At 41.8% G+C, this 128,537-nt stretch overlaps 2 protein-coding genes, 1 long non-coding RNA gene, 25 other non-coding genes and 5 pseudogenes across 28 annotated transcripts; 19 read left to right on the top strand and 14 right to left on the bottom strand.

The window, feature by feature from the left end:
• Nucleotides 1-14,655: 14,655 nt before the first annotated feature.
• Nucleotides 14,656-14,728, bottom strand: trnav-cac (transfer RNA valine (anticodon CAC)). Its single transcript has one exon. It is a non-coding gene; the product is annotated as a tRNA-Val (tRNA).
• Nucleotides 14,729-18,505: 3,777 nt separating this feature from the next.
• On the top strand, nt 18,506-18,578 carry trnat-agu (transfer RNA threonine (anticodon AGU)). The gene has a single exon. It is a non-coding gene; the product is annotated as a tRNA-Thr (tRNA).
• A 3,725-nt stretch (nt 18,579-22,303) lies between these two features.
• On the bottom strand, nt 22,304-22,467 carry LOC132896555 (U1 spliceosomal RNA). Its single transcript, XR_009656083.1, has one exon. It is a non-coding gene; the product is annotated as a U1 spliceosomal RNA (small nuclear RNA).
• A 4,731-nt stretch (nt 22,468-27,198) lies between these two features.
• LOC132895538 (U5 spliceosomal RNA) lies at nt 27,199-27,313 on the top strand. The gene has a single exon (XR_009655765.1). It is a non-coding gene; the product is annotated as a U5 spliceosomal RNA (small nuclear RNA).
• Nucleotides 27,314-27,501: 188 nt separating this feature from the next.
• On the top strand, nt 27,502-27,702 carry LOC132898411 (U2 spliceosomal RNA; annotated as a pseudogene).
• Nucleotides 27,703-27,977: 275 nt separating this feature from the next.
• On the top strand, nt 27,978-28,156 carry LOC132898283 (U2 spliceosomal RNA; annotated as a pseudogene).
• Nucleotides 28,157-29,811: 1,655 nt separating this feature from the next.
• LOC132884612 (carbamoyl-phosphate synthase [ammonia], mitochondrial-like) lies at nt 29,812-57,947 on the top strand. Its single transcript, XM_060918459.1, has 4 exons — nt 29,812-29,919; nt 54,021-54,210; nt 55,726-55,883; nt 57,879-57,947. Exons 1-4 carry the CDS (start codon nt 29,812-29,814, stop codon nt 57,945-57,947), a joined length of 525 nt encoding a protein of 174 aa, XP_060774442.1.
• trnav-aac (transfer RNA valine (anticodon AAC)) lies at nt 35,012-35,084 on the bottom strand. The gene has a single exon. It is a non-coding gene; the product is annotated as a tRNA-Val (tRNA).
• Nucleotides 35,172-35,243, top strand: trnag-ucc (transfer RNA glycine (anticodon UCC)). The gene has a single exon. It is a non-coding gene; the product is annotated as a tRNA-Gly (tRNA).
• trnav-uac (transfer RNA valine (anticodon UAC)) lies at nt 36,780-36,852 on the bottom strand. The gene has a single exon. It is a non-coding gene; the product is annotated as a tRNA-Val (tRNA).
• trnag-ucc (transfer RNA glycine (anticodon UCC)) lies at nt 36,940-37,011 on the top strand. Its single transcript has one exon. It is a non-coding gene; the product is annotated as a tRNA-Gly (tRNA).
• Nucleotides 38,548-38,620, bottom strand: trnav-uac (transfer RNA valine (anticodon UAC)). The gene has a single exon. It is a non-coding gene; the product is annotated as a tRNA-Val (tRNA).
• Nucleotides 38,708-38,779, top strand: trnag-ucc (transfer RNA glycine (anticodon UCC)). Its single transcript has one exon. It is a non-coding gene; the product is annotated as a tRNA-Gly (tRNA).
• trnav-uac (transfer RNA valine (anticodon UAC)) lies at nt 40,317-40,389 on the bottom strand. The gene has a single exon. It is a non-coding gene; the product is annotated as a tRNA-Val (tRNA).
• trnag-ucc (transfer RNA glycine (anticodon UCC)) lies at nt 40,477-40,548 on the top strand. Its single transcript has one exon. It is a non-coding gene; the product is annotated as a tRNA-Gly (tRNA).
• Nucleotides 42,086-42,158, bottom strand: trnav-uac (transfer RNA valine (anticodon UAC)). The gene has a single exon. It is a non-coding gene; the product is annotated as a tRNA-Val (tRNA).
• On the top strand, nt 42,246-42,317 carry trnag-ucc (transfer RNA glycine (anticodon UCC)). Its single transcript has one exon. It is a non-coding gene; the product is annotated as a tRNA-Gly (tRNA).
• On the bottom strand, nt 43,853-43,925 carry trnav-uac (transfer RNA valine (anticodon UAC)). The gene has a single exon. It is a non-coding gene; the product is annotated as a tRNA-Val (tRNA).
• Nucleotides 44,013-44,084, top strand: trnag-ucc (transfer RNA glycine (anticodon UCC)). The gene has a single exon. It is a non-coding gene; the product is annotated as a tRNA-Gly (tRNA).
• Nucleotides 46,161-46,324, bottom strand: LOC132896882 (U1 spliceosomal RNA). The gene has a single exon (XR_009656195.1). It is a non-coding gene; the product is annotated as a U1 spliceosomal RNA (small nuclear RNA).
• On the bottom strand, nt 49,045-49,116 carry trnad-guc (transfer RNA aspartic acid (anticodon GUC)). The gene has a single exon. It is a non-coding gene; the product is annotated as a tRNA-Asp (tRNA).
• On the top strand, nt 49,494-49,604 carry LOC132895837 (U5 spliceosomal RNA). The gene has a single exon (XR_009655867.1). It is a non-coding gene; the product is annotated as a U5 spliceosomal RNA (small nuclear RNA).
• LOC132898845 (U2 spliceosomal RNA) lies at nt 49,797-49,975 on the top strand (annotated as a pseudogene).
• On the bottom strand, nt 57,894-57,965 carry trnah-gug (transfer RNA histidin (anticodon GUG)). The gene has a single exon. It is a non-coding gene; the product is annotated as a tRNA-His (tRNA).
• Nucleotides 57,966-62,895: 4,930 nt separating this feature from the next.
• On the bottom strand, nt 62,896-63,060 carry LOC132898088 (U2 spliceosomal RNA; annotated as a pseudogene).
• A 3,456-nt stretch (nt 63,061-66,516) lies between these two features.
• On the top strand, nt 66,517-66,588 carry trnap-ugg (transfer RNA proline (anticodon UGG)). Its single transcript has one exon. It is a non-coding gene; the product is annotated as a tRNA-Pro (tRNA).
• Nucleotides 66,589-75,154: 8,566 nt separating this feature from the next.
• On the bottom strand, nt 75,155-75,244 carry trnar-ucu (transfer RNA arginine (anticodon UCU)). Its single transcript is given in 2 exon segments — nt 75,155-75,190; nt 75,208-75,244. It is a non-coding gene; the product is annotated as a tRNA-Arg (tRNA).
• Nucleotides 75,245-76,126: 882 nt separating this feature from the next.
• On the bottom strand, nt 76,127-76,216 carry trnar-ucu (transfer RNA arginine (anticodon UCU)). Its single transcript is given in 2 exon segments — nt 76,127-76,162; nt 76,180-76,216. It is a non-coding gene; the product is annotated as a tRNA-Arg (tRNA).
• Nucleotides 76,217-89,094: 12,878 nt separating this feature from the next.
• LOC132896144 (U5 spliceosomal RNA) lies at nt 89,095-89,208 on the top strand. Its single transcript, XR_009655945.1, has one exon. It is a non-coding gene; the product is annotated as a U5 spliceosomal RNA (small nuclear RNA).
• Nucleotides 89,209-89,353: 145 nt separating this feature from the next.
• On the top strand, nt 89,354-89,527 carry LOC132898781 (U2 spliceosomal RNA; annotated as a pseudogene).
• Nucleotides 89,528-96,820: 7,293 nt separating this feature from the next.
• Nucleotides 96,821-96,893, top strand: trnat-ugu (transfer RNA threonine (anticodon UGU)). Its single transcript has one exon. It is a non-coding gene; the product is annotated as a tRNA-Thr (tRNA).
• Nucleotides 96,894-105,984: 9,091 nt separating this feature from the next.
• Nucleotides 105,985-106,854, top strand: LOC132887171 (uncharacterized). The gene is made up of 3 exons (XR_009654781.1): nt 105,985-106,218; nt 106,347-106,416; nt 106,515-106,854. It is a non-coding gene; the product is annotated as an uncharacterized LOC132887171 (long non-coding RNA).
• A 269-nt stretch (nt 106,855-107,123) lies between these two features.
• LOC132892416 (uncharacterized) lies at nt 107,124-119,088 on the top strand. Its single transcript, XM_060930687.1, has 6 exons — nt 107,124-107,156; nt 109,304-109,535; nt 113,858-114,750; nt 114,883-114,937; nt 115,330-115,483; nt 118,615-119,088. The coding sequence occupies exons 2-6, from the start codon at nt 109,343-109,345 to the stop codon at nt 118,748-118,750; spliced, it is 1,431 nt and encodes a 476-aa protein (XP_060786670.1). The 5' UTR covers nt 107,124-107,156; nt 109,304-109,342; the 3' UTR covers nt 118,751-119,088.
• The last annotated feature ends 9,449 nt before the right edge of the window (nt 119,089-128,537 follow it).

Genomic DNA, 128,537 nt, shown 5'->3' with positions numbered 1-128,537 from the left:
CATATATATGTGAATGGCTTGGATATTCCATCAATAACATTTTTCAATCTCATCATGTCAATGGGGGCGGCACGGTGGTGTAGTGGTTAGCGCTGTCGCCTCACAGCAAGAAGGTCCTGGGTTCGAGCCCCGGGGCCGGCGAGGGCCTTTCTGTGCGGAGTTTGCATGTTCTCCCCGTGTCCGCGTGGGTTTCCTCCGGGTGCTCCGGTTTCCCCCACAGTCCAAAGACATGCAGGTTAGGTTAACTGGTGACTCTAAATTGACCGTAGGTGTGAATGTGAGTGTGAATGGTTGTCTGTGTCTATGTGTCAGCCCTGTGATGACCTGGCGACTTGTCCAGGGTGTACCCCGCCTTTCGCCCGTAGTCAGCTGGGATAGGCTCCAGCTTGCCTGCGACCCTGTAGAAGGATAAAGCGGCTAGAGATAATGAGATGAGATGAGATGAGATCATGTCAATGTCATCACAGTCTGTAGGTTTTTTTGTTCATACATTTCCCAACAATATCAACAATTTCTTTTTCTTCGACTGCTGTAAGGAACATTGAAAAAATAATTATTATCCATCAAATTGCCCAGATTTTCAGCAGATGTTCCTGGATCCGGGATTTGTTCTGCTAAGATTGGTCCTATGTTTACAAAGTAATGGTTGAAACTATTAACTACCACATCCATATTATATTCATCTTTGTCATTATTAAGAAAGTACCTTGGATAATTTGTATATCTTGACCCATTTTTTATAATACTGTTCAAAGTGCTCCAAATTACTTTGATATTATTTCTGTTATCGTTTAATAATTTCTTATAATATTCTTTCTTAGCAGCCCTTATAATATTAGTTAATTTATTTTTATATTTTTTATATCTATCCTCTGCCTCTTTAGTTTTCTGCTTTATGAACTCTCTATACAATGTATTTTTCTTTTTACAGGCATTTTGTAAACCCCTTGTAATCCATGGACATACTGTTTGACTTTTTTACTGTATTGAACAATTGGACAATTTTTATTATATAATGAAATAAATATCCTCAAGAATTCCTCATATGCTTTATTTATGTCTTTTAGTCGGTATATTTCATCCCAATTTTGTGCCAGCAAGTCATTTCTAAAAGTGTTAATTGATTCCTCTGATCTAAGTTGTCTGAAAAGTTTTGTGTTTTCTGGTTTATTATTCCCAAATTTTGTTTCATAAACTGAGAAAACTGGTAAGTGATCACTGATATCATTTATCAATAGTCCACTTACTAAATTGTCATTAAAACTGTGAGTGAATATATTGTCTATGAGGGTGGCTCCGTGTGAGGTGATTCTGCTGGGTCTAGTAATTTTCGGGAAAAAGGCCATACTGTACATTGTGTTGATAAAATTGTCTGTCATTTTGTGTTTATTTGGATTGAGCAGGTCAATACTGAAGTCTCTGCATATGAAGACTGTTTTGTGACTCACTTTTGAAAACATTTCCTCTATCCAGTTATTGAAGACCTCAATACTAGAATCTGGAGCTCTATATATACAACTAACAATTACATGTTTATGTTTCTCTCTGAAAATTTCAACTGTTATGCTTTTCAGTGTGTTGTCAATTACTGTTGATATACTTTCCATCACACTGAATTTCAAGCCCCTATCCACAAATATGGCCATGCCCTCTCCACTCTTGTTTTGTCTATTTATGTAGTTGAATTCATAGCCCTCCAGCTCAAAGTCCGTGCCTTTGACGTTATGTATCCAAGTTTCAGATATTGCTACGATGCTGAACGGATGCGAAAACTGATGTAGATATTCCTTGATGAGATTGAAATTTGCATACATGCTTCTGCTATTGAAGTGGATAATTGAGAGTTTACCATCAGCTTTAATGCTCCGATTGAACTGTTCATCAGTGTAATAACAGCAGTTGTTGTTAATGGCAGAGAAAAAATTATTCTCCGGGTCTATGTCATATTCCAAATCCTGTGATTTGTAATCAGTGTACTCAAACGATTTTAGCTCCAGTAAATCCTGTTCTGTAATCCTCTGAGATGTGTGGCTTATGGTTCCGCTCATATTGGTCACTGATACTTTTCCAGGTCCTCGATATTTTTCACAATCAATATTTTGGCCTCCTCAGGTATACCGTTTAGTTTAATAAACACTTTACAGTTTGTAGTCCAAGTGTTCTGAATTTTCCTCTGTTTCTTTAAAATGCATGCACTCCTGGCTATACCGGCATTTTGTTTGATCAGATGCTCATTTATGTAGACGCTGGATCCCTTCAGCTTGTACCCCTGCTTTAATAGTGCGGTCTTATGTTTCCTGCTGACAAACCTCATGATGATGGTCTGCTTGTCGCTGGTGTTCCTCCTTGGTAGCGTGTGGCAAGCCTCAATGTTATCGCAGTCCAGGTGAATTCCCTTGGACTGCAGGAAAGCAGCTACCTGTTGCTCTGTGGAGCTCACATCCAGCTCCCCGGGCTCCTCCCTGCTGATAGCAGTCACCGCCCGAGCATATGACCGAGGTTTTACCTGCAGCCCGGTGACCACAACGTTGTTCATTCTGGAATATTGCTCCAGGTCGGCCACTCGGCTTTCCAGGTTGGCAATCCGCTTGTCTTTCTCTGCATTCTGGATCCGCAACGTTTTCATTTCCTCCACCAAGTCCAATATGCTCTTCTGCTGCAGCCTGACAACAGAAACTTCTTCGGTTATGAAGTCGAGTGACTTTTTTATGTCTTCAACTTCCTCAGCAGTGGGGATCTTCTTTGGGCCCATGTAGCCCGGTAGCAAGTTGCTGGGACAACCAGCTTTTGCCGTCAGCTGTTAGCACAGCCAGCTGTTCGCCTCACTGCCTTTCTGCAGTACAGTGAGCAGCTGCTCGCTAGCAAACTGTCCTTGAGGAATGTAGCGTTAGATTAGCTTGTAAAATGAATCAGTGAACAACAGTTCGGATTCAGTGTGTAAAAACGACAACATGCGAATATGACTGTTTTCTAAGTTTGTGTGGCCTGTAAATAACAATCCGACTTGATACCGACAACAACTGGAGTTCATTAAGGTCACAAAGACATTATTAAATCATATCAGATTGTGCTAATGTTGGCTAATATTGCACCGAGTCTTGCTTGTGAAGTGCCTGCAAACTTTAGCAGCCCGCTAACCCTGAATTTGAAGCACTTCAGTTAAGACCTGCAGAGCCCTGACCAAGTTCCTGTAACATGACACATGTAAACAACAACAACAACAACCTGATGGTGATGTGGACATTGTTCGTGGCCCAGACACCTTTTAATCAAATCAAACATTTTCACGGAATCAGCAAAACAGCCTCCGCCTTCTTGATCAGAAATGTTTGGTTCCTCCGCCTCTCTTTTGAAAACTTTTTTAAGCGTGTTCTGAATTGAAGAAACACATTTTACACAATTTCCCTCGACCAGAACACTATGTGCGCTTCAGCAGAACCCTGTCCCTCCCCCTCCCCCTCTGCTCTGGGTTCAAGGAAACAATAATATAACAACAACCAATCAGAATTCAGATACATTCTGTTGCCAAGTAAAATTGCAACCTTTCAACGTATCAAAAAAATTCTCGAGCGCTCATGCTGTTTTACCGTTAGACATCTCAGCTTAAACTAGCATTCTAACCTAGTTGCAGATCCCACAGAAGAGAGCGACTCCCCCTGCAGCCTCATGGAATGCGGTGTTTTAGGCTCCGGATGGGCTTTACTTCCGTTTATGAGGGAAAGGAACATACACCCTCCCGACAGTCAGTGCGTTATTCGCTTAAAACACATCTGCAAATTGGTAGAATGAGTTAATCATCGCATGCAAGAGTTGCAATTAATCAAATGAATTGCATATTATTATCTCATCTCATTATCTCTAGCCGCTTTATCCTGTTCTACAGGGTCGCAGGCAAGCTGGAGCCTATCCCAGCTGACTACAGGCGAAAGGCGGGGTACACCCTGGACAAGTCGCCAGGTCATCACAGGGCTGACACATAGACACAAACAACCATTCACACTCACATTCACGCCTACGGTCAATTTAGAGTCACCAGTTAACCTAACCTGCATGTCTTTGGACTGTGGGGGAAACCGGAGCACCCAGAGGAAACCCACGTGGACACGGGGAGAACATGCAAACTCCACACAGAAAGGCCCTTGCCGGCCACGGGGCTCGAACCCAGACCTTCTTGCTGTGAGGCGACAGCGCTAACCACTACACCACCGTGCCACCCTGCATATTATTAGGGCTCTCAAGTTTTGACGTTTGCTCGGAGTGAGATTTTTTTGTTTGTTTGTTTTTTGGTGGGGTGGGGGGTCCCTCCTTGTGTCCCATCGACCCTCCCTCCCTCCCTCCCTGTGTCCCATCAACCCAGCTACTTAAAAAAAGAACAAATTCGATTAGATCAGTTACACTGTTTGTTTATTCTATAACAAATAATAATACAGTAAAATATGTTTTGTTCTTTATTGTGCATAAACATTTGCATTTCAAATTAAATAAAGGCAAAAAACACAAATATAGCCCCAAACGGCCCCACTGAACAATGGTGGATATTGTGTGTGTGTGTGTTTATGAGTGATGCTGTGTGTTGTAAGTGTTTGTGGCAGATTTAGATGCCTTAATTACTGACACTGGGGGCTCCCATTTAAAGCAATGAGGCTCAATGCCAGCCATTTTCACTGTCATGATTGCTGAGAGGGTTCCGTCCAGGGCCAAGGCGTTTCTTGTTTTGGTCTTGTTCAAGCCCACCATGGAAAAAACCCCTCTCAGCATCTGCATTGGAGTGGGGGAGAATTAAAACTAATTTGGCAATTGCAGACAGCCTGGGAAATCTGCTCATTCCACTCACCTTTGGGGGAAAAAAAACAAGGAAGCCTAATTACACCCCTACATATTTTACACTTATTAAATTGCTCATGTCAATGTGTGTGCGCTGGATATTTATTACCCTATTCTTAAGTGAACTCATGCCTTCCCAGAAAGCCTCAACGTCAAATTCTGTTTGGTGTTCGGGCATTGGGACCTCCATTAACTGGTAGTCCTGAAACTCCTCTGCAAGTTGGTCTTGGTCTTGGGGTTCATGATATGCAAGCAGTTTGGTGAATCTAAAGAATACAATGTGAACTTAACCAGGAGAAACAAAGGGCTAGTTTTTCAGCAAATGTGATCAAACTTTGCAATAGATTTGAAATTTTAAACCCTTACCGATCCACAAAGTATGCAGCATCATTGACTTCACAGTCTGCCCTCTGCTGCACATCCACAAACCTGGCGTGTTTCAGGAGACTCTCTTTAAGGGGCAGTTTTGCCATGGCATATTCAACTGCCCCTGTCAAAAATGCCAAGACAGCCTGGTGGAATCTCTCCACCTGCTGTGGAGTGACATCTCCAGCCTATAGGAGCCGGTTGAGGGTTGCCCTGGTTGTAAAACCCACATTCAGCTTTTGTCCTATTAGAGTTATGAATAGAATAGAATAGAATAGAATAGAATATGGTAGAATAGGATAGAATAGAATAGACTAGAAAGCCTTTATTGACATTATACAGAGTATAAAAGCATTTAAAGCTGCTCCATAAAGTGCACACATAAATATACTGCTCAATAAAACTACTAACTACTGTACATACACTGCAAACATACAGTAAACATCAGACACTTAAACCACAAAGGCAAACACCTCCCACAGTTTTAAGAGAATCTTCACAGACAAAGAATCATAAAGTATCTCTGCTTTCACACTGGTGACATCCTCACTGTCAAAACTGAATAAGTCATTTGTGGTCAGTAAACAGAGAGTTTATGCATTTGCATATAGGGAGAAACTTGGGGAGCATTACCAGACAGTTGGTTGGATGGATCTGTGTAATTGATGTCCTCCACCACTCTGCTCTGCAGTGCCTGAACTTGCAGGAATCTTCCACACAACTTGTGAATGAACTTGGTCATCTACAAAGTTGCAATCCATTACATTACACTGAAGAGACGGTTTTATCCCAAGCGAGTACACAAGCATAACAAGGCTAGTGAAGATGAGTAGGGTTAGTAGTTATGAAGGAAAAATTCACTGAAGATGTTAGTGACAGCAGATGAAAAACCAATGGCATAAACAGAGCTGAACCCTCGTATATTTTACCTCTTCATAGAGAAGGAAGACAGATGATTTCTCTATCTGAAGGACGAGATTAAGGGAGGAGAAGGCTGGCAACATTGCCTGATAGAAAAGCAGGTAGACTTCTGTTATTGGGTTGAGGAATGCATGTGCAAGCCGTGTGAAGCGTGGTTGTTTCTCATCTGAAAAGGAAAGAAAACACAATTATACATAGTATTCATTCACATGGCAATCTCTTAAAGAACCTCAAATTCATGTTAGTAAAATATGCAACTTACTTGCTGACTTGAAATAGCTGGAGAGTGGCTTGTATTGCTGCAGAATCTGATTCAAGCAGCGTTCCAGGCTCAGCCAACGGATGGAGATATGTGAAAGTATCTCCATATACTCCGACTCGTGCAAGTCACAGAATTCTGCAATGTGATTATTACATTTCAGTGTCATGAAAGTTTTTGCATTGCATTCACACACTATAGTACTGCTGAAAATCACAAACCTGTTAGGTAACCTTTACAGTTTGTACTGCCTCTGAACCAGTGCCCAACATCTACTGCCAGATCTTCGGGGTCAAATCCAGTCACCTACAAATTAGATTACGTTACAATTTGGTCACAAATTCATTACACCACAGCACAACAAGCTATCTAAAGGTTACTGAAAGAATACAAACTTACTTCCAAAAAACCCTGCCCAGCATGTTTTGCTGTGTTATGCAGAATATGGCATGGGCACCCATGGATGTACACGCTGGGATTCTCTGCCAGTATCCTAGAGGCAATCGAGTTTCTTGCCCCCGTATTGACTGGGGAATTGTCAATAGGCAAAGCAACACAGTTACTCCAAGGTATGTTGTGTTTTTTGAGGACATCATTGATCTTCTGGAAAATGGCTTCGGCAGTGCCACAGCATTGCCCGCTTGTTGTGCACATGTCCAGAAATCGGTGAACAACCTTGCCGTCAAACACCCTGACAGTGAGGGGGTTCATTTTCTCACGTCCTGCAAGGTAAAGGTTTAAGCATCACATTAGAAACATTACACACATAGCCTAAACCACTGACATGTGTAAAAAATGTGTACTGGAAAATGAGGATGTCTTAATTGGTTGTCAATACAACACCTGTATCATTTGAGCCGTCTGTTATGAGAGTGAAGGGACTGGTCTTCATTTTGGTGACCAGCTCCTCTCTGAAATGCGGTGCCACAGCTTCATTTATTATGCAAGTTGTTTTTGTGCTGGCACACTTATATTGCTGTGCTATGGGGGAGTCGCTAAAGCAATTCCTTAACAAAGGACTAAAATGTTCTGCCGTGGCAAACGGCATATTGTGCTGCACCATGGCCACAGCCACTTTCACCTCAGCTCTCCTTGTCTTAAACAGAAAAGAATGATAACCATGTTATCAGCAGAAAGGACATTCAAGACAAATTTATTTGTAGAGGTAATTTATGGTAAACACAGACACAACTCAATCAGCTACCAGGTAATTGTTCATAATTATTTAAAATATATGGCAATTTTTTTTTATATTCGGAAATGATGAAAAACAAGATTTCATGCAAGAATCTGAGCTTCATGTAGTCCTTTTGACCAGGACAATACCTTGGATTCTTGTGCAGTCATGCCACCAACAGTCACTGGGGGATAAAACTGTCCAATCCTACTTGTGGACTGAAGTGCCTGCTCTTTAGACTGGTGTGCTTTACTCTTAATGTGTTGCTGCACATCTGTGACACCTTGATGGCCACAGGAATTTTCCTGCCTACATACTGAGCACCAGTAGTAGGAGTTGGTGGTGCCTACAGTTATAAATGGCCATTTTGCAGTCCATTCACTTTTGAATGTGGATCGGCAGGTGGCAGCTCCAGTTAAGGCCTTTTTTTCACCACTACCCTGACCTCTGCACTGTCTTCCTCGGTCACCCTGCCTTCTTCCGTCACCCTGTCCTCTTCTGGCACTCCACCTTCTGCATTCACCGACATTCTTTCTTCGTCTTCCACTGTCTCTTTGTCCACCTCCCCTGTCTCCTCTTCTGTCACTTCCTGCACATTCACTATCTCACCTGATGTCACAGTCTCCCTCTCAGTCTCTGGCACATCAACTGACCTCCCTGCCTTTGTTTTCTGAGCCTTGGCTTCCCAGAAGGAAAGGAGGCTCTTCTGTTTCTTCCCTGACATGCTAGAATAAATTACACAAACGATAAAAAAAAGAAAAACACCTCTCTGTTCATGACAGCTCCTAGGTGACTTAACCAAAGTTATTCATTCTATAATCCCCAGAAAAACGGTCTTTGACTAAACGAACATTTAAATCGTCGTCAGCACAGTATGCTATTTTAGCTGGTTTACATCTAGCTTGCTAGTTAGACAGTTATCTACGATAGCTTGAAATGGACAGGTTTTCGATACTGAACAAGGTGTAGACCAGAAATATTGGTCTATCGAGTAAAACTACAAAGTAACTAAGTAAATATTGATATAAATTAAGTTATTACCTGATGGTCCTGAGTCCCAACAGTTCTCCAGGTCTTTCAGTTCTCCCGTTCGCTCCAGGTCGCTCTCTAGTTCACTCACAATTTTGCAGGTGCAGCGCGCGCTTGTAGCTGAAACTCACGTCTCCTTGACAACAGAACAATCTATTTTCTGATTGGCTGATGCTGCTCCGAGCACAGGGGCGGGTTCAAGACACATGAAACGTTTCAACACAGTTGCAGAACGGTGCACGTTTCGGCCAATCAATAAGGAACAATTCTGTGGCCCCATGCATGAACCTGATAACCCACATATTTTTATCTGTATTTTTCTTAGCTGTTTAAAATTTTCACCAGTGCAATTTTCAGACTAACTGGAGACATGTTAATGAAACCCTTACAAACCTCAACTCTATGTCTGGTTGACTGATATCAAATTTACGCATTATTATATTCAGATTCAATTTTCTCATTTTTAAAAATATGTGGGTTATCAGGTTCATGCATGGGGCCACAGAATTAGAAAAACGTAGCAAACCGTTACAGCGGTTGAACTCGTCCCAGGAGCGCTGTGACGTTTGTAGATAGCTTGAAGGAATTTCTGTGCGATTATTGGAGAAGCTCAGAGTGAGAAATGCCATGTGTGGCGTGTGAACTCGTTGAAATGAGTGTGTCTTACTCTCAATGCGTGAGGCTTGAGAGCCCTAGCACTACATCATAACCACCCATTTCATAATTCTTCAATTTTATTTGATAATTCCATGCACTCCCAATTCAGGCTGACTTGGATTCGCCCAACGACTCCATCTCTGCATAGTGTTTCCACCTGTCCCGGTTTTTCCTGATTGTCCCGGATTTTCATGGTCTGTCCCGGAAAAAAAAAAATAAAAATCCGGGACACTGAATGTCCAGGTTTTTTGTACATGATGGGCAAAATGTGTATTTCAGTTTAATCAGTACTAAATTGAAGCGTGCCTACGTCCATAAACTTATGCACAGCCTTATTGGCTCTAGAAAAATGACATAGCATACTCATGTGTGGTGGGGCTGGCGGCTCATTCGGAATGGTGAGGTGGAGAGTGTGTTGGGACAAGGACAACGAAAGGATCCAGTGACTAAAATCAGAGAAGTTTTAACGTGAAAATGGGTGGAGAGACCGAAGACGAGGGTGCTACAGGAGGCGATGACAGTGACAGGCCAGTAAAGAAAAAATGTAAAAGGTCGACATGCTTTAACAAAGAGTGGTTAAAACAGGAGAAATATGCTATGTGGCTAAGACCATGTCCAGGCGATCCATTTTATGCTAGCTGCTCCCTGTGCCCTCCAAACAATTTCCACGTTCTTTTACCCGACCCTTCTGATAGAGAGAGGATAACGAGGAAGAATTTCGCTACCAGGTATGTACAAAAGTTTAAGACCGCAAAGGGTTAGAGATTATTTCTGTCAAAGATCATTTGAGTAAAATCTCCAACGGAGTGGAGATTCTGGTAAACTTAAATCTAAAACTAAACATGGGGGGAAAAAAAGGCTAAGGCTTGGGACACCTTGCACAATCTCCAGATGGCTAATGCTAATTGCCTTTGCTGCTACGGTATACGGTACATGTTCGCCTTATGTGGTAACCTCGTATGATTTATTGTACACAGCTAATTACATTTCATACATGCATACGCTGTCTTTTGTTGGCAACGGTCGGGCAGAATAGCAGCGTGAATCCCTTAGTATAAGCTCTAGGTTTTGCCTTTGGTCTGCATGTTAGCGAGTTACTGTAGGGACCCATCTGAATGACACGTGACTTCAATCCGCTAGTTTCCCCCCCACACACACACGGACATCACTCCGCTCAGAGATGGACTCTGCGCTCGGGTTTGCAGATGGTGCTCCACTGGTCAGTTTTATAGTAGGCCTATATATAGTGAGTGTTGTGTTCGTGCCTTATTACAAGTAATTGTTCTTAAGCTAAATGGTAAATTCCTAGACTAATTTTTGTGCATACATCAGCTACAGCATGCTAAGCGGAGATTTAGCAATCAGCACTGGGCGTTGTAATGTTATATCTGGTGCATTTCTTTCCTCGGTTTGGTGAAATCCAATTGGAATGTTAATATCTTCGGATGTCCCATGATGACAAACCAGAGCCATTCTGTGATTACCTACAATAAATCAAACATGTTAATATCACGTTGAGAGCAAATGAAGCCAGTTCATGGCAAAACTTCTTCAGCGTCCTTGACCACGCTTTGGTCGTTTTCGGTCTGAACATACAATTGATTGTTTTGAGTAACTGTACGTATACACCAGAAATGATCAAAGCGACCAAGTAGCTGAGGTTGTTGAAGAAGTTTCGCCATGAATTCGCTCTGGACATGATATTGACATGTTTGATTTAGCTAATCACAGAACGGCTCTGGCTTGTCAGCCTGGGACATTAACTGACTTTTAACTTCTGAAACTCGCTCTGGTCGCCCATTTCGCTTCGCCCCCGGCGAATTCGCTTTGGTCGCTGAGTTCGCCGGCCCTCCATAGAGAAATAATAACTTCCGTCGCTTTGGTTGTTTCTGGTGTACAGTAATGCGGCTATACTCCGACTTACAGACATGCTGTATGTGTCAAGTGTTAATTGGATACTTTCCCCAAACAATAATTCTGGCTGGTTAAAAATCCGATAGGGTGACTTTGCATTATTCTCCGCCCAATGTATGGCTTGCATGTTTTGAAAAAGATGGTAAATTAGTGTCTAAAATGAGTTGTCGAAAATAAACTGCTTTTCTCACAACAGGAATATGGATGTCATGGAAAAATTAGACAGTGTGGCCATCAACATCTTAAAAGGTAAGAATGATAATGCTTGAATGTAAATTAAGTTAATGTGGTGTAGCTTTACTCATCTGTGTACCTGCTAATTTCATTTAAAATTAATGTTCATTACAATTATAGCTCTGTATGTTAAAACATGAGTTGTTTACCCACTTTTTTTGCAATAAAATGCCTAGATTCTTGATGAGCTGTGACGAATAGTTGCGAAGGACAACCTGCACTACGTGAAAGAGCTGAGGGAGTGTTGGGCAGACTTCAGAACCAAACTCACCTTTTATGGCATCTACAAGAAGGCACTGAAGCCCCCACTGGGACTTCCTGCTGGTAAGGGTTTGGAATCCTTCTGAAATGGCCAATTTCATGATGATGGCTTGTCACTGTTTATTGTTGAGTAATTGTGAGTAATTCAAATTACTTCCCCCCCCGTAGATGAGCAAGCCATCTAATCATCTCACTGCCAGCTATGTTCCCTTCCGGTTACCCCGCACCAAAGAAGATGGCATCTCTATCAGAGGCACTCATTCATGTTCTACCGGTAAATAAAATTTATTCCATAACCTTCTGCAACTTTCTATTTGTTATTTCTATTTGCAGGTTTGAGTTAATCCAGTATGTGTCTGGAGGAGGTTGGATTTAAGTAATACTGTGTGTTAATGTTCAGCCCACAGAGGACCCAGGCGTATACCTAAGAAGACGGCCACTCGCCACACCGTTTGTCCTAGTGGGAGAGGGAGACTGCTTTTTCTGTGCTGGAAATGCTCCTGTCGCATCATTCCCTAGGACCGGTCTTGGGGAATCCGTCCTATACATCATGGCGTACTACTACGCTTTTCATATGACATACCCGAAATGTGTGGCATCTGTTCTTTCGATCCTTCAGACCGAGGTCTTGGGTGATAAGATTCATGAGAAAGACCAAACCACGGCCTTTAAATGTGCCAAAGCTGACTGGTAGGCCTTTCTTAGCTAGTGCATGTGAGTGAGGTGTGCGTGCCTGAGACATTCATTGTGTGAAACAGAACAAAGTTTTATTTTTGTGTTCATTGAAGGCCCTCTTCTAATTCCTTGCAGCCCCATAGCCTGCTATGCCTCTCATGCCAACTTGTGTTTTGCAGCATTTTGTTGATATAATAAAAATAAAAATGCAGATCTGAAGTTCTTGTCCAGTCTATTTTTCCCCTACATTCATCACACCTAAACAGGAAATTTATTCTAGATAAGAAAATAAGTATTCTAGCTAAGAAAAACAAACTTCTTTTGAGCCTTTAAATAAGCTGGAATCAAGCACATTTGCCTTGTTTTTAAGCCTATTAAATTCTAATTTTGAGCAATATTTGCTCAGATGAAATTGGTTTCTAAGCAATAATTACTGAAAATCAGAAGAAATGGCTTAGAATAAGAGAGAAAATCTTAACAAGTAAAATAAAAACTAGCTTTTTATGCTTAATTTAAGATTTTTGGTATGCTTACTACTTGCATATTTTTTTCTTGTTTTAAGAAATCTTACCAAGTCCCATTATCTTGCTGCACTGGCAGATTATTTTGCTTAAAATAAGTGATTTTCCCCCTAAAACACTATATATTTTTCTTATTTTTTAGAGGGCATTTTTTGCAGTGCTGGGCCTCAAAAACAGAAGCAATGGCACTTAGGCATGTGTCCCCAGGGTAGGCCTGCCGCGTTGGTGGTATAGTGGCTGGCATAGCTGCCTTCCAAGCAGTTGACTCGGGTTCGATTCCGGGCCAACGCACACCCTTTCACGCTTCGTTGCTCTGATGAAAGGCAGATAGTGTGGCGAGGCACTTGGGAGGAAACAGCAGGAACGGATCGGGAGGTGACTGAGGGCTGCCCCTTCTGCTTTCCGCTTGCATTGCATGTAGTCGAATAGCATCAGTTTGCGCAAACCTGGGCGTGTTTGAAGGACACGGGCACCTGCGTGTTTGTCTTTCGTTGGCAACAAGCTACTTTGCCTGTTTTCCACAAACGGAGAACTGCACAGTCACGGCTTTAGAGTTAATAAGCAAATGTGTCTGAATGTTGGCTGGCAAATACTCGTTGATACATGATGAAGCATTCCAGAGTCAGTGCCACTTTGCAGCGTTCTGATGCCGTGTGCAGCCCTGTTGACCTGACCTCACTCTGTAAACGAGCAACCAAGTGGTATTTGAGAACACCACCTCCTTGTGACCAATTGCAATGTCCATGCTTCCACAGTCAACAGAAATGTAGATTTAATGCTCGATTTTGTTTTTAAAGCAGCCGTCACGGACCTTGACGGAAAACCAGAGAGGCAGGGAAACCGTTCAAATGAGGTTTTGTCCCGACGGTCATCTGCACGTAGGAGAACATGACAACCACTAATCCACAGAAAGCAATCCGGTCACATTAAGGGTCTGTCTTTCTGGCTGTTTCGAGAGTACCTGATTTTAGCAAGGCGATAACTGGACATTAACGAAAGCAGAGCTCAAAAGGCAAAGCATGGCTCTGCGAGGTTTCTCAGGAGTGTCTATTCGCTTGTTACTGTAGGTGCAAGGGGAAACCACTGCACAGCAGAAAACACGCAAAGCTTTTTCAGCGTCTCGGTCTGGGATTGTTCCAAAAGGCATGGACGGAGCAGAGACGGCAGCTCGACATTTGTTCGCTGCCAAGTTCAAGAAAACCAGCACCGTTTCTGCCTGGTTTCGAATTGCGGACTGCTCTCGTGTTAAGCGAACGTGGTAACCAATACAATACAGAAACCACGCGTGTGTTAGCTCTTGCCTGGGCCTCAAGAAGAACGCGGGTCACACTTAAACAATTGTCACGAGAATAGGGGCACGGCCTTGCCATCGTAGAGATGAGCTGGTGGTCGAGTGTGACGAGGTTCAGCATCGAAAAGCGCTGCAACAACATCACGGTAAGAAATCGAATGCCTTGTTTGGACGGGCCAAGGAGGTGACTGAGGACTGTTCCTTCCGCTTTCCACGAGCAACGTACCATAAGTAGTTGTTTGCAGGTTTGAATGACATCAGTTTGCTCCTGCGCACGGTCGACCCATGAAGCCGTGAACAACACAGGCTCCTGTGTGTTTTCCTTTCATTGGCAACAAGCGACAGGTGTATGTTTGTCCACAAACAGAGAACTGGAGAGTCACTGTGTAAGATTTGTTCAGTAAATGTGTCCATACCTTAGCTGGTGAAAAGCAAACACTTGCTTCTGTAGTTGGCATGGTCAGAGCAGAGATCACAGCTCAGCAGTCGCTCAAAAAATGAATAAATAAATAAACCAACCCACCGCTGTTTCTGCCCGGTTTCGAACCGGGGACTTTTCACGGGTGAGACGAATGTGATAACCACTACACTACAGAAACCTCAGCTCTTGGGCCAATCAGCTGTTGCCTGGGCCTCAAATACAGAAGCAATGGCACTTAGGCATGTGTCCCCAGGGTAGGCCTGCAGCGTTGGTGGTATAGTGGCTGGCATAGCTGCCTTCCCGGCCAGGCGAGGGGCATAATGGACTGTAAGAAGGGGGGGAGAAAAGAAAAAAGAAAAATAAGAAAATGGGGGAAAGAAGGGGGAAAAGAAGAGAAAAAGAGGAAAAAATAGTGTCAAGTGTCTTGTCCCCTTTCTCCACCCCTGACCCAATGTTGGTGTACAGTTGCACTCCTGGTGGATCCTGGATGCAGGCAAGGTGTTTCTGCTGTATCTCCCACACTCGAGGCATGCTCTTGTGATTGATGAGGTGCAGTCCAGTGCTGTCCACCAGCTGCCACATGGAGTCAAGCAGACTTTTGATGAGTGCACAGGTCTCTTCTACCCCTCGGGTTCTCCTGCGGCAGTGCCTCGCTAGCTCACTTGTGCTGATGGTTGCCAACACCTGAGCATCTGTTGGCTCATAGCCAGGATGTTTCTTCTTCAGCTCTGCCTGCTTGGCCTCCTTCAGATGACAGATATCCTGCTTGTCCCACTCAAAAATTGTGCTTGACAATTTAGAACAGAACGTACCATACAGTGGATGGTGTTCTGTGGTGAGACCGTCAGCGAACCGCCTCATGAAGTGGAACACACCCAAATGCACAGTGGAGGTCCACGGCCGAAACCATCCTTGGCATGCACTTCCTCAAACCACAGGGGCAGGGGATGGAAGGCTGGTGGCGGCGCACAAACATCCTGGGGCTGGCTGAGGCAGGATTTCTTGTGTAGCTGACAATCTGTTAAATAATCAGAACATCTCCTTGCTCACTCCTCGCCTGCAATAGCTGTCTTCTGGAAAACATTTGAGTAAAAAGACCACCAGCTAGCAGAGGATGGTTTCGATCCATCGGCCTCTAGGTTATGGGATTATGGGCCCAGAACGCTCCCGCTGCGCCACTCTGCTGACCTCACACGCCAGCTGGGACTCAAACCCACAGTCCCTGGCTTAGGAGACCAGTGCCTTATCCATTAGGCTACTGGGGTCTGCCATGACCAGATGAAAAAGGGCAGCCACTCAAAAATAGCTAGGCTCGTTCCTCGGCCGTCTCTCATCTCCGTGACAGAAACTTCTTTTGTGTTTGCTCAGTTTGAAATAATTTGCTGGGTCTGCACCAAAGTCAAACGCTTGCAACATCCGACTTTAATGTCAGCACGTCCTCATTCCAGTCACAAATTGCTCACAAGGCATTTTACCCCGACTTAAGTAAGTAGACTTTTCTTTGGAAGCATGTACACTGCCAGTCGTAGCCAACCAATTTTACACTGGAAAGCACAGCTTTGTACTGAATTTACATAGGCCGCATAATGTTGCGGTGGTTAGCAGTGTCAACTCACACCGAGCAGGGTCTGGGCTTGAGCCTAGTGGGTGACCGGCAGCCTTTATGCCTGGAGCATGCATGCTCTCTTCGTGCCTGTGAGGATTGGCACCGGGTGCTCCGGGTTCCTGCCCCAGTCTCTAGACCTAGAGAAGGTCAAGAGAAAACTCTGAATAGCCCAGAGGTGTTAATGTGTCTGGGTTACCCCTGAGATAGCTCATGGGTACAGAAAATGAACGACTGTATGTGTACAATTCAGGGCACTTGATTAATTACGTTTTATGTCTTGTGCTTAAGAAGAACATGTGGAAAAAAGTTAGAAAACCATGAAATCACTCTGATTTTTCCTGATTCACTGACCAGGATCTTTGCTGCCCAAAGAGATCTGATCTGTGAGTCGTACACATGGGTAACATACTGTGACAACAATTGGTAGATGCAGTGGGCCTTATTTCACTCCCATAATGCCTATGTGCCTGTCTGCGTGATACAAAGCACTGACCAATGGCAAACTAGTGACAGAGCACTGAAAATCAGGCCTCCTGATGGACAATTTTTGAGGCCAGCCACCAAATTTCTAGTAAGACAGATAGATGACGTTTATTGCCTCTGCTGGGAATTTTGGGAAGAAAAGTGGCTAGAAAGAGCAGCAGACTGTGTCGGCGTCTGGGCTCTGGGCCCAGCGCGCTTCCGGTGCGCCACTCTGCACACCCCACACGGGTCTCAAACCCACAATCACTGGGTCACGGAAAACATTGGAGTAAAATTTGGCAGACTCGACAGAAGATGGTTTCGATCCATCGACCTCCGGGCCCGGCACGCTCCCGCTGCTGACCTCTCACTTTCTGTGGGTCTGGAGCCTGCAATAGCTGTCTTCTGGAAAACGTTGGAGTAAAAAGACCACCAGCTAGCAGAGGATGGTTTCGATCCATTGGCCTCTGGGTTAGGGGCCCAGCACGCTCCCGCTGCGCCACTCTGCTGACCACACACCCCAAATGGGACTCGAACCCATAGTCCCTGGCTTAGGAGACCAGTGCCATTATCATTGTTAATTATCATTCAAATTTTAGGTAAATTATTTTAATTTGCATCTTATACGGATTTTATAAGGGAAATACGGATTTTGGAGGTTGGTTATACAGGTTTGATTGACCAAAGGTTGACATGTATGTTAATGGGTAATTAACATCCAAACATGAAGAGGAAAGGAGAATCTTTACCAGTTTCTTCTCTCAGTTAGTGTTGCTGTTGCTCTGCCCCTTCTCTCTCAGCTCTCTTTTTCTTGCATCCACCAACAAAAAAGAATGAAGACGTTTCTGCAGAATCAATTAATAAATAAAATGTGATTTTTTTTTTTTAAATCAGAAAAAAATTATCCTTGGGGCATCATCAGTATATCTGGAGCATGCAAGTCTCACCTGTGTGTGAGAAACACTGCGAGGCTTTCAGTGGATCATTACTGTGCTACAACTTCAAGAACAATTTTAAAGGCTATATGGTGGCAACGAATATATTTTGCACATAATTATTGTTAATGAAGTAAATAATTAAAAAAAAGCAAAGTTTTGACTAATCATTAGTATTTTTAAGAAGTTAGAGGTGAGGATTAGTATTTAGGTCTAAATCCAAATTAAACATTAACAGTTTATAATCAGGACAAAAATGATGGTTGATCATCCGAAAGCGAATTGACATACAGGCAGTTAGAATGTGCATGTGAACATATAAAGAGCTCCATCTTGTGAGAAAAGCACGACTCTGTTCCAGTCATGTGTAGTGCTTTTTGTACAGTGTAGTTGGGTTTCCTGTCACTGTGGGCCCCAGAGCGCAGTAGTACAGTGCAGAGTCTGTCACTGCAGCAGAGGAGATGAGCAGATCCACTTTCTTACTCGTTTTATCAAGTTTTATGGAAAATTGTGAACGAGGCAGTTGAGCCTTGGTGACACTTTCAGTGACTTCATCAAACAGCATCAGAAAATCTGGTCTTGATCCAGGCTTTTGTCGATACCAGTGGACACGCCAAACTGATCCAGCATATGTGCAGGACAGTGTGGTGAGGTCACTCATGGTGCTTATGGTTTGTCTCTTGAGGTCTTGGCCTGTCCAGTGGTTTTGTTAGCTCAGATGAGAAAGTAGCCAGAATGCACAGCCCACAGCCCACTCTACAATTGACACACTGCATTATTTAAAATGCGTGTCCATTTTTTGCGAGACAAATAGTAAACAGAAGCTAACTGCAGCTAGGAACTAAAGTTGTGAGTGACTTTACAGCAGTTTCTGGGGGCTGTTTTGGGGCTCAGTGCAGGGTCTTCAAGTTTCTGCTGTTGCCCCAATCTTCAGGAGCTGCAAAAGCATTAAGGCTCCATAGCTCAGTGGTGAGAGCACTGGTCTAGTAAACCAGGGGTTGTGAGTTCAATTCTCACTGGAGCCTATAAAGAGTTAGTGATAATGTCTCTGAATCTTACTTTTGTTGGCTAGTACGCTACCAGTTTTCATATCGGGTGTAAACAAACCACAGCTGATGGATTCTCAATCCTCCCTGCCCTTCTCTTTCAGTAAACGATAGGTTTTTAAAAAAAAATTATTAAAACAGAGAAAATGCAGTGAGAAGGTACATTCCAACATCCATGTAGGTAAACCTAGGCCAAAAATGGACATCGTCACTCCAATAATTTCAAGCAATTTTGCACACATCATAAGCATAAATAAGCTAAATTCTGTCTGTATCTATCCTTTGCTTCTCTCTGACTTAGATTATCCAAGCAATCTGGTAGTACAGCTTTTCTAGTGGTAGCTTTCTTCAAACTGCAGACATCTGACATCTTCAATATTGTTTGCCTTCAGTATGTAAACAAAGTTCACTTGTCCCCCAGGATAAGGGCAGTAACGGTTGCTAATGTAAGTGTGAGATCAGTGCAAGGGGTCTGTTGCAAATTTTGACAATGTGGCACAAAGTTATAGAAGGGAACTTCTTTATAATCTCACTATCTGGTGTGACCCAGATGAAGATGGGTTCTCTTTTGAGTCTGCTTGCTCGGCTATCGGCTCAAAATCATCCTCAAACAAAAAAACAAAGATTGAGGACGAATTTGAAGCGCTTTCGTGTCTTTTTCAAAAGAATCAGTATCAAGAATTCTTGCCACTGAGGAGAATATTAGAGTCCGTGTGGAAACAAAAGAAGGTACTGGTGCAAATAACATCAAGCGTGCAGCGCCGCCAAGCTGTAAATCGCTGCGATCTAATAATGGCGGGCAAGCTTTTAGTGAATTTTGGAACAGGATTCAGATGCAAAAAAGCATTTTTTGAACCAATTTTTTCTTTATTAGCCAACTTTACAGTGTAATTGAGCACAGCACACACAGAAAACCAGGTACTGTATTTTCTGATGTACCTTTCATGAAACAAGCACTTTCAGAACGATGCAGCCAAGAGAAATCCATGTCGCCAGCAGTTCAGGTCGACCACTGAAGGCATCCATTAAATTAGCTAACTCAATTTTCTGATATTTACCTAAAAGCTAAAAACACAGAAAACAACTACAACTTAGTAAATGAAGATAAAATATGACAGAACTACAGACAAAAAAAGATCTGAACTTCAGCAAATGGATGCGTGAATTTTTCGACTAGCATCCTGTCTGTCAGTGTTAGCTAACGCTACTTATGTCATCTGCTGCACTAGTATATTTTGCCTGAGAAAGTTTCTCAACTAAAGACAAAATAAACAAAAGAACCATGACTTACCTCTGTCTACTTTGCTAAGGCATCGTGTTTAGCAGATAGTTACAACTTCGTACGACACAAATCCTCATAAAATATAAAGTATGACGGACTGATAGAAAACAGTGTCGCCAGTTTCTCGAGCTGAAGTCCATTAACGTTAACATTAAACGTATGATGACGCTGTGTGATGTCACACATTCTCGCAGCGCATGCGCATTCAATGATAATTCCAATGAAAATGTTTTTTTAAAAATTGATGGGTGTAATTCACTTTAGCTTATTTCTTTTGTTGTCTAAATCATTATTGACGAACTCTCATATTGATGGTGCTTTTAGAATAGATGAAAATGAATAAAAGTATTATATTATAATAAACACTGAAGCAGAGGGAGCTCAGCTCCTGCTGGCTGTACTGCCGAGGCGAGGAGGCAGAGCTGAGCTCCGGAGGGCTCCGCCCAATTTAATCTCTGGGTTCGGAACCTGTAAAGTCGGTCCCCTTCCGGATAGCCATTTTGTTTTTTGTTTTTTTCCTGGTGTGAACCGTGACGACATCAGAGGGCATGTTTTTAATTTAGGATAAGTTTCTACATCTTCTTATGATTACTAGTTGGTCTGTGCTTGTATTTTGGAAGAAAGCAAATATCTGCTATGTCTGCAAGCCTTATGAAGACAAGGAGGCTCAGGCACCAAAGCGCAGTGTGTGGAGAAAATGTACCTGGCTCCGCATGTTGCTGGTGTTTTCGTTCTGCTCACACAGCTTTCTGACAACCAGGGAAGAAGTAACAGAACAAAGCTTGCGGGCAAGCAATGCGATCCACCATCTCCGGACTACTGTTTACTTCTGCTGTGCACTGTGCAATGCCTTCTGTCGATGACGCATTCTTGATGACAAATTTCTGTTGAAAACTCATGGAGACCAAGGGCATCACTAGGCCTTTTTTACTGGGGCACATGCCCCAGTAAAAATCAGCTGTGCCCCAGTAAGAAAATGTTGAAAGATTTTTGTAACAAACTAGTTTCTTTGGCAGATCATTTATCTACTGTAAGTTGTAGGACAGAGTGTGTTTCAAACTTCTATCGCCTCTTCTTTCTAACTAATTTTCTGATTGGTCTGGGAGATTCTCACTGTAAACATAGCGTGCGTGCGATGTGCCATGAGTCCATTTAGCCTACTGGAGAGATAAGTCTACTCTTTGGATGAGTCAGAGAATGGGCTCTGGATGAGTTAAGGTAGCGCGAAGTTTTTGCAACAAAACTAAGCAAATCATATTCTAACAAACCCATTAAACTACATCAAATTAAATGATATTAAATTACTTTTCCAGATGGATATCAGACAATTCTTCTCACGAAGCAGAGACAGGGGCAGGGAAACAGTGACAGATGAGGAGGAGGGTGAGAGAGGTAAGATTAAGGTTGTAGGCTATGTGCTAGTCAGTCATAACTAACCAGCTAAGTTCGTGAATCGTGAGAGTTGAGGTGACATGTTTAGCATCAGCATGCATTAAAAGCCCAAATGCCAACAATAATTTTTTTGGGGACTGGGATGTGTTTTCTGTCTAGTTGACCTATTCCTCGCATAACTTCATCCACGAGAGCATGAGAATTATCCACTTTGCATAGGTTGGGGACAGGAACCTTAAGGTGCATTGTGCGGGGAGGCATTTTGTGTGTGTGTTGGGGGGGGTGCAGTGCCCCAGTAAAGCTTAATTCCTAGTGATGCCCCTGATCGAGACCCTTGCTTGTGCCAAGGTTCCCAGAAGCCTGACCTAAACCCGTTCAAGAACACGTTCCCTGGTGGTCGGAAAGCCGTGCAAGCAGATAATAACAGCAACATGCAGAGCCAGCTACATTTTCTCCACATGTTGCACTTTGGTCCCTGAGCCCACTTGTCTTCATAAGACTTCAAACACATCGTGCAACTTGCACTCCAGCACACAATGTCAGGGGAGGGCAAAGAAGGAAGGAAGGAGATAGATAGATAGATCGAAAAGCCACCAGCTCTATTTTTGACTCTGTCAGGGTTATGGGAAAGAGGAGAGAGCAGGAACGCATTCCCCCACTTTCAGAAATGATGCAGTCGATATTCCCGCATTTGAGGAATTCGCAAAGGTCTGCATGACCCCGGTGAAATTCTCTCCGTCCACGGTGCATCCTCAACAACCATTTTCTGCTCAAAACTCATGGAAACCCTATCTGGGTGCTAAGGATAAAAGAAGCCTGAACAAAACCTGTTTCCTAGTGCTCAGAAACCCAGCAATACACAGAACCAGAGAGATTTTTTCCACATGTTACCCTTAAGAGCATAACCCTTCTGGCTCCTCAAAGATTTAAAGCAGCTAGTAGCTCTTGATGTAAAACATCTGAACACAAAGAAAAGAAAAACTTCAGAAAGACAAACAGCTCTATTTTTGACTGCAACAGAATTAGGCAAAAGGGGAGAGCGTGAACGCAGTCCCCCACTACCAGACATTATGCAGTTGAGATTCCTGCATTTGAGGAATTCACAAAGGTCAGCGCAACCTGAGTACAATGGCTGGGCCTCACTTTGGACAAACCACCTTCTTGATCATGGTGTTGCCCCTGCCAGGTAAATATAAGCTTCTTTGCCTGACTGAGATGTAACCCTGCAAGGGTGTAGGCCACTCCGTGAGGGCAGCCAAAGCGTCCGAGCAGGGTTTTGCATAATTTTTGGCCCCTCCTCTTCCAAGTCAGCACAAGACACTGGTGGTGATTTCATGTGCGCTCCCTCTACTGGTCAGACAAGATATGGACCCGACAAGACTTTGCACCGACTGACACGTAGCCCTTTTCCACCAACAGGGAACGGGTTCCCTTCTGGTTCGTGCACCAAAGTTTGATCCGTTCAGAGCATTTTGGTCAAAAATCCATTGGTTCGGACAGTGGTTAAATTGGCTTTTGTAAGGAGGGGGAGCTCTTCTTCACTCACAGTGGTCAATATCTCTCAAAACATTTTTATTTATTGCACCATCAGTTTAATACATATTTTATCAGCTTATGGCCTACTTATTTATATCTCACATCAATGCACATATTGGTAACTTATTAAGCCTATGTTTCACCATCAATCTACACTGTAATTTGTAAAACTTATTCACAATATACATCACCAATTCACATATTAGCAATAGTTATTTATATCTCATCAATCTACACTATTATTTGCATTACTTGTTTACATCTCACACCATCAATTCACATATTAACAACAGTTCTTTACATTTCACACCATAAATCTACATCAGTCAAATCAATTGTTTGCTAAACTTACTTACATGTCACAACATCAAACCACATATCAGCAATAGCCAGTCATTCCAATTTAATTTACAACTTTCCAAATAAGACTTAGATCAAGTTTCTCCTGCCTTTCCTGTCTCTGTCTACATGCTCCTGGGGAGACTCACAGAGTGTCTGGGAGACTAGGGATGTCTGAATCATTTAATTTTGTTATTTAGTCTAGTCTTAGTACCCCACAGCAACCTCATAACTTTGGCCAACCAAAGCAACATTGGATTGGGGGTCGAGCGCATGAGCCAATGGAAAAATCCAGGCTGCCAGTTCTCACTATCACGAGGGAGGTTTGCTAACACTCCATGCGCAAAGATATGTTAGCGGGCATCCATTAAATTAGCTAACTCAATTTTCTGATATTTACCTAAAAGCTAAAAACACAGAAAACTTTTTTTTTTGTCTGACTTTTACTAGACTTAGAAATAGAATATTATTAGAAGAACATCATCAGAGGGTCTACCATTGGCAATTCATAATAGTCATAATTGACATTAACATTGACTTTAGGCATATTAAAGTATGGTCTATAGTCACTGGATTTATCTAGATCTGTTACTATTAATAAGATTTAATTGACACAAGATGTGGTTATTCATACACACACACATTTTATATACATATGCTCAAGGGCACTTCAGCCCAACACCACCCCACATTAACCGAACTACATGTCTTTGAACTGTGGGGTTAACCAGAGCTGACACAGGGAGAACATGCAAACTCCACACAGAAAGGCCCCCACCAGCCGCTGGGCTCAAACCCAGAACCTTCTTGCTGTGAGGTGACAGTGTGAACCATTCCATCCCCCTGCTGACCCGTAGCCAGGGGGGATCGGAGGGTTCGTTCAATTCCCCCGCGACACTGTGCCCTGGACACACACGCCCCCTCAAGATTTATTCATTTGTTCATGTCCGATGAATATATATTGATTCACATTTAAATTTACAATATCAAATCCAGACTAATCAAAAAAGAAAAGTAGACTAAGTGAGGACGAGTTAGAAAAACGGGTTCATTTCTCCTATGTTTATGTTTACACGTTTTGTTCAGACTGCTTTACACCCCAATCCAGTGGGTGGCGGTAATGCCCCCATTAGACCCCTTTCACTGACGTCACCCGAAACCGGAAGTAAACAAACCCTGCGCCACATTGGAAGACCAACAAACTCGTGATTGGGGGAAATAACGGCAGCGCGCGGTATGTGAACCCACGAGGCACTTGGTTCATCAAAAACCTACAATGGTAAACTTTTGTGCTGTGTTAGGGTGTTCAAGGAGCTTTCTGCCAGGAGACAGAGAGAGGATTTAGCTGCTTTATGCAGAGCGGATCTGAATACTTCAAGTCTATTTTGTTACTGGTAAGTCACTAGGCTAGAGTGTTGTAGAACATTTTTTTAAATGTTTACTGAATAAAAACATCCTTAATTTTATCAAATATACTCTACTCTATATTTCATTTCTTTCTTTTGTTTTAATTTTCCTCCCTCCATCCCTCTTTGGATTTTAAATATAGTTTTTCCCCATGTCCAAATAATTCAAATACATATAAATAAAAACAGATAAATAGTAAATTAAAAATAAATTATGAAATAAAAAAATCCATTCTCCCTTGCCCCGAGTCTTATCATATGGGTCAAACCCATCAATCACAGCCAGTTTCTCCACATACCGTGCCCTTTCTGCAGCTGGTAATGTACTCACATAACCAAAATTATCAGCCATCATGTCACTTTACTCTCGCTCGTACTTTGTTTTATATTGTGAGTATGTATGTATGCATGTACTTGGTCTTCCAATATGGCGCCCTAGCACAATCTCGCGGTACGGTGACGTCACGCAGTAGCCCTCTATAAAAGAAGATAAAGACAGAAAACGCAAGAAATCTGCTGCTACTTTGTCCCAAAATATTGGCGCCATGTTCCAAAAAAGGGCCAAAATGGGTAAGGTGCTGAGTGCAGGACTTTGTTTTTCTTTTGTTTACAACAGTAGTGATAGATTGATCTGTCAGAGTGATCAGTGGGGGGGTAGCGTCAGCCTGTCCGTCAGTCTATGTGTGTCAGTGGCACGCACACACAGAGATGAGTTAGGTGGCTCGATGGCTAGGTACTAGTAGCGTCGAACCTGGGGCTGCTTTTATTTTTTTTTCAGCTTGGGAAATCGGAGCTGTGGTGTGGTGTGAAGACAGTAAAATGCGAGACTTTAAGAGCATGTGTTTTTCAGTCATCATGGTAACATGGCATCATGGTAACATGATGCCCTGTCATGGTAACATGACGCCCTGTCAGTGGTTTGGCATTTGGATCAGAGTGAAAAGAAACGTGTGCACTAGCTGAAAAATGAAAATGTTCAGACCAGTGTGTGTGAAAACACCCACTGTTGCTGCATTTGGGCATTTTTAAATCAATTGTCCTTATAGGGCTGTGCGATATTATTTCAATCTCAGGATTACTTGAAACATTTATCTCAATTAGAAATTATTGTTGTTTTTTATGCTAAAGCATGGGCAGATCAGGAGTGTTCTGATGCCATAAACAACCACTGAAGTGAGCAACAGAGACAGACAACAACAGACAGACAATGAAGGAGAGCAACAACAGACAGACAGAGGAGGGGAGAGCAGCAACAGAGACAGACAATGAAGGAGAGCAACAACAGACAGACAATGAAGGAGAGCAACAACAGACAGACAATGAAGGAGAGCAGCAACAGACAGACAATGAAGGAGAGCAACAACAGAGACAGACAATGAAGGAGAGCAACAACAGACAGACAATGAAGGAGAGCAGCAACAGACAGACAATGAAGGAGAGCAACAACAGACAGACAGAGGAGGGGAGAGCAGCAACAGAGACAGACAATGAAGGAGAGCAACAACAGACAGACAATGAAGGAGAGCAACAACAGACAGACAGAGGAGGGGAGAGCAGCAACAGACAGACAATGAAGGAGAGCAGCAACAGACAGACAATGAAGGAGAGCAACAACAGACAGACAATGAAGGAGAGCAACAACAGACAGACAGAGGAGGGGAGAGCAGCAACAGACAGACAATGAAGGAGAGCAGCAACAGACAGACAATGAAGGAGAGCAACAACAGACAGACAATGAAGGAGAGCAACAACAGACAGACAGAGGAGGGGAGAGCAGCAACAGACAGACAATGAAGGAGAGCAACAACAGAGAGACAATGAAGGAGAGCAACAACAGACAGACAATGAAGGAGAGCAACAACAGAGACAGACAATGAAGGAGAGCAACAACAGACAGACAGTGAAGGAGAGCAACAACAGACAGACAGTGAAGGAGAGCAACAACAGACAGACAATGAAGGAGAGCAACAACAGACAGACAATGAAGGAGAGCAACAGAGACAGACAATGAAGTCACAGCAGTTGTCGGAAGATAACAATAATAAGTTAGACAACAGAGAACTTATAATGAATAAAAAAATGTCTAAATTAGAAGATTTGAAGTGTGCTCGTGTATTTGGGGGGTACGGGAGTAGGGGGCCAGATGAAGTCCACTTTTGGGGGGAAAAAAGATCCCCCCCAATGCTGGCTACGGGCCTGCCGTGCTGTGCAAGTTAATAAATTTTTAAAGCCTCCCTGTCGGGGAATCAAGCCCCAGTCTTCCGCGTGACAGGCAGAGATACTGTCCACTATACTAACGAGGATGACGCAATAGCCCTCATTTATCAATAAAAAATGTGGTATGGAAAGCACTTACTGCTGGGGTCAACAGCGTTCCTGTCAATAATCAAACTCCAGCTGATGTTTTCATATTTAATTTATAGGCCTACATCCGTGATATTGGACAGATCACACAGCACTCAACTGTTCCTTTTCAAAATTCAACACCCCCCACCCCGCTTGCTTATCTATCTATCTATCTATCTATCTATCATTCTTTCAAAAAAGCTCGTTGGTCAGACATTTCTCTGCCTGCGTGCAATGGCTAATAAAGCTGTAAAGGCACCTCCAATCCAGTGTCACTAACCTGATCCAGTGTTAAGTGCAGCTCAGGTTTCTCTTCATTGACGCATAAATCTTTCGCCTTTTACTAAAGATTTCTGTGGAGAGAAATGTTAATGAGTTCAGCATATTTTTGCAGGCTTTGCTCTGGCAGAGCTGAACATTTCTAGTCAACAAATGTTAGAACTATTGATCATTTTGCATTAAAGTATCTCCCACACGCCCCAAAAGATGATGTCTCTCTTCAAAAGGATCCAGCTGTTGGGGGCGGAGTCTAGCTGTGTTTACCTTTCTGGATTTTAATATGTGGAAGTGGTATATTTAAAGCCATTAGCTACAGTAAATTATCATTTCTCTGCATTTTGATTAGGATCAAGTGTAGTATCTATTCTAATCAATTTAATATTTGATTTGTTCTTTAAACGAGAGCGTTATATCCAGTAGGTTTTTTTTTTTTTTAGAGTAAGGAGCTGGGATTGGCGTTTGCTCTTTTCATATACCAATCTAATGTTATAGTACCTCTATCTTTGTTCTTGAGAAAGCTTTTTTTTTCCTTATTTAACACACTCTTTAAATGAAGTTGATTAATGGCTTTTTTAGAGTAGAGAGTAAAAATAAGAATTTGTTCCTTTTATTGTATACATTCATATGGTATTATAGTAGATTTAGGAATGGTTACCTTATTTTAAAAAAGAAAAAAAAATATTTTGCCTGCCCTAACTTTTTTCCCTATTTTTTGGTTTTCTCCATGCTCAACAACACAGGTGTAGAATTGGGTGTGGGCGGTATGGGAGAGAAATGTTAACGAGTTCAACGTAAGTTATTGCTTTTCGGCCTTTTGGTTAAGGTCAAGCGTGGTATCTATTCTTATCAATTTAATATCTGATATGTTCTGTAAATGAAAATGTTATATCAGGCAGATTTTTTTTTTAGAACAGGGAGCTGGAATGGGGGTTTGCTCCTATCAACCTGATATTATAGTATTTTCAGGAATAATGCCTTTGCTCAAAAAAAGGATTTTTTAATTCTTATTTGACACTCTTTAAGTGAAGTTAATAAATTTTTTTTTACAGTAGAGAATTAAAATAGGAATTTGGTTCTTTTATTCTATACGCTCATGTGGTATTATACTAGATTTAGGAATGGTTACCGTATTTAAAAAAAAAAAGAAAAAAAATCTTTATTTTGCCTGCCCTAACTTTTTCCCTATTTTCTGGTTTTCTCCATGCTCAACAACACAGGTGTAGAATTGGGTGTGGGCGGTGTGGGCGTGTCCCTACCAATATTTCTGACTGAAGAAAAAAAAATCCCGCCCCGTGCGCGGTACACAAAGGGTTACTGTAGGTTTCCACTGGGCGAAACACCACGCCCAGTTCGCTCATGAATATTCACTCTGGGGGCGTGGCCGCAAAAACAGCCCGCACTTTTGGCTACCGTGTCAATTAGCAAGTGCGGTTGCAGTGATGATGATAACGATGGTTTATTTCAAACATGTAAACAAACAATGAATAAATAAGCAGATAACAAGAAAAACAAAACAGCATTTGCAACAAGAACACGTAAAAAGCCACTAAATTAGAAAATAAACCTTAAATAATATAGGTAATAATAATATATCAAAACAAAAGAAAACAAGACAAAAATACAAACAAGCAGGGACGTGCACAGGATTATAGAGGGGCAGGGGCTCAAAGTCAGAAAAAGGGCAGCAAGTGCATTATTTTTTTCCCCGGTCCTTTCCAAAATATGGAAATGTAGAATTAAAATTAACGTACTAAGAGGAAGGTAAGTACTTAGCTATGTGTCCTGTGTTGGTGAAAGTGATATGCAATTGCCATTTCTTTTGTGTCAGCAAAATTGTCACTCACATTATCATAGGCTTGGAAGACATGCAAAGCAATAAAACACTGGTGCATTATTAGGCTTTTTTATTGTTAAAGATTTAACATTGAACAGTGAAACCTGAACTTTGAACAAATAAGTAAATAGCCTAATGGACAAAATGATAAAAAAATCAGTCCTTCTTCTCATAAGGTAGAAGCCTAACATTCCAGGGGCCTTAAAGCAGTAACCTTCTGGGGGCCATGTCCCTGTAGATATTAATGACCTCATTGTGATTTATCGGTATGTCTTTTTCAATCGAGAGGAGAAGGAGATCAGAGAGCCTCTCTTCTTTGCATAGGCTTCTGAGTAAATTTTTCACAAGCTTTTGTTTTTGTTTTTTTCTGAAACATAACCCATATTTGATTTGAGCACATTGTGGAAGAGGTCGACGACTAGTTATATATACAAGAGGAGAATGTAAGCTTCCCGACGATATATGACACTTGCATGTACACCGAAGCACGCCCGAGGCAATCGATTGTGAACAGTAACAGGTCAGGTCATGTCAGTTAACAAGCAGATTATTAAACTACAGAGACTTAAATTACTCGCACAAATGTCAGTAGCCCTGAAATGACACAGGCTCGCGGAGACTCACAAGAAACGTGTGCAACAGAAAGAAACGTCTAAATCTATGGATGCTTTCCTCCGACCTAAAAACGACTCTCTAGCTGACAAAGTGACTGCGGCAGAGGTGACGAGTGTGTATCACACTGCCCAACACGCAACATCATATCGGGCAGGAGATTGTGGCACAAAGCTAGCTGCAACGATGTATCAGGACTCCGACATTGCGAAGATGATGGCATGTGGTCGGACAAAGGCAGAAGCCATCGTCACGGACGTGCTTGCCCCTGCCTCCGTCAAAGATTGCTTGAAAGTCCTCAGAAGACCACTGAATGAGCAATGAGAGACAACAACCAAAGGTAAAGTTAAAAGTTATATTAATGGATGTAACAGTGTTGCGTTAGCTATCTAGCTAACGTCAGTGAAAAAAATTAAAAATTAATTTAATTCTGTCTCTTATCTCTCTTCCTTATTTCATTCAGATGCATACATGTCAACCTATACGGAATGTCTGTATTTTATACGGATTTGATTCAATAAACGTAGTATACGGGCATACAAATAAAGTTATACGGATTCTTTAAAAAAACTTCAATATTTATTTAGAGCTATAATAAATTCCCACGATGATAAAAGAGCGCATAACATTTACAAACGTACTGTACGCCACAGAAAGCACAAACAGCCAGTAAAGAGTCTTATGAAATCGCGCGTTATCTTGTGGTAGCGAGACTTCGTTCCACTTTTGATCATGCGCACACCGCATTGCAAGAATCCCGCCAACCAGGAAGTATTTTGTTTGAAATGCGTATTTCCATCTGAGCGACTTTCACTAGTGACTGAAAAGATTCTGAATGGGCACTCCGGCAAGATCAACACAGACACTTGCTGTGACTTGCAGCCTAGTGAGGTATTGGTGCAGAGTGCTAAAAAAGCTGTCATGGAGTACAATTCAGAACATTAGAGTGGCACTTTGTGTTTTTGTCGAACATTGGAGCTTTGTATTCATTCTGAAGGTTTATTGTTATTAATATTGAATAAAAAGTAACTGGGATATATCATTGTTAATTATCATTCAAATTTTAGGTAAATTATTTTAATTTGCATCTTATACGGATTTTATAAGGGAAATACGGATTTTGGAGGTTGGCTATACAGGTTTGATTGACCAAAGGTTGACATGTATGCAGATGCTGGTGAGTCCTAAACGTGTCCCCAAAGGCCTAAAGGTGTCCCCAAACACAGAAGAGTTTTTGCTGTGGTTGTGAGTTAAGAGACTTTTTTTCTACTGTTTCTGTGGTGCTGAGCCACTACAATTCCTGTTAATCCACTGAAAACTAAATGGAGACTTGTCACTATTCCTGCTGTACTGATGCACTGCAAAGCCTCAGACTCAATATTATATTATGATTGATTTAAAGTGAATAAATTGTAATGGAAAATAAATAAAATTGAGTAGCTTCAGTAAATAATAAGTGGAAGTGTGTCTGTCAAGTCATTGAATGGTCAAAATATTATGAATGTTTATTTAAAAAAAAACATTTGGTGGCCTGTTCATGACCATACATCACCAATAACAGCAGAATAGGGTATTATTGATATACCATGTAAGGTAGTATGTGCTAGAAATGGGTAAACCACTATCTGTGAGTCTTCCAGCGGCCGGCGCGGTGCCGTCCCACATTGTCCCTCAAAAACATACCCGTTTTCCCCCCTTGGGTTTATGAGCAGGTGGTCACCCTACCCTACAAACGCCCAGATGTCATGTCCATACAGCTTGAAAGGGCTAACTGTTAGACCACAGCTCACATGTACCAGCTGCCTCACTGTCCGCCTCCTCTGTTATCATTGTGGCAGCGCGCGCAGCGGCTTCTTCCCTCTCACTCAGTCCGTGCGCGCCCTCTCTCTGGCCGCACGCGAGCGGAGCAGCAATGGACAGAGAAGCGGCAGCTCAACGCACACAGCCACCCCGGATTACAGCGCACACAGCCACCCCGGATTACAGCGCACACAACCACCCTGCATTACAGCGCACACAGCCACCCCAGATTACAGCGCACACAGCCACCCCGGATTACAGCGCACACAACCACCCCGGATTACAATGCACACAGCCACCCCGGATTACAGCGTACACAGCCACCCCGGATTACAGCGCACACAACCACCCCAGATTACAGCGCACACAGCCACCCCGGATTACAGCGCACACAACCACCCCGGATTACAGCGCACACAACCACCCCGGATTACAGCGCACACAACCACCCCGGATGACAGCGCACACAACCACCCCGGATGACAGCGCACACAGCCACCCCGGATTACAGCGCACACAGCCACCCCGGATTACAGCGCACACAACCACCCCGGATTACAGCGCACACAACCACCCCGGATTACAGCGCACACAGCCACCCCGGATTACAGCGCACACAGCCACCCCGGATTACAGCGCACACAGCCACCCCGGATTACAGCGCACACAGCCACCCCGGATTACAGCGCACACAGCCACCCCGGATTACAGCGCACACAGCCACCCCGGATTACAGCGCACACAGCCACCCCGGATTACAGCGCACACAGCCACCCCAGATTACAGCGCACACAACCACCCCGGATTACAAGAACATTGGTAGATAGCCGTTTATTGTTTTTGTACCGCCGTTGTTTTAAACTTCTAACAGGACTGTATTATTTATTATTAGGATTATTATTATTATTATTATTTTAAAAGGGCAATATTTAATTCGAGGCAAAAAGGGCAGGGGCTCAAGCACCCCTAAAGCCCTATGTGTGCATGTGCCTGCAAACAAGGACGTACTAAGCAGTTTTGAGTTTACATGTCCAAAAAGGAGTGGGCTGAAGTAAAAACTTATTTAATCCCACCCCTCTACTTTAGTCAATATAAATTGATTATCGAGCTTCCTTATATATATATATATATATATATATATATATATATATATATATATATATACACACACACGCGCGCGCACACACACACACACACACACACACACACACACACACATATATATATATATATATATATATATATATATATATATATATATATACTGTATATTACTTATTATTTCAACTCTTCAGATATCAATTCTCTATGACTATATCCAGGGGCGGAGCGGGGGGGGGCAGGAGGAGCCGTGGCCACCCCAGGGCACGCCTTGGCCCCGCCCTGGCCACCCCAGGGCTGGACAATAAAATTTATAAAACCGGTATGTCCCACAAAATGTTAGTTCCGCCCGCTGGATTTTTGTTCCACCTATTTGGTTTCTGCGGGGATGCATATTACTGTAGCACATAAACGTTTCGCGTGTTCAAGCAGCAGGTGGTATCAGATAGTCATGCTCTAGTCCTACAACACAACAACCTACGAACTACGTGAATGTGCGATTAATTTGGGAGGCAAGTTATTCATCTCTTATACTTTCTTCAAGTTCTCACTTTGTAGATATACAGTTACAATTCTGTCCTCAGACAATTCAGAGTTTCCAGAAATCTCCTGAGTTTCCAGAAATCTCCACTTTGCCTGGGGTTTTCGAAAGTATCCGTTTTCAGTGACTGAAACCTTCGTTTACATGTAAATGCAACCGTATAGATAAATATGTGTCTTTATAGATATCCGGCTACAGTGGGATTTGTGCTGTGTGCACACATAGATAGATACTAGATACACAGTAGATATAGAGAAGTTGTGTGATGTTTATATTAATGTGTGTGAGATGTTGTGTGTTACTGGTGGGAGTACACATTGATTATTAATTGTCACACTCATACATACACAACACTCATGCATTCTCTCAACACACACTGTCCCCCTACCCCTCTCATGCGCCACATTTCTATATTTACATGTAACACACTCACTCATACACAACACTTATGCAATCTCTTAACACACTATCTCTCACACACACACACACACACACACAATTTGTGCACTACATTTCTATATTTACATGTAACATTCATACACTCTCAACACAGACACACAACTCATGCACTAAATTTTTATATTTAAATGTAACACTCATGCACTGTCTTAACACTCTCTCTCTCACTCATATATGAACACACACTTCACTCTCTTAACACACACTATGTCTTTCTCTCACTCACTATAAGATACAACTCATGCACTCTCAACACACACCCTCTCTTACACACACACACACACCACTCATGCATGATGCACTACATTTCTATATTTACATGTAACACACTCACTGGTATACACAACACTCGTGCACTCTCAACACACACACCACTCATGCACTACATTTCTATATTCACGTATAACACACACAACACTCATGCACTCTGAACATACACTCTCTCTCACACACCCACACAACTTATGCACTTCATTTTTGTATTTACATGTAACATATCTTCACGCACACAGAGCTCATCTATATCTACATGCAGTGCACATACTTTCCCCCCTGTCTCTCACACACACACACACCACTCATGCACTACACCTCATCTATGTCATGTGTTACATCAGTGTAACACTTGCACTCACTCACACACACGCACGCGCACACACACACAAACACATTTTGTAACTCAACACATTTAGTTTGTACAGTACTTACAATGGACAATATCACAACGTGTTGTAAGTGTTTACATATGTTGTATGTATGAGTTAAGTATACAAGTATTTTCCTTTTCCTGAGCAAAGCACTCTTTATTCAAGCCTGACTAATATCCTTACTACTTCCCAGGTGCCTGGGCCAGGTGATCTTTTAGTTTTTACTTCTGCATTTTAGTAGTGATCGTTAAAATCCTGATGCTTAACTAGAGTAAACAAGTTGGATGGTTTCTTTGTTTTGCAGATGCTTTATGTTACATAAATAAATGAATACATTAATTTCTGACCTCTTGGCTCACATGGGTTTTGTTCATGAGTTAGGCACCAGATATGCCACCAGATACATCAGAATACAGGAACTCAAATCTAGCTAATTCAAAATTTCCCGGGGAAGGACCCCCGGACCCCCTCACCTCACCTTTATTTAGTCACAGCATGGCCACCCCCTGTATATCCTTGGCCCCCCTTTGGCCACCCCATGTAAAAAATCCTGGCTACGCCACTGAATTCAACACTGGGGATTTTGCTGTTTGTGTTTGATGATGGTTCATGCTGAAAGCCTGATGAGTCCACTTCTTACTGTGGTTATTTTCTGTGTTCTTTAATACTCTCACTCCTGCTATAATTGACCTTAAAAGATGCTGAAAAATCAGCATTCTAAGGCACAGTATACATTCGACACAGACTGTCCATTCCAGTGTGTTGACGCTGAATACATGTACACTACCACAACTGGATCGGAATATTCAAAAAATAAATAAATAAACGAACCCATCACTATTTCTGCCTGGTTTCAAACCAGGGACCTTTCGTATGTTAGACAAACATGATAACCACTACACTACAGAAACCTCAGCACTTGGACCGATCAGCTGTTGCCTGGGCCTCAAGTTCAGAAGCAATGGCACTTAGGCATCTGTCCCCAGGCCAGGCACGCAGCATTGGTGGTATAGTGGCTAGCATAGCTGCCTTCCAAGCAGTTGACCTGGGTTCGATTCCCGGCCAACGCACACCCTTTAACGCTTCGTTTCTCTGATGAAAGGCAGAGATCGTGGCCAGGCACCCGGGAGGAAACGGCAGCAACGGATCGGTTGCTCGTCACTGCCTTGCCAAGGAGGTGACTGAGGGCTGCTCCTTCTGCTTTCCGCTCGCGTTGCATGCAGTCGAATGGCATCGGTTTGCGCAAACCTGGGTGTGCTTCAAGGACACGGGCGCCTGCGTGCTTGTCTTTCGTTGACGGCAAGCTGCTTCGTTGCATGTTTTCCACAAACAGAGGACTGCACAGTCACGGTTTGAGAGTCAATAAGCAAATGTGTTTGAATGTTGGCCGGCAAATACTCGTTGAGACATGATGAAGCATTCCAGAGTCAATGCCACTTTGCAGCGTTCTGATGCCGTGTGCAGCCCTGTTGACCTGACCTCACTCCGTAAACGAGCAACGAAGTGGCATTTGAGAACACCGCCTCCCCGTGACGAATTGCAATGTCCATGCTTCCACAGTCAACAGAAATGTAGATCGTGCCCGATTTTGTTTTTAACGCAGCCGTCACGGACCTTGATGGAAAACCAGAGAGGCAGGGAAACCGTGCAAACGAGGTTTTGTCCCGACGGTCGTCTGCACCTAGGAGAACATGACAACCACTAAGCTACAGAAAGCAATCCGGTCACGTTAAGGGTCTGTCTTTCTGGCTGTTTCGAGGGTACCTGATTTTAGCAAGGCGATAACTGGACGTTAAGGGAAGCAGAGCTCAAAAGGCAAAGCGTGGCTCTGCCAGGTTTCTCAGGAGCGTCTATTCGCTTGTCAGGTGAAAGGGGAAACCACTGCACAGCAGAAAACACGCGAAGCTTTTTCAGCGTCTCGGTTTGGGACTGTTCCAAAAGGCACGGACGGAGCAGAGATCGCAGCTCGACATTTGTTCGCCGCCAAGTTCAAGAAAACCAGCACCGATTCCGCCTGGCTTCGAATCGGGGACCGTTCTCGTGTTAAGCGAACGTGGCAGCCGCTACAGCACAGAAACCACGCGTGTGTTAGCTCTTGCCTGGGCCTCAAGAAGAACACAGATCACGCTTAAGCGACTGTCACGAGGATAGGGGCACGGCCTTGGCGTCGTAGAGATGACCTGGTGGTCGAGTGTGACGAGGATCAGCGCTGAAAAGCGCTGCAACAACATCACGGGAAGAAATCAAATGCCTTGTTTGGACGGGCCAAGGAGATGACTGAGGACTGTTCCTTCCGCTTTCCACGAGCGACGTAAGTAGTTGTTTGCAGGGTTGAATGACATCAGTTTGCCTCTGCGTACCTTCGACCCATGAAGCGGTGAACAACACGGGCTCCTGCCTGTTTTCCTGTCGTTGGCAGTAAGCGACAGGTGTATATTTGTCCACAAACAGAGAACTGGAGAGTCACTGTGTAAGATTTGTTCAGCAAATGTGTCCATACCTTGGCTGGTGAAAAGCAAACACTTCCGTAGTTGGCACGGTCAGAGCAGAGATCACAGCTCAGCAGTCACTCAAAAAATAAATAAATAAACAAACCCACCCACCGCTGTTTCTGCCCGGTTTCGAACCGGGGACCTTTCGTGTGTAAGACGAACGTGATAACCACTACACTACAGAAACCTCAGCGCTTGGACCGATCAGCTGTTGCCTGGGCCTCAAGTTCAGAAGCAATGGCACTTAGGCATCTGTCCCCAGGCCAGGCACGCAGCGTTGGTGGTATAGTGGCTAGCATAGCTGCCTTCCAAGCAGTTGACCCGGGTTCGATTCCCGGCCAACGCACACCCTTTAACGCTTCGTTTCCCTGATGAAAGGCAGAGAGCGTGGCCAGGCCCCCGGGAGGAAACGGCAGCAACGGCTCGGTTGCTCGTCACTGCCTTGCCAAGGAGGTGACTGAGGGCCGCTCCTTCTGCTTTCCGCTCGCGTTGCATGCAGTCGAATGGCATCGGTTTGCGCAAACCTGGGCGTGCTTCAAGGACACGGGCGCCTGCGTGCTTGTCTTTCGTTGGCGGCAAGCTGCTTCTTTGCATGTTTTCCACAAACAGAGGACTGCACAGTCACGCTTTGAGAGTCAATAAGCAAATGTGTCTGAATGTTGGCCGGCAAATACTCGTTGAGACATGATGAAGCATTCCAGAGTCAATGCCACTTTGCAGCGTTCTGATGCCGTGTGCAGCCCTGTTGACCTGACCTCACTCCGTAAACGAGCAACGAAGTGGCATTTGAGAACACCGCCTCCCCGTGACGAATTGCAATGTCCATGCTTCCACAGTCAACAGAAATGTAGATCGTGCCCGATTTTGTTTTTAACGCAGCCGTCACGGACCTTGATGGAAAACCAGAGAGGCAGGGAAACCGTGCAAACGAGGTTTTGTCCCGACGGTCGTCTGCACCTAGGAGAACATGACAACCACTAAGCTACAGAAAGCAATCCGGTCACGTTAAGGGTCTGTCTTTCTGGCTGTTTCGAGGGTACCTGATTTTAGCAAGGCGATAACTGGACGTTAAGGGAAGCAGAGCTCAAAAGGCAAAGCGTGGCTCTGCCAGGTTTCTCAGGAGCGTCTATTCGCTTGTCAGGTGAAAGGGGAAACCACTGCACAGCAGAAAACACGCGAAGCTTTTTCAGCGTCTCGGTTTGGGACTGTTCCAAAAGGCACGGACGGAGCAGAGATCGCAGCTCGACATTTGTTCGCCGCCAAGTTCAAGAAAACGAGCACCGATTACGCCCGGCTTCGAATCGGGGACCGTTCTCGTGTTAAGCGAACGTGGCAGCCGCTACAGCACAGAAACCACGCGTGTGTTAGCTCTTGCCTGGGCCTCAAGAAGAACACAGATCACGCTTAAGCGACTGTCACGAGGATAGGGGCACGGCCTTGGCGTCGTAGAGATGACCTGGTGGTCGAGTGTGACGAGGATCAGCGCTGAAAAGCGCTGCAACAACATCACGGGAAGAAATCAAATGCCTTGTTTGGACGGGCCAAGGAGATGACTGAGGACTGTTCCTTCCGCTTTCCACGAGCGACGTAAGTAGTTGTTTGCAGGGTTGAATGACATCAGTTTGCCTCTGCGTACCTTCGACCCATGAAGCGGTGAACAACACGGGCTCCTGCCTGTTTTCCTGTCGTTGGCAGTAAGCGACAGGTGTATATTTGTCCACAAACAGAGAACTGGAGAGTCACTGTGTAAGATTTGTTCAGCAAATGTGTCCATACCTTGGCTGGTGAAAAGCAAACACTTCCGTAGTTGGCACGGTCAGAGCAGAGATCACAGCTCAGCAGTCACTCAAAAAATAAATAAATAAACAAACCCACCCACCGCTGTTTCTGCCCGGTTTCGAACCGGGGACCTTTCGTGTGTAAGACGAACGTGATAACCACTACACTACAGAAACCTCAGCGCTTGGACCGATCAGCTGTTGCCTGGGCCTCAAGTTCAGAAGCAATGGCACTTAGGCATCTGTCCCCAGGCCAGGCACGCAGCGTTGGTGGTATAGTGGCTAGCATAGCTGCCTTCCAAGCAGTTGACCCGGGTTCGATTCCCGGCCAACGCACACCCTTTAACGCTTCGTTTCCCTGATGAAAGGCAGAGAGCGTGGCCAGGCCCCCGGGGAGGAAACGGCAGCAACGGCTCGGTTGCTCGTCACTGCCTTGCCAAGGAGGTGACTGAGGGCCGCTCCTTCTGCTTTCCGCTCGCGTTGCATGCAGTCGAATGGCATCGGTTTGCGCAAACCTGGGCGTGCTTCAAGGACACGGGCGCCTGCGTGCTTGTCTTTCGTTGGCGGCAAGCTGCTTCTTTGCATGTTTTCCACAAACAGAGGACTGCACAGTCACGCTTTGAGAGTCAATAAGCAAATGTGTCTGAATGTTGGCCGGCAAATACTCGTTGAGACATGATGAAGCATTCCAGAGTCAATGCCACTTTGCAGCGTTCTGATGCCGTGTGCAGCCCTGTTGACCTGACCTCACTCCGTAAACGAGCAACGAAGTGGCATTTGAGAACACCGCCTCCCCGTGACGAATTGCAATGTCCATGCTTCCACAGTCAACAGAAATGTAGATCGTGCCCGATTTTGTTTTTAACGCAGCCGTCACGGACCTTGATGGAAAACCAGAGAGGCAGGGAAACCGTGCAAACGAGGTTTTGTCCCGACGGTCGTCTGCACCTAGGAGAACATGACAACCACTAAGCTACAGAAAGCAATCCGGTCACGTTAAGGGTCTGTCTTTCTGGCTGTTTCGAGGGTACCTGATTTTAGCAAGGCGATAACTGGACGTTAAGGGAAGCAGAGCTCAAAAGGCAAAGCGTGGCTCTGCCAGGTTTCTCAGGAGCGTCTATTCGCTTGTCAGGTGAAAGGGGAAACCACTGCACAGCAGAAAACACGCGAAGCTTTTTCAGCGTCTCGGTTTGGGACTGTTCCAAAAGGCACGGACGGAGCAGAGATCGCAGCTCGACATTTGTTCGCCGCCAAGTTCAAGAAAACGAGCACCGATTACGCCCGGCTTCGAATCGGGGACCGTTCTCGTGTTAAGCGAACGTGGCAGCCGCTACAGCACAGAAACCACGCGTGTGTTAGCTCTTGCCTGGGCCTCAAGAAGAACACAGATCACGCTTAAGCGACTGTCACGAGGATAGGGGCACGGCCTTGGCGTCGTAGAGATGACCTGGTGGTCGAGTGTGACGAGGATCAGCGCTGAAAAGCGCTGCAACAACATCACGGGAAGAAATCAAATGCCTTGTTTGGACGGGCCAAGGAGATGACTGAGGACTGTTCCTTCCGCTTTCCACGAGCGACGTAAGTAGTTGTTTGCAGGGTTGAATGACATCAGTTTGCCTCTGCGTACCTTCGACCCATGAAGCGGTGAACAACACGGGCTCCTGCCTGTTTTCCTGTCGTTGGCAGTAAGCGACAGGTGTATATTTGTCCACAAACAGAGAACTGGAGAGTCACTGTGTAAGATTTGTTCAGCAAATGTGTCCATACCTTGGCTGGTGAAAAGCAAACACTTCCGTAGTTGGCACGGTCAGAGCAGAGATCACAGCTCAGCAGTCACTCAAAAAATAAATAAATAAACAAACCCACCCACCGCTGTTTCTGCCCGGTTTCGAACCGGGGACCTTTCGTGTGTAAGACGAACGTGATAACCACTACACTACAGAAACCTCAGCGCTTGGACCGATCAGCTGTTGCCTGGGCCTCAAGTTCAGAAGCAATGGCACTTAGGCATCTGTCCCCAGGCCAGGCACGCAGCGTTGGTGGTATAGTGGCTAGCATAGCTGCCTTCCAAGCAGTTGACCCGGGTTCGATTCCCGGCCAACGCACACCCTTTAACGCTTCGTTTCCCTGATGAAAGGCAGAGAGCGTGGCCAGGCCCCCGGGGAGGAAACGGCAGCAACGGCTCGGTTGCTCGTCACTGCCTTGCCAAGGAGGTGACTGAGGGCCGCTCCTTCTGCTTTCCGCTCGCGTTGCATGCAGTCGAATGGCATCGGTTTGCGCAAACCTGGGCGTGCTTCAAGGACACGGGCGCCTGCGTGCTTGTCTTTCGTTGGCGGCAAGCTGCTTCTTTGCATGTTTTCCACAAACAGAGGACTGCACAGTCACGCTTTGAGAGTCAATAAGCAAATGTGTCTGAATGTTGGCCGGCAAATACTCGTTGAGACATGATGAAGCATTCCAGAGTCAATGCCACTTTGCAGCGTTCTGATGCCGTGTGCAGCCCTGTTGACCTGACCTCACTCCGTAAACGAGCAACGAAGTGGCATTTGAGAACACCGCCTCCCCGTGACGAATTGCAATGTCCATGCTTCCACAGTCAACAGAAATGTAGATCGTGCCCGATTTTGTTTTTAACGCAGCCGTCACGGACCTTGATGGAAAACCAGAGAGGCAGGGAAACCGTGCAAACGAGGTTTTGTCCCGACGGTCGTCTGCACCTAGGAGAACATGACAACCACTAAGCTACAGAAAGCAATCCGGTCACGTTAAGGGTCTGTCTTTCTGGCTGTTTCGAGGGTACCTGATTTTAGCAAGGCGATAACTGGACGTTAAGGGAAGCAGAGCTCAAAAGGCAAAGCGTGGCTCTGCCAGGTTTCTCAGGAGCGTCTATTCGCTTGTCAGGTGAAAGGGGAAACCACTGCACAGCAGAAAACACGCGAAGCTTTTTCAGCGTCTCGGTTTGGGACTGTTCCAAAAGGCACGGACGGAGCAGAGATCGCAGCTCGACATTTGTTCGCCGCCAAGTTCAAGAAAACGAGCACCGATTACGCCCGGCTTCGAATCGGGGACCGTTCTCGTGTTAAGCGAACGTGGCAGCCGCTACAGCACAGAAACCACGCGTGTGTTAGCTCTTGCCTGGGCCTCAAGAAGAACACAGATCACGCTTAAGCGACTGTCACGAGGATAGGGGCACGGCCTTGGCGTCGTAGAGATGACCTGGTGGTCGAGTGTGACGAGGATCAGCGCTGAAAAGCGCTGCAACAACATCACGGGAAGAAATCAAATGCCTTGTTTGGACGGGCCAAGGAGATGACTGAGGACTGTTCCTTCCGCTTTCCACGAGCGACGTAAGTAGTTGTTTGCAGGGTTGAATGACATCAGTTTGCCTCTGCGTACCTTCGACCCATGAAGCGGTGAACAACACGGGCTCCTGCGTGTTTTCCTGTCGTTGGCAGTAAGCGACAGGTGTATATTTGTCCACAAACAGAGAACTGGAGAGTCACTGTGTAAGATTTGTTCAGCAAATGTGTCCATACCTTGGCTGGTGAAAAGCAAACACTTCCGTAGTTGGCACGGTCAGAGCAGAGATCACAGCTCAGCAGTCACTCAAAAAATAAATAAATAAACAAACCCACCCACCGCTGTTTCTGCCCGGTTTCGAACCGGGGACCTTTCGTGTGTAAGACGAACGTGATAACCACTACACTACAGAAACCTCAGCGCTTGGACCGATCAGCTGTTGCCTGGGCCTCAAGTTCAGAAGCAATGGCACTTAGGCATCTGTCCCCAGGCCAGGCACGCAGCGTTGGTGGTATAGTGGCTAGCATAGCTGCCTTCCAAGCAGTTGACCCGGGTTCGATTCCCGGCCAACGCACACCCTTTAACGCTTCGTTTCCCTGATGAAAGGCAGAGAGCGTGGCCAGGCCCCCGGGAGGAAACGGCAGCAACGGCTCGGTTGCTCGTCACTGCCTTGCCAAGGAGGTGACTGAGGGCCGCTCCTTCTGCTTTCCGCTCGCGTTGCATGCAGTCGAATGGCATCGGTTTGCGCAAACCTGGGCGTGCTTCAAGGACACGGGCGCCTGCGTGCTTGTCTTTCGTTGGCGGCAAGCTGCTTCTTTGCATGTTTTCCACAAACAGAGGACTGCACAGTCACGCTTTGAGAGTCAATAAGCAAATGTGTCTGAATGTTGGCCGGCAAATACTCGTTGAGACATGATGAAGCATTCCAGAGTCAATGCCACTTTGCAGCGTTCTGATGCCGTGTGCAGCCCTGTTGACCTGACCTCACTCCGTAAACGAGCAACGAAGTGGCATTTGAGAACACCGCCTCCCCGTGACGAATTGCAATGTCCATGCTTCCACAGTCAACAGAAATGTAGATCGTGCCCGATTTTGTTTTTAACGCAGCCGTCACGGACCTTGATGGAAAACCAGAGAGGCAGGGAAACCGTGCAAACGAGGTTTTGTCCCGACGGTCGTCTGCACCTAGGAGAACATGACAACCACTAAGCTACAGAAAGCAATCCGGTCACGTTAAGGGTCTGTCTTTCTGGCTGTTTCGAGGGTACCTGATTTTAGCAAGGCGATAACTGGACGTTAAGGGAAGCAGAGCTCAAAAGGCAAAGCGTGGCTCTGCCAGGTTTCTCAGGAGCGTCTATTCGCTTGTCAGGTGAAAGGGGAAACCACTGCACAGCAGAAAACACGCGAAGCTTTTTCAGCGTCTCGGTTTGGGACTGTTCCAAAAGGCACGGACGGAGCAGAGATCGCAGCTCGACATTTGTTCGCCGCCAAGTTCAAGAAAACGAGCACCGATTACGCCCGGCTTCGAATCGGGGACCGTTCTCGTGTTAAGCGAACGTGGCAGCCGCTACAGCACAGAAACCACGCGTGTGTTAGCTCTTGCCTGGGCCTCAAGAAGAACACAGATCACGCTTAAGCGACTGTCACGAGGATAGGGGCACGGCCTTGGCGTCGTAGAGATGACCTGGTGGTCGAGTGTGACGAGGATCAGCGCTGAAAAGCGCTGCAACAACATCACGGGAAGAAATCAAATGCCTTGTTTGGACGGGCCAAGGAGATGACTGAGGACTGTTCCTTCCGCTTTCCACGAGCGACGTAATAGTTGTTTGCAGGGTTGAATGACATCAGTTTGCCTCTGCGTACCTTCGACCCATGAAGCGGTGAACAACACGGGCTCCTGCGTGTTTTCCTGTCGTTGGCAGTAAGCGACAGGTGTATATTTGTCCACAAACAGAGAACTGGAGAGTCACTGTGTAAGATTTGTTCAGCAAATGTGTCCATACCTTGGCTGGTGAAAAGCAAACACTTCCGTAGTTGGCACGGTCAGAGCAGAGATCACAGCTCAGCAGTCACTCAAAAAATAAATAAATAAACAAACCCACCCACCGCTGTTTCTGCCCGGTTTCGAACCGGGGACCTTTCGTGTGTAAGACGAACGTGATAACCACTACACTACAGAAACCTCAGCGCTTGGACCGATCAGCTGTTGCCTGGGCCTCAAGTTCAGAAGCAATGGCACTTAGGCATCTGTCCCCAGGCCAGGCACGCAGCGTTGGTGGAATAGTGGCTAGCATAGCTGCCTTCCAAGCAGTTGACCCGGGTTCGATTCCCGGCCAACGCACACCCTTTAACGCTTCGTTTCCCTGATGAAAGGCAGAGAAAAGCAATCCAGTCACGTTAAGGGTCTGTCTTTCTGGCTGTTTCGAGGGTACCTGATTTTAGCAAGATGATAACTGGAAGTGCCGGCAAGGGCCTTTCTGTGCGGAGTTTGCATGTTCTCCCCGTGTCCGCGTTGGTTTCCTCCGGGTGCTCCGGTTTCCCCCACAGTCCAAATACATGCAGTTTAGGTTAACTGGTGACTCTAAATTGACCGTAGGTGTGAATGTGAGTGTGAATGGTTGTCTGTGTCTATGTGTCAGCCCTGTGATGACCTGGCAACTTGTCCAGGGTGTACCCCGGCTTTCGCCCATAGTCAGCTGGGATAGGCTCCAGGTTGCCTGTGACCCTGTAGAAGGATAACTCGGCTAGAGATAATGAGACGAGATGAGATAACTGGACGTTAAAGGAAGCAGAACTCAAAAGGCAAAGCATGGCTCTGCCAGGTTTCTCAGGAGCGTCTATTCGCTTGTCAGGTGAAAGGGGAAACCACTGCACAGCAGAAAACACACAAAGCTTTTTCAGCGTCTCGGTTTGGGACTGTTCCAAAAGGCACGGATGGAGCAGAGATCGCAGCTCGCCATTTGTTCGCCGCCAAGCTCAAAAAAATGAGCACCGATTCCGCCCGGCTTCGAATCGGGGACCGTTCTCGTGTTAAGCGAACGTGGCAGCCACTACAGAAGAAAGCAAATATCTGCTATGTCTGCAAATCTTATGAAGACAAGGAGGCTTAGGGACCAAAGCGCAGCGTGTGAAGAAAATGTACCTGGCTCCACATGTTGCTGGTGTTTTCGTTCTGCTCGCACAGCTTTCTGACCACCAGGGAAGAAATAACAGAACAAAGCTTGCAGGCAAGCAATGTGATCCACCATCTCTGGACTACTGTTTACTTCTGCTGCGCACTGTGCAATGCCTTCTGTCGATGACGCATTCTTGATGACAAATTTCTGCTGAAAACTCATGGAGACCCTTGCTCATGCCAAGGTTCCCAGAAGCCTGACCTAAACCCGTTCAAGAACTCGTTCCCTGGTGGTCGGAAATCCGTGCGAGCAGAGTGAAAATAACAGCAACATGCGGAGCCAGCTACATTTTCTCCACACGCTGCGTTTTGGTGCCTGAGCCCACTTGTCTTCATAAGACTTCAAACACATCGTGCAACTTGCACTCCAGCACACAACGTCAGGGGAGGGGAAAGAAGGAAGGAAGGAAATAAATAAATAGGCAGCACGGTGGTGTAGTGGTTAGCACAGTCGCCTCACGGCAAGAAGGTTCTGGGTTTGACCCCAGCGGCCAGCGGGGGCCTTTCTGTGTGGAGTTTACATGTTCTCCCTGTGTCTGTGTGGGTTTCCTCTGGGTGCTCCGGTTTCCCCCACAGTCCAAAGACATGCAGTTAGGTTGAAGTGGGGCGGCCTTTGGCTGGGGTGCCCTTGAGCAAGGTACCGAACCCCTGACTGCTCCCCGGGCGCTCTGGGCTGCCCACTGCTCTGGGTGTGTGTGTGTGTGTGTGTGTTTGTTCACTGCTTCAGATGGGTTAAATGCAGAGGATGAATTTCACTGTGCTTGAAGTGTGCATGTGACGAATAAAGATAGATAGATAAGCCACCAGCTCTATTTTTGACTCTGTCAGGGTTATGGAAAAGAGGAGAGAGCAGGAACGCATTCCCCCACTTTTAGAAATTATACAGTTGATATTCCTGCATTTGAGAAATTCACAAAGATCTGCACAACCCCAGTGAAATTCCCTCCATCCACGGTGCATCCTCAACAACCATTTCCTGCTCAAAACTCGTGGAAACGCTAGCTGGGTACTGAGGATAAAAAAAAGTCTGAACAAAACCTGTTTCTTAGTGTTCAGAAACCCAGCAATACACAGAACCAGAGAGATTTTTTCCACACATTAACCTTAAGAGCACAGCCCTCCTTGCTCCTTAAAAACTTCAAGCAGGCAGTAGCTCTTGATATAAAACACCTGAAGACCAAAAAAAAGAAAAACTTCAAAAAGACAAACAGCTCTATCTTTGATTCCAACAGATTTATGCAAAAGAGGAGAGCACGAACACAGTCCCCCACTATCAGAAATTATGCAGTTGAGGTTTCTGCATTTGAGAAATTCATAAAGGTTAACACAGCCTGAGTGTAATGGCTGGGCCTCACTTTGTGCAAATCACCTTTTTGATCATGGTATTGCCCCTACCAGGTAAATATAAGATTCTTTACCTGGCTGAGATGTAACCCTGCAAGGGTGTAGGCTGCTCCATGAGGGCAGCCAAAGCGTCCGAGCAGGGTTTTGCATAATTTTTGGTCCCCCCCCTTCCAAGTTATCACAAGACACTGGTGGTGATTTCATGTGCGCTCCCTCTACTGGTCAGACAAGATATGGACCCGACAAGACTTTGCACCGACCTACACGTAGCCCTTTTCCACCAACAGGGAACGGGTTCCCTTCTGGTTCGTGCACCAAAGTTTGATCCGTTCGGAGCATTTTGGTCAAAAACCCATTGGTTCAGACAGTGGTTTAATTGCCTTTTGTAAGGAGGAGGAGCCTTTACACTCACAGTGGTCAATATCTCTCAAAACATTTTTATTTATCACACCATTGGTTTAATACATATTTTATCAACTTATGGCCTACTTATTTATATCTCACATCAGTGAACATATTGCTAACTTATTAAGCCTATGTTTCACCATCAATCTACACTGTAATTTGTAAAACTTATTCACAATATACACCACCAATTCACATATTAGCAATAGTTATTTACATCTCATCAATCTACACTATTATTTGCATTACTTGTTTACATCTCACACCATCAATTCACATATTAACAATAGTTCTTTACATTTCACACCATAAATCTACATCGATCAAATCAATTGTTTGCTAAACTTACTTACATGTCACAACATCAAACCACATATCAGCAATAGCCAGTCATTAGTCAAGTCAAGTCAACTTTATTGTCAAATATGCTATACATGCTCGACATACAGCACAGATGAAATATCAGTCCTCTCTGACCCACGGTGCAAACTGGCAATGCAATAAATAAAAATAGAATAATTGAAAAAAACAAACAATATAAACAGTATAAACACTCTAGATAGGAACTAGACATAGACTAAACACTCAAACAGTATAAACAGTATAAATAAACAGTATAAACACTAGATAAGAACAAGACAGACTAAACACTCAAACAGACAATATAAACAGTATAAACACTCAAGATATGAACTAGACTAAACACTCATACACACACACACACACACACACACACACACATATAAATTGGTACAAATAACCAAACAGTCAAGGGCACTTGAGGTATAGCAGGTAAACATGAAATAAGCAGTATAAACAAACTAGCAGCTGTTAAGGTGAGGTAGTGCGGAATAGTGCAAATGGGCGAGGTAAAGTGAGATGTGCGGTCCCTGAGTTCAGTGTGTTAATGAACGATGAGATGTATGTGTGTGTTTGGGGGGGGGGGGGGGGGCTGTGAGGATGACATATCAGATGCTGAAGGGGGGTGTGCGAGCAGAATCTGTGGCAGGGGGCAGAGGGGGGGAGGGAGTTGAGCCTCCTGACTGCCTGGTGAAAGAAACTGCTCTTGAGCATGCTGGTTTTGGCCCAGAGACTCCACAGTCTCCTCCCCGACGGCAGCAGGCTGAAGAGGCTGTGAGATGGGTGGGTGGGGTCACCTGCAATCCTGATGGCTTTGAGGGTGAGGCGGGAGTTATATATATCCATAAGAGAAGGGAGAGAGACACCAATGATCCTCTCAGCTGCTCTCACGATGCGCTGCAGAGTCTTGCAGCAGGACACGGTGCAGGCGCCGTACCACACGGTGATGCAGCTGGTCAGGATGTTCTCGATTGTGCCTCTTTAGAATGTGTGCATGATGGGGGCCGGGACTCTTGCTCTCCTCAGTTTGCGGAGGAAGTCCAGACGCTGTTGGGCTTTTTTGGCCAGTGATGCAGTGTTGTTGTTCCAGGACAGGTCTTCAGAGATGTGCACACCCAGAAACTTGGTGCTGCTCACCCTCTCCACTGCAGCACCGTCGATAGATAGTGGAGCATGCTGGGTGTGCTCTCTCCTGAAGTCCATAACAATCTCCTTCGTCTTCTCCACGTTCAGATGGAGTTTGTTGTCCTTGCACCACATTACAATTTAATTTACAACTTTCCAAATAAGACTTAGATCAAGTTTCTCCTGCCTTTCGTGTCTCTGTCTACATGCTCCTGGGGAGACTCCCAGAGCGTCTGGGAGACTAGGGATGTCTGAATCATTTAATTTTGTTATTTAGTCTAGTCTTAGTACCCCACAGCAACCTCATAACTTTGGCCGACCAAAGCAACATTGGATTGGGGGTCGAGCGTGCGAGCCAATGGAAAAGTCCAGGCTGCCAGTTCTCACTATCACGAGGGAGGTTTGCTAACGCTCCATGCGCAAAGATATGTTAGCGGGCATCCATTAAATTAGCTAACTCAATTTTCTGATATTTACCTAAAAGCTAAAAACACAGAAAACTTTTTTTTGTCTGACTTTTACTAGACTTAGAAATAGAATATTATTAGAACATCATCAGAGGGTCTACCATTGGCAATTTATAATAGTCATAATTGACATTAACATTGACTTTAGGCATATTAAAGTATGGTCTATAGTCACTGGATTTATCAAGATCTGTTACTATTAATAAGATTTAATTGACACAAAATGTCATCATTCATATATACATGCTCAAGAGCATTTCAGCCCAACACCACCCCATGTTAACCAAACTACATGTCTTTGAACTGTGGGGTTAAGCAGAGCAAACTCCACACAGAAAGGCTCCCACCAGCCTCAAACCCAGAACCCTCTTGCTGTGAGGCGACAGTACAAACCATCCCGCTGCTACACAAGTTATTTTTAAAGCCTCCCCGTCGGGGAATCGAACCCCGGTTTTCCGCGTGACAGGCGAAGATACTGTCCACTATACTAACGAGGATGACGCAATAACCCACATTTATCAATAAAAATTGTGGTATGGAAAGCACTTACTGCTGGGGTCAACAGCGTTCCTGTCAATAATCAAACTCCAGCTGATGTTTTCATATTTAATTTATAGGCCTACCTCCGTGATATTGGACAGATCACACAACACGCAACTGTTCCTTTTCAAAATTCAACACCCCCACCCCGCTTGCTTATCTATCTATCGATCGATCTTTCTTTCAAAAAAGCTTGTTGGTCAGACATTTCTCTGCCTGTGTGCAATGGCTAATAAAGCTGTAAAGGTGTGAGAGATTGGCCCAGGCCACCTTACCCTATACCAGCTTTCTGCACCTCCAATCCAGTGTCACTAACCTGATCCAGTGTTAAGTACAGCTCAGGTTTCTCTTCATTGACGCATAAATCTTTCGCCTTTTACTAAAGATTTCCATGGAGAGAAATGTTAATGAGTTCAGTATATTTTTGTCGCCTTTGCTCTGGGGGAGCTAAACGTTTTTAGTCAACAAATATTAGAACTATTGATCTTTTTGCATTAAAGCATCTCCCACACGCCTCAAAAGCCGATGTCTCTCTTCAAAAGGATCAAGCTGTTGGGGGCGGAGTCTAGCTGTGTTTACCTTTCTGGATTTTAATATGTGGAAGTGGTATATTTAAAGCTATTCACTGAAGTAGTTTATCATTTTTCTGCATTTTAACCAGTTTCGAGTGTAATATTTATTCTAATCAATTTGATATCTGATTTGTTCTCTTAATAAGAGCATTATATCAAGCAGATTTTTTTTGGAACAAGGAGTGGGGATAGGGGTTTGCTCTTTCGGCTTCATGTATTAACCTGATGTTGTAATACCTCTATCTTTGTTCTAGAAAAAGTTTATTTTTTCTTATTTGATAAATGGGTTTTTTAGAGTAGCGAATAAAAATAGTAGTTTGGTCCTTTTATTCTATACTCTCATGTGGTATTATAGTAGATTTAGGAATGGTTACCTTATTTTAAAAGAGAAAGAAAAAAATTCTTTGTTTTGTCTGCCCTAACTTTTTCCCTATTTTCTGGTTTCCTCCACAACAACACAGGTGTAGAATTGGGTGTGGGCGGTATGGGAGAGAAATGTTAACGAGTTGAACGTATTTTTGTAGGCTTTGCTCTGGCAGAGCTGAATATTTTTGGTTATCAAGTGTTAGAACTATTGATCTTTTTGCATGGAAGCATCCCCACATACACTCTACAAGGCGATGTCTCTCTTCAAAAGGATCCAGCTGTTGGAGGCGGAGTCTAGCTGTGTTTGCCTTTCTGGATTTTAATATGTAGAAGTGGTATATTTAAAACCATTGACTGCAGTAAATTATTGCTTTTTGGTCTTTGTGTTAAGCGCAAGCGTGTTATCTATTATTAATCTGATATGTTCTGTAAATGAAAACAACTTTTTTTCTTCCACTGCTGTAAGCAACATTGAAAAATATTTTTTATCTATCAAATTGCTCAGATTTTCAACAGATGTTCCTGGACCTGGGATTTGTTCTGCTAAGATTGGTCCTACGTTTACAAAGTAATGGTTGAAACTATTAATTACCACATCCATATTATATTCATCTTTGTCATTATTAAGAAAGTACCTTAGATAATTTAAAGATCTTGACCCATTTTTTATAATACTGTTCAAAGTGCTCCAAATTACTTTGAGATTATTTCTGTTATCGTTTAATAATTTCTTATAATATTCTTTCTTAGCAGCCCATATAATATTAGTTAATTTATTTTTATATTTTTTATATCTATCCTCTGCCTCTTTAGTTTTCTGCTTTATGAACTCTCTATACAATGTATTTTTCTTTTTACAGGCATTTTGTAAACCCCTTGTAATCCATGGACATACTGTATGTTTGACTTTTTACTTTATTGAACAATTGGACAATTTTTATTATATAATGATATAAATATCCTCAAGAATTCCTCATATGCTTTATTTATGTCTTTTAGTCGGTATATTTCATCCCAATTTTGTGCCAGCAAGTCATTTCTAAAAGTGTTAATTGATTCCTCTGATCTAAGTCGTCTGAAAAGTTTTGTGTTTTCTGGTTTATTATTCCCAAATTTTGTTTCATAAACTGAGAAAACTGGTAAATGATCACCGATATGATTTATCAATAGTCCACTTACTAAATTGTCATTAAAACTGTGAGTGAATATATTGTCAATGAGGGTGGCTCCGTGTGAGGTGATTCTGCTGGGTCGAGTAATTTTCGGGAAAAAGGCCATACTGTACATTGTGTTGATAAAATTGTCTGTCATTTTGTGTTTATTTGGATTGAGCAGGTGAATATTGAAGTCTCCGCATATGAAAACTGTTTTGTGACTCACTTTTGAAAACATTTCCTCTATCCAGTTATTGAAGACCTCAATACTAGAATCTGGAGCTCTATATATACAACTAACAATTACATTTTTATGTTTCTCTCTGCAAATTTCAACTGTTATGCATTCCAGTGTGTTGTCAATTACTGTTGATATACTTTCCATCACACTGAATTTCAAGTCCCTATCCACAAATATAGCCATGCCCCCTCCACTCTTTTGTCTATTTATGTAGTTGAATTCATAGCCCTCCAGCTCAAAGTCCATGCCTTTGACGTTATGTATTCAAGTTTCAGATATTGCTACGATGCTGAACAGATGCTAAAACTGATGTAGATATTCCTTGATGAGATTGAAATTTGCATACATGCTTCTGCTATTGAAGTGGATAATTGAGAGTTTGCCATCAGCTTTAATGCTTCGATTGAACTGTTCATCAGTGTAATAACAGCAGTTGTTGTTAATGGCAGAGAAGAAATTATTGTCCCGGTCTATATCATACTCCAAATCCTGTGATTTGTGATCAGTGTACACAGATGATTGTAGTTCCAGTAAATCCTGTTCCGTAATCCTCTGAGATGTGTGGCTTATGGTCCCGCTCATGATGGTCACTGATACTTTTCCAGGTCCTCGATATTTTTAACAACCAATACTTTGGCCTCCTCAGGTGTACCATTTAGCTTAATAAACACCCTGCAGTTTGTCATCCAAGTATTCTGAATTTTCCTCTGTTTCTTTAAGGCATGTGCATTCCTGGCTATATCTGCATTTTGTTTGGTCAGATGCTCGTTTATGTAGACCCTGGATCCCTTTAGCTTGTACGCTTGCTTTAATAGTGCAGTCTTATGTTTCCTGTTGACAAACCTCATGATGATGGTCTGCTTGTCGCTGGTGTTCCTCCTTGGTAGCGGGTGGCAAGCCTCAATGTTATCGCAGTCCAGGTGAATTCCCTCGGACTGCAGGAAAGCAGATACCTGTTGTTCCATGGAGATCACATCCAGCTCTCTGGGCTCCCCCCCCAATGATAGCTTTAATCAGCGGGGGGGGGGGGCCTGGGGAGCTGGATGATAGATATTTGGGCTCCGTGGAGCCCGGGGAGCTTTGATAAATATTTGGGTTTAATCCAAACAGTGGCTGTTTTCACAGATGTGCTGCTTTGAATGTGGCAAAAGAAATTTGATCTTGACTTGGCTGAAAGTGCAGATGATTCAGATGGTTTGCAAAATGACAAGAAAGTTTTTCTCTGTAAAATGCAAACAAGGCAGCAGTTGGTGTTTCGGAAAATGCGAGCAGTGGTCCCACTACTGCTTGCATGCAAAGCAAGTGCTCTACCACTTGAGCTAATTCTCCTGCTGTGTTTAAGGGTTTGTCCAACTAACAACCACAAGCCCCCCAACACTGCCCTTCCTGGCCTGCTCGTTGCTCTCTGGAACCATGCCTGAGTTTCCATTGGTTGTTTGTTTATTTTCACATGGGCGACTGCACAGAAGTGGACTTTTGTTCTGGAGGAGTGTATTCTGACTCCCATTTGCATGAATACCAGGTGGTAAGCTTCAAGGGTTTTGCCACTAAAACAACCCAATCTCCTCACATGGAGTCCCTGGCATGCTTCTCACACTTTTGGGGCATGCCTCAGGAAGCATTTGTTGCTTCATTGTTCAATGAGAGCAGTTGGGTGGAAAGTGGTGAAAAGTGCCTTTTCAGGACAGCAGCTTTAAGAATACAAGCAGGTAAGCATCATATTTTCAGTTTGTGAAAGCTGTCTCAGCTGACTTTGCACTCGAGCGAGAGTTAGAATTTTATAGTGGATGGTGGGAATATGACAAGACTGTTGAAAAATGTGAGTTGGAGATACTGAGGTCAGTGGGCAATTCAAGAAATAAAGCCAAGCAAACTGAAAGGAATCTGTAATACCTCACCTTCGGAGCTCATCAGAGGAGCATATCAGCATAAAAGTAATGTGCAGTTAGTTGATTTGGTCATTGTTGCAAACAGTGCCAAGGTTGTGGGTTTAATCCAAATAGTGGCTGTTTTGACAGATGTGCTGCTTTGAATGTGGCGAAAGAAATTTGATCTTGACTTGGCTGAAAGTGCAGATGATTCGGCTGGTTTGCAAGATGACAAGAAAGTTTTTCTCTGTAAAATGCGAGCACGGGGACAGTGGGTGTTTTGGAGAATGCGGGCATCGATCCCACTAGCTGTCTCAGCTGACTTTGCACTTGAGCGAGAGTTAGAATATCATAGTGGATGGTGGGAATATGACAACCCTGTTGAAAAATGTGAGTTGGAGATACTGAGGTCAGTCAGCAATTCAAGAAATAAAGACAAACAAAGTGAAAGGAATCTGTGATCGCTAACCTTCGGAGCTCATCAGAGGAGCATATCAGTCTAAGCTGACTTTGCACACTAGCGTGAATTAGAATTTTAGATTTGATGCTAGTATGATCTTTTATTGCCATGATGGAGTTTGTGGAGGAAATGCAGCTTTTGCTAATTAGACCTGTTGCACTGGAACAGAGTAAATATCCACCCTGTTGCACTGTGTGCAGGAGGAGAACCTGAAGACGGTGCTGATGAACCTGACCAGTGCCTCGGTGCAGACTAACAATGTGGGAACCAAGCAGGCAGACACCGTCTACTTCTTGGCCATAACACCCCAATTGGTGACGGAGGTGGTCAAAGCTGAGAGTCCGGATGGCATCCTGCTCTCCATCGGCGGACAAATGGCACTCAACTGTGGTGAGACCTGTTCTGAATTATATATCTACATGTGTAGATATAGAGTGACAGCTACAATTATCAACAGTACATAATTACTGACACCTTTTCAGATTTACCAATTGAAAACAATTTTACAAAGGTGAGTTTCAGTTCCAACAGTTTTTATTGGTTAATTAATCAACCGGAAGACACCCCTCACCCTTTGATCTTGTCGTCTGATGACACAGCTCGTTATCTGAGATGGAATTTTTTTTTAGCACGATGAGCAAGTTGAGGAAAACCTGGATGCTATCATTGCATGTAAGTATGGTGGAAAGATCATGGACATGGTTTTACTTATCAAATTCACCGATATTTCATGATATCCTTGTCGAAACCTACTTTGTTTCTTACTCTTTCATTTGACAGTCGGCATTTTGTATCTTATCACGCATTTGAGAAGTCATGTGAGGTGTTGATCATCGTGATCACTTTCACCGGTGTCCACCATTATCGACACCTTGTGGAATTAAGTGACATTTACAACTGTTATGGATCGATCTTTGTGTAGCATTGTTGAAGCAGATGAAGTACTTTAAAAAATATATAAGTGCTGTGATTTATCATAATTTTTTCCTGATTCATAACAGAATGGAATGCTTAGAGAGTATTTGGAATCTGATTGAAATAAATAGAATTCGACCAAAATCAAATTCCTAGTGTATATATATATATATATATATATATATATATATATATATATATATATATATATATATGTGTGTGTATGTATTATAAATTACATGCTTGAAATATTCAGGTTTTTCTATTCCATTTAGAATTTTTTTTTTTGCAGTTTGTTGTAAATATCTACCATATATTACAATATCAGACATTTTATATTTTTAGATATAGAAATATAAAGTTTTGGTTCGAGAACTGACATGCGACCTTTTACCTGGATTTTCATGTGGTTATAATATCAATTGCCTGTTGACATTTATTGGTAAACTACAAACCTAGAAATTAATACAAACGACAATGAGTGATTTAACAAAATTTAATGTACAAAAGTACTTAGAAAGTGGGTAGAAAGTGGAACAAAAAGATTTTCTGACACAGGTTAAACATTATCAGTTCATTTGTTTACAAACGTTCGGATTACTTCCTCATTTACCTAAGCACTGACTTCGATATATTTATATAAAACATATTTTGGACTTAATACAAGTCTATATAAAAAAATTAAATAAAAACTGTTTTGTTAACTTAATTCCACATACCATTAAAAAAATAATTCTCATCTTGATGTCAATAATTGTGGAACGGTGTCGATAACTGTGGAACGGTGTCACATCATCTGACATGCTAAGTAATCGTGAATCAACTTATTTTTTTTCCAGTGGAAGTTTGAGTGACTATTCATGCACAATTTATGTATTGAAAGTCTCTTCTACTTTTGCAATGGCCAAAAGATCATTAAGGTGTCGATGATTGTAGCCGCAGCTCTAGTTCTGGATACTTAAACTTACGACCTACGATACCCTGTGGTAGCAGTGGTGCTGTTTCAGATTGGCGTACTGCAGCAGTACGGTGTGAAGGTTTTGGGCACACCTGTAGAGTCCATCATCGCCACAGAGGACAGACAGCTGTTTGCTGACAAACTGAAGGAGATCGATGAGAGGATCGTCCCCAGTGTGGCTGTGGAGTCGGTGAGCCCTGCTCTTCTCTCGTTACACTCCACATGTGTATATCCAATATCCAGCACACGATATTCCCAGTCACCCGCTTTTAAAGGCCTATATAGATCAAATGGGTGTGCTTTTATACAAATGTTTGCATGTGTAACATTATTTATGATAATATTTACTCAGCATGTAATGATATATTGCAATGATAAATCGTGATACCTATTTATGACAATTTGAATAAATGAATTACAAAACAATATCAACTGTGAGCTACTGCTCACTTACGTATCCCCTTGCTCTCGCTTATATCCAGGGCTTTGAACCAGAATTTTTTTCCTGTTGGTTCGTTCCGAACAGAAACAGAATTTTAACATTTCCGGTTTTGGGTTCCACCATTAAATAGACGTTCCCGAACCAGTTAGAACAAAAAAAAAATTCATTCCCGGAATGGTTAATTACGTTCCCTGTCAGCTGTTTAACAAATGGCTATAAAATTATGTCTCTGTCTCATCCAGCTTAAGCCAAATGTAGGCTAATTCTATTACAACCTTCAGTAAATAAGATAAGAAATAATTCAAAACAATTATTATTTCAAATGTTGGCAATTTGGATTCTCAGTATGTCTCCCATCTACACAAACAGAAAAAGTGCCCAAAATGAAAGATAATTTGTTTAGTGTGTTACCAAAGGCTAGTCAGGCCCTATGCATTGATAGGCTAACGTAGGTTAACGTCATTTAATGTTCGCGAGCCTCTCATTAACGTGGACAAATATATTGATATCGTGTTTGAAATTGACGTTTTTGAATAACGATAGACTGCAATATTTACCTCCTATTTATCACATGGAGAAGTGATAGTAGTCCACCCTCCCGCTCTCTCCATTCAGTCAGCAAACGTCACACAGGAAGTGAACCCCAGCGGGTCATAGAAACTTGCGCAGGAGAAGAATGACTTTTTTATTTGTAGGCTACGGAAACTTTGAGGAATGAAATAAAAACCGATATTAACTGGTTACCATTATTTTTAATAAGCATTTCTGTTCCAGAGCATAAAAAATAATAAAGTTTCTGGTTTCGTTTCTGTTCCATGTGAAATAGAAAAAATTCCCGGTTTTCGTTCCTTGAACCGGTTCAAAGCCCTGCTTATATCAGAATACAAGCAATTGAAGGAATAGGACACTTATTATGAATGTTGACTTCAACAAATAATTAACCCAGAAACAAGTAAGTAAAGAGCAGTGTTCTCCCCAGATATTTCAAATAGCATCCTGGTAAACTGTCATTTTGAAATAGCATTTTCCTTCTTGAAATAGCGTCTAAATCCACCCTATAAATTTCATAAATACATTCAGTCGGTAAACAGATAGTCGATGTGCGACAGACCTGAAAACGGTATACACAGTATAGAACCCCAAGCTGAAGTTCAGTACCAAATATCAAACAGTTGTGATTTGTAGTTGCTGAGAAAAGTGTTTCGAAAATTTTGTAAATCCACCCTATATGTTTTGTAAATGCATTCATTTGGTAAGCAGGAAGTCGATGTGGGACAGACCTGAAAACGGTATACACGGTATAGAACCCCAAGCTGAAGTTTGGTACTAAGTGGCTATGATTTGTGGTTGCTGAGAAAAAGGGTGTTTCGGATGGACGGAGATACAGACGGACGGATGGAGGTAAACCAGTTTATCCCCCCTTCTTTGGAGTGGGGGTATAAAAAAATGAATTGTAATTATCAGGCTGTGTAATCACTAAGATAGATAGATAGCTCCCAAGCTGGGAATTTGTTTTGTTGCAGCAGCAAGTTATCAAACATGTGAAAAGAAAAAGAAACACTGTGCAACATAAAATAGAATTAAAAAAAAGAACAAACTGACTTTACAATATACAGATAAAAAAAAACTATATATGCACTTTGTACATGTGACTGTGCATTAATAGTGCAAAAATCAAGAATTGTGATAAATGAAGATAAAAACTGTGCAAATGACAGTAAACTAAAAATTATGTCTCTTCAGGTAGCTTTTTTCTTTTGCCATGACCCGGATTCGAACCGGGGTTGCTGCGGCCACAACGCAGAGTACTAACCACTATACGATCATGGCAAACTACTCAGATGTAATCAGACACTTACTTTCAAGACTATATCACTCATAGTTTTCAAGTTCTGCTCCGGAAACAAAACCTCCCCCTCAGACTAACCTGAGAGACTAAGTCTGAAATTGTTTCCATGGAAACATGAAAAATTAAAATTTCTCAAATTTCTTTGTATGAAAAGGCACATCTACATCACCTTGTTAATATGTATACCTAGTTTCAAATCCGTATCATGAATAGTTTTGGATATATGCTCCGGAAACAAACATTGCTCTTAGAAACTAAGTCAAAATCCATTTTTTATGTAAAAATTTGAAAAATACTTGAGAAAGTAGCCAGAATGTACAGTCCACAGCCCACTCTACGATTAACACACTGCATTATTTAAAATGTGTGTCCTTTTTTTGTGAGGCAAATAGTAAACAGAAGCTAACTGCAGCTAGGAACTAAAGTTGTGAGTGATGTTCCAGTAGGTTCTGTGGGCCATTTTAAGGAGCAGGACAGGGGTTCAGTGGTGAGAGCACTGGTCTAGTAAATCAGGGGTTGTGAGTTCAATCCTCAATGGGGGCCTGTAAGGGGTGTTTTGAAGGTGGAAACATGATCCAGATAAAAGTGAGTATATTGTGGACACTGCCCTCTGAAGGTTGCTCATGATTTCTCATCACCTGAAGACCACTTTCTGCTGGTGAGAATGGCCCTGTATGGACAGTTTGAAGATTAGTGAGATCACTGTGGATGACACTGAGGACCTGAAGGTGTCTTTGGTGTGCAATTTCTGCAAAACAATTTGCACTCAAGTCTCCATCAATGCACATAGTCAGGTGGTGTTTGTTTATATTTAGAGGCTACTTTGCAAAATTTACCAAGTCTTGTTTTTGGTAATAATATACAAGTTCAGATATAAATCCATAAATCTGGGCTTGTTGTAATGTTTGTAGGCTGCTGTTTCGTAGTTAATTATGCAGGGGAACTTTGTGCATAAAAAGATCCCTGAAACCACATATAGGAAATTGGTATATAAGTATTACATCATTAATATGCAATTATTATATCCATAATAGGTGTTATTTGTGGCACACAACCTTTTTACTGAGGTCAAAAGCAGGGTTCATACATTAGATACCCATTTAACCCTAAAAGGACCTAAACTACTGAGTGGGATCAGTTAGAACCTCAGAGGTGGTGTGCTGCTCAGTCTATTCAACTGACATAACTTTTTGCTTTTAGGAGTTTGTTACTCTATAGATTCTTTATCTAAAAGTATGTTTGTTTCAAGATTGATGAAAAAAAGTGTTTAACAAGGTGACTGATTTTCTGTTTGGGTCCCATAACTCTGTGAGATTTGTTGCAAAAATATTTCAGCAAGTTAGTCGCTTCTTTGTGTGTCTATCTTTGCCTATCTGTATGTTTGCATGCTTGCAGGGCCGGTCAAAGACCTTTGGAGGGGCAGGGGCTCAACATTCAAAAAAGGGCACTTGGAACAAATTTTTCACACAAGTTAACTTTATTCAAAACTAAATTTCAATTGCAACTGAACATTCTGTGTGTGTGTGAGTGAGATCCATCTAAATGCTGCAGTATTCTTCAAAGCAGCAGTCTTCGGTTTGCCATGTTCTTGAAAATGTCTATGACAACACTGTATTCAATATGGATATCTTTCTCAATTGCCAGCAGAAGAAGGTCTGACAGCCTTTCTTCATGACAAAGTTTTGTCTTCACTAGCTTTAACTTTGAAAAGGAACGCTCTACCGTTGCAGTTGACACAGGTAGTGTTGTAAATGTGTGCTGTAAATGAAGCACACACCCTGTAAAAGGGTGCTGTAAATGAAGCACAGTTTGGAATGCCTCCTCACTATCTTCAGCCTTTTCCTGAGGTGTGTCCCTATTATCTTCAGGCTCTTTCTGAAGTGTGCCCCTGATATTTTGGCTTTCTGTCTCAGTCTCACACACACTTTCTCTTTGCTGTTCTTCACAACTTTCCTGGTTCTGTATAATTTCTGCCTCTGGATTTTCTACATCTTCCACACTCTCTGCACTCTCTTCCTCGGTATCTCCTTCCTCCACGTCAACATCTCTCTGTGACTTCGCTGTTTCCTGCACACTTCCTGCGCCTCCTGCGCTAACTCCAGCTTCTGCCTCAACCTGTTCATCTGATCTGGAACTTTCCACTCCTGAGAACAAGTAACAGTTTGTTATTTACCATTCAGTAGTCTATTCAGCAATCACTTCAATGTGAGCAACTGGTACATTAGTTCAGAATTGACAACATGCATCTGACTTATTACCAACATTTTCATACTGTATTTATTGAAGCATTAATATGAAAATATAGTTGATCTTGGTAACAAGACATGTCAGATAGTTCTTGTTCATTCTGAAGTGAAGATTAGTCTGACCTGTAGTTTTCTTTCTGACCCAACTGGACAGAGATCCACTGCCTTTTGCTGCCTCCCGCAGCTCCTTCTCTTTCTGCTTCTTTATCCTCTCCTTCCTTGGCATCTTTGCATAATGCAGGCTTTCACTTATTTAGAAAACGTTTCCCTATGTTTTAACTCAACTAACCTAAGCTATTATAACATAATAGTCTTGATAGAATATGTTGTGGACATCGTCATTCAGCCTTAAGTTTTCGAAGCTGCTAGAATATGTTATTAACGCCGTCGTTCAAACTAAAGTTTCCGAATCTGCCACGTTAATCAAATGGATGGAGCAAACAGTTTAAATATAGCCTAGGCGGCTTCATTAAATTACAAACAACCCTATGCATTTACTGTTGTGTTCTAAGCTGCACAATATTGCATGTTCAGATAAGAAATGAAAGGAGACTTTCAGTGTGACCTTACCATGCCGTTCCTCGCACTGTCTCCCACTGTCAGCCACATGCATGTGCTTTCTGCACAGAGGTTCACTGAATGCATGGCGTCACAGATTGATGCCCGCATTTACATAGAAAAACGTTATTTTATAAATCTATAATTTCATATATTATTGTCAAATTGTAGAGAATATTGATGTTGGAGCTAACTTATCTTTTACAAATATTAAAAAACAACAACAACAAAACAGTCCCTATGAAAAGGGCACTTTGGACAGCAAACAGAAAAGGGGCAGGGGCTAGAGCACCTGTAGCACCGGTTCATTGCACGTGGGTGATATGCTCCCTGACTAACAGTTGATAATGTCAACAAAAAAAGACTTCAAATTAAGACTATAATGAATTCAGAAATAATGCATATGCTCATGAGTTCTTGGTTAAGCAATAGACCCCTTGTGTGTGGCGTCAGGTGATAATTTCTTCTGGGGGACAACCAGAGACCGTCTTTCTTGTGAGCAATGCGTAATGGGTCTTAAATATGGTTCATTTTTGCACTGATTTTGGTTGTCTCCCTGGAACTTTGTCTTGAACTTCTGATAGTGGCTTAGTAACTTGAATCAGGCATTTCTTGAGAAAGGAAATATCTCTTAACTGGGAGTAGGAGATGTTTTTCACTGACAGTTTTTATCTGTAACTGTCAGTGAATCCCTTTGTTTCACTCCAGCTTCGATAGCCCACAACAGTGATGGCATGTGAGAAAAGTTCTCTCCAAGGCCTGCCATACAGTCGTAGTTTGCGGCCACAATCTTGCTATTTTATTCATCGACAATCCACAGAGTTAGAAGTTTTTCAGTCGTTCTTTGCGAGTGCTTAACCTGGAATAGAACATATAGTAGGTTGTATTCAGTCATATGACTTTTGCTTGCGAGTTTAATTCCGGTGAACATGAGCGTCACCACCATTGAATGTGAAGGGGACGTGTCCCCTTCACAAGTCATAATTCTTCATTTGGACCCCCCCCATATTTAACATAAAATATTAGTTCACCCAGCGCCATTTCTATTGCTTCATGAAAGAATCCATTCCACTTGATCGATAAGAGAATACACATCCCACTGAAAATCCACTCCGGGTTTTCCGGGTGTTACCTACAACAACTCAGTCAAAATTTCCCCACAGGACAGGTTTTTTTTGTCCCAATGTAAATGTTAGTGCAGTTAGCTGGCTAGTCAATGTTAGGAGATGTATCAGATAGCTTAATGTTAGCTATCATTTAATTCAAACCCAGTAGGCCTCCCTTACTGTAATGCCAAGAATGAGGTCAAGTCTGCTCTGATGATATTTATTGATTCCCTGTTGTGATTTGAAGAACTTGTTTTGTCTGGTCTTTGTCAGTTTTCTGGAAAGTAACATGGGAAATCAGTGTATGGGGAAGGAATAGTAGAAAGGAAAGCAGTGGAGAGAGATGGATGTTATTCCAGGTGGATTGTGAAGGAAAGGGGGATAAAACTTATGAAGTGGTAGAAATTGTGGTGGCACCAATGTAAGAAGGAGTTATATCTATAAATCTATTTGTTATACTAATCTGTAAATGTTACTGTAGTACCACCATTGCATGTAGGTTGACAAAACTGCATTTGTTCATTGTGTGAAGTTCTCTTTTATGTGTCATTGCTTGACACAGTGTGATTTTGTGTTATGAAGACTGCATGATGCCATGCCATTTTGTTATGAGTATTACTAAATCGGAAAAAAGTAAAATGTACCCACGAAAGTCACTGTTGGTGGTTAACAAAATTGCACCTGTTCATTGTGTGGAGTTATTTTTTATGTGTCACCGTTGCTTAACACGGTGTGATTGTGTTATGAAGTTTGCATGATGCAACGTCATGCCTGTTCATTGTGTGAAATTATGAATATTGGGTAGCACTTTATAATAACAATCCGTTATAACTAGTTAATAGATCATTAGTAAACTGTTAATTAATGAGTTATTAATGACTTGTTAAGTGTTTGTTAATAGTTCATTAAGGATTTATAATGATGCCTTTTACCGGTATATTATTGTCAGTCAGAAAACACATCAAATGTTAAAATGACACACAAAAACATTTTTTTTTTTAAACAAAGGCACCATTCCTGAAGATAGTACAATACCAGATTGATGTGTGGAGCAGAAGGAGCAAGCCCCTATTTTAGCTCCCTGTTCAACATCTTTATTTAGAGAGCATATCAGATATTAAAGTGATCAGAACAGATATTATACTTGCTCTTAATCAAAAAGCAATAACTTTCTGTATTCAATGGCTTTAAATATCCCACTTCCAAAATTTGAAAATATTAAAATCCAAAAAGGTAAACACAGCTAGACTCCACCCCCAACAGCTGGATCCTTTTGAAGAGAAAGACATTGTCCTGGGGGCTTGTGTGTGTTTTCCATGCCAAAAGTTCAATATTTCTAACATTTGACCACCAAAAATGTACAGCTCTACTAGAACAAAGCCTGCAAAAATACATTGGACTAACTAGCATTCCTCTCTCCAGAAATCTTTAATAAGAGACAAAAGATTTACGCGACAATGAAGAGAACCCTGAATTACACTTAACATTGGGTCAGGTTAGTGACACTGTATTGGAGGTGCAGAAAGCTGGTATAGAGAGCGTGCACGTGACGTCACGAAGTCACGTGATATTTGTTTATCCGCCATTTTGGACGGCATAGCCGCGCATAGAACTTAGACAAACCCATTCTAATTATCAAGTGTGTGGGAGTAGATCTTTCGAGAATGGTTATATCTTGTTCAGCATTTGGTTGTACCAATAGACAGGGCCAAAAGGAGGGCCTGTCATTTTATAGATTCCCCACAGATGAGGAGAGACGTGCAAAATGGGTGTCCGCTGTGCGAAGAGAAAACTGGTACCCCAGTTCTACCAGCCGAATTTGTAGTGAACACTTCATATCAGGTAGGTGCAATCTTCTAATTCAATACTCCTAGTACATCTGTTAAGTTGATTTTCGGATTGAATGATAACTACATACTTAGAAACTAGACAGTCTCTAACGTTTAGGGTAGTCTCTACTACCCTGGCCTAGTCTATGACAATGTTTTATCTTTTTGGCTCATATATGCCTTTGAAAGGCCAATCCATAGTAGGGATGGCAAGAACTAAAAAAAATCTTGACCCACCACCGAGCCTCATTAGCCGGTTAAAGTCGGTTAACCTATGAGTTTAAACAGGGATGCAAACGGCGGACGCCGCCTTTTTCACGGCTGAATCTCGCAGATCCGATTTTTTTTAGGGGGGGCGTTGGAGTGTCTGAATAATTTCATCAAATTATGTATTAAAATTACTAAATGAGCAAATGCTGTTACAGTCCATGAAACATAGAAAGTATTAGTATGAGAAGAAGGCAGTTGGTTAGAAAGCTGCGCACATTTGCGCAGCTTCCGCGCAGGCGTGCGCGGCTTTCTGATTTTCTGTTTTTCAGACAAAAACATACATATTTACAACCCTGTCATTATCTGGAACTGAGTTTAGATTACGAAAATTCTTAAGATAAAACATCCTGCATAGTCTCTTTATGATAAACGTCTTAATGCCACTTACCCGTGAGGTTATCAAGTAGACATTCTTCTTCGGGACCTTCCAGAGGTATAGTTGAGATACCCATCCCGCAACAAAATATTTATAAGCTTCCAGGCTCTTGTAAGCTTTGAGGGCTTTGCCAGTGTAACACAATTCACGATTAACGAGAAAATTGTAAATGTTGTGGTAGGCCAGATCGGGCAAATCGCCGGCACCGCAGCTCCAAATTTCCCTGAACAAAGATTGCAGCAAGTTGTACGGATCTGCAATCCCCAACCTGGAACACTTTTCCATGTAACGCTGCCTCACGTCACCTTCAAGATGCTGAACAAACTTAGACAAGTAATCGCGCGATGTAGATGGGGTATTTTCTGAATTTTCTTGGGGATTACTGCCTGGATCCATTACGCTCGCGCAAGGTAAACTATCCTGATGCCGTCCAATGTGACGGAGTGGGCGGAGTACACACGTGCGGGTCACGTGACTGCACATCCTCTATAGGGTAAGGTGGCCTGGGCCAATCTCTTACACCTTTACAGCTTTGTTAGCCATTGCACACAGGCAGAGAAATGGCTGACCAATAAGTGTTTCTGTTAGATAGATAGATAGATAGATAGATAGATAGATAGATAGATAGATAGATAGATAGATAGATAGATAGATAGATAATATTTTTGGTGGTCAAATGTTAGAAATATCGAGCTTTTTGCATGGACACCCCCCCCCCCATATATACAAACCAGTTTTATGCAGAATATTAATAGATTTTGTTAACTCATAAATTAAAAAAAACAAATGAATAAATAAACAAGCATAGAATGCAAAGCCAATGCAAATAAATACAAAAAAACAATAAAACAATAAAAGTCTCTGTCATACAGGACCGTGAGCCACTCTCAAGCTGGCTCCCCCCTGACCCCCAGAATGCGCATAGCTGCCACTTCAGGACCCAGCAGAGATCCTCACCCTTTGCCCACTGCTCCATCCTTGTAGTTTTTCACATCTCTTTGGTAGGCATCTATGAGAGCCAAGTACTGTGGTGGCCAGGACCCCCCTGCTTGTGACCCCGGCCACCTCCTCTGATTGTGGGCATGCAGTGCCTCCTGCAGCGAAGATTTTACCAGCTTTTTGAGTGCGTGCAAGGGCACCATCACCCGCTTCCCCACCAGCAGGCTGCAGGAGGGCCACAGGGACTTTACCTTAAAATTTCAAACAGGCTCAATTCACCTTAAAATCAGCTCTCTGTAAAGGGACACCGCAAGAAGGTCATAGGTTTTGGAATTTTGAAAAAAAGATTATGGTTGCAGAGATACGATGATTTTAGTAAAAAAGAAATAACGGTAATTGCGTGCTAACTCCCCCAACACACACACACACCTCTCTACTTAACATTGTAGCACAAAACAGAAAGGGTCTACATGGTCCTAATTGGTTCTGTTAGAACCAGAAAAGGTTGGTAGTTTTATGAGCAACTTAGTTTTGGAGGTGAATCCGAACAAATTCCTGCCTGTTGTGCGCCACCTGCTCCTGCAGCTCCAGCACTGTAAAGTGAGAGTAAGTGTCTATTTACTGCCATTATTGAGCCTTCTGTTGAGCAGGTGAGCTTACAAAGATGACAATTACAAAGAGACAATGCTTTATCATAACTGTGAAAGTTGAACACCAAATCAGTTTAAAACAAAAAACAAACAAACAAACAAAAAACCTCTATGATTTGTACCATGTATTAACTTCCCGGGTTCCAGAAAACAGCTGGCGCAGTTGTTGCTCTTCTTCTTCATGAGTGACTTGGCTTGTGTATTTGTCTGCCTCTTTCTCGGTGGCTATAGGTTCTAAATCATTCTCAGACAACCAACCACAGATTGAGGACAAATCTGAAGAGCTTTCGTGTCTTTTTCAAAATAATCGGTATCAAGAACGCACACCACTGCAGAGAATAGTATAGAGTCCGTGTGGAAACAAAAGAAGGCACTGGCGCAAATGACATCACGCGTGCAGTGCCGCCGACCTGTAAATCACTGCGATCTAATAATGGCGGACAAGCTTTTAGTGATTTTTGGAACAGAATTCAGACGCAAAAATCTTTTTTGAAGATTAACCTTTGAAGGATGTAAAGCAATTTCAGCAGCATAGACGCAACTTTTTGTGGGCTGTTTGGCTCGTTGGTCTAGGGGTATGATTCTCGCTTTGGGTGTGAGAGGTCCCGGGTTCAAATCCCGGACGAGCCCAGGTTTTACCTTAAATGGTTGATCTGAACTGCTGGGGACATGGATTTCACTTGGCTGCATCATTCTAAAAGCATGAGTTTAATGAAAGTTATATAAAAAAAATCCCTGGTTTTCTGTGTGTGATGTGCTCAAATACACTGTAAAGTTGGTGGATAAATCAAATAAAAGAAGGTTTTCACGTTGAAAAATCACTAAAAGCTTGTCCGCCATTATTAGATCGCAGAGATTTACAGGTCAGCGGCGCTGCACGCGTGACGTCATTTGCGCCAGTGCAGAAGGTTCCTTCTTTTGTTTTCACACGGACTCTATATACTCAAAAAAAGGATTCTAGCTGTCTGTAAAATGTACATAAATCTCGCAAGCACTTTCTACCCAATGTTGTCACGTTAGCAAAATGAAAGTGAAAACATCGTGTAAGATTTACTAGGCAGTTATTCCAAAGACTATGTAATGTTGAACGAACTCAAAGCAGTCAAGCAATTACTCCCACTACCCAGAATGCCACGCTCCAGCCTTTCGACTTGACCAGAGGAAGAACAGTTCGCTTGTCAGCAAGGTAACGGCGGGTAAGGAAATCTCTTCCAATAAATCCTTAATCTTCCTCTTATGAAACAAATCAAAACTCTGAGTAAATTTGTAACATGTTAATATCATACTCTTATTTAGCAGCAGCACATGATATGTTCGATGTTTGATGTTATTAATTACCCTACAATGTAGGCTAATTAATAATAAATCCACAGAGGAATTGGCAAACCACGGTTTTCACCTCAGTGACCATTTTCCTATGAATTCAAAGTGAATTGGTGGCATGTCTTCCAGTATTTATATTCGTGTCCTTGGCCAAGCGTAATGAATCGTCATTTGAAAAAAGCTCATTGCTCCCTTGTTACAGGGGTTAGCACGTGCTCTGATGTGCGGGAGTTTCGCTGGCCTGTACGCGCTGTTTTGTGGACAGGGAATGCTATGGGGGCCTTCAGGGAAGTCAGTGGACGGGAGCAGTCCTTTTTCCATCCAATTCTGAAGCGACTTAAGCCCCATGTCGACTTAATTTAAAGCGACACAAGACGCACCAAAACCGTTTTCCATCACGTGTGTCGCATTAACTTTTTAATGCGCATCATTTTAAAGCGACTTCATTTTGGATGGAAAAAGGACTTCTGCGCTTTGAAACGAAATGTGAATTGAGCCGTCAGCTTCGGTGTTAACTCTACAGCCAGACCATGAAATCTAAGCGGTTTCTGAACGACGAAGTAGCGTGCAGTCTATTCACCTGGCTTATAAATGGGTGTACTTTCTTGAAAGTTGCACACCTTTTACACGTAGGGTCACCTAACCAAGTAAACCATTGAGTGGCCTTTTAAACAATGTTTTAAAAAGGGGGCATTTTGAAATATCATATTGAACCTAAATGTAACTGTAGAACTATGCAACATGTGATAATCTCACCAATTACAGATATTGTGTTTATTGCAGAAGTGTACAACGTCTTGCAGTAGCCTACTGTTAATGCTGGCAAAAAGTGCAATCTGAGTTCTGGAGTATTTCAGGGTATGTTTTACTATGCTTCCATTTTAGGTGTGATGAATGCAACATACCTAGATTGTGTGCGATTACAGCACAGTCATAAGCATCTTGCATTCACACAGATCTTTCAAGATATAGAATGCTTTGCATATCCATTTGTGTGTTAATCACCAAGACTATTTCCAAAAGGTGTATTCAGTTGAGAATTGTATCCTTGTTGTGATATTCAAACAGAGACGACGATTTCCTCACAGGCAGTGGCTTTTGGGTTACCTGACAGCATCAGTGAGCTCAGATGAAATCTCTCCTGGAAGATTTCAAGGTATGATCTGTTTTACTGGGCTGCATCTTCCATCTTCCAATATATTAAACCTTTGCATGTAATGAATGTAAAATATGAATAACCACAAGATTTGAGCTGCTGAAATATTCAGAGACAGTCACTGGCAACAACCCTGTTGCATATCCATTTGAGTAGACCAAGACAACTTCTGGAAGTTACATGTCATATTCACTTGCCATTTGTGTCCTTGTGATCTTCAGACAGAGACTGATCTACCTGGCTGGCAGTGGCTTGTGTGGTACCCTTCAGCATCAGTGAGCTCAGGTGAAATCTCTCTCCTGTGATGAATGTTATATGTGTGGCCACTAGGTTTTAACTGTTAAAACATTTGGGTATAGTCACAAGCGACACTCCTTTTGCACACACAGACTGTCCATATCCTTTCAAGATATGGAATGCTTTACATTTCCATTTGAGTAGACTTCATGACTAAGACGACTTCTAGAAGTTACGCTTAATATTCACTTGTCATTTGTGTCCTTGTTATATTCAAGCAGAGACTAATCTACGTTCCTTGCAGTGGCTTGTGTGGAAACCTTCAGTATCAGTGAGCTCAGGTGAAATCTCTCTCCTGCCTCTTTTTTTTTAAACTCTGCTTTGTTTGACGTCACTCTGAAGTGTAAAGACTGTGACATTGTAAGATCTTTTCTTCTGTAATGCGTTTTGTGTTTTGTGTCTTTGTTGTGTTATTCAAACAGGGGGATCTTCCTGACTGTCAGTGCCTGTGTGTTGCCTAACAAAATCAGTGACCTCGGATGGAATGTGTGGAAGTGTCGTGGACTATTTCAGTGGGTACGAAGTATTTTTAGTGGGCTGCAAAACGCAGCAATGATGTGGTCATTAGTATGTGGAAATGTAAGGAATGCAATATATCTGTAGCCACTAGATTTGAGTTGCTGAAGCATATAAGATTAGAGCACAATCACAGGCAACGTTACGCTTGTATACAAACAGACTGCCCATGTTCTTTTAAAACATGGAACGCTTTACACATACATTTAAGTAGATTTCATCACAAAGACAACTTTCAAGAGTCTAGTGAACTGTCAACATTCAGTTGTCATTTGTGTGCTTGTTGTGATCTACATACAGAGAGGGATTATTTTGTACACATTGGGACTCGTCTGAGGAGTAATGAGACTGTTACTTGCATGTTTTCAGATTGCAGTTTTCAAACCAATATATATGCAACATTTCACTCTCACAAGAACCGCAAACACAACCCACACACATTAAAAGATTTCAAGCCTGGCATAGTTAGAACCACTCAATCTTCACGAGAGACATGTGACGTAACTGAAAGCGATTTGCAGAATGATGATGATTTTGATGGAAACTCTGAATTTTCTGGTAGCTGTCTGAGTGGACCTAAGAACTTGACTGAAGTAATTCAACAGAAGTTTGCTGGATCATTGCTGAAGTTGGAGCATTTTGCACATGTGGCAGGCACAAAACTTGATGAGTTCTTAGAGGAGCTAAACATATGCCTTGAATATGCCTTTAGTCTGTGGAGACATTTGACCACAACTACCACCACTGCAATTGACCTTTGGCTAAGGCCGGCCCTAGAATGTTGATTGACCAATCAGAATGCAGCAAGGGGATCACTGTTGGCCCCTTGCTGCGTTGTCATTGATCAATCAACATTCTATGGCGGGCCTTAGCCAAAAGGTCAATTTATACCTTGAAATGTGACACTTCGTCATGTGACGACAGATGTAGTTGTCATATCTTCCTCCAACAATGCAAAGATATAACTCCAGATTCCTTAACATCATGCCAGAACTGAGAGAAATTTTTAGCTTAAGGGTGAAACAACCCAGCTCCATAAGACAAGTTTACTGTCTTTTAACTGAAGTCTTCGATTCAAATAGTCAAACATGTCTGAAGAATCTTATTCATCTGGGTCATATTAGTCAGTGTCATGCCAGCAGTCACATTGCTTTCACTGACGACAAGTTAATACTTTTTTTTTCATACATCAGGCAAAAAGTGCATTGTACATATCAAAGTATTCAAAAGATAGAATAGTTCATGATCGAGATGTGTAAAGTTTAAATAATTGATGTGAGCTTGTCTAAAACTTTTCACCTGATGTATTTGGTATTGTGGTAGCATATTTGAAATGGATGGTGGAGAAGGTAAAATGTATGTCATGTTAGATATTTATGTGTATATACATGTATATCTGTCAAATTACTTTTCAGGCACAAGATGCTGACACCGAATCTGCTTTGGCAGAAGCCATCCATGCCATCTACGTGATCCGCCATGAAGGTGCAGAAGCTGGTGACAGTCCTGAAGACATCGGAATCATTTTTGAAGGGGTGACTATAATTGACTGCTTGCCGAACATCCCACTTGCAGTGGCTGTATTTCTCGCCTTTGTTTACGCACTTAACTTGTGTTATCCTCCTGAACACAAGAACACATTTGAAGCCTTGCAGAAAATTATCCTAGAATTGGATGGGAACAAGATGGGAAGAAAAGTGCAGGCTCTGAAAACGATTCTTTCCCATTGAGGCATGTCTGTAGTACCTCAAATTGGTTCATTGTTTACGGTGGTGCTCTTTCCTTGACTAAGTTTAAAGGTACGAAATGAGTCGTGGTTCAAAGTTTTTTGCCTTAAAGAAACGCATACATGTGTTTGGCCATTCCGGTAAGGTTTTACCAAAAGTTGTGTGAGTAATAATGCAGATGTATCAGTAGTCAATTGTTGTTTTATTTTCTACCCATCACTGCAAGTCAGTGTACGGAGCAGATCATTGAGAGCCTCCAAAATCCACTCCACCACTCTTAGATTTCCGGTGCTAAACACTGGCCATTTCTCAAAGTGAAGTGTAGTGCACTTGCTAGCATTCCAGTAGTACGGCGGATCAGTGACTTCATTGTGTGCTTTTGAGTAAAAGCATGAAAAGTACACATGGCAGCCAAAATTTAGCATTTTTTGTGACTCCTCCACATCTAATATTAATCAGTTTTTCAAGATTGATATGTGTACCAATTTTCATGCTATTACTCAAAAGTGCCCAATGAAGTCACTCATCCGCCGTACAACCAAGGATACTAGCAAGTGCCAGACACTTCACTTTGAGAAACGGCCGCTGTCTGCATGCATGTTGTGGGTGTGCGGGTGTGTGCGCGCGCGCGTTGTGGTGTGTGTGTGAGAGAGAGAGAGAACACTATTTTTTCCAGTGAAAAATAGTACACACAGTTAATAACTGAGCCATACACATGCCTTTAAATATTTCTACTATTAGAGTCAAAGGCTTGGATTGTTTGTTTTGGCCTTTGGAGACACTTGCCCTGTAAACTTGTTACTAGAAGATCTGAGTAATGATGTAGCAATGTGCACTCTCATTCAGACCATACACAGCTCTTGTACACACTAACAGTGTTTTTTTTTTTCTGCCTTAAAACACACTTTTAAATGTTGTATTTTAGAAAGGCCTGATGAATGTTACTAAAACCTATCTAGGTGATGTAGAAATGTGCTTGCTCCCTCATACAGGAGGTGGTGTTTGGGCATTCCAGTAATGTTTTACCAAAATCTGTTTGGGTAATAATGCAGAAATGTGTTTTACATGATGTTCATTGTAGTTCATTGTTACTTTCTCCCCATCACTGCAAGCACTGAGCAGATCATTGAGAGGCTCCAACCACTCCACCACTATTAGTTTTCCAGTGCTAAACACTGTCTGCAGGCATGCTGTGTCTGTAAGTGTGTGTTTGTGAGAGAAGAGAAATGTACACACAGACAAGTCATATCCATGCATGCGTCTTTTAAAAACATGCATATTTTGTCTTCAAATATTTATAATTTTCATGTTTGTTTGTTTAGCTGTTTTTTTTTTTTTCCCGGAAGAGACAGTTGCCATATCTGTGTGTCGCTTGCATGTCTCCCCAATCACATACATGAACTCTTGTGTACACCAAATGTTTAAGTTTTTATTATTTTATTTATTGCCCTCAAGACACAATTTTAAATGCTGTGCTTTTCTGAATGGCCTGGGGAATGTTCAGAATAAAAGTTCATCTTGAACATCTTGGTTTTGTGGTGTTTTTTTTTTTTTAACCTAGATTTATAGCCTTTTCAATGCAAGCTTAACTGTAATGCTTTGAAAGTAATTGATTAAAACATGGAAAGTATTTCCACATTAATCAATAGCACATTTCCAACATTATGAGCTCTTGTTGGATCAACTTGAGACCATTGGGATAATCAACCCAGAATCAAACCTGTTGGCTGAACATTATGAGATCCTGTTGGATCAACTTGATTGAATCAGGTTTAGATAACCTGACTCAGTAATTTTGGATCAACCCAAATAAGTAAGGTTACATGAACTGAAGGTAATCCTTTTAAACCAACAAAGTTGCCTAACTTAAAAATAAGAAAGGTGATCATGTGGAAATACTTTCCATGACTTTCTTAAGTAAATCCAACACATTTTTTTTTTTTGAGTGAAAGAACTGGCTCTGGGGCCAGAAAAAACGACCTGGCTCTATTTCTAATAGCATGGCTGTGGAGCATGGGTTGCATAGTATCAGAACGAACTGGTGTTGAGGTAATTACTCTTCTGTTTTTATTTTTGGGCCTGCCACCCATCGTGTGCCAGTTTTCTGTACTCACATTTTGCTCTGTTAGATTGATGTATTCATCCACTCAATCTGCAATGCCATCGGCCTGTCAGGGTGCAATCTCTGCATTCTCAGCCACTGTTTCTGTACTCCTTTCGTGAGATATCACTCTTAGTTTGTCCGTCTTTGGCAGGGCATCAATCTTTGATTCCAGGATAGAAATCCTCTGTTCTAGTTCTGTGCATTTTCTGCAGGATCTCCTGGATTTTTTGCCAGCTGGCATTTTGTTTTAAAAGCTAACTTATCTTGTAAAGGTGAAAAATAAAATGAAGAAATAGTGGAAATTAAGTGAAAAAGTAAAATAAAATAAAGATCAAGCAGAAGCAAAGCAAAGAAGCGTCCTACTCGCTTGAGTAGGCTCTTCATGTGGGGCCATCCTCAGCAGCAGCCAGTGGTTTTCAGGTGATGAGAACTCCAACCAAAAAAAAAAAATGACCAGTGGTTTTGGTTCTTAAAAAAAAATGTAATTTTCTCAACCTCATGCTTTTTCCATGCATATCTCATAGTCTTCTTGTCCCAAGTTTCCTAGCACTACATAGTCCAAAATTTTAATTGTGTCACCAGGAACTTACAAATATGTGCAGCATGATAAGAATCCATTAGAGTTTTAGCTGTAGTCTTTTTTTTATATCAACTGGCTCACTGATAGAGAATTGAGCAGAACTGTTTTGAAGAAACAGTGAGAACTCACAAGCAATGAATGATACAGGCACCACTTTTCCTCAGTCCCAATATCTCAGCTCAGAACTCTCTACCTTCAGAAGGAAGGTCAAAGGCCCCAGTAAGAATTAAAATCACCACCCCTGGTTTACAAGACCAGTGCTCTAAACAGGCACCTATCTATTGTAGAGTCAGCCTAAAGCAGAACCTTGAGGACCCTTTGCTGATCCTCAAATACCACTTGTCCACCAAGTCACCACTTTTCCACTGAGGGCTGGTTCTGAGCTGGTGCCTAATCTTGAGCCAGTTCTTGAAGTTTCCACAGCCAAAGAACCAGCTCTCAGCCAGGAAAACTGGTCACAGTGTGCCACCAAATCCTTGCTGGTTTAGAACCAAGAACTGCTTATGCCAGTGGCTAGGACTTGTTTTGCTGGGAAACAATCTTGAAGGAGTTTTTTTTTTTTTGTACAACGTTTAAGGGTTCATCTCTGAGAAACAACCAAAAACTCCACGAGATGACATGAGTAAGAAACCTTGAGAACAGCCAGACTCAAAAGAGAACCGATCCTCATCTGGGTCACACCAGATGGTGAGATTATAAGTACGTTCCCTTCAATAACTTTGTGCCACATTGCCAAAATTTGCAACAGACCCCTTGCACCGATGTCACACTTACATTCGCAACCGTTACTGCCCTTGTCCTGGGGGACAAGCGAGCTTTGTTTACATACTGAAGGCAAGCGATATTGAAGATGTCAAACATCTTCACGGAAGGAATCGGTCTTGCACCGACAGAAGACTTTTGTCTCAGGCACTGCTGGGATACCATGGCTCCTGTTTACTGGCAGTCCCTTTTGGGCCAGATTCATCATCTTGGCATGGCTTTTCATCTCACGCTCTTCCACAATTATGGGCGGCATACTGCTTGCCTGTACTTCTTGATTGTAGAGGTGCATTTTTGTCAGCAATTGAAAGAAACCTTCAAGAGAGTCTCAAGAGCAAAGACCTGTGGCAGGACCTGAATCGGCAAGCCTTTAAATGCAACAAGCCTTCTCTGTGAGCAACTGAAATCAACATTCAGTAGAGTCTTGCATCAGGCACTGCTGGGTTTTCTCCCACATGGAGAATGCAAGTGTTGGCTTTGGAGGTGTAAGCACAAATTATGGCAGGAGTGAATGTCATGAGTATTGTGAGGAACTGGAATTTCAGGTACAGCTTCCTTTTGGCCAAATTCGTAGGAAGAGGTGGAACATGGTGATATTTCTGTTTGACTGGGGTCAAGAAAGAATTGCATCTCGGATGGAAAAGAGGGAATGGCCATATCCAAAGGATTTCGCCTCAGGTTGACGATTTCGGTTGGAAGAAGCTTCCCTGCAGAGCATATGCAAAAGGAAATGACTCTAGTGGGACTTGAACCCACAACCTTTGAATGGTTTCTCTGATGACCCTAGAAGTCCAATACGCTATCCATTGCGCCACAGAGCCCGTTTTGCCCTACCTTTGTGGTGTTTCCTCTCAGATTCTTTCAAATTCCTGGCTGGCCTCACGTTTCCTGTTCTGTTCCAGGGACAAGTCCTTTTCTCGTCATAACAGTTGAAATGAACATGCAGTAAACCTCAAAACCAATGAACTCTGGGAGGATCTCAACCCACAAGCATCAGCGCAAGGCCTGCAATTCAACATCCAGTGTGCCACCATGCCGTCTTCGCTCGTTTTTCAGCTCAGAAAGTAAGATGGGCACGGAAGGAATCGGTCTTGCACCGACAGAAGACTTTTGTCTCAGGCACTGCTGGGATACCATGGCTCCTGTTTACTGGCAGTCCCTATTGGGCCTGTTTTATCATCTTGGCATGGCTTTTCATCTCATGCTCTTCCACAATTATGGGCAGCATACTGCTTGCCTGTACTTCTTGATTGTAGAGGTGCATTTTTGTCAGCAATTGAAAGAAACCTTCAAGAGAGTCTCGAGAGCAAAGACCTGTGGCAGGACCTGAATCGGCAAGCCTTTAAATGCAACAAGCCTTCTCTGTGAGCAACTGAAATCAACATTCAGTAGAGTCTTGCATCAGGCGCTGCTGGGTTTTCTCCCACATGCAGAATGCAAGTGTTGGCTTTGGAGGTGTAAGCACAAATTATGGCAGGAGTGAATGTCATGAGTATTGTGAGGAACTGGAATTTCAGGTACAGCTTCCTTTTGCCCAAATTCATAGGAAGAGGTGGAACATGGTGATATTTCTGTTTGACTGGGGTCAAGAAAGAATTGCATCTCAGAAGGAAAAGAAGGAATGGCCATATCCAAAGGATTTCACCTCAGGTCGACGATTTCATTTGGAAGAAGCTTCCCTGCAGAGCGTATGCAAAAGGAAATGACTCTGGTGGGACTTGAACCCACAACCTTTGAATGACTTCTTTGATGATCCTAGAAGTCCAATACGCTATCCTTTGCGCCACAGAGCCCATTTTGTCCTGCCTTTGTGGTGTTTCCTCTCAGATTCTTTCATATTCCTGGCTGGCCTCACGTTTCCTATTCTGTTCCAGGGACAAGTCCTTTTCTCATCATAACAGTTGAAATGAACATGCAGTAAAGCTCAAAACCAATTAACTCTAGGAGGATCTCAACCCACAAGCACCAGCGCAAGGCCTGCAATTCAACATCCATTGTGCCACCATGCCGTCTTTGCTCATTTTTCAGCTCAGAAAGTAAGATGGGCACAGAAGGAATCAGTCTTCTGGGTAGTCCCAGAAAGAGTTATTTTGTTCAAAAAGTAAAGAAAAAAATTCTTTTTTTTTGCCTTGTCTGACTCTTTCTTGTTTTCTCCATGTTTAACAAGCAACTGGACTGTTAGTCTGCAGTAATTCTTTTTCATGAGACAGATCACACAACATCTCCTACCTTCTGCTTTCTTTCTTTTTATTTACTTACTGGCTTATTTATTTCTCTGCCTGTTTGCAATGGCTAAGAAAGCTGTAAAGATGCAAGAGATTGGCCCAGGCCACCTTACCCTAGACCAGCTTTCTGGACTTCCAATAGTGTTTTCACCAACATCACCAAAGCATGAAAGTTCTAGATGTGTACCATATTGGAGGTTTTGATTCCGGTAAACAAACAGTGCTTTTATTTCACCCAAGAAAAAAAAACCCACAATTTTTGTAATGGAATTGGTTAATGAAATCAACTTATTTTTGCAGGCTTTGCTCTGGTAGAGCTGTACATTTTTGGTAGTCAAACGTTAGGAATATCAAGCTTTTTGCATGGAACCCCAACACACACACACAAAAGCCCCTTTCACCATAAATTTTTATTTATACGACTTTGATCTATAGCTCGCAAAGGCTTCGGCCTTAAAACCAGTTACCGCTGTGACGTCATGAACTCAGGGCGAGCTAGCTCAACAGGGCAGCTTGAATGGCAACTTTGTGGTCAATTTTAATTCTCAAAAAGAGGTTTTTTTTAAATTCCCATTTTTGCAGTATACAAGAGTCAAGGATGGATATATTATCCACTCAGAAATGTATTTAAAAATAAAGGTTCTGCATATCTTCTTTAAACATGGTAGAGGATATATATATTTTTTTAAATTAATATGAAGACCTCGAGGGCAGTACGGCGGTTAGCACTGCCACCTCACAGCAAGAAGATCTGGGTTCGAGGCCGGTGAGGGCCTTTCTGTGTGGAGTTTGCATGGTGTCCATGTGGGTGTGCTCTGGTTTCCCCCACAGTCCAAAGACATGCAGGTTAGATTAACTGATGACTCTAAATTGAGTGTGAATGGTTGTCTGTGTCTATGTGTCAGCCCTGTGATGACCTGGCGACTTGTCCAGGGTGTACCCTGCCTTTTGCCTGAAGTCAGCTGGGATAGGCTCCAGCTTGCCTGCGACCCTATAGAACAGGATAAAACGGCTAGAGATAATGAGATGAGATATAGATTTAGGCACTGCCTAAAAGCGGAGCTCCCATCTGTTTCTGGGTTGTAGAATTTTCTTATGTCATAGCCAGTCTCTTTTGTTTTATTTCTTTACTGGCCAGCACTGGTGGTGTGTGACTGGTAATTACTAACACTGGCCACTAGGTGGTGTGTATGACTGGTAATTACTAACACTGGCCATGAGGCGGTGTGTATGACTGGTAATTACTAACACTGACCACTAGGCGGTGTGTATGACTGGGGGGGGGGTGTCAGTATATGGCAGTAATTTGGTGTTGAAAACAATCCACTAGCGACAGCTTGGTTCCATGGTATAATGGCTAGCACTCTGAGTTCAAATCTCAGTGGAACCACTGAAGTCTTTGTTTGAGGCTTCTGAACGAACATGCACAGACTGTCTCAACTGCATGCTCATTTTGGTCAAGCAAGCTGTCACGTCCCAAACTCTCTGAGTCCAATCTCAAACTCCAATCTCTCCGCCAATCGCTATGCTTCTGTCCAATCTCACAAGCCAATCGCTATGCTGCTTTCCAATCTCACATTGGATTGCGTTGCTAGCTTCTGCCTGTGTACCTAGCAACGGAAAGTGCAGATGATTTGGCTGGTTTGCAAGATGACAAGAAAGTTTTTCCCTGTGAAATGCAAGCATTGGAGCAGTTGGTGTCATGGAGAATGTGGGCATCGATCCCACTACCTCTTACATGCAAAGCAAGGGCTCTACCACTTGAGCTAATTCCCCTGCTATGTTTCAGGGTTTGTCCAACTAACAACCGCAAGGCCCCCAAACTGCCCTTCCTGGCCTGCTCGTTGCTCTCTGGAACCATGCCTGAGTTTCCATTGGTTGTTTGTTTATTTTCAAGTGGGCGACTGCCCGGGTGGCATGGTGGTGTAGTGGTTAGCGCTGTCGCCTCACAGCAAGAAGGTCCGGGTTCGAGCCCCGTGGCTGGCGAGGGCCTTTCTGTGCGGAGTTTGCATGTTCTCCCCGTGTCCACGTGGGTTTCCTCCGGGTGCTCCGGTTTCCCCCACAGTCCAAAGACATGCAGGTTAGGTTAACTGGTGACTCTAAATTGACCGTAGGTGTGAATGTGAGTGTGAATGGTTGTCTGTGTCTATGTGTCAGCCCTGTGATGACCTGGCGACTTGTCCAGGGTGTACTCCGCCTTTCGCCCGTAGTCAGCTGGGATAGGCTCCAGCTTGCCTGCGACCCTGTAGAACAGGATAAAGTGGCTAGAGATAAAGAGATGAGATGAGGGCGACTGCCCAGAAGCGGACTTTTGTTCTGGGGGAGTGTATTCTGACTCCCATTTGCATGAATACCAGTCAATGAGCTTCAAGGGTTTTGCCACTAAAACAACTCAATCTCCTCACATGGAGTCCCTGGCATGCTTCTCACACTTTTGGGACATGCCTCAGGAAGCATTTGTTGCTTCATTGTTCAATGAGAGCAGTTGGGTGGAAGGTGGTGAAAAGTGCCTTTTCAGGACAGCAGCTTGCTTTTCACCAGCAGCTTTAAGAATACAAGCAGGTAAGCATCATATTTTCAGTTTGTAAAAGCTGTCTCAGCTGACTTTGCACTCGAGCGAGAGTTAGAATTTCATAGTGGATGGTGGGAATATGACAAGCCTGTTGAAAAATGTGAGTTGGAGATACTGAGGTCAGTGGGCAATTCAAGAAATAAAGCCAAGCAAACTGAAAGGAATCTGTGATAGCTAACCTTCGGAGCTCATCAGAGGAGCATATCAGCAGAAAAGTAGTGTGCAGTTAGTTGATTCGGTCATTGTTGCAAACAGTGCCAAGGTTGTGGGTTTAATCCAAATAGTGGCTGTTTTCACAGATGTGCTGCTTTGAATGTGGCAAAAGAAATTTGATCGAATTCACATATTAGCAATAGTTATTTACATCTCATCAATCTACACTATTATTTGCATTACTTGTTTACATCTCACACCATCAATTCACATATTAACAATAGTTCTTTACATCTCACACCATAAATCTACATCAATCAAATCAATTTTTTGCTAAACTTACATGTCACAACATCAAACCACATATCAGCAATAGCCAGTCTTTACAATTTAATTTACAACTTTCCAAATAAGACTTAGATCAAGTTTCTCCTGCCTTTCCTGTCTCTGTCTACATGCTCCCGTGGAGACTCCCAGAGTGTCCAGGAGACTAGGGATGTCTGAATCATTTAATTTTGTTATTTAGTCTAGTCTTATTACCCCACAGCAACCTCATAACTTTGGCCGACCAAAGCAACATTGGATTGGGGGTCGAGCGCGCGAGCCAATGGAAAAGTCCAGGCTGCCAGTTCTCACTATCCCGAGGGAGGTTTGCTAACGTTCCATGCGCAAAGATAGGTTAGCAGGCATCCATTAAATTAGCTAACTCAATTTTCTGATATTTACCTAAAAGCTAAAAACACCGAAAACAGCTACAACTTAGTAAATGAAGATAAAATATGACAGGACTACAGACAAAAAGATCTTAACTTCAGCAAATGGAGGCGTGAATTTTTCGACTGGCATCCTGTCTGTCAGTGTTAGCTAACGCTACTTATGTCATCTGCTGCACTAGTATATTTTGCCTGAGAAAGTTTCTCATCTAAAGACAAAATAAACAAAAGAACCATGACTTACCTCTGTCTTCTTTGCTAAGGCATCGTGTTTAGCAGATAGTTACAACTTCGTACGACACAAATCCTCATAAAATATAAAGTATGACGGACTGATGGAAAACAGTGGCGCCAATTTCTCGAGCTGAAGTCCATTAACGTTAACATTAAACGTATGATGATGCTGTGTGATGTCACGCATTCTCGCAGTGCATACGCATTCAATGATAATTCCAATGAAACTGTTTTTTTTTTAATTGATGGGTGTAATTCACTTTAGCTTGTTTTTTTGTTGTCTAAATCATTATTGATGAACTCTCATATTGATGGTGTTTTTAGAATAGATGAAAATGAATAAAAGTATTATATTATTATAAACACTGAAGCAGAGGGAGCTCAGCTCCTGCTGGCTGTACTGCCGAGGTGAGGAGGCAGAGCTGAGCTCCGGAGGGCTCTGGCCCAATTTAATCTCTGGTCACGGGTGCAACGCCGCCTCCCCGTCAATCGTTGTGATCTAATAATGGCGGACAAGCTTTTAGTGATTTTTGGAACAGAATTCAGATACAAAAAAGCATTTTTCAAACCAATTTTTTATTTATTTGCCAACTTTACAGTGTAATTGAGCACAGCACACACAGAAAACTGGGGGTTTTCTGACGTAACTTTCATTAGACTAGCACATTCGGAACGATGCAGCCGAGTGAAATCCACCTACCCGTCAGTCGCTGCGATCTAATAATGGCAGACAAGCTTTTAGTCATTTTTGGAACAGAATTCAGATGCAAAGAAGCATTTTTTATTTATTTGCCAACTTTACGGTGTATTTGGCACATCACACACAGAAAACCTGGTATTTTCTGATGCACATTTCATGAAACAAACACTTTCAGAACGATGCGGCCAAGCAAAATCCGTGTAGCCAGAAGTCCAGGTCGACCACTTAAGGTAAAATCTGGGCTCGTCCAGGATTTGAACCAGGGACTTTTCACACCCTAAGCGAGAATCATGCCCCTCGACCAAAAAAAAAAAAAGCCTCTTTCTCCGTGGCTATAGGCTCCAAGTCATCCTCAAACAAAAAAACAAAGATTGAGGATGAATTTGAAGAGCTATCGTATCTTTTTCAAAAGACTCAGTATCAAGTACACACGTCACCATAGAGAATAGTATTACAGTCCGTGTGGAAACAAAAGAAGGTACTAGCACAAATAACTTCACGCGTGCAGTGCTGCCGACCTGTAAATCATTGCGATCTAATAATGGCGGACAAGCTTTTAGTGATTTTTGGAAAAGAATTCAGATGCAAAATAGCATTTGTCAAACCATTTATTTATTTATTATGATCCATTTACAGGATGAGTAGTGAGCAGATGTTGAGGTGAGGAAGTGTCATAAAGTGACAAGTGCTTTATTACTTTACAATACTACAGATGAATTTTAGTAACAGACTGAGTTATTTGGAGATAGGGGAGAGAGAGAGAGAATTCAGCATCCCGACAGCATGATATATAAAACTGTTCGCCAGTCTGGTGGCGCTAGCTTGGAGGCTCTGGTACCTTTTTCCAGAAGGCAGGGAACTGAAGAAGGTGTGTGAAGGGTTAGTAGGTCTATGTTTTGGTTGTACATGGCTGCCTGCATCACTGTCCCAGTCTGTAATGTCAAAACAGTTTTGAAGTGCAGAAGTAGCACCTCTGGCTGCACACGTATCTCTTTCAGAACTGATTTGGTCACTTTCACCCTTGGCCTGTATGCTGGCTTTAACATAACTGTGATGTGGTCAGAGAGTTTGAGGTGGGGGACGGGGGCAGCCTCGTATGCTCCTTTGTTGTTAGTGAAAACAAGGTCCAGTGTATTATTTCCTCTTGTCGGGAAATCAACGTGTTTGTGTAGCTTGGGTAAAACAGACTTTGGATTGGCATAGTTAAAATCCCCAGCAAGAATAAGAAATCTATCTGGGCGGGCTGGCTCTTGCTCACTGATAGCTTGGTACAGTTCACTTAGTGCTGCCTCTCTGTTGCTGTTATTAGTGCTGGGTGGAATGTATACAGTTACTAAAAAAAAGCTGTAAATTCTATCAACAGGTAAAAAGTTCAGCACTTCATGATCATAAACTCCACCAGAGCTGAACAGTGTTTAGAAACCACTATCATATCCTGACACTGAGCATTGTTTGGTCTTACCTCCCACTCCCCAGGCTCCGTCAGCAATGTGGCACATTAGCCAGTCTAGCTGTATGGCGGAGTCCGGATGATGTTATTTAGCCATGTTTCTGTGAAAATACAAACACATTTTCTCGTGTCACACTGGGTGGCTCTCAGAAGGTGTACATGGTCCATCTTATTGTCTATGGAATGAACATTGGCGAAGATGATGGATGGTACTGCCGGTCTATTCGGATGAGCCGCTAGCCTAGCCCGTGTCCCTCTGCACTTTCCCCTTTCCTGCTTCCTCTCACAATGCCTGCAGTGCCCCCTCTCCTGATAGGAAACAGTACTTGAAGTCAGCGATGTTATGATCTGGCAGAGTCGGCTGAGGCTCTCGAGATTTTGTTCTTGTGCTGCTTGTCAAGCTGTGTTCACTTGTTCTGCCAATATTCAACAGAAACTGGTGACTGTACTTGTGTCTTAACATATACAAACATGTAGACATAGATGAAGAAACATTTCAAAATACAACCCTGATTCCAAAAAAGTTGGGACAAAGTACAAATTGTAAATAAAAACAGAATGTAATAATTTACAAATCTCAAAAACTGATATTGTATTCACAATAAAACATAACATATCAAATGTCAAAAGTGAGACATTTTGAAATTTCATGCCAAATATTGGCTCATTTGAAATTTCATGACAGCAACACATCTCAAAAAAGTTGGGACAGGGGCAATAAGAGGCTGGAAAAGTTAAAGGTACAAAAAAGAAACAGCTGGAGGACCAAACTGCAACTCATTAGGTCAATTGGCAATAGGTCATTAACATGACTGGGTATAGAAAGAGCATCTTGGAGTGGCAGCGGCTCTCAGAAGTAACTGAGACGTAGTAAAAACGTTGCTGGTAGCAGGGCTCGAAATTAACTTTTTTTTCTTTGTGTCCCCCAGTGGTCCCGAATTCTGTGTTGTATTGTCCCGAATGGAAGCAATAGTGTCCCCATTTTTTTCCTCTCTGAAATAACCAGTGGTTAATATTATCATATGAAGTTACTATTATATTTGTAACTATGCGATTTTGAACCCTTTATATCATTTTTACAATAAGTCACAAGACCCAAGTGACACATGTCCTATACATCATCTACTTCAAAATTACAGTTATTGCATTTTCAGTTTATTAAACTTTGGCGATCTCACTGTATGAATAGATACCCGTTTATTTAAAGGGGCCAACTAGCTCATTCAGAAAATGTTTCAACTCCCTACATCTGCAGTACACTTTAGCTGAAAATAAGACCCCTTTTATGTTCATTTCATCTACTTATACCTTGAATATCTGTTGGCACTTATAAGGCCAACTTATAATTTTCACCATTACCGTTATCCATAGCCCTGTGATGACCTGGCGACTTGTCCAGGGTGTACCCCGCCTTTCGCCCGTAGTCAGCTGGGATAGGCTCCAGCTTGCCCGCGACCCTGTAGAACAGGATAAAGCGGCTACAGATAATGAGATGAGATGAGACCGTTATCCATTTTTATGAACTTTCCGTTATCCATTTTTATGAACTTTCCGTTACCCATTTTTATAAACTTTCCGTTATCCATTTTATGAACTTTCGCTGCTGGGTGCAAATGTCAGCAACATCAACATAGTGCCAGCTCCGAGCCTAGTTGTGCTGCTGACTGACTAAACTTTCTGAACTAGAAAGACACCAAGAAAACTCACTTATTCTGTTGAACGGTATCTTCCATCAATATCATCCACATCATTCCTGTTGTATTTTATAACGTGTCTAACAGTGTTCATTAAGTTTATTCAGTTGCTAGCGTTGCCTGCAGACCAGGCGATGACACTTTGGATCCTGAAGGTCCCGGAGACGTTATGTCTGGGCTTTCAGTTTCTTCCCCGCGGTCGGTCCGCTTCAACCACTTAAGCATTTTTGTTCTGGCAAGAGTCGGCGCAGCGTGTGCAGTAGCAATTCCATTCCAAGTCCATATAATGCGGACTCCGGCCGAAGATTCTAGAACGGAATGCGCTGCTCTGTAGCCTACTGATGCAGGTGCATCGAAAGTGTAGCTACTATGTATTTTTCGCTGTTAACGTTTTAAAATTAAAATTGACAAATTAGGTGAATGTCTACGTATGTGTTACGGCTTTGTAAATAATATTAATGTAGAACTTTTTTTCTAGATCTATTTTTTCCATTGTCCCGGGATTGTCCCAGATATGATAATTTTGTGTCCCGATGACATTTTTTATGGGCCCCGGGACGTCGGGACACCGTTAGTTTCGAGCGCTGGCTGGTAGTCCAGAATTTTACGTAGTAACTACGTAAAAACACTACGTTGTAAGTATGTAGTTACTACGTAAAATTGTTACCTGGGTATATCAGAGAAAAACTGAAATAATCTCCATAAAAATAATTATAGTAGTAAAAGAGCCGTTTAAAAATGATCAATGACTGAACTGGAAAAAGAAAATAAAAGAATAAGAGTGAAGGGGAGCGCTATAAAGATATGTAAGGAATGCGGGTAAAGTTGAGAAAATAAGAGGAAGTAATGAAAGGGGGGAAAAATCAGGAAATACTTTAGCCAAATACACGCGATGTGCGTGGGTATGTGCGCGATGTGCGTGGTAATATGGCGGCCAGATTACTTCACTCATATTGTACAGCGCGGATTGGACAATGAGCTCTCCAGATATGTTACATCAAGCAAAAAGGCTTTCACCGGCCAATCAAGTAGCACTTTCCGCCTGCCTAATTCTTGAATATTAATGAAGTCCCCGCCCACCCCGCGTGTTTTTAAATGTTTATGTTTAAATCGTCGCTGTGTTATTTTTCAACAACCTTCATTCGTGAAACCGGAGAAATCAGGATCAGACCAGCGACTCGGACACAGAGATTATTCCTGAAACACTTCTGGATTTATTCCTGCAACACATCTGGATTTATTCCTGTCTTCAATGGTGCGCTCCAGGAGAAAAGCCCCTCAGGCCGGATGGAGCGGACTGACCGAGCCCTGCAACGGTGAGTTACCGAGTTTCCCCTTCAACAACAAGCGCTTTAAACACCGCCTTATTACAGAAAAGGGTCAACAATAGCAGTGAACAGGTGGAAACGCGCTCAGGAATAGAGTTCACAGCGTTCAGAGGGTTTTTGCTCAAAGCGACCTGTTCCGTATAGTTGGGCGAATCGGTTTATATCCATAATAATGAGCCTAAAGTTAGGCTAGTCAGAAAAGTCGGATCCGGTTGCTCAGCTAATTAGCTGTTAGCATTAGCACATTACTGTGTGAGTATTAAAGCTACAACGGATACAAACACTGCAGATAATCTAATGAGTGTAAAACAGACAGATGCGCTCAAAATGTCATTAAATGTGTTGAAGTACAAACAGCAAACGAGCAGAAAAGAAAAATAAAGTGTTGATGTTTTCATAAATGTTAATGTGGGCAGAAATGAATCATTCGGCTAAAGTTTTAAGAGATAAAATTATTTCTCTAACTTAATGTTAGTGTGTTTGTTTGTTGGAAAACTCTGATAGTTTACTTGAAGTTTATTAAAAGTGAAATAGTTACTCTGAGGAGGAATATTAGCGAAGCTAAGGTTAGCTAGCCGGCTAATTACCATAGTTACCATCGTAACAGTTAGCATAGTTAGCATAGCTAATGTGACTAAATTATTGTTTTTCAGTGTTCAGGATTTTATTTGTGTTTTTATTGGGCTGTGAAACAGTGAATAGACCCTCTGGGAAATAATAACCGAGTTAAAACAGATAAAATGTTTTCAATAAGATGAAATGTGTCGGAGTTTATGACTGTATTGAGTTGTTGATTGGTGCGGTTCAGAAAAGTGCTGTAGAACTAATAGGAAAGAAAACTGTGTGTCAGTGAGCAGAAATGAGATGATAAACAGTGGGACAACAAGCGAAAGAAAGCATTTAGTCATATTTTTAGAAATATCCACAATGTGATAACGGAGTGTTTAAATGCTTTCATTGAGGGGATGGTGGTATTGATTCGGGTTTAAAAACACACAGGCCGGTGGTGAAAAGTGAAGGGAATGTTTATTACAGATTCTCTGTAGAGAATTGTCTTTGCACATCTTGATGTATTTCTCACAGAAGGAAAGAAAAAAAAAGATAAAATTCCTGAATTGTTCGTGTGTCGGAGTTTGCAGGAGCATCACTTGTGTAAATTTGTTTGGTGTAAAGGATGATTCGAATGAGGATTTCCTGCTGTACAAAACAGACTCTGTTCTAAAAAGAGAGGTTTCTGATTCATTAGATGAGATATGCAGATGTGTCTAACTTTTCTTTTCTCCATCTCTTTAGACACAGAAAGGACGTTTCCTGTCCTCATGCTCGACGACAGCACAGAGGAGTGTGACGACCAGGATGAAGACCACAGGCCTGATCAGTGGGAGAAAGAGGATGGTGACGAGTGTGGGGTGATTTTGAGGACCCCGTCCCCTTTATGGACCCCGATGAACACCCCATCCCCCTTACGCAACCAGTCCCCTTTTAGGTCTCTGTCCCCCTTATGGAACCTGTCCCCTTTGGGGAAACGGACCCCAACTCCTTTGCGGGAACCGATCCCCTCATGTCACCCATCTCCTTTATGTGACCTGACCCCCTCACATGACCCGACACCCCCATGTCACCTGCCCCCTTTATGGACCCCGACACTCTCGCATGACCCCTCCCCTTTATGGGCCCCGACCCCCTCATGTCACCCGCCCCCTTTATTGGCCCCATCCCCCTCATGTCACCCGCCCCCTTTATTGGCCCCATCCTCCTCATGTCACCTGCCCCCTTTATTGGCCCCATCCCCCTCATGTCACCCGCCCCCTTTATTGGCCCCATTCCCCTCATGTCACCCACCTCCTTTATGGGCCCCATCTGCCTCATGTCACCTGCCTCCTTTATGGGCCCCATCTGTCTCATGTCAACTACCTCCTTCATGGGCCCCGACCCCCTCATGTCACCTGCCCCCTTTGAGGACCCCAAACGCCGATATTTTGAAACCTGTAGGCTACCAGGTGATGATTGTCCAGTGTCCAGGGATAAGGAGGAGGTGGGATGAGACTGACTGCAGTGAAGCCCCTCCTCGTAAAAGGCAGAATTTGGACCCTCATTAAGATTCTGAGGAGGCTTCGTCAGGAGACCCATCCCAATCCCAAATATTGAGCGAGCTGTAACCCTCGACACTACACTTTTATTTATTTATTTAATTAAATGGAAATATTAATTTATTAAAAACAAGAATGTATTTAAATATTGTACTAATAATAAATTAATAGTAATTTTAGAATAAAGCAGTTGTGGCATTTATTTTTACAAATTAGTCTGTAGGTTTATATATTATAGTGTTAAAAATCCAGGTGTTTAACAGTAGGATGTTATTATGTCACTCTTTAGTATGATCAATATTTATAAATTAATAGTCATCAAATTTATACATGGTAATGGTAAAGTATAGTATATTTTATGTATTCTTTATGTAAATATGTACATATGTCTATCAAATTTTTAAGATTAATAGGTTTAAGATATATAATAAAGTATAAATATTAGTCTAATAATATCTAATAAATGTATAGATTAGCATATGATTTTTTTACTTTTAAATAATCAATAAATAAAAATAAAATGGTTATTTAAAATTAACAATTTATTACAACAACAATAATTTAATAAAATAATCATTTTTGAATAAAGCGGTTTTAGCAATTATTTAAAAATATCAGTCTGTAGATTTATATTCAGCAGAAGCTGCTAGAAAGTCTGGAGCCCAGTGTAAGAGCCTGCTACCCAGAGAAACTGCAGTTAATTGACAGCCTGGAACCATACGAAACGGGAGAGGAACTGAGTGAAGACAATGCATTGCTGCCCGCTGTAACATACCCAGACATCATCAACTACATGATTTTTTTCGCGAAGTCCACACACTGCTGAGGATCTGAAGTGTTTCAAGGGACTAGAAGCCTATAACCAGATGTGCTGTGGCTGGGTCAGGGAATGAAAAGCATGGAAATTTGGTGACAGATGTCTGGTGAAAGCAAAGGTGTGTACTGTGTACATTAGATGTACAGCGATATACTGTAGGTCATGAGTGCACATCCCCTGTGGGCCTACCTCAGCTGACAGCAGATGGCTGATTTGTGATTTTTAACTTTAGCTTACTCTCAAGAGAACATACAGAAGCACCATCATGGCTAGACAGGAGAAATATAATTTTGTGCTTAATTTTTAGACATAGATCAAAACTTAAAAAAAACTCATACCTGATACAAAGTGAACTGAACACACTCTTATGTTGTGCGGATTTTTGTCAGTCAGATCCTGGTTTAGTTTGGCAAGCCAGAGATGACGACGCTCCTCTGACAATTTTCTGGTTTCCTCCCCCTGAGTTTAGATTATTTTAGGTAATCGGTAGAAGTGCAGATGTTTCTCATGATCTGAGCGATTGTGGCAACCCAAAACTGTGCAGTAATTCACCATTATTTGGTTTGTTTATCGAAAAATTCACAAAGATTGCTTTGCTGTTGTGTCCAATGCCTCCAATATGGCCGACTTCTCGTTTGATGATGTCATGTGAAAACACTCTAGACGGTGTCACTAACCTGATCCAGTGTTAAGTGTAGCTCAGGTTTCTCTTCATTGACACATAAATCTTTTCCTTTTACTAAAGATTTCCGGGGAGAGGAATGTTAATGAGTTCAGCTTATTTTTGTAGGCTTTGCTCTGGTAGAGCTGGACATTATTGGTGGTCAAACGTTAGAAATATCAAACTTTCTGCATGGAAACACTCCCCTACACACACGCACGCCCCCAAGATGATGTCTCTCTTCAAAAGGATCCAGCTGTGTTTACCTTTCTGGATTTTAATATGTGGAAGTGGTATATTTAAAGCCATTGACTTGATTATAGTATCTGTTCTTATCAATTTATTATTGGATATGTTTTTTATATGAGTGTTTTATTAAACAGATTCTTAGAGCAGGGAGTTGTAATAAAGGCTTGCTCCATGCATCAACCTGGTTTTGCAGTATCTCCAGAAATAGTGCCCTTATTCAAAAAATGAAGAAAAAAAATCTTTCTTTAATAGTGGAACTCCATTGGTGTAGAGTGTGGATACATAAAGAAACCCACTTGTCACTTGAGTTGTTTTCTGATGGCTTTGGTCCTTTGTGTGCCTTCCACCACAGGAAACCCAACAACTAGTGAAGTCAGGACAGTACAGTAGAGAGTAACTTGTCGCTGTTGTCGCCCGATGTTTTGTACAACATAAGGAAACAGTATAGTAACTATAACGGTAAAGAAATAAAATAAAAGAGGCTGGCTATGATATAAGAAAATTCTACAACCCAGAGACAGATGGGAGCTCCACTTTTAGGCAGTGCCTCAGTCTATATATTAATGCTGAAAACTATTCCTATGCCATTCTTGAGGTCTCAAGGCATTTAAAAACAAAAAGTGAGGCCATGATTCTGCATATCTCCTTTAAGGACCTTGCTCAAGGGCACTTCAGCCTGAGACCAGCCCATGTTAACCTAACTACATGTCTTTGAACTGTGGGGTTAACCAGAACACCGAGAGGAAATCCCACACTGACACAGGGAGAACATGCAAACTCCATACAGAAAGGCCAGAACCCAGAACCTTCTTGCTGTGAAGCTACAGTGCTAACCAAGTTAATAAATTTTTAAAGCCTCCCCATCAGGGAATCTAACCCCAGTCTTCCGCGTGATAGGCAGAGATACTGTCCACTATACTAACGAGTATGACACAATAACACTCATTTATACATCTGACATAGAAACCAGCACAAATCAAAGTGTAGAAATCACCGTATGACAGGGTTCACGTGTGATTCATGAAATGTTTGTATCTTGCCAATCACAGCGTAAGAATGATTGGGCATTAATAAACATGGTGGGTGAAAACCATTGTCATTTAAATATCACAATCCTAAATATTATTGGTTTAGAGGCCTTGCTCCTTGACTTTACGACATGGAGAGGCATAATATGGTCAAAAAGAGAACCTTATCTGTCCTCAGAATAGAAGCTTCAACATCACAAATCCAGTGGAATAAATTATTTCTCTTTGGCAGCCTGAACAGTAGCATCACAGGAAGGCAGGAAAATGTGGTATGGAAAGCACTTACTGCTGGGGTCAACAGCGTTCCTGTCAATAACCAAACTCCAGCTGATGGTTTCATATTTAATTTATAGGCCTACAGCCGTGATATGTATAGCTGAGATACTGTATATAATAGTAGTCTACGATAATAGCTTCCATCGTAAATATTTACATGTCGGAAAAGAAAAAAATGTTCAGGTCTCAAAAAAGTCACGAAAAATTAAACAGTTGGAAAGTTTAGTTATTTTCTCATTTTAATGTTACAGGTGGGCAGTGCAGTGATGTAGTGGTTAGTACTGTTGTCTCACAGCAAGAAGGTCCTGGGTTCGAACCTAGTGGCCGACGAAGGCCTTTATACGTGGAGTTTGCGTGCTCTCCCTGTGTCTGCTCTGGTTTCCCCCAAAGGCATGCAGGTTAGGCTAATTGGTGGCTCTAAATTGACTGTACGTGTGAATGTTGTCTGTGTCAGCCCTGTGATGACCTGGTGACTTGTGCAGGGTGTACCCTGCCTCTTACCCCTAGTCAGCTGGGATAGGCTCCAGCTTGCCTGTGACCCAGAACAGGATAAGCAGATAATGGATAGATAGATGGATGTTACAGGTTAATCAAAGTCAGGCACCAGTGGTGTTCAGCCTTTGGCTAGACAAACTGGCCTGAAGCCACCCCACAGAGCCAGGAAATGGTGAGGTGTGTGAGAGAGAAGGAGATGAAAGTGACTGAATAACTACTTATCACTCTCCATTAAATAAAAAACAAACCCTCTCATGCGGGCGGCATGGTGGTGTAGTGGTTAGCGCTGTCGCCTCACAGCAAGAAGGTCCGCGTTCGATCCCCGTGGCCGGCAAGGGCCTTTCTGTGCGGAGTTTGCATGTTCTCCCCGTGTCCGCATGGGTTTCCTCCGGGTGCTCCGGTTTCCCCCACAGTCCAAAGACATGCAGGTTAGGTTAACTGGTGACTCTAAATTGACCGTAGGTGTGAATGTGAGTGTGAATGGTTGTCTGTGTCTACGTGTCGGCCCTGTGATGACCTGGCGACTTGTCTAGGGTGTACCCTGACTTTCGCCTGTAGTCAGCTGGGATAGGCTCCAGCTTGCCTGCGACCCTGTAGAACAGGATAAAGCAGCTAGAGATAATGAGATGAAACCCTCTTATACCTTATGGATGTGCAGAAGTCTTTTAACACATATTTGTATTTGAAGAATCAAGGCTGAAGGATCTTATTGAGCTGTTGCAGAAAGGACGTCCACTAATTTCCCTGCTGTACATGATGGTTTGTCCAACTAACAACCGCAAGCCCCCCAACCTGCCCTTCCTGACCTGTTTGTTGCTTTCTGGAACCATGCCTGAGTTTCCATTGGTTGTTTGTTTATTTTCAAGTGAGCGACTGCCCCGAAGCGGACTTTTATTCTGGGGGAGTGTATTCTGACTCCCATTTGCATGAATACCAGGTGGTACCAATATCAGCAATAGTGAAGAAAAGCAACAAGAGGGGTGACATTGTTATCCTGAGTGTTTAGTTCAGACCTCGAGCTTCAGAAATAACATGAAGCTCACAAGTAGCTCCACCCACTTCACGTACATTTATTCATATTCATGACAGCTTCATTGCATACTACAAACTTATTTTCCATGAATAATAAAATATCATCCTAAGAAGCCATGGATTTACATATTTCTTTGACTCAATTTTCCTCTTAGGTTAAGTTACATTAATTTTCTTTCAATCTCAGAACATAACTGATTCTTCTTGGAACCATTTTCTTGAGATCTTGACATAATGAAACTTTTCATTATGAGATCGCACCATCATTTGCGATCATATCATTCTGTGTAATATTCAGCACAAAGGAATTAATGGTTTAAATCAAAAGAGTTGACTGTCTACATACCACATTCATCATATTTTACATAAATAATAAATAAGGGACTGTTACATCTCTGGATGTATTTCTCTCTCTCTCTCTCTCTCTCTCGATACCAGATAATTGGATTTGCTGTGAATGTTTGGAAACTGGGGATATAACTGACATTTATTTTGGGATGTTACTCCTGGATTTCATAGACATTTCTCTTCATGAAATGTAAATATATTTTGTTCTGTGTTGGATTAGAGTGTCCCCCCGTTTGCCAAGACGCAGGAGAACAATTTTTAAAAGCCAAAAACCTTTTTGGGAGCAGTTGGCTCACTCAAGGCCATCCCATATTAACCTAACCACATGTCTTTGAACTATGGGGGAAACCAGAGCACACCCACACCAGGAGAACATGCAAACTCCACACAGAAAGGCCCCCACTGGCCACGAATCTAGAACCTTCTTGCTGTGAGGTAACCGTGCTATCCACTTCCACCACCATGCTGTCTGAAATTAAGCCTACTCAGGTAGCTTTTTTTTTTTTTTGCCATGACCCAGACTCGAACCAGGGTTGCTGCAGCCACAACACAGAGTACTAACCACTATACGAGCACAGCAAACTACTCAGAGGTAGTCACAGCTGGTGTTAACTTTCAAGACCATACCACTCATAGTTTTCAAGTTCTGCTCTGGAAACAAAACCTCCCCCTCAGACTAACCTGAGAGACTAAGGCCGAATCCCATTTCACCCCTTGGACCAACCCCTTAGCCCTTGCCCTCCATTTTGCGCGTTCACGTGAAGGGGTAGGGGTATCCCAATCCCAGTTAACGCGGAGGGGTAGGGGAAGGGGGAGGGCTTCTGTACCCCTCCAAACGGAGATTTTCCTGGAGCTGACTCCGAACGAAGGGGTTTGAGTGATTTCCCACAATGCCATGCGGATTTCAGCGAGATTTCATGCGGATTTCAGAAAGATGGCGGTTCCCGCGGCGAAAGATTGTCATAAATGTATTTTCTCCATTATTTACGTGTTTTAAGTTGTTATCCAGAGGAAACACACCGCTTGATTCGCTTTCGAGCTGAGAATGAGCAGCGATTTCTGAAATCCAAGCTGCTGCTAAAAAGCTTTGGGAGTGAGTATTGTTTTCGGTTGCTTTACTGCGTACGTTTTGTTCTGTTATTCTCGCTTTTATTGTTTACATGAGTGTTCTGACACCTCATTCTGTCGGATGTGGTGCACGAAGCGCCAAAGATATCCCATTCAGTGGTGTTAGTTAACAAATCACACCCTGCCAGCAGAGATTTCTGTTCTGGCTCTGACTGTAGCGGCTGGTCGCAGCCAATGACGCATTTGGTCGCGTTTTGCTAACGTAAACGCTGACGGAGGTACGCGATGACGTATGCGATCGTTGAAGGGCTATCCCAATACGTAAGGGTTGAATTTCAAGCCCTATCCCTTGTAGCTCAGTTTCAAGGGGAAGGCGGAGGGGTAGGGGTAGAAATTAGAATTGGGATTGGGCCTCTGTCTGAAATTGTTTCCATGGAAACATGAAAAATTTAAATTTCTCAAATTTCTTAGTATGAAAAGGCACATCTACATCACCTTGTTAATATGTATACCACGTTTCAAATCCGTATCATGAATAGTTTTGAATATAGAGGATTTCGACGTGATGTCACAGGTCATGTGACGCCCCGGTGTCCGCCATTTTGAAGGTCAAGCTAGCTAATGTCAACAACATAGTAGCTGGTATGTTACTGTAGCAATGTTTACGTTCAGTCATTTGGATGACTGTTAAAACCTTTCAGTCTCAAGTTTTTCCTTTACTGTATTTACTAGTTTACTGAGCTAGCGCGCTCGGGCAGGCTGGGAGCGAGTGCGCTAGCTCGGGCAGGCTGGGAGCGAGCGCGCTAGCTCCCAGCCTGCCCGAGCGCACTAGCTCAGTAAACTAGTAAATACAGTAAAGGAAAAACTTGAGGCTGAAAGGTTTTAACAGTCATCCAAATGACTGAACGTAAACATTGCTACAGTAACATACCAGCTACTATGTTGTTGACATTAGCTAGTGCTAACAGCTAGCTGCTAGTGCACTGCTACAACTACACCGACCCTAATAATACAGTTCTTGGTCATTGCCTGGTAACAGCAAATTTATAACGGGCCATGTCTCAACAGACTAAGAAGTTATTTCAATGACATTTAATAACATTTTGTTTATCCTGAGGACTGAAAGTAAATGAAAATGTGAACAAATCTTAGCTGTAATAAGATGGCAACCACCGGCTCCAGGGACGACCCGCTGATGTAGGCATGTTACTCAGCCTGGTTTTTAACGACATAGGTATACAGATCATGTGGGCCGAAGTCAGGTAAAGACGAGGGCTTCGTGTACTTCCGTACGTCAGTGAACAATCCTGGTGGAAGCAGGTAAACGTCGTTCTCTAAGCCTGCTAACCTCAATTTTTGCAAATACCTCTCCCTCTGCTCGCCCTGTAAATGCCCTACGTCGCTGGATAGTGAAGGTGTTTTCTGCATCTCGCTCCTTTTTCTTTTATGTTTTTTCCCTGGTATTTCCCACACGCCTGACTGCAGGTCAGGAAGATCACCCGCGCTGCAGCGCTGCAAAGCCAGAAAAAGATAGCCTGGTAATGTGTACGGATCACGTACACCACCATCATTGATTTTCTGGTGATATCGCTTCTTACTCGCATCATCTAGGCCGGATAAAATACTCGACAATGAGACTTCGTCATGATCAACAGTGTATCGCTACCGGTAGTCGCCATATTTGTGACCGTCATAGGCGGTCTTTCCATTGGGCAAAGTCGGGCAATTGCCCTGAGCCTCGTCCAATCAGGGGCCTCGTCGTCGCGTTACGGTATTCCTGTTTTCCTGCATGCTGTACATCATCATTTACTATGTAATAATTCATTGTGATTATACATATTTTCCACGACATGAACCACATTGCTACGAAAATAATAAAAGCAATAAAGCATGATTCACGTGTAATCCTACAGCTAGATTCACAAGCAAAACCACCAGTATGTGACGTGATGTCACGCACAGCTATCCGGCTTCACTCTTTCTCAGAGCCGTAGTGTCTGAAGTAACCTAGGCAACGACGCGAGCGGGCTGAATACATGCACCAGCACCATCTAGCTCTAGCTGCAGAGCCCTCGTAAAATTTTTTGTTAAAGTAAAATCAGAATGAAACGATTTCTAAGTGGCAGTGAGAAAAGGAAGAGGAAAAAGGATAGCAAACAGTTTGTTGAAAAGCTACCGAAATTAACAACCTTCTTCCACACAAGTTCTTCCACCGAAGAAGAACCCAGGGCCAGCACATCTAATGAGCTGGGTTTTGCCAACAGCAATGCTAGCTGCAGTGGTAGTCGTAGAGATATCGATATTATACCACCAGCATCACAAATTAACTCGTCTCGCAACGAGCATGAGCCAGAAGAAGAAGCAGGCAATCAATCCACTGATGACACGGACACAGAATCGGTGAGTGAAGCTGAAAGCATTAATGAGATTAGCAGAAGTGAAAGCCCCATAGTCACTATCAGTGAAGATCCAGCCTTATGGCCAGCAAAGTTAACAGACACAGAGAGAATTGAAATAGTTAAAAAAGGTCCAGTGCAAATTAAGAACTTTGCTTTCCCACCCAATGCGGATAAACCACCCAGGAAATTTACCAAAGAAAACTATGCTATGACCACCCATGAGACTGATAGATGGGCACACCGACAGCAGCGCACATAGACAAACAGGCAGACACACACACACTCTCCTCTACTGACACACACACACAGCTGATATTCAGTGATCTTTATTGGAGTTTTTTCAATCATTTCCATGTGTTCACAATAAATATTGTTCGTCAGTACATATGATTCATCATCTCATTATTATTACAGATGTATGGGTTGGGGTTGAGGGGGGCCTCCAAATTATCCTTTGCCCAGAGCCTCAGATTTCCTAAAACCGCCCCTGGTGACCGTCAAAATGGCGGCATAAATATTGTCGCTATGGAAACAATGAAGTAGGCCGAAATCCTCTATATCCTCCAGAAACAAACATTGCTCTTAGAAACTAAGTCAAAATCTATTTTTTATGTAAAAATTTGAAAAATACTTGAGAAAGTAGCCAGAATGTACAGTCCACAGCCCACTCTACGATTGATACACTACATTATTTAAAATGTGTGTCCTTTTTTTGTGAGGCAAATAGTAAACAGAAGCTAACTGCAGCTAGGAACTAAAGTTGTGAGTGATGTTCCAGCAGTTTCTGTGGGATGTTTTGAGGATCAGCGCAGGGGCTTCAAGATTCTACTGTGGCCCTAATCTTCAGCAGCTCTGAAAGAACTGAGGCTCCATAGCTCAGTGGTGAGATCACTGGCCTTGTAAACCAGAGGTTGTGAGTTCAATTCTTACTGGGGCCTGTAAGGGATATTTTGAAAGTGGAAATATGATCCAGATAAAAGAGGGGATATTGAGGACACTGACACCAGAAGGTGAGCATGTGTTGCTCATGATTTCTCATCACCTGAAGACCACTTTCTGCTAGTGAGAATGGCCTCATACGGACAGTTTGATGATCAGTGAGATCACTGTGGGTGAGACTGAGGACCTGAAGGTGTCTTTGGTGTGCAATTTCTGCAAAGCACTTTGCACTCAAGTCTCCATCAATGCACATAGTCAGGTGGTGTTTGTTCATATTTGGAGGCTACTTTGCAAAATTTACCAAGTCTTGTTTTTGGTAATAATATACAAGTTCAGATATAAATTCATAAATCTGGACTTCTTGTAATGTTTGTAGGCTGCTGTTTCATAGTTAATTATGCAGGGGAACTTTGCGCATAATTATTATAATATAAAAACTCTGCTAAATTATTAATATTGCCATCTCTACATGTTTTAAACTCTTTACTTTTACAGTCTCTTCATGTTTTAAATTTTACTTAACTTTTATTCTATTTTATTCTGCTGTTTTTTTATTGAACTTTTATCTCATTTTATTATCTTATTTCTACTATTGTTTAATTCTTATTATTTTTCTTCCTCATTTATTTTATGTAATTTTATTCTCTATTGTTTACTGTTTTGCTTTTACTTCTGTAAAGCACATTGAACTGCCACTGTGTATGAAATGTGCTATATAAATAAACTTGCCTTGCCTTGCCTTGCCATAAAAAGATCCTTGAAACCACATATAGGAAAGTGGTATAAAAGTATTACATCATTAATATGCAATTATTATATCCATAATAGGTGTTATTTGTGGCACACAACCTTTTTACTCAGGTCAAAAGCAGGGTTCATGCATTAGATACCCATTTAACCCTAAAAGGGCCTAAACTAAGCCCTGTGATGACCTGGCGACTTGTCCAGGGTGTACCCCGCCTTTCGCCCGTAGTCAGCTGGGATAGGCTCCAGCTTGCCTGCGACCCTGTAGAAGGATAAAGCGGCTAGAGATAATGAGATGAGATGAGATGAGGGCCTAAACTACTGAGTGGGATCAGTTAGAACCTCAGAGGTGGTGTGCTGCTCAGTCTATTCAACTGACATAACTTTTTGCTTTTTGGAGTTTGTTACTCTATAGATTCTTTATCTAAAAGTATGTTTGTTTCAAGATTGATGAAAAAAAAGTGTTTAACAAGGTGACTGATTTTCTGTTGGGGTCCCATAACTCTGTGAGATTTGTTGCAAAAATATTTCAGCAAGTTAGTCGCTTCTTTGTGTGTCTATCTTTGCCTATCTGTATGTTTGCATGCTTGTCTCAGATATCTGCCATAATTAAGAATATAACTCTTTCTTACAAATTGTAGATAACTAGTGAACCTGTTAGTTATAGAGTTACTGAAATGTCTGATGTCTGATGCTTATCTGTCCATGCACTCTCCATACAGAACAACAGACAGTCCAGCAGATACAGAGGAAACTGACATTGTCTAGTTGTGAAAGTGACATTGTTTACTTTTGAAAATAGTCCAGTGGCTGTTCTGGTCATAATATGTGTTACCAATAACTGCTTTTATCTTCGTGTTTTGTGTTTGAATCCTTAGGCAAAGTGTTACTTCTTGATGTAGTTTGGACATTAAAAAAAAAAAAAACTGTTAGCAACTTAGTAATAAATGTATCACAGAAATTTCTAAAATGAGAGATTGTGAGCCGAGTTCTGGAATGTAGATAAGCTATAAATATTCTCAAGTTCTGTAGCAATTGTGTAAAATATTTCTGGCTTTTTTATGTTCTCTATGTACTTAAATGTCTCATTTTAAACTTAACTTGATAATACAGGGATCCCAGCAGTAATTGAAAAAAATAGAGGAATGTAAGAAACTATCAGCAGGGGTCAAGGGGGCTGCAAGCCCTTTGCGGGGTGCAGGGGCAGCGCCCCTGCTGGGGGTACAGAGGGTGAAGCCACCTGAAGCTGTTGAGATTTTAACATTTAATGATGCTATAGAACACATTTTTTACATAGATTTAACATAGAAAAGCAACAGAATTTAACAATAATGTGTATCTATTTGATGCCATATTTTGTAATCAATGACATAAGTGGCAAAAAAAAATTGTTATTTATAAAAATTAGATGAAAATGTAGCTTTGAAGAATATACTTCTTCTAACCCGGACATTGTTCTGCTATCTCTTTTATTGACGATATCTTTTTTTCACGACATATTCAGGGCTGTGAAATTGCAAATAAGAAATCCGAGGAAAAGGGGGGGGTCTGGGGGGCACAGCCCCCCAGCATAAGCTGGGGGTCTGGGGCCCGCAGGGCCCCAGACACCAAGCCATTTTAGGTGTTATATGGTGTATTCTGAGCATTTCCTGCAAGTAAAAAATTGATCTCAACAAGTAAATATTTGACTAGTCTTAAAATAAAGATGATACAAATGTCAGTCTTTTATGGTGGGCTTCTTATGAATATAATTTAAAAACATAAACCCATGCTAATATCACACAACTGACCAAAAAAAACTTACATGATGGGGGTGGAGGCATCTGCCGACCTGAAAAAGGTACAAGGTCCTCTGGGTAGTGCTTGAGCTGTTCTTTGATGGTTCTTCTAATTCCAAAGTGGACACACTCCATTCCTGATACTGTTATTGACCTGATATCTGTTGGGGTTGATAACAGGGTTCTGGCTGTTGAGGGTAGGTCTGGGTGGCCATTGGCTTTTAATCCCACAAGAAGTTCATCAAGTGCAGAGTGTGGGATGTGGTGTTTCAAGGCCCAGTGTTGTAAGAAGTTCCTAACTGAGCTTTGTGTGTCGTTTTCCTTGCTGTAGTTGTATTTGGTATCATGCATAGGTGTGTCCCACACATCCGTGTCCAATGCAGATCCTCCATCACTGCTGCGGTCCTCCTCTGAGTTGCTGACAGACCTTGTTGGCACTGCCATGAACTCAGGCTGTTCTTCAATCTCCACTGGTTGTAGCGGTGGCATTTGTTGTGGTCCATGATGTAGCTGCAGTGCATCTCGTGCAGCCCGCTCTGCCCTTGCTGCATCTCATGCAGCCTGCCTTGCCCTTGCTGCTTCTTGTGCCGCCCGATTGGCATGAACCAGTGCTCGCACTTTTAGCACTTCTCGCCGTGCCCTCTTCCATTCCTTTGTGTAGGTCTGTCTGGCTAGCCTCTTTGAACTCATTGCCTGCAATGCAATACAATGCAAACGATGCCTACCTGTTGTAATGAAAAGTGAAGCGAAGTTGAAGACAAAATTAAAAACATAAAAATTACTCAGTGCTTCAGCTTACAACCATACTTGCATGACACATAGACATTGGGTAACATAGGGTAAAAATTGCGAATGGAGATAAGAATATGCATTGACAAACATGACATCAGTAGCATCATGTTCATTAGAGCAGGAAAGCAAAGCAAACGTGTAACAGAAGCATGTTGGCCACCTTTGTGTGGTGGTATGTACAGTTATTGAGACATTAACAGGATAAAAAAATTCTCAAAACTGTAGGCTAGTGTTTGCATGAGGGAGTGAACTTGCATTGGGTTTCGAGGTGGAAACCATGAGGAAAAATTCCAAAGAGGGAAACAAATCAAATGCACCCGATCTATTATCTTCAGTTTGGCACTGTATCCTGTGGATATTAAAATCGAAGCGAGAAATCAATAGTATACTATATAACATTATACCGCCGTTGGGAAACGGGGCGAGTATTTGCAGAAGCATACACAGCATTCAGTATTTGGCTTTCTACAGCCACAATAAAATGCATCTTACCTTTTCAAGAGTTGATTCAGGTCATGTAAAGAAGTCTTCTTGTGAAGTAGCTGTCAATGTAGAAGAAGCTCTCTGCGTCCAAAGTTATAGCTAGTGGTTCCATTCATTCAGAGCAGCCATTTAAAGGAACAGTCCACCGTACTTCCATAATGAAATATGCTCTTATCTGAATTGAGACGAGCTGCTCCGTACCTCTCCGAGCTTTGCGCGACCTCCCAGTCAGTCAGACACAGTCAGACATGCTGTCACTCCTGTTAGCAATGTAGCTAGGCTCAGTATGGCCAATGGTATTTTTTGGGGCTGTAGTTAGATGCGACCAAACTCTTCCGCGTTTTTCCTGTTTACATAGGTTTATATGACCAGTGATATGAAACAAGTTCAGTTACACAAATTGAAATGTAGCGATTTTCTATGCTATGGAAAGTCCGCACTATAATGACAGGCGTACTAACACGTTCTGCACGCTTCGGCAGCGCATTGATACGGAGCTCAGATATCAATGCGCTGTCGAAGCGCGCAGAAGGTGTTAGTACGCCTGTCATTATAGTGCGGACTTTCCATAGCATAGAAAATCGCTACGTTTCAATTTGTGTAACTGAGCTTGTTTCATATCACTGGTCATATAAACCTATGTAAAGAGGAAAAACGCGGAAGAGTTTGGTCGCATCTAACTACAGCCCCAAAAAATACCATTGGCCATACTGAGCCTAGCTACATTGCTAACAGGAGTGACAGCGCGTCTGACTGACTGGGAGGTCGCGCAAAGCTCGGAGAGGTACGGAGCAGCTCGTCTCAATTCAGATAAGAGCATATTTCATTATGGAAATACGGTGGACTGTTCCTTTAACCATTTTGTCCAGCCAATGGGGTGCGTTCACAGCCACACCTCCTTGACGTCAGGCAACCTAGCGGCCAATCAGCATTCCACATTCAATTCAAACTGAAGACGGAGGGAGGTCGCCTATACAAACGTTTACATTGTATAATGTTAAATATCTTTGATAGAACCCCCTCATAAAAAGTTATCCAATTCTAAAAATATATCGACTTACCCCACATATGCTACTACATAATGATAAAGCTTGTAACAACAACCGTTTTTTTTTTTTTTTCTTGTAAATACACAGGCGTCCCTTATGGGAAACCAAGGTAGCCTACTACAGTATTACTAAGAGTGTGATTTTTTTTTCACAAGGGATATAGCTTCATGGAGGCTAGCAAGCAAAATAAGTGGCTGTACAATCGACATACCTTCCATTGATCTTGCTGTAGGCGTACGCTGACACATTTTCAAATATATGCATGCGGAATTGCCGTGAGACTTTTCGTTTTGTGCAGACAAAACAACCTCCGCAGAAAACATCCGGCCCATCTAATTTCCGCGCTCTAGCCATGTACGCGTGATGCAAGCTTAAAGTAGGGTGACCAGACGTCCCGGTTTTAACGGGACAGTCCCGATTTGGGGTTGTGTGTCCCGAGTCCCGACAAAAGTCTGTCGGGACACGGATATGTCCCGGTTTTCGCCACTCGCGACGTTTGCGACTGAGCAGCGTGGGAATCATTAGCAGAGATACGTCTGCATTTACTATTTTGATGAATTGACAGGAATCGCAAACTTTCCTGGTTACTGCCCCCTGGCCCTGTGGCATGGGTGTTTATTTAGCCACATTATTCCAGACAACAGAACGTGTTGTCATGCAACAATAAAATAAACATTAACTGGCGCGAATGTTCTTTGTCTAGCAGCTAGCAGCAGTAATGCCGCAGCAATTATGCCGAAAAGAAAATGTACCTTTTCCAAAGGGCACCTACCCCTTCCTCCGAGAGGTGCAGAACAATGCGCACGAAGCCTACTGCACACACTGTAAGTGCTTTGTTCTTGCACTGAGTTGGGTAGCCTATGCTGCAAATGCTGTGCGCTCCTGTGGGGGCTTTCCTCGGGCTGTCGCCCCCTCCTCCTTTATTGCTGAGAGAGGCCCTTCATATAATCTTTTTTTATTCACCTTGTTATCCCGAGATAACGACATAATTAATTCAGGATCTCGAGAAAACAACACAACTAATTCGAGATCTCGAGAAAACAAAACAATTATTTCATGATCTCAGCTGGATCACTGTATCTCCGTCGGTAGAGACGATGCCGGGCCAGTCTTCTGCGGAGGTGCCGCGGACTAATTTTGAAATTATCCCCTATTAAAAGACTTAATGCAATCTCTCCCTGTGTCAACCCCTGATCAAAATATTGCCTTATTAGGTGATCGATTATTCCAGACATTCTATTGACCGTCAGCATATCAAGTCTCTTGGCACACCTGAATGAACCATTTCTCAGCTGTTTACTCGAGATCATGAAATAATTGTTTTGTTTTCTCGAGATCTCAGAATAACTGTTTTGTTTTCTCGAGATCTCGAATTAGTTGTGTTGTTTTCTCGAGATCCTGAATTAATTATGCATGGATTAAAGCAAAAAAAAATTATTTGACTGAAAATTTACGGGGGGGGGGAGGGGTGTTATGGGCGGATTTCGATGAAATTCTGAGAATGGTTAACTTAGAACTGATAACTTTATTATCAATTAATTAATGGATTAATATATTCAATTTATTGCACTTTCTTTCCATTGCTTCCGTATATTATTTTTTGTGGCAAACCACACAAATGCAAGCGCCTGGAATGTTTAGTTTTTTGCACCATGAACTAAATGGCTTTCCGTTTTCACCTATTTCGTACAGCCAAGCCCACCTCCACTTGTTTTTACACCTTTATCGATGGCAGACGCATCAGTGCCTTCTTTCATGTAAAGCGCATCCATGCTGCCGAAAGCAGAATGACATGCTCCTCTGTGCTCGACGTCAATATAGAAAAAAGTTTGGATCTTCACTTAAATTAAAATTGGGGTTTGACCTTACTTTGTGTTGAATATGACTTCAAAAACAATTCAAGATTTTATTACGAGAAATATTGTGGCCAACACGAGTGTTAAGTTCCCTAAAAGATCGCGTGAAGTTGGCTGCTATCTACTTTGCGTTCGTTCTCATTTTCCTCCATCATTTCATAGGCCAGAAACAGATGTTTTGACGTAATTTAACTTAGTAGGCTATGATTATTATTTAACCGTAGTCTTCTAGACATTTTGACTGTTTGGGGCATTGAACGCTGGTGTATGATTTTCAGGGAATAAAGTTTAGCGCATGTCGGAACATCATTGCGCTCGCAGCCTCCAACTCCTCCAACGTCCTTTAAATTGTGATATAACGTAGGCTATAAGGCACGGTTCTAACATACCTTACACACTGGCCTAACGAAAATAATAATTGTTGGGGCGTCTGCTGATTTGTTAGCTATAAATTTAGGTCTAATTACTTCTGACAGTCTGCAAGCATTGCACCGTCGGGTCTTCAAGTCTGGCTGAAGCAGAGGAGCGGGCTTTCCGGGCTTTATTTTTTCGTTTTTTTTTTTACATGCTCTATTTCTATATGCCCAAGTTTGAACTAAGTCATTTTGGCAAGATTTAATTTAATACAAAACAGAAATGGTCAGACACAAGCACGCCAAGCACATGGGAATGTATTTTGCCAATTTTGACAGCACATGTTTTTTTAATGCCGCACCGCAGACAGCGAACGTTTAAACATGATCAAACATAGGAAATGAACGACACAAAGCATGGCTCAAAAACAAAAAAGTTAAATAAACCCTGCTGATAGTTGATGGTGTTGCAACACATCAGTGTTCTAACCCAATCTCTACCCAACCACCCGTCATTTTAATTCTCCTCGGATCAGCACTGACCTCACATTTGGCCTCGGGAGAGTTCAGTTGACGGAAATCCGTCACACGACGGAAAACTTTAATCCATGTGTATGCACCTGTGTTCCTTCAGGGACCTGCACAACTTTATGTATAGTTTAGGTATAGTTGTCAGTAGTTTTTTTTTTAGTAGTAGTTTTATTGTACATATTTTCCTATGTCCATTTTACTATTTATGTGTGCACTGTATGGTGAAGCTTTAAATCTCATTGTACTTGTATAATGACAATAAAGGCTTTCTATTCTATTCTATTCTATTGTCAATTGCACATTATATCTACTTGTAACCCATTTATTGGAATTAATAAATTAATGATGGTTAGTAACTCAACTTTAATTTCACAGAAAAAAATATGCACAAGCCACTTGCAAATATTTAAGGTCCTTCAAATATTACACACAACTATCAACACACAAATGCAAATTTGTATAATACTAGTAGTTGACATGTAGCAAAATAATTACACAAGATCTCGCAAATCAAGGCATGCCACTAATAGTAATGTAAAAAAAAAAAACAAGTATCAATATTATGATATAACAGTTTAACAGCATTACAAAACAAATGCAACAAGAGTAAATGAAACACAGTTTAAACTGACAGTAACTGTCAGGCTGAGTACACCACTTATTTCGGCCTAAATGGCTTTCTCACTTGGCCTGTTTTTTTGCATCCCTTTTGTTTTTGTTCATAGTTGTATGACATGATGGGCATATGTACTGTTTTGGAATCCTTTTCAACTTTAAGCATGTCTGGTGGAACTTCTTCATTGAACAGAAACCTGACTCGCATTCCAACATTGTGCCACACTGCTGCTCCTTGCAGTAGCACCAAAGCTTGCCTGTGCTTGTACATGCAGTTGGGATAGGAGCCAAAATACTTTTTGAAACAAGTTCAGGTAGAACTGCCTTCTTAAAGAATACAGTAGCCTTTTCCAGTTCCTGATTGAAAAAGTCAATGTCTGGAAAAATGCGTTGCACATAGAGTGACTCCGTATCTGTCCAAACAACAAAATCACAGTATGGCTTGTCCGTTACAAACAGTTGCATTTGCACCTGATAGTAAAAGGTGTGATCTTCTCTTAATCTCAATTCACCATTCTGTTGTTTTTCCAAACAAAACTTTCTATCTTGGCAGGCTTCTTCAATGCCAATATGGGCAGCACAATGGGGACATTTCACTTCAATGATTCCAGCTCCACAACATGAACAAGACACATAGCCATCTGGTGACGCACCGATAAATGGGTAGAGACAACTTATCCTGAGTCCAGCATCATCAACCTTTAGGTTTTGGTGCCGCTGCTGTTGGATATGTTCATACTGTCGACGCGCTGTCTCTTCGTGTGTACATCCCCACCTGGAGGCTGCTGTAGAAAACTTGGTGCTCTCAGGGTAACAGATGGCTTGGACCAGACTCTTGCTGGGGTTTTCAGGACTCGAGTGGACCGCTGCCCTAAATTTCGATGCAGTAATGCGTCCTGCCCTATGAGAGTACCACAACTTACACTGTAAAAAATGTCCGTAATTAAAAGGTACGAACTACCGTATTCTTAGGAGGGAATTTTCCGTAATATTATTCTACGGATGATTTACCCGTATTTTGAAGAACGCAATGCATTGTGGGAGAGACTGTCTTCAGAGGGAACGCAGCCGCCGCTTGCTCGCTCTCTGCTGTCTGAGTGAGTTGGAGTACTGCACTTCTGTGGTAAATAGTATTATTAATAATAAGTTACACAGTTAATCAAATCATCTTTGTATGTAGTTCAATTTAATCAGCTACAGCCTGGAATCATGTCGTGAGTCTAGTCTTTTTTAATATCTTCCACGACACAGCTATCAGAGCGGTCAAGATTACCAGCCAACTTGTGATGTCTTAATAGGCTAGGATCTACATCTCGTAAATGTAGGGTATCGGATTTCTATAGACTTACAACATACGTTATAGTTTTGTCTACATTATCATGACTCTGTTGTCCTGTTTCGCTTTTACTTAATTTTTAGCGTCCACAATCCGTTTGGCCGCCCAAGTTGCTAGCTAAGTTAGCTCAGCAAGGCTCATGTTGGTAACTGAACAGACGGTTAATAGCTATATTGCCGTTAACGAGAATATAGCTATTAACCGTCTATTCAGTTAAAATCAAGTTGGACTTGCCACAGTCCCATTTGCCTGCCACCATGCTGACCTGTAGCATATGTGGTTTTAAGTCTGTGTCATCCACGGAATATGTCAGTCACTGCAGAACACACAGACACCTGAACAACGTGCGTATGTCGTGTGCGCTTAGAGATTGTGGTAGGAGATTTTCTTCTTTCAACAGCCTCGCCGTTCACATGTCACGAACCCATCCTGAGAGAAGTGTTAGGCAAACTTGGAACCACAGTGTGTCTGTGCCTTTAAAGTGTTCATTCAATTATTGCATGAGAGAATATGTAGAGCTTAAACAGCTGGTGTCTCACTTAAATGACCACATCCAAGAAGGTCTCCATGTTGTGTGCCCGTTTGATGGCTGTGGTCGTACTTTTAATGTGAAGACCTCTCTCTCATCCCATATTTCCAGGATTCATCGTGGGTGGAACACGACCCAAATATCTTCCATTTTTTTATCAGATGTACAGGCTCGTCTTACAGACAGCACACCAGAGGTCAGTACATATGTGAGTACAGATCCCGACACTGATGTACACAGTCAGGTATGTCAGGGTAATACAGACAATGACAAAAATGCACAAGATAGGTTCATTGAAAATCTGGCCCTGTTTTGTTTAGGTTTACAGACTAAATACTTAGTTCCAGCCTCTACCATTTCAGAAATTGTCAATGAAATGAAAACACTGCAGGATGTGCAGCAGGAATTCACAATGGGAGTTTTGGGCCTAAAATTGGAACAGTATGGTGTCCAACGTGAAACCTTACTAAGTCTGGGACAGAGCGTATACGAACAGAGCCCTTTGCATGCAGCCTTATGTGCCAGTGGGCCTTTAACAACACACCACTGCAGGCTGCAATACTTTAAGTCTCACTTTAATTATGTTCACCCTGTGGAAGTGACACTGGGGTACAATGACAGTGGGAAGAGGCGACACTACCATTATGTTCCTTTACTTGACAGTCTCAGGGCAATGTTGAAAAAGCTGATGCACAGTGGTGACCTTGCTGAACATGGTAGGCCTATACATGTATTTCGTGATTTTACTGATGGGCATGTTGTTAGGTCAAATGAGATGTTTGCCACAGACCCAGACAGTTTAAAGGTGATGCTTTTTCAGGATGCTTTTGAAGTAGCTAACCCTCTTGGATCTGCCAGGTAAAAGCACAAAATTTTAGCTGTGTATTTCACTCTTGGTAATTTACATCCACATCTGAGATCAACAGTTGATCAGATTCAATTAGTACTGCTTTGTTCAGAGAAAGACTGTAAATATTTTGGCGTGGACAAGGTTTTCAGGGAGCTTGTGTCAGATTTGGGTGAATTGGAGGAAAAGGGCATCTCCTTTGAGGATAAGACATTGAAAGGCACTGTTGCATGCATTATGGGAGATAATCTGGGTTCCCACATGATTGGAGGGTTCACAGAAAATTTTAGTTGTGCTGAGTATTTCTGTCGGTACTGTCTTGTCACAAGACCCGCGTTTTTGGCCAATCCTCTCACAGTTTTCACTCCAAGAGATCCTACTGAGTATAATGACTCTGTGCAGTTTCTGGAGAGTCACCCGGATGTGACCACACATCAGGGCATTAAAGGCAACAGTGTGTTTAACAAACTGTCACATTTTCATGTCTGTCAGCCTGGACTGCCGCCCTGTTTAGCGCATGATTTGTTCGAGGGTGTTGTGGACTATGATCTGGCAATGTATTTGCAGTACTTAATTAAGAACGAGAAGTGGTTTAGTTACAAGTTATTAAATGAAAGACTAAGTTCATTTCCAGGTGAAAGCAGTAACAAGCCAAATGCTATTCCAAACAAAGGAACAAAACTTGGTGGCCATGCAGCCCAGAACAGGTGGTTATTGCAGTTCCTGCCCATTTTGGTGTATGATAAAATTGCAGATGCTGATAATGCTGTCTGGCAGGCGTGTCTTCTTCTCAGGGAGTTAGTTGAAGTTGTCTGTGCACCTACCCTTTCAGAGTCCCAGATTGCATACATGAAGGTACTGACTGAAGAGTATGTGGAAATGAGGCAGGAGTTGTTCCCACATTCCCCTCTGAGACCAAAACACCACTATCTTTTGCACTATGCAGATTTGAGTTTACATTTTGGTCCTCTCATACACACATGGACGATGCGCTTTGAAAGCAAACATAGCTATTTTAAAAGATGCATTAGGTCAAGTCAAAACTTCAAGAACGTCACAAAGTCACTTGCGAATAGGCATCAGCTGTTTCAAGCTTATCAGAGTCAGGGAAATTTATTCAGCTCCCAGGTTCAGGTGTCAGACTCCACACGGTTCTATCCACAGCTGTATGATGCTAGCATAAGGGCAGCTGTTGCAGATTTTGGACTAGACTCCTCCAACTCCATTGTCACAGACAAAGTACAAGTTAAAGGGACCAAGTATGCAAATGGTATGCTTGTGATACAGGAATATACCAAAGGACAACTGCAGTTGGGTGAAATAGCCAGCATTCTGATCAAATGTGAAAAAACTGTCCTGCTTTTGCTACGGGGGAAAACTGCCAGCTGCGTACCTGAGATTGGTGTCTATGAAATGGAAAAAAATGGTTCAGAAACTCTTTCTTGTAAAACCCTTGACAGTCTCAGTGATTATTCTCCACTGTCCTTTTACCACAGAGGTGCAAGGTTGCTCTCGCCACTCAGGCATCTTCCACAATGGAGGTTGTGAAGAATGTTATAACAAGGGCCATGCCTGTACTAACAACTGACGTCATAGAAGAGCTGATGGATCATCTAAAACATATTGGTGTTAACAGCATTGATGATATGCAATACCTAACCAGCGAAGACTTGGATGGCATTTTGCCTCCAATTCAAAGGAGGCGGTTAATTCAAGCCTTCACTGCAGGTAAGTGTTTACTTTTATTATACTGTAAACCAAATACACTATATTGCGAAGTGTTCTGCTTGGAAAAAACTTTGTGTATGCCTCTGATCATCTGCCTTGTCAGATCTATCTGTTGCGATGGCAACATGGGCTGGGACAGGTTGATTCACTGCTTTGCCCCACATTGCTGCTTGCAGCTATATTTATTCAACTTTTAGTCCATGGGCCAGGACCCAAAAATTCACATATTGGTACCACCTGAGGTGGCAAAATCTATCACTGATTTTTTGTAATCCTCTATGTCTGAGGGACATTATTTGGTATGATAGCCCTCTCTAAGTGGTAGCCGTCTTATATTTTTACTAGCTTTTATAACGCTACCCAGTGCAGTTTGCAATACATGCCTATGTATGGGTATAGGTGTATGAAAGTATGTGGGATGATGGGATATGTTTTCATCTATGTTATATAACATGTAGACATCATAGGCATGTAGAAAATATAGAGTTATATATCAATCACACCCTTTTCCCGTAATATAACATAGGGATAGATTGAGGCAGAAGACTGTAACAGGATGGGTCAAATTCCAAGTCTTGCTATATCACATCTGGAGAGTATGTGCCTTCAGAAAATATATGGGCTTGATAGCTTAATGTACATAACTATTTTAGGCCTGAAACCCATAATTGACCAATGTATTTGAATGAAAATCAATGCATTTCAATGTGATAAAATGTACATTACAAACCAAAGGTATAGAGGCATGTTAGAAGCTGGAAGATGTTTCAATGCACATAACATTTTATCTAGAGCATAGACCTTAGAAAATAAATGGGTTTTACAGCTTAATACACAATTAACAGCTATTTTAGGCCCGAAACTATTGAAAATTAATGCATTTCAATGTAATGCAAAGTGCATTGCAGAACTAAGGAAGAGAGGAATGTGGGAAGTTGGGAGATGTTTCAATGCACATTAGATAACAGAGTATAGACTTTTAGAAAATATATGGGTAAGATAGCTTAATACACATTACACAGCTATTTTAGACCTGACATTTTCTTGAGTGCTACACACAGTAAATTATACAATAATATGGAGGAAGGCAAGGCCCCTCTCTCCCAAAAACTGAATTACAGGAACAACTCTTCTCAAAACGTCCCGCCAGTATTGCCTTTCTCCATCAATTTGTTTGACAAGATCAGAATCAATTCTTCCTGTGTCTTTGGAACGACTGTGTAATGCTAACATGCAAGCCCTATGCTCCTCACTCCTCTCATGCTCACCGATACGCTCAGAATGTTTCCAATCAGAAAACCCGTTGACAAACGCATTGTGCTTACTTGAGAACAGTTTGCAAGCAAAACAATAGATGCAACCAGAGGAAGGAGAGTAAAGGAGCCACTGCCTTGTCACAGACTGACCATTAGGTAGAGAGCGTTTGATTAAGGAATTTGTGAAACTCCTAGTGATGGCCAAAAGCTGCAATGTAAAGCTTAAGGGCAGAAAGTAGCTGTTGTTTACATATCAAAGGTATTATGCAAAAAGTCACTAAATTCACTAGATGAAGTTGCCAGAGATGGCCAAAAGTCAATACAATACAACAAGCCTTAAAGTGCAGAAGGTGTTTTTAATAAAATTTTTAATATAATATAAACACGAAATGCACTAGCCTTTTAAGGTAGGCTTTTAACCTTTGAAGGTGCTGTATGATATACGTATAATATAATATAATATAATATAATATAATATAATATAATATAATATAATATAATATAATATAATATGTAAGGGTTAACGTTCGGCGAGAAGGTCCCTACCGTGGAAATAGCGGCACGACAGAGAGAATCATGGGTCTTGATCTCTCTGAAGTGCCGCTATTCCACGAAAGGGACCGCCTCGCCTTGCGTTAACCCGCTTATTACATGGCTATACTTAAATTATTCACACATGGTGGCGACGTTTTTGATTTCATGTTAAGTTTAATGAATGATTGAAAGGTTGTTGCTTGCGCAGCACAAAATAGTCCGTTGCCGTTCTGGAACACCGGTGTCTGTTGCCATTGGCAGCGGTCCGATATAGACCAACATGTCTGATCCTCAAATAACAGACGTGCGAACGTTGGGGAGCCCCATTCAAATGAACGGCACATTCTACAGAGTGAAGACGACCCATGTAATATAATATAATATAATATAATATAATATAATATAAATGTATACAAGCCTTTAACCCTCTTTCTCCCATAGCTGCCGTTAGCGCCCGACTTGTATTCTCCCATAGCTGCCGAAAGCGCCCGAAATCGCCCAACAAGAAAATACACCTGTAACTGCAAAAAATGTTGTTGCTGAACTTCAAATACAAATGACACTAGTTAATGAGACTGTAATACACGTATTTGTGTATTAAAATGTATATGTTTGTATGAAATTATTTTTAGATATGGTCGTGTTTTTACGTGGTGTCCCCTTGGTTGCGGCTCAGACTGATTCTGTGTTTGGGCGCATCTTCATAGCTGGCTAAATTAGTCAATCGTCCATGTTTGTTTACACTTTGTTTGCTTACATTACTGTCAATTCCTGTGGTCTCGTGCCAAATCTTCTTCTGTAGCAGCTATTGTTATTAAATTTACCTCAGAACAACTAGCCAGACCAAGAAAATGACTGCGCAGAAAAGACGCCATTTTTTTTAACTCTGGAGGAGGCAGTGGTGTTATGCCTCAACTCCGAGTCAGAGCCAGACTTGTCCATCTCGGATTTCAGTGATGCAAGTTCTAAAGTGAACTTGGATAATTACATAATTAAAGGGTTAAAAAGGCTGTTGAATATTAAACTAAACAAGTGACGTTGCGGGCGGCACGGTGGTGTAGTGGTTAGCGCTGTCGCCTCACAGTAAGAAGGTCCTGGGTTCGAGCCCCGGGGCCGGCGAGGGCCTTTCTGTGTGGAGTTTGCATGTTCTCCCTGTGTCCGCGTGGGTTTCCTCCGGGTGCTCCGGTTTCCCCCACAGTCCAAAGACATGCAGGTTAGGTTAACTGGTGACTCTAAATTGACCGTAGGTGTGAATGTGAGTGTGAATGGTTGTCTGTGTCTATGTGTCAGCCCTGTGATGACCTGGCGACTTGTCTAGGGTGTACCCCGCCTTTCGCCCATAGTCAGCTGGGATAGGCTCCAGCTTGCCTGCGACCCTGTAGAAGGATAAAGCGGCTAGAGATAATGAGATGAGAAGTGACATTGCACAGGTTGAATGCAAAGCAAGTTGTCAAGCTGAAAGCCAAGGTCAGGTTATGAGTGAAGAGAAGTGATGCAGGGGGCTATAGAGAGAGAGAGCCAAAGTCTCCGCCCCTTCTTTCAGTCCACTCAGTGTGGCCAATTTAGCACCCAGGGGCCCTCTGGTTGCCGTACCGCATGGCCCAGGGGCCCTCTGGTTGCCATATCCCGTGGCCCAGGGGCCCTCTGGTTGCTGTACCGCATGGCCCAGGGGCCCTCTGGTTGCCATACTGCATGGCCCAGGGGCCCTCTGATTCCTGTATCCTGTGGCCGAGGGCCCTCTGACTGCTGTCACTGTTCCCCCAGCCCAATTCAGTTTGAATTCAATTCAAATGTTTTCGAACGAACCTTCCAATGATAACAGTATTTTTTTGAAAAAATAAAGAACTTAAAGGTGCAGTGTGTAAGATTGTGGTCAAAGTAGGTATTGCAACAACAATGTTCATTGAAAATGAGATGCCTATTGCCACATTTGATCTTTTCATGAATATTTACCAAGTAATAAACTAATATTTACCAGTATGACAAAATACAGTAAGTTTCCAGCTAAAAATGCCCATTTCTGGAAATTCAAAATGGCGTACAATGGAGAAGATCCCATTTTTCTTGTATGAAAAGTGCAATTTTCCCAGTCATAATGACTACATAGAATTTGATGCACAACAGGGTATGTTCATTGTGCTTGGCGTTTCTGGTCAATGTACAGCAAATGGTATTCTTGGCAGATCAGTTCTTTCTTGCATGGGCCAATGGCATTTAAGTGCAATATCACAGTATTAGGCCTATATTATATTATATTATATTATATTATATTATATTATATTATATTATATTATATTGTGGCTTATTATATTATGACCTATTATATTATAGCCCATTATATTACATTATAGCTGTTATGATGTAAATAGCTGTTATTATGTAAATTATGGCTAGTGAAAAGACTGAATGGCTAGTGAGTCAGGACAACCACTAGCCAAAATGGCCGGTAAGCAAAAAAGTTAACGTCAAGCCCTGGTGTGAATCTAAGTGTAACCATATTTATTTGATTAAATTGTTGTTTTTTATCCATAGACTTGCAAGCTGTACTTGGCTCAACGTCTCTGCAACCGAATGTCCATCTGCCTGAAAATCCACCTCTGACACCTGGTCCCATGGAGGAGTCTTCATCCCGGGAGACTGTTGTACCATGGCACAAAATGCCTCCAAACCTTATGCTTGCCTTACGTGAAAAGAAGAGACCAAAACCTAAAGAGAGACGAGAGATGATCCGTATAGTTATTGACGATGTACTAGCTAAAGAACGTGGAAGACCTGGAAGAGGAAAGCTGCGTGAGATTGCCAAGAAGATAGTACAACAATATCCCTCCTCTTTCCAAGACAGAGAGATGAATGGAACCACGGTAATTGGAACTGGATATGATTCAGTGTTCATACAGCTTGAGAACAGACTTGAGAACATTAGTAGGCCATGTACCTTCAACTCGAGGCCAGCAGCAGAAAGGGGAGATGAGATAAGAAAGAAGTCCAGCCACTCGGATCGATATGGATGTGTGGAGTGGCAGCCTGCTGTTGAGAACACTCCTGAACTAGAGTCTAAAAAAGATAACTTGAAGAACGATTTCAAGACCCGCCAGCTGGAGGAATCAGTTGTTCGCAAATTGATGACTGACACATACTCCATCCAACGAACTGCAATCAACAATGGAAGCACTGTGAAAACTCTAATGGAGGAGTGGCCCTTCCTTTTTGAAGCTGCATGCATGTTTGACCACACACACACACTTCTTGGCTTGGAAGTCCAAACAAAGCTGGCAGAGGAGGTGTCCAGAAAGGGAAAGGGCATCAAAGACTTTCTACAGTCCAGGGGGATAAAGATGGCACCCAGTAACAATCTAGTACAGCTGATCTCTGGGATCGCAAAATTCTTCAGAGAAAAGCCTGAACAACTCTTCCACCCAAGTGAGGTGGGTTTATAAATGTTTTATCACTGTGTTATTCATGATGAACTACAATGTATTTGTATGGGGCATACTGTTCTGGATGGAAAAATAGTTATTCAGCTATTCAGTATTTCTTCTTTTATTTCCTAACAACAGGAATCTGCTGCTGCCGCACTACCACTGCAAAGCACACCTTGCATCCTTACCATGGGTTTGTAATCTGTTTGATATTAAAAAAAATATGTGTTATGGATTTGATTTCACTGTCTATCTTCCTCATTCCTCACATGCTTCTTCTCTCCTGTCTTTTTCTCCTGCTTCTCGTTCCCTTCTTTGTCTCTTCCTCTTTCCCCATTCGCTTTCTCCCTTCTTGTCTGTTCTGTTTTCAGAAACTCACTCTATGTTTTGTTTGTGAAATAACTTTTTAATGGGTGGGTTTATTTCCATCAAGTCTTGTGTGCTAAAACTCTATGATCGGTGCATGAAGTAATAGAAGTTTGGAAGCCAGCACTTTCAAGGTGGCCGTGGAGTTCATAATTAAGTATCGTGTTCCACCCGTTTTCATTTGTTAATATATTCTCTTATGAATTTTACATGTTTAAGGTGATCATCATTACAAAATCGCCGTGGACCAAGAAGTCGTAAACAACCACATCAGCTCCATGATTGTAGCTCTGAGCTACACTTTTGCTGCATTTTATGTTTTTAACATAAAGTACCCAAAAGACATGGCTCTCACGCTGGAGTTCATTCAAAGGTAAGCAACTCTTACTGTTATTTTTTTTTGTTGTTGTTTTTGGGGGGGGGGCACAAGCAGTTTTGCTGTGAAGGCTACTGTTTAGTACGGCAGACGAGCGACTTCGAGCGACTTTTGAGTAAAACCATGCAAATTGGTACACATATCCATCTTGGTATGCTGATTAATATTAGATATGGAGGCGTCGCGATGCTAAAGATGCTAAATTTTCAAGATGGCCACCAAATCCAATATGGCCAACCCATATTGATGAAACTATCAGGTATTTTGTTGTAAATGCATGAAAATTGATACAGTTAGCTCTTGATATGCTGATTAATATTAGAAGTAGAGGCATAGCAGAAAAAAAATCTGATTTCTCAAGATAGCCGCCAAATCAAATATATCTGACCCATATTAGTATAACCACCATGCACTTTGCAGTAGGAGCATGCAAATCAGCACAAATATACTTCATATGTTGAGCAATCTAGTAGTTGGCCATATTTGATTTGGTGGCCATCTTGCAAATTCAGCTTTTTTTGTGACGTTTTTGTGACAGTTATTAATCAGCATATCAAGAACTGTGTACCAATTTCCATGCTTATACTACAAAGTGCCGGGAGGTTTCACTAATATGGGTTAGCCATATTTGATTTAGCGGCCATCTTGAAACGTCAGCATTTTTCACAATGCCTCCATTTCTATTATTAATCAGCACATGAAGAAGTAACTGTGTACCACTTTCCATGCTTTTACTACAAAGTGCCCAGTAGTTTCATTAATATGGGTTTGCCATATTGGATTTTGCAGCCATCTTGAAAATTCAGCATTTTTCGCAATGCCTCCACATCTTATATTAATCAGAATATCATGAAAGATATGTGTACCGATTTTTATGCTTTTACTCAAAAGGGCACGGTTTGGCCCTTTTTTGTCGCTCATCCTTCGTACTATATGGTTTATTCAGCATCTTTCCTCCACATTCTTTGTCTATGACAGCCTATGGAAATGTATGGTAAATGGTTGTGACAGATCTTTTTTCCATAATGTATATGGCAGCCAATAGGACCATGTGAAAGAAAGTGGTGAAATTTGGCACACACATTCTAGACAGTCCCCTGATTCTTTTCAACAAGTTCTATTTTGACACCTCACACACAATTCAAAAGCTCAAAGTTTTTAAACTTTCAGCCTCTGCCAATTCTGATTTTGTGAGAATTGAAAATAAAGTGCAGCCCCATAATGCACACCGTTCCACTAGTGGAACGCTGTAATGGTCATTGTAAAGTTAACAAACACAGTACTACACTAGAAAAGTAGATCCACTGCGCTCCTGTTCCTCACTATCTGGTGCGTCACGGGAAAGGACTGAGTTCTAATCAGTGAAGAAAATCACTGGAGCATCTCAGATGTGGAAAAATATTTTTCTGCTTTTATTGAGCAGTGCCAAACTAACGTTTCGACGTTACCGCGTCTTCATCAGAGTCGAAAAAAAAACGATGAACGACTCTGATGAAGACGTGGTAAAGTCGAAATGTTAGTTTGGCACTGCTCAATAAAAGCAGAAAAAGATTTTTCCACATCTGAGATGCTCCGGTGATTTTCTTCACTGGACAGTACTACACTACTAACAGAGGGCCATTAGTACTGCACTACGACTTGGTCATTGCCATTCTGGTAACAGCAAATGTATAAGGCCATGTCTCAAAGGGTTAAATATTGTACTAACTATTTACAATTTGTTTTGCAATGAATCCATTAGGCTCATTTCATGTGCAATCAGACGCTTTGGGGCTGATTTTAATGAAACTTGATTTTAATGAATATTTACGTAAGTAATAAACCAATGTACCAAAGTATTGTATAGTATAAGTTTTGCAGCTTAAAATGTAGAATTTTTGGAAATTCAAAATGGCGGACATGAAGAAGATCCCACTTTTCATGAATGAAAAGTGCAATTTTCCGAGTCATTATGAATACTTAAAATTTCATGGTGGTGGTAAGTATTTGTGAACAAGGTGACATTTGTGAATGGGCAGAATTAATTCTGGAAATACAGTATTAAATACAGTGCGCCTTTAAGGTAGAAACAGACTAAGAAAGTTTTGATTAATAGTGTTGGACACCATACATTTATCCTTGATTATGTCTGTCAGGGTAAGTCACATAGAAATGGTTTTGATTTAGCTTGGAAGCTCTTTTCTGGCTCTACAAATTACACAACCAACATGGGACACAACAATCATCAGAATATTATGATAGATTATGAGATATTAAAATATTGTCATTTGAATTTTAAAAAGCTACATTAAAATGAGTCATTTTTCTACTTAAGTTGGGGTATTATAATATCTCCTGAAAGTTTGGTCTTTGGTCCTTGTCATATAATTTGACGTTTAGGGTGAAATAAGTTGTAATAAAGTAGTTGTAGTAGTACAGTAGTATCAGAGAAGGTTAGCCCACCTGATATACGGTACGTACCCAACCTGTCACTCCGCCCAAAATAGCATGAGCATTTTGGGTGGAGTGTCAGATGGGGAACTCCTGTCAGTTGGGGTACTCTTCTCTGACACTACTCTATTACAACTTTACTACAACTCATTTCACTCTAGAAGTCGCATTATCTCTGCAATGACTCTAGAGACCAAGACCACACTTTCTGTTGATGAAATTGACATGATATCCTACCTATCCTGTCCTAGGCAAAAACTGACTAATTTTAAAATACAACTTTTTCTATATTCAATATTTAGTATATTAACATCTCATAATTCATATTCTGTTGCTCGCTGTATTCCCTGCTCTTTGAGCTATTTGTAGAGCCAGATAAGACATCATCCAAACAATCTCTGTGTGATTGATTGACATAAACAAGGATGAATGTACAGTGTACCACCCTCTTAATTAGACATTCTTAGCTTTTTCTCCCTTTTTATTGATGCCAGACTCAGGTAAACGTAGTTCTGGGATTCTACCTTCCCAGTAAAAAGGCACACCAAGTTTCAATAAAAGTTTCAAGTTTCAATAAAATCCGTGCGGGTCAGGCCCCAAAGTGTATGATTCAACTAGCTTGCATAAGCAAATTCTATGTGTTAAGTCATAACATCACTCCAACAGCATATCTAAAAATACTTTAAATATTCTTTTAGAGTTTTCCTGGGAATAAATCCAGAACGAGGGTCAAAGGCTGAGAAGAAGGGAAAGAAACACCCTCACTTGCCCCCAAGACTTCTGAAGTTCTTGTGTGAACTGAACAGTTTTGAAAACCCCTGGATAGAAATGTGAACATGTGCACACATGCGCGTGCGCGCACACACACACACACACACACACACACACACACAAAGCTGAGTTTCTGCTGAGGTCTGGAATGCCCCTCAACTCCCACCCCTTAATCGTTTAGGTGCGTGTTTCTTTTTTTTGTTCTTTCTTAAGAGACTTTGAAACCTGTTTGTTGGGAATCATAGACCTCACCCTTCAATCCAATTTAAAAGTTACAAATATCAAATCATTTTGTGGGTTTTGTATGTTGCATGACGTTCTTAAAAATGACAGGGTGCTAGTCATAATGCATACTTGATGAAATTTGTGGTGGTGTTAAATATTCTTGAATTAATTATTTGTGAATTAACAGCATGACTTCCCATAGACCTGTCCCTTTAATTCAATTTAAAAGGTACAAATATCAAATCATTTTGTGTTTTTTGTATGTTCTTAAAAATGTCAGTGTGCTAGTCATAATGAATATTTGATGAAGATAACATCTCTGAATTCATAGCATGAATTATTGAAATAAACTACTAAAATGGCATCTCACCTTGTGTAGACGTGTGTAATGTACTGTATTAAAAGACTTAACTTTGTGTAGATGACAAAAACAATCTCTGTTTATATATATTAAACTATCACATATTGGTAATGCATATTCAGATTCATATATTTGTCCTTAAGACATTTTTTCCTAGTTTGGACAGAAATCGACTTTATATCTAAGGGGTTATCAGTTTTCCACTAAAAGAAGTGTCTGTGAAAGAACCGAATTTACTGTAAATCCACAGAATTCTCCTTTCTTATAATGAAGGGGAATACATGTGAATGAACAGAAAGTTTATTGTAAATCTACGGAATTCTCCTTTTCTATAATGAACGGGAGTACATGTGAATGAACAGAGAATGTATTGTAAATCTACGGAATTCTCCTTTTTATGATGAACAGAAATACCTGTGAATGGACAGAGAATTTACTCTAAAAATACGGAATTCTCCGTTACAGAATAAACGGAAGGGCCGTAATGTAAACGGAGAAGTTACTGGTAATTTACTGCCAGGACTTTATCCGTTTTTTTACGGAATTTTTTTTTTTACAGTGTAGGTGTCCTGAAAGCCTCTTAAGGCTAAGAGCATCTTTAGCTGCCTCTTAAGATCCATCGTTAAACTAACATGGTTTTCCCAAACAATGTCATAATCAAAGTAGTAGTTTAGTTTGCTTTTAATTTACGATGGACCTGGACCACTCTTTCACAACAAAGAACATCTTCTCACATCCAAAAACACAGAATTCGCATGCGCTTCTGAGGAGCTCTCACAATCAATGGGTGGAAAGTGGCGTTAAATCTGCTGCCAGTGTTACATTTTTCTTGTACATTGCAAGTAATTTGAGTTAATTATTAAAGAAATAAATATACACAAAACATTATGAATATATTTCAGTATGCTGTGGAATTACATATCATAATGTCACACTGATATCACCACAATTTAATCACATTAAACTCAATTAGGCGAGTGATTATATAATTTAATGGCATAAACGAGACAAATTTCTGCACCTGTTACAGTGTGTGTGTGTGTGTATATATATATATATATATATATATATATATATATATATATATATATATATATATATATATGAGAACATTGCCAACTTGGCATAACAGTTGAAATAATCACGACTGCATGACTGGGTAATGATGAAATGAGTGGGCACAGGGAAAACATTTATTTAATTATTTAGCTTATTATTAATTTAATTTAAAAAAACACGCTTGGAATAAATATGTTATTGTCCAAAAATGTTAAATAGTTTAAATTATTAATTACCACACTATATATGCAATGTTTAATGATGATACAATATTAACATATTTTAACTCTTCAAACCTGCTCTTTAGCCCTAAAGTGCAATGTTATAGAGAAACCTACCCCTGCACGGTCAACAATGTTGCTCCATAACAACTTGTACCATATTATTCACCTTTCCAAGCTTCTACTACATCTCTTAGCACAGATGCTTCTGAATGTTCTGAATTGTCGATGATATTTCTCCAAACAAGTCGTACAATATTGAACCTTTTCTGTAGAATATATGACAATTCTTCATTTGTTTTTGTACATAGACATGAATGAAAACCACTGGCTGCTCTTCCCACATGAAGAGCCTGGAGATCAGTGGGCTTCAAGCTTCTGTTGTGGTCCCAGTCTTCAGCAGCTATGCAAAAACTAAGGCTCCATAGCTCAGTGGTGAGAGCAGTAATTTAGTAAACCAGGGGTTGTGAATTCAGTTCTCACTAGAGCCTGTAAAATTGTCTCCAAATCTTACTTTTGTGGGTGCTAGGACACAACAAGTTTTAGTATTGGGTGTAAACAAACCACAGCTGATGGATTCTCAATCCTCCCTGTCCTTCTCTTTCAGGAAATGATAACTTTTTATTTATTTTTTTTTTTATTAAAACAGAGAAATTGCAGTGAGAAGGTACATTCCAACATCCATGATCTGTACAAAGTTATGCTCCAACAGCAGAACTTCCTGGGTTTGGCCTTCTAGAAATGTGTTCCCTTGTGTGTAAAGTTCAGCACATACAGCAAGCACTATTATACAGGATCCTCACAGAGCTGTGTTCAGAAATGGCTCAACTATACAACTTCCTTACAATTCGCTCTTACAATCAATGGGTGGAAAGTGCCGTTAAATCTGCTGCCGGTGTTACATTTTTCTTGTACATTGCAAGTAATTTGAGTTAATTATTAAAGAAATAAATATACACAAAACATTATGAATATATTTCAGTATGCTATGGAATTACATATGATATCATAATGTCGCATTGATTTTGCCACAATTTAATCACATTAAACTCAATTAGGCGAGTGATTATCTAATTTAGTGGCATAAACGAGACAAATTTCTACACCTGTAACATTGTGTGTATATATATATATATATATATATATATATATATATATATATATATATATGTGTGTGTGTGTGTGTGTGTGCATGTGTGTAACACTTCCTGATGTGGGTGGAGCACAGAAGCACAACAGGCAAGAGTTGATGTTTTACACAAATACTTTATTTTGGCTTTTCAGCTTGCTTGCTTTCCTCACACACATGCATTGTGGTTGGTAAGAGAGCACCCATTGTCTGCTCTCTCTCTCCTTTTATGCTCCATCCCTGAAACACACACACAACAGCAGGTGGAATGACTTAGCCACTTACCTTCCCTGACCCTGCCCTCCATTCACAGACTGCTGCTTGGCCACGCCCCCGCTGCCACAATATATATATATGAGAACATTGCCAACTTGGCATAACAGTTGAAATAATCACGAATGCATGACTGGGTAATGATGAAATGAGTGGGCACAGGGAAAACATTTATTTAATTATTTAGCTTATTATTTCTTCATTCTTTTGCGTGAACATTTATTAATTTAATTTAAAAAACACGCTTTGAATAAATATGTTATTGTCCAAAAATGTAAAATAGTTTCAGTTATTAATTACCACACTATATATGTAATACTTAATGATGATACAATATTAACGTATTTTAGCACTTTATATTTCATTGGTTTTTGGTTAAAAATGAACACCATGTGACCTCATTGACTGGATTTAGCAACACCTTTAGCAACTATGCCTATATCAAGGACACGTATTGCAAAGATGCTCTGAGCAAAGTTGTTCTTAAGAGAACTTCTTACGATTGAGTTCAGGAAAACCAATGTTCGTTGCTTAAGAGTGTCTTCAAACTTGCTCTTTAGCCCGAAAGTGCAACGTTATAGAGAAACCTACCCCTGCACGGTCAACATTGTTGCTCCATAACAGCTTGTACCATATTATTCACCTTCCCAAGCTTATACTGCATCTCTTAGCACAGACACTTCTGAATGTTCTGAATTGTTGGTGATATTTCTCCAAAAAAGTCATACAATATTGTGCCTTTTCTGTAGAATATATGACGATTCTTCATTTGTTTTTGTACATATACATGAATGAAAGTTGATTGGAATAAATCATGGGGTAAAGTGGGAAACAAAGTAGTCTACAATGAATTGAACTTAAAACAGTATGCAGCAGTAACACCTGACACACTCCATCTTTATTTTTATTTTCTGTTATTCAGCTGCATCTGTTACCACAAATGTTGTTTGTATCTGTGGTTAACTGATAACAAGTTGGTAAAGGAAGTATCTTTGATCCAAACCATTTAACTTCGTATGTACTGTTTTTAGGTTTTTGTACAGCCTCTCATTGACTCTGTATCACTGTGCTGCTGTCAGTGCGCAGTGATAGAGTGCAGAATCTGAGATCTGTAGATCTTTAATAGTAAGTTCAGTCGAGTCTGAGGATGTTTCTGAATTGAATCGAGGGCCAGAAGGGTTGCGCTCAACAGAACTCCATGACTTTGCGCCTTTAAGCAGTAAAAACTGTGGTGCGCTGTTAGGATATTGTTTGTACCAGAAAAGCCCAATGTTATCGCTGCTTGACTGATATGAACATTTCAGAGTAACAGTGTCTGTTTCTTTCCCCACAGTGTTGGTATCTTTGTCCATCGGCCCAATGTTATCTGCAAAACTGCCTGTTTGCAAAGAAGAATATAAAGAAATAGATCTGTGAAATATTTCTGTAAACAAAATACTGACTTACAAAAATAAGAAATTAATAGATTAATACACACATGAGTATTAGTTAATACAATGAATGAGCTGATGAAGGTTAATTACCTGTTGCTACAGTGAGAATCAGTGGGATGTATCTCACTGTGTACAGTAAGTTGTATAGTTGAGCCATTTCTGAACACAGCTCTGTGAGGATTCTGTATAATAGTGCTGTATGTGCTGAAGCTGAGGTTGAAACAAGGTTTACACATGAGGGAACATGTGTCTCTAGAAGGCCACACCCAGGAAGTGCAGCTGTTGTAGCAGAACGTTACACAGATCATCACTTCACAGCATCAGTGACAGTGAACTGAGTCACCAGTACAACACAGAACAAGTCCTGCTGATGATCAACCCAAAACATCTGATTTTTTTTTCATAGCAATTGTAGTTCATGATGATTTTATCCATGAAATTAATGGATGATCATGATTTTGCTCTTAAAAAGCATTATAAAAAACAGCACACATCCATAACTGAATATCTCCGCCTACATACCGGTACAATACTGTGCAAAAGTCTTGGGCACCCTATTTTTTCCATACAAACTTTGTTAGATTTCTATTTTATGACTTCTACGTTATCAAGTCAGTACAAAAACATGTTAGAGTTCCAAATGTTTGTTTTCCAGCACAAAATTAAATATTACAGTAAAAAGAAAAGTTTGTGTCTGAGCAGATGTTACATAAGAGACCACTTTTTAGATTAAAAAAGTAAACATAATGAAGGCTGCTGGGTTTTGCTGCAAAATGAAGAAGCGAGCGTGACAGTCAAAGTGTCCAGAAGAACTGTGGGGTCATTCCGTGCCAACTCACCTAAGGGTCCCCACATCACCGTCTCAGATTTTGCTCAAAAAATTCTATAATCAAGAATCATATGTTTGTACCACACATGCAAAATATTAGCTCCCAATTCATTGTAGTTTTGGAACTACTGGCCTTTGAAATTTTGATGTCAAAATACCACATGACGAAATGGCTCTTTCCCCAACTTCAGAGACCCATAACTTTTTATTGCAGCTATCTAGACAGTTGTGCTTGCAGATTCTTACTGAATGATACCCACTCTTTTCAAATCTGTTGTCAGAAAGCCTCTGAAGGACATACGTTTTGCATAATGGGAAGCCAAAAATGACGTTTTGGCCAAAATCACATAAAATTCATTAAAACTCTAGGGGGCATAGTAGAAATATGAAGCTAGTTAGATTTTTTTCCTCACTACATAGTATTTGTAGGGTTGTTATCTGTTCACAGAAACATATTTTGCCATGAAATTTCAATTCCTGAATTTACAAAAAAATTTTTAACATCTTACGTCCTTTCCGAGGGGGCTAAAATAGGGCATTTTCGCCATCTTATTTGGTCATGTGGCTAGGGGTTTAGGATCTTCCAATTTTTTGTGAAGATGCTCTCATATAAGATGTAACTACTCCCTGATTTTTTTTAACAAACACCCCTTGCTTCATATTTTAATAATTTTTTTTTGTACATGGACAGTTTCATCATTTTTCACTTTTTTCCACATTCAGAACTCTGTAACTCTAAATTGGAAGATTCCTACTAGCAGCTATTTCAGATTTACATACACTGACACACAAATTTTCATATTTTAGTAGTTGTATGCCCAAGAAATTCATATTTTTCTTTCTATTGGGACCTAAAAACAGCTATTTGGCCAAAAATGACAAAAACGCTGGGCAGCTTTTAATAAACAAGGGAATAATAAAGGGGTGTTTTGCACACAAATTAAGGCTTATAAGAACCTAATCTAGGCATACACATTTCCTGAACAACTTTTTCTGTATTGTATATTATTTTTTGCAATTAGAAAATTTTAGGTATAATTGCAATTTTTGTTGAATATCCTTGGAAAATATAGAAAAATAACAACAAAATTCTGGAGTAGTATTTTTTATATACTTCAAGGTTGTGTAAGCACAAAACATTTAGCAATGAGGTTTTATTTACATATTAACACATTCAATGATCCATGATCATGATGTTGAAAAACATCACAAGATTTGTACATAATTTAAAGTCAAATATGGGCATCCGTGATAATGGGTAATTCATTCACAGGCAGTACAGTTTCATGTGATGTGCTAAGACACTCATAAACTGTCATCTAGTAGTACATAAGTTAAAACTTAAGTCTTTCACAAGTTTGAAGTCATCCTCTGTTAGTTGGTAATGGCGTCCCCCACTTTTTATGTTTGGGGCCTCTACCACACAAAGGACATGAAGCAAAGGCACCCAACATTCATCTTTCCTGCTTTGTGGTGGCCATGAGAATGTGTTGCCTCGTCCTTGTCTCATGAAATTGACATACACATCATTTTCTTCTTCATTTCTGGTGACAATATTTCCAATGTACCATTTTCTGTCATAAACACAGGCAATATATTTGCCTGGCTGGTACATATTTGGTGCAGATTGGGACATTTGGCTTGGGGCCTGTAACTGGGACTGTAAAACTGGTGTGGTTTCAGGTCCTATGTCCACTACCGATGATGGTACCACATCAGAAGAAACCTTTCTCATCTCCAGCTGAGTGGGTGCAATTGGGCAGAAGCTGTGATGAGATCTTGTTCCAGGATAGAAAAAGTCACCACATCTTTAATTTATGAGGAAAATAGCCCATTCCCTCCAGAACTTGAAAAATATCAAGTCAACATTTTTGTCATTTTTGGCCAAATAGCTGTTTTTAGGTCCCAATAGAAAGAAAAATATGAATTTCTTGGGCAGACTACTACTAAAATATGAAAATTTGTATGTCAGTGTATGTAAATCTGAAATAGCTGCTAGTAGGAATTTTCCAATGTAGAGTTACAGAGTTCTGAATGTGGAAAAAAGTGAAAAATGATGAAACTGTCCATGTACAAAAAAAATTATTAAAATATGAAGCAAGGGGCGTTTGTTAAAAAAAAATCAGGGAGTAGTTACATCTTATATGAGAGCATCTTCACAAAAAACTAGAAGATCCTAAACCCCTAGCCACATTAACAAATAAGATGGCAAAAATGCCCTATTTTAGCCCCCTCGGAAAGGACGTAAGATGTTAAAAATTTTTTTAAAAATTCAGGAATATAATTTTCATCGCAAAATATGTTTCTGTGAACAGATAACAACCCTACAATTACTATGTAATGAGGAAAAAAATCTAACTAGTTTCATATTTCTACTAGGCCCCTTTGAGTTTTAATGAATTTTAAGCGATTTTGGCCAAAATGCCATTTTTGGCTTCCTATTATGCAAAAAGTATGTCCTTCAGAGGCTTTCTGGCAACAGATTTGAAAAGAGTGGGTATCATTCAGTAAGAATCTGCACACACAACTTTCTAGATAGCTGCAATAAAAAGTTATGGGTCTCTGAAGTTGGGGAAAGAGCCAATTTCGACGTGGTGTTTTGACATCAATATTTCAAAGGCCTGTAGTTCCAAAACTACAACATAATTGGGGGCTAATATTTTGCATGTGTGGTACAAACATATGATTCTTGATTAGAGAATTTTTTGAGTAAAATCTGAGACGGTGATGTGGGGGAGTTCCTGAAATTTAGGTGAGTTGGCACGGAATGACCCTGTGGCTGGTTCTGTAAGATGCTCAGTAAAACCTACAGCTCATTTCCTTATAAAACTGCACTCATTGGATCTGAGACTACTATTTTTTTTAAGCAAAGAGTAGTCTCACACCAAATATTGACTTTATTTCATTTATTATGGCTTACTGCTCTTTATTGTATCTTTTTAATGTTGAAACATTTAATTTCATTATTTTTAAGCCATTTTTAGTCTACAGCATTTCTTTACATGGGCCTAAGACTTTTGCACAGGACTGTACATTCCTTCATCTTTAATAAGTGGATCTGGAGACTTTCCTGAAAACACTGGGTAAGAGGCAGGACTTATCTTGATTTTATTTCAACATTTTTTGAAACTTCACAAAAGAAGACTTTTTTGTAGCAACTTCAGACACAAGCACCTCTGTCAGTTTCTCTGAAATTAATTTTTCTGAAAGCCAATTTTTCGACGAAACTAGAAACAAGGTGTAGAATGAGGTTTACACACAATGGGTTAGTAGAAATGTATATAATTTTTAAACAAGACAAAATATCCTTGGCAGTTCATCAGTACATATCACCTATGTGTAGGAAACACTGATAAGTCTAAACAAGATTGCAGCAGATAATTATTGTACAACAACCCAAAAGAATATTTAACAGGTACTGTGATGTTCATGAAAATATTTTTACAAGATTATTGTTATTGAATTAAATAATTGGATTTTATTTGATCATTGGTATTGTTAAGACATCAGTAGTGTGGATTATTATTTATCGGCCTGTGGCTTACCTCCCTAAAACTCTGGAATTGGTTGTTCAGGGCATGCCTGCGTGTCTGTGTGCCGTCACTGCATCTGCCCTGATACTGAGTAAATTGTTTTGTCTCAACCAATAATTGTACATTTGTCTCACCATATCGTAACTATTCTTAACAACATTCAGACACAACACATGACAGCACAGCATCGCTCTGGGGATAAAGCAATCCTTTGTGTGACCCAAAGTCTTTCTATTAAGCCTGCAGACACTCCCAATTCACCTGCTGTACTGTTACAGTACGTTGTCTATTGACTGCCTCATCATCCTCTGAACCTCCTGACTCACATAAATGTTTACATGGAATTACTAATATGTCCAGCATTAGATGGGATTGATCCTCTGGGCCTTTTGAGCATGGTGTGCATGTACACAGTAAATTCCCCAGTGTTGAGTTAACACTTTCAGAGTTAATTTGTGTCCAGCTGGACATATATAAACACAATAGGGTGTGAAATCAACACATTGGGTGGTAATTCAACACTGGGGATTTTGCTGTTTGTGTTTGGTGATGGTTTATGCTCAAAGCCTGATGAGTCCACTTTTTACTGTGGTTATTTTCTGTGTTCTTCAATACTCTCACTCCTGCTATAACTGACATTAAAAGATGCTGAAAAATCAGCTTTCCATGGCACTGTATACGTTCGACACAGCGTGTCTATTCCAGTGTATTGAAACTGAACGCACGTGCACTACCACTATTGGATTGGCATATTACTGCATGTTTTTCGCACATGTAGTCAATAAGC

The sequence above is a fragment of the Neoarius graeffei genome, chromosome 1 (assembly GCF_027579695.1).
Source record: "Neoarius graeffei isolate fNeoGra1 chromosome 1, fNeoGra1.pri, whole genome shotgun sequence".
In the NCBI taxonomy this organism is placed as follows: Eukaryota; Metazoa; Chordata; class Actinopteri; order Siluriformes; family Ariidae; genus Neoarius; species Neoarius graeffei.
Note: the sequence above shows the minus strand (reverse complement) of the source record. Positions and strands in the feature narration are given on the sequence as shown.

Bases quoted from the DNA above. Each gene is read 5' to 3' on its own strand.
- LOC132892416 (XM_060930687.1), top strand. From the start codon at position 109,343: ATGGAGGTTGTGAAGAATGTTATAACAAGGGCCATGCCTGTACTAACA. The intron at 109,536-113,857 runs GTAAGTGTTTAC...TTTTATCCATAG, and splicing joins AATTCAAGCCTTCACTGCAG to ACTTGCAAGCTGTACTTGGC. The intron at 114,751-114,882 runs GTGGGTTTATAA...TCCTAACAACAG, and splicing joins AACTCTTCCACCCAAGTGAG to GAATCTGCTGCTGCCGCACT.
- LOC132884612 (XM_060918459.1), top strand. From the start codon at position 29,812: ATGTATCAGGACTCCGACATTGCGAAGATGATGGCATGTGGTCGGACA. The intron at 54,211-55,725 runs GTGAGACCTGTT...ACCCTGTGGTAG, and splicing joins ACAAATGGCACTCAACTGTG to CAGTGGTGCTGTTTCAGATT. The intron at 55,884-57,878 runs GTGAGCCCTGCT...ATGTCTCTTCAG, and splicing joins CCAGTGTGGCTGTGGAGTCG to GTAGCTTTTTTCTTTTGCCA.